Source organism: Arvicanthis niloticus, chromosome 6, assembly GCF_011762505.2.
Source record: "Arvicanthis niloticus isolate mArvNil1 chromosome 6, mArvNil1.pat.X, whole genome shotgun sequence".
Taxonomy (NCBI): domain Eukaryota; kingdom Metazoa; phylum Chordata; class Mammalia; order Rodentia; family Muridae; genus Arvicanthis; species Arvicanthis niloticus.
The window spans coordinates 14,576,595-14,698,490 of NC_047663.1; the positions used below are offsets into that span (position 1 = coordinate 14,576,595).

General features: G+C 48.6%; 1 protein-coding gene and 1 long non-coding RNA gene across 2 annotated transcripts; one reads left to right on the forward strand and one right to left on the reverse strand.

Moving 5' to 3' along the window:
- Positions 1-22,267: 22,267 nt before the first annotated feature.
- LOC143442508 (uncharacterized) lies at positions 22,268-25,242 on the reverse strand. Its single transcript, XR_013110745.1, has 3 exons — positions 24,192-25,242; positions 23,872-24,002; positions 22,268-23,072 (listed from the first exon to the last, which is right to left on the reverse strand). It is a non-coding gene; the product is annotated as an uncharacterized LOC143442508 (long non-coding RNA).
- Positions 25,243-61,248: 36,006 nt separating this feature from the next.
- On the forward strand, positions 61,249-121,202 carry Cacng4 (calcium voltage-gated channel auxiliary subunit gamma 4). The gene is made up of 4 exons (XM_034507855.2): positions 61,249-61,509; positions 111,509-111,592; positions 116,847-116,987; positions 118,341-121,202. The coding sequence occupies exons 1-4, from the start codon at positions 61,290-61,292 to the stop codon at positions 118,877-118,879; spliced, it is 984 nt and encodes a 327-aa protein (XP_034363746.1). The 5' UTR covers positions 61,249-61,289; the 3' UTR covers positions 118,880-121,202.
- Positions 121,203-121,896: the final 694 nt, after the last annotated feature.

Genomic DNA, 121,896 nt, shown 5'->3' on the forward strand with positions numbered 1-121,896 from the left:
GGTGCTGGTCGATTCCACATGGGGATGTGGGGGTGTCAGGGAAAATAACAGCCAGGAATGGGGGGGGGGCATTTCCGAGCAGACAGCCGTGACTTACCAACTCCAGAAGTCCCTCATCTGTCACTTTCCAGGTGTCATTCTTGGCTAGGACAGTGCATTTGGGTCTGCTTAGAAAAATCAGATCAGAAAAAAGAACAGAAAGGGCAGACATAGCATAAGGTGGGGGTGGGACAAAGGAGGCCTGGTTACCTGGATGATTCACCTGAGCGTGGAAATACAGTCTGGAGCAGGACCTCTCTTTCCTGCCTTCCCTGGGGCCTCCCTTCTCAGAGACAGGGGGATTCATGTATTGGCAACCTAAATAATGAGATTCCCACATTTCCTCTGGCCCTGTCTGCTCTTCTGTCTGCCAAAGCTCTCCCCTGGAAACACAGACTCAGGAGGAATGGCAGCCTTGACCCCTTCCCCTGGAAGAAGGCAGGCCAGGCCAGGTGAGAATTGCTTCTCAGATGTGAAAGGTATCAACCTCATTCCCACAATACCTTCGTTCTAAGGACTGTGCATTTATTAGGTCCCGTTTGAGACCCACAAGACCCACAGGAACGTGCTCTCTGCTTCAGAGGACTGAAGTCCAGCTGTGGTTTGCTTACAATAACATCTGCAAGGTCCCCAAGCACAGTCACCTGTACAGTTGTCCCTCAGCACTGTTGGGGATTGCTTCCAAAAGCTTTTCAGTCACCAGATCAAGGATGCACGGTCTCGTACATGAAGTGGCACAGTACTTGCATACAACCCAGGCACATCCTCCTCTACACTTTAAACAACGTCACTCAAGTCATTCAGTGTGAGTAGATAAACAGCTGAACCACCTAGATGATAATTACAAGGAAAAGTGTTCATTGCAGGTGAGTTCTCTGAACTTTTCTCTTTCTCCTCTTCCTCCTCCTCCTCCTCCTCTTACTCGTCTTCCTGCTCCTCCTCTTCCTTCTCTTCTTCCTCCTGCTCCTCCTCCATCCCTTCCTCCTCTTGCTCCTCCTCCCCCTTCACCTCTCTTTGTCTTTGTTTTCTGAAAAGACCCAGGCTTGCCTGCCATACTCAGAAAAACAACTGCCAGGTTTTTACTTTATTTTATTAAGACTTGTTTTAGTTTTTATTATGTGTGTTTGTCAGGGTGGGATGTACATTTGGGTGCACGTGCTCACAGAGGTCAGAACATAATGTTGGATCCCCAATGCTGTGGATCACCCAGTGCTGTGGGTCACCCAGTGCTGTGGGTCACCCAATGCTATGGATCACCCAGTGCTGGTGCTGGGAACTGAACTCCTGTCTTAGGAAGAGCAGTAAATGCTCTTAAGGGCTGAACTATCTCCCCAGTCCTTAGCCATGTTTTCTCTTATATGGGAAATCCAAATTCTCTCTCTCTCTCTCTCTCTCTCTCTCTCTCTCTCTCTCTCTCTCCCCCCCCCCCGTGTGTGTGTCTGTCTGTGTCTGTGTGTGTGTGTGTGTGTGTCTGTGTGTGTTTGTGTGTGTGTCTCTGTGTGTGTGTGTGTGTGTGTGTGTGTGTGTGTGTGTGTGTGTGTGTGTGCCATGAAAGTAGAGAAGTGACTGTGGGAGCATGGAAGGAAAGGAAGGGTTTTTAAGTGTTGGTGAGAGAGGAAAGCAGGAAGTGATGGGACATACCTGACAGGAAAGGGCGGGGTTATTAGAGAGGAGTAAAGTGAACTATTGGGCAGGCGTGAGTAACAAGTATGAAGCACAATGAACACATATGTATAAAATGCTGTAACCACTGGGTATGGCGGTGCACACCTTTAATTCTAGCACTCAGGATGCAGAGGCAGGTGGATCTCTGTGAGTTCGAGGCCAGCCTGGTCTACAGAGTGAGTTTTAGACCAAAAAGGACTGTTTAGTGAGACCCTGGTTTTTAAGCCACAACAATACCCATCACTGTGTACGCTAACTTTAACTTTTCAACAACAATGACAAAAAGCCTTGGTATGAAGTCCAAGCTGGCTTCAAACTCATGATCCTCCTGCCTCAGGCTCCTGAGCACTGGGATTGCAGATGTGTGACACCCTGTTTGACTTTGGCTGTAGAACATGAGAATCTAGACAGCCCAATGCACATGCCTGAGATCAAGTATTTACTCCGTTTGCTTTTTCTACCTGGACTCTGGACCCCTGACAATCAGTTGATGTCTGTCTACAGTCTGCTCTGTGAGTGTGTGCATGTGTGTGTGCACGGGCGCACACGCACACACGCCAAAGAGTCCCTGCTTTAGACCAGCCATTAGCCTGCTCCTGGGGACTGGGAGCAGGGCTCCCCCACCCTCTACAGCAAGAGAATGTGATGGTTAACCTTGACGACTCTCCAGGGCAGTAAATTTCTGGGCATAATGTTCTTTGGAGTGGGAAGACCCTGCTCATGGGTAGCACCGCTCTACGGGCTAGGGTCCTGGACTGAATAAAAAGGAGGAAGCGAGCAGAAGACACCATTCATTGCTCCCTGACTTGTGAGTGTGGTTGCAATGTGAACAGCTGCCTCTGGCTTCTGCTGCCATACTGTGTGTGGTGCCTGCATCCCCAAAAACTGTGAGTCAAGAGAAAGCCTTTCTTCCTGTGTTGTTGGCCAGGGTTCTCTAAAGGATCAGAATTGGTAGAATGAGAATGTATGTACTAAAGGGAGATTTACTAATTTAGCTCTCATAATATGTTCCAGGTCATAGCACAATGGCTGTCTCACAATGGCAAGGCAGAGAACCTAGGAGCTGCCCAGCCCACAAGGCTGGATATCTCAGCAGTTCCAGTCTGGTGTTAGGCATAAAAGATTCTTGAGGGGCTGCTGGTCTTTGGCCTATGCCAGACGCCTAAAGCAGTTGGTTATGTAACAGCAAAGGAAGGCAGCGGGTTACAGAGTAGATGAACTTGCTAGCTAGAGGGCCAGCAGGCCCAAAGCAGTTTCCTTCTTCCATGGTCTATTACAGGGGCTGCCACCAGAGGGCGCCACCCACACTTAGCGTTTGTCTCCCTGCTTCAAATAATCTAATGAAGAAAGTCTCTCACAGAACTGCCCAGTGGTTTGCATTTTAGTTGATTTCAGGTCCAGCCAAGTTGACAACTCCCTTGCTTCTGTCTGGTGTTTTGTCACAGTGAAGGGACAAGTAACAGACACCAGGAGTGTCTTTTGGACTTGCTGTAGGAGCTGGAGAGATAGACGGCTTTGGGGTTAAGAGCACATAGTGCTATTGCAGGGAACCCAGGTTTAATTCTCAGCACCCACAAGATGGCTCACAACAACTACAATTACAGTTCCAGGGGATCCAATGCCCGCTTCTGACCTCTGTAAGCGCATACATGCAGGCAAAACACTCATGAATATGAAAAATTAAAACAAGCTAGGCGGTAGTATGAATCTCTGAGTTCGAGGCCAGCCTGGTCTACAGAGCAGAAACTCTGTCTATAAATAAATAAATAAATAAATAAATAAATAAAATTAAGCTGGGAGTTGCAGCTCCTGGGCCTTAGCTTAAACCACCCTTGGATTTATGGGACCTAAGAAACCCTCAGAGCTGAGGTCAGGTGCCCAACCCCCCCAACACACACACATACACCCACACACACCTGCCCTTACTGACCACATGATCAAGGCGCATGGGCCTCATGTCCAGCAGGACAGAGAAATGGTGTGAGTACATAGACATCGGAGAATGTTGTCTTATAAAAAAAAATACAATGGATTTTCTAGTTAGAGAATTTAGGAGGGATTCCAACTCTTTGTCCTTTCATTGTTTCAAACTCACTGAGTCCTATTTTTGCATAATGATGTTTAATTGCATCACGGAGCACACTGGACATGCAGAGTGGGCCGGCAGCTTACACACGCACGATGGGAATTTTGCACTTATTAGATACGTTCAGTTCTTTTCAGAGCCAATCTTAGTAAACTGCCTGTTCTCCTGGGGGTTTGGCTTTTAGATTTTGATTTCTAAGACAGGGCTAACAGCCCTTTCAGAGAGGGCGGGGGGGGGGGGAAGACCCTAGTCATCCCACTAAGAACACCCAGCAGAAGGAGGCCTCATCACGGAGGCAAGTAAAGAGCTTCTGTCTGTCTGTCTGTCTGTCTGTCTCTCTTCCTTCCTTCCTTCCCTCCTTTCTTTTTTTTTAAGCCTACATACAGCTCCCAGGTATTCCTCGGCCGCCTCCCATCCAGGTCCAACCCTGCTTAGCTTCCGAGATCAGATATGTCAGATGTGTGGCCAGGACAGAAATAAAGCTTTTATCAAGCAAGAAGTAGGAAGCCATGCAGATGCTAGTCAGAATTGAGGTTACTGGGTCACCAGGGGGCCTGGAGAATGGTCAGATCTACAGAGGAGGGAGGGGGGGTTAGGCCTTTAAAGGAGAACTGGCTGGCAGTCATTGCTTCGTCTTGTCATAAGTCGGGTGGTTGTGTGAGGCTGGGTCAAAGCAAGGGACGCTCTAGGCCAGAGAGGAAGAACAGAAACCAATATATTAGCTCAAAACCTTTCCTCTTTAAAAGAACCAGCAACTGCTTCTTATAACACATGAGTGTGTGAGCTGAGTACACAGGGCTAGAGGAGAAAGGCCTCTCCTCACCAGGAAGCAGGTGTCAGACCACAGGTTAGGGTAACCGAATCCTAAGGGTGTGAGCCACACCCTCTGGGAGCACGTGGCTCCGAATATTTCCAAATATCTACCCCTGGAAGCTGGCAGCCTTTGATCCATCTTGTCATATTCAGGGTAGATGTAGAAGTGAGGGACACTCGAGGCCAGGGAGGCGTGGCTAGGATAGACCTGTGAGTGCTCACAGGGTTGACACACACAAAAGTTTATCCCAGAGCCTAGAGACACCGGAATAGAGAAACTGCCAGAAGTCACATCCCAAGAGCTTCATTTCAACCAGCAGCCCGCACACAGACAGGGAACATCCTTCTAGGCTGCCCATCATGGACTCGCTGCTCACAAAGAAGAGAGCCCTTGTCAGGGATGTCACAGAGAGATGCTTCAGCTAGTAGAGGGCTTGCCATGCAAACATCCAGAACCTACAGGCGTGGTGGCACACACTTGTAATTCTAGTACTAGGGAGTCAGAGGCAGGAGGATTCCTGGGAGCTTGCTGGCAAGTTAGTCTAACCCACTTAGTGTTGGGGGCCGACTTTTAGCAGAAAGCGGCTATCAGCTTTGCAGCCATCTTGAGCCATATACCCTGACATGAGACTTGAATTACAATAGCCTACAACAGCTGAGAACACTCCGATAATCTTGGTTTAGATACCTTGAGATTAAAGGTGTGTGAGATTAAAGGTGTGTGACTTAAGAGTATGACTTAGAAGTATAGAGATCAGAGTTAGAGACAAGACCTAAGGGCATGATTAAAGGTGTAACTTAGAGGCGTGGCTTAGAAGTGAGACATATAAAAGGCAGAGACAGAACAGATCAGAAGACAGACTATAGAAGATAGAACCAGAAGACAGACTATAGAGGGAGAATCAGACAGGAGACACTTAGAGGAAGAGAGACTGAAGAATAAACGGGATTGAATCACACCTTGTCTGGTCTCCATTCTTTGAGTCTGCCCTCACCCTCGCTCTTGCTGAGCCTCGACCCGCAGACCAGAGCAGCAGCTTGGGCCGGGATACAGTGGCCGCCCAAACGTGGGTCGGCCCGGGCCTCAACATTTTGCCTGGGCTGCAACATTTATTTTGGCCGCCCCAATGTGGGGCTAGTGTGGACCCCAACAACTTAGCAAGCTCTAAGCCAGTGAGAGATCCAGACTCCAAAAAATCAAGCAGAACCATGCCTGAGGAGCCACAGTTAATGTCTCTACCCACCCCACCTACCACCACCTCTCTCTCTGTCTTGCTCACTCTCATGCACGCATGCACTCACGTGCTTGTGCAGGAGAATGCCCCACTGGCAGGGAACAGTGATGGCTGTGGCTGGCCTATTCTGGTGGCATTCAGGTCTCTAAGCCCATCTGACCCTGGACCTGAGATTCCAGCCACTTCCCCCAACTCCAGAGCACAGTGTATTCTTCAATAGTTCCAACAAAGCAAATAAATCCCTTCCTTCAGCTCAGGCTCGATTTCCTGCATCTGTCACTTAGAGCCAAAAGAACTCTGCCTCAAGTCCACTCGCCTGAGTGTCACATTCCCCTGGGCATCTCCAGACCACACACATCACTACCCCTTCCCAGGAAGGACACACAGTAAGGCTGTTGGCATAAACCAAACGCCTTTTCTATCTGTCAGATGCCACGGCCTCTAGTTGTTTTCCTGTAAGCAAAACAGAAGGAGGGTCGCTGGCATTGATTTTGTGTAGGTTGCAGGCAGAGAAACCGAGAAACAGAACAAGTGGCCTGAGTGTCATGAGGAACAGTGAGAGAATCTGAACAGCCATCTTGCTTCAGAGACTGACCTTTGAACTATGAGTAATTTGCTCTGGCATCCAAATTTCATGGTGAAAAGTCTTTAAGAGAGGAAAAGTACCGAGGATACCAACATTTTATCTCAGAAAAGAAATGACAAGCCTTAGCTTGGGAGGAGCCAACTGGCTTAATTAAGCTTAATTCCCCCATCATGCCTGCTGCCCTGCCATGGCATTTAGAAGAGATAATGGCAAGAATAAAGCGAGTCTGGGCACAGAGCCTGGGAGCGAAGAACTCACTGCTAAGTCCCTCGCTGGTCTGTGGAGAATACGTCAGCACTGTCGGGGAGAAAGAGGAAGCCACGTGGGTGGGCTTTCGACCTTCAGTCAAAGATGAGACAGAGGAGCGGGAGCTCCACATCACTGAGGAACCAAGTGAGGGGGGCCTCCACAGCCAACCGCTGAGGGATCAGGAGAGGCCTCCACAGCCAGTCACTGAGAAACTGACTGACACAGGTTTCCACAACCAATAACTGAGAAGCTGAGAGAAGTCTCAACACTTAGGTTCAAGAAACGATAGTTTATTGGGGCATAACTAAAAGAACATTCAGTCATTAGTAAGGGAAGTCACACCACCATTGCTCCTTGTGTCCCTTAACTATGGCATCTTAATATAGAATGTATGTACATCTGGTGTGAATCCTTAGAAAATGGCAGACACCATCCAGAGGGAAACGAATTCTCTGTTGCAATGCCTCATGGTGAGCTGGCCTTGGGTGACTTCATGTAAACTCCTGGCACCTCCAGGTTTGTAGTGGTTGCTGGCATGGAATGTGAGCTGTTTCCAAGGACGACTTTGCCAGTTTCTCTGCAGAGAGATCTGATTGTATTTACTGTCCCAGGAGCTGAGGAAGAACCCATACATGCCTGGTTTTCATGTGCTGTTCTCTACAGGTGAAGATGATGGTTTATGGGAAAGTGGTCCCCAGTCTGGACTAGAGCTGCACCTGAGACAAAGGAGCCTATCTTCCACTCAGAAAGCTCTAGAATGGGCCACTATGGGGTACAGGGTGATGTCCAGGCAAAATTAGATGGGAAAAAAGAAGACAAAGACAACCATATATGTGGTGATGGGTGGAGGAGGGGAGGGAACTGTAAAGAACTATCAAAGTGCTGAAATAGAAATGACCAAGACGTCATCTACAGTGGCAATGTCAACTTCGAGTTATCAAATATTGACAAAATTTTGTCGTCTGAACTCTCAAAACACAATGCACCGGTTACTCATATTAATGTAATGGGATTTAGAATCGCCGTGGAAACAAACCTCTGAGCGCGTGTGTGAGGACCTTTCTAGAATGGATCAGCTGAGACTCTCAGAATAAATATCCACCTCAAATACAGCAGCACAGTTCCGTGCACTGAACCAAGCGGAGGCTGTCAACTGAACAACACCTGTCCATCTCTGCTTCCAGACTATAGACGGACGCAGTGTGACCAGCTGCCTCATGCTTGTGCGGCTACGCCTTGCCAGTCGTTTTGGGCTATATTTGGCCCAAACTGTGAGCCAAAATATTCCGTTTCTTTCTTAAGTTGTCTTTGCTGGCCATTCATCAGAGCAATGAGAAAGGAAACCAATGCACACAGTAACGAGCTCTGTTTCTGTGAGAGGTCTTTGGCGGGGAACTGTGGTAAAGGAGAGATAGCCCACGTCAAGGTCAAGATTAGGGTTCTAAATAGAATTCTACCAGCCAACAGGTGGAAAACAAGAGCCAAAATTTGGTATCAGGCTGGAGGCTCAACCAGAGTCTATCTTGGTTTTCAGGAGCAGGGTGAGCCCAGCTAGGGGCCAGTGAGACAAAGCCACTCACAGGAAGACAAACATTTCTGCTTCAAACATTTCTGCTTCAAACATTTCTGCAAGGGAGGGAGAAGTATAAACTACAGTGACCAGGCTGTGACATGCTAAGTACACAGGAAAAAGACCCAGTCATTTGGACTCAGCCAACTGAGCATCTGAGTTGGGGAAGATGGATTCTGAATTGGAGGTACTTCCTAAGGGTTTGAGGAAGAGAGAAAGTGACTGAGACACTCAAGCACTGGCGATCCTTTGTGAGGCAGCCACCTAAACAGTGAACAGTGTTCCCCTAATTCTGCTTCCAGAGGCTCTCAAAGCCGCTGGTTCTCCATCCACTGGAACCTCTTCTATATTTCCCTGCCAATTGACTCTGCTCGAACACCACCAGGGACAAGACTCTCATGACCACCCAGGGGAGTTATGTTCTGCTTAAAGATAATATAAAATGTGTTGCCTTTTACGCTATCACTCTTTGCTTGCAGCTGGAGCCCCTGCAGACATTGGGGACAAGGGTGGAGGGAGAGAATGTGTATCTAGGGTGAGAACCCAAGCAAACTTGCTCTTGGATTAATGTCTGCTGATGCTCTCCACTCCCTAACACCTGGTGATGTCCTTAATAAAGTATGTTGATTAAGTAATTATCGAATGCTAAGTAGCTGATCTATTTTATACCAAGCTCACAGCCCTATGAAATAGACACAGTCATTAGCCCCATTTTACAGGTGAGAAACCAGAGTAGGGTAAGGTTTAGTGACTTGCCCAAAATGTATCCTCTTCACAAGTGGTATTGCTGTTAGACTCCAAAGCCCATGCTCCTGAACTCGCCCCTCCACCCACACCCTCTACCCCCCCCCACCCACTTCATAGGCTCAGAGACCACTTGGATCCTTTCCAGCCTCTTCCTCTTTGCCCTCACAAGAACCTCTGTGCTCACAAAAGGACCAGGACAAGACAAGGTCACCTTGGGTGTCTCTACAGTGATGCTGGAGATACTGTGTGCTGCTCAGAGGACAGGGACAGCTGCGTTCTTAGTGACACAGTGTGGTCAGGCTTTCTGCCTCAACAAGCACCGCCATTGAAGATGCAGGGTCAGGAGACAGATGTTGTTGCCAGATTGGGTCCCAAGCTGCTGCAAGTGCTTCTCCCTGGAGAAGGGGGGCTCCCAGGACTCATGTAATCCTTGATGTAATCAACTAAAGCAGAAAGGAAGCCAACATCTGTGTTCTGTACTCAGAGATGAAAAGATATTATTCTCTCTCTTTCTCTCTCTCCCTCACACACACACACTTCTTTCATACACACATTCACACACACTTATACACATGTTCCATGCACATTCACACACACACACACCCCTCTCATACATACACTCACACACACCTCTTATACACATGCATACACCTCATACACATGCGACATTTCTCATACACATAACACACCTCACACACATACACACATATACCTCTCATACACACACATTCACCCACATATATCTCATACACACACACACACACACACACACACCATGCATCCACACTTTCCCCAGCTTTCTCTCTAGCTGGCTTGGGAAGTTGGGCCAGGCAAGGCTGTATTCCAAAGCAGCCAGACTTAGTGATAACATCAAAGAAATATATTCTTTTTCATATGCTTGTCTACTTATGTATAAGCCCAGAATAATGATTTATTTTCTCTGAAACGACTAGATCTTTGCTTTTTCCCTTTCATGTGCGTATAAGGTGAAGCCGTGAGCAGTTTGCATGCACTGATCAGACCGAGCCCCGTGACAGCCCAGCCAGCATGCTGTTCATTCTAGAAGGCCTCCTCCTCCTCTGCTCTTACATAAGTTTGCTGGAAGCTTCACTGTGCAGTGTGGCAGCCTATCACGCCAATGGGAGATAGTAACCAAGCTTATTAATGTGGTTGGTAGAAGGAGGGTGTGGCCAGTTCCATCTCTCCTCCACACATATCTCTCTAGCCTATACTGTGTTTGGCACCTGAACCCTATCGAGATGTGTATCTCTCCATGAAGAGCAAAGAGCATGCATCTAGCACAGTGCACCACGGGGAGAAGATGTTTGCCAGGTGAGTGGCTCTTGTAGAAAATGCTCTGATGGGAAAGGAAGGCAGGGAGACCGTAAGTTCAAGACCACCTTTGACTGCATCATTTGAAGCTAGCTTGGGCTGCATGAGACACTGCCTCAGACAAACAAAGCCCCTGATGCTTGCAGCTCTGTCGTCAAGAACCAGAAGCATAGATCTCACCCCACCCACACCCCTTAAATCGGGGCTAGCCTTCCTTGCTTGGACCAGTGAAATGGGACAGAAGTATCACGTGACTTCCAGACCGAAATCCTTTCTTCCTGGGAAATCCTGAGCCACATGTGACATGAGGAGACAGGTTTAACTTTAGCACCCTAACAATTGGGATCAGGCTGCTCTCCTATCCAAACTACTCCAGATTGCAAAAATCAAGGTCTGTGCTTTGCCTCAGGAGACTCCATTTTACAACCGCATTTGACTTCCTTTTGAGTGCAGACGCAGAGAGACAGGGTGACCCTGCACCTTGATGGCAGCATATAAACAACCCCTTTTGTCCACCACCACCACCTGTAGGCACAGACTGATGCACAGTCCATTCCTGAAAATAAGAAGGGAGCAACCCACAAATTTATCAAAGAAAGTTGGTTTGATGTAAATACAGGTGTGTATTAACATCATATTAGGAAAAACAGACCCAAGACCTAAAAACCACACAGATCGTGGGAAGGGGACAGCATCTCAGAATGAGAAGGATAATTTAGACAACATCAATGTCCACAGATGGAGAGCCCATTCCCATGAGCCCTTTCTGGCCCATGTCAGTCACAAGCATCAAGTGCTCACCTATACTTCCGAGCACCCTGTGATACAGTTCCTGTGACCTTATCTGCAGGCTTGATTCATAGGCTTGATTCATTTGCTGGAGAAAGTACACAGAACCCAGAGAAATCCTTTGCTCATGACGCTGCCTTTATTGTAACCAATGAGCTGCCACATGGGAGGCATGCGCAGAGCAAAGGCATGTGGGAAGGGAGTGCAGAACCCCTCTGGACAGTCCACGCTCGTGTCCCTCCATGTATTCATCTCTCTCTTTTTTTTAAAAAAAGCACTTTTTTCTTTTCTTATTTTTTTTAAGATTTATTTATTTATTTTATTTATGTGAGTACACTGTAGCTGTCTTCAGACACACCAGAAGAGGGCATCAGATCCCATTACTGATGATTGTGAGACACCATGTGGGTGCTGGGAATTGAACTCAGGACCTCTAGAAGAGCAGTCAGTGCTCTTAACCGCTGAGCCATCTCTCCAGCCCTATGTGTTCATCTCTTGAAAAGTCCCCCAAGCCGGTCCCTTTGGGTCTTTATAAAAGCATCATTCCAGAGGTCCGATTGATTGCAGTACCCGCCATCAGTGATCAATGTGACTTGGGACTGGAGCTGAAATTCCCAGTTCTCTCCAGCGCATGTTGTTTTTTTGGTTTTTTTGTTTTTGTTTGTTTTTGGGTTTTGTTTTGTTTTTTTCTGGCGACCAGCTTTGAGACCCCTTAACCACCTGACATCTCATTAATACACAAAAGACACTAACATGTCAAAGCCATGGTGGAGGGTTGAGAACTGGCTCTGGGAAACAGATAAAAACTAAATGTGTTCTTCACACTGTCGCAGAGATAACCGCGTAAGAGAGTAATGAATGCTAAGCCTTACTGGGATCTCTTCTGCCGTGGACCATGGTACAGGGTCTTCCTCTGTAGCCCTCTCATTCCCCAGGCCTGTGGTCTCCATTGCAAGAGTGTGGAAGAAAAACAGGAAGTGTGGTATAGAAGACAGCCAGGGTTTGTTGTAGAGGATAAAACAGCAAATTCTCAAGGGGTCAGAGTGGACAGTGGGCAAATGGACCATTCCCGAGCAGAACACGTTCATGGGACTTGAGTGGACGGACGATCAGGTGTTGACCTGCCCATAGGTGCAATACTGTTTCTTAAAGTCTCTAGAACAAACAGCCTCTCTGGAGGGACACGACACTTTCTAGTTGACTGACAGGCCCATTTTGATTAGCTCATGGTTGGGGATGGTAGTATATCGTCCAGTTAGGTAATAGTCTTAAAGCTTTCCAGACAATCTCAAATATTATTTCTCTACCTAGGACCAGAAATACAACCCAGATGCTGGGTTTTTTTGGTTGGTTGGTTGGTTGGTTGTTTTTGGTTTTTTGTTTTTTGTTTTTTGTTTTTTGTTTTTTGTTTTTTGTTTTTTTGACCAATAATCAGAGTCCTGAAGTTTCAATCCCTGGTTTTACAACTGTTGATTGTCAGTGGATGAAAGATGATAAGGTGGGCCCAGATAGAGAGATTTGAATGTGCGGTGCTTTTTGAAGGTGGATTGATGGTTAAGGAAAAGAAATCTGGTTAAGAAAGCAGTTAAGACTGCAAAGTTCAAAGATCACTGGGATCGATACTAAGTATAGCCCATTTCCACCACAAAAATCCAAGCTCCAGTTCTAAACAGCGTATCCAAGGGAATGGTGGTGCCAGGCATGGGCATTTCGATCATGTAAAGCAGATGGGACATCAGAGGAATCCTCATACTGCATCCGTTGTGATTTGGATGGAAAATGTCCCTCATAGGCTTCTGTATTTGAATTCCTGTGTTTCCCTCATTGGTGGTGTAGTTGGGGAGATTATGGAACCATTAGGAGGCAAAGCCTTGCTGAAAGAAATACATCACTAGGGGCATGATTTGAGAGTTTGTAGTCTCACTCCACTTACACACACACACACACACACACACACACACACACACACACACACACACACAAAACACTCACACACGGGCACACATCAGCTTCCTGTGTTAATAAGGATACGATGAGACAGTTCCTGTTTCCCAATAACATGCTATGCCATGCCTTACCATTCACTATGGACTCTCTCTCCAGAGTCATAGGTCAAAATTAATTCTATTGCCTTTAGTTCTGGTAGTTTATCACAGCAATAGAAAAGTAACGGATACAGCATTTGTACAGGCTTTGTGTCTACTTGACACAAACTAGAGTCATCAAAAAGGAAGGAACTTCAGTTGAAAAACTACCTCTATGAGATCCAGCTGGAGGGCATTTTCTCGACTAGTGATCAGTGAGGGAGGTCTCAGCCCATTGTGGGTGGTGCCAACCTTGGGCTGGTGGTCCTAAGTACTATAAGAAAGCAGGCTGAGCAAGCCTGAGGAGGGGGCAAGCCAGTAATCGACACTTCTCCATGGATTCTGCAACAGTTCCTGCCTCCAGGTTCCTGCCCTGTTTGAGTTCCTGTCCTGACCTTCTTAGATGATGGACAGCAATAGAAGTATAAACCAAATAAACCCTTTTTCTTCCCAACTTGCTTTTTTTGATCATGGTGTTTCATCACAGCAATAGAGACCCTAACTAAGACAGCCATGATCAAAGGACAACTTCTAATCCTACAGATAGGCTGAAATGGAAGCAGGATGATGCGTCAATAAAGAATACTTTGAGTCTAGTAACAAATCATTTAGCAGTGTGACCTAGAGGTGTTATCTTAGATGTACAAAAAGTCAGAAACAACAGACTACATAGAAACCAGTACAGACAGCAAAGGGTGGCTTCTTAGTGAGAGAGGAGAAAACAGAAATTTTTCTTATTTGTCTGTTCCTCTAAATAGGCTTTTAAGGCCACTTATGTCCCAAGGTCTACAGGAGATGTTCCAATGGAAAGGTCTTCTTTCCAAGGTTTAACTTGGGAGTGATGAGCCACCTGATAAATCTTGAGACCTTGCTGGCTACCAGAGATGAGAAAGTAGGGGAAAGGACCTTTCTAAAGAGAAAGAGGGCCACCGTTGCCCCCCCCCCAGGGCCCTTCCTCTAATTTGCAAACAGGGTTTTCCTGTTTTTCAGATAGATTAGGGAGTCCCTGTAACCCATAATTTTGATAACCTGGATGGAGATTGGATTAAACTGGCTTAAAAATTGGGGTTTGTTACCTAGGAACAAATGTGAATACAGAAAAAAATAATATGTCCATAAGACACCTCAGAGGAGCTTGAGCCACGAGCTCTGAATGAGGACGGTACAAACGCTAAGGAAGATTACTGCAACAGTGCTACCTAGGAATGCCAAGTTTCCTGACATGCGCTCTCTCTGTGTGTGTGTGTGTGTGTGTGTGTGTGTCTGTCTGTCTGTCTCTGTCTCTGTCTCTGTCTCTGTCTCTCTCTCTCTCTGTGTGTGTGTGTGTGTGTGTGTGTGTGTGATCTGTATGTGTGTGTGTCTGTCTCTGTCTCTCTGTCTCTCTCTCCCTGTGTGTATGGTATGTGTGTGTGTCTGGTGCCTGTGTCTCTGTGTCTCCCTCTCACTCTCTCTTACTATTCTCCTAATTCCCTTCCTCTTCTCTTTCTCTTTCTGTGTGTGTGTATGGTATGTGTGTATACTGTATACCTGTGTATAATATTGTTACATAGGTGGGCGTACCAGTGTATGCATATATAGAAGCTACAGGTCTATGCTGGGTGCCCTATTCTTTCGCTGGCTGATCAGTGAGTCTCAGATCCTCTTGTCCCTGCCTCCCAGCAGGGGAATTGCAAGACTACATCACTATCTCTGGCTTTTTAATGTGGGTGTTGGGAATCCAAACTCAAGCCCTCACACTTGTACAATAAACACTTCACCTACTTAGGCATCTCTCCAGCCCCTTGGTAGAGTGTTTCGATGGATAAGTTGGGGTTCGATTAGTTCGTCCTGCCTTTTCAGAGGACTGAGGTCTACAAGAGACATGAAGATAATATCTAATTCCCAGAGACTTAGCAAGAGAATGAGTGGCCTGGGAAATTAAAGAAAGACCATTATCAGTTGCAGTGATCTCAGGAGGACAAATTGAAAAATAATTTTAATGGTCGGCATTGGGATACTGTTAGGTGACTGGCAGGGATTTAAAAGTCTATAACAGAGGAATTCACTGACTAGGCATTGAGTCTCACTCCAGATTTAGGCCAGAGGAAATACTGTTTATGGTCAGGAAAAGCATGAGCTTCCTTTAGTCTGACCATGGTCACTGTTGCTGTGATCTGTTCTATCTGATGTACCAGGAGTCCATACTGGGGCATTAATGGAGAGACTTACAAAGAGAGAATCTTTTTTTGTTTGTCTCTTTAGAAGAGGTGATTGTGGTCAGATTTTGTAGGGGGTGAAGACAATCCTGATCCCCATTTTGTCGATAGGTCTCTGCTTGGTAAAAGGAAAGGACATCCAGGCAGGCATTACTGGACACATATAGATGAATAAGAAAATTTCCAAGACTGAAAAGATATCACAGTCAATAAAATGTTTGTCATATGTGATGGTTTGAATGAGGAATGTCCCCTGTAGGCTCATATACTGAATACTTGGTGTCCAATTGGAGGTGCTGGTTAAGAACGTTCTAGAACCTTGAGGAGGTGACACATTATTGAAGTATGTCACTGGAGACAGGCTTTGAGAGTTTGCCCCCCATACTTTCCTTCCTGTGTGCTGATGAAATGCTATCTCTCTGCTTCCTGACTCCCAGGTTGACCTCTAGCTCCTGCCACCATGGCTTCCCTACAAGATGGACTCTGTCTCTCTGGGGCTGTAAGCTGAAATAAATCCCTTTCTTCCTTAAGTTGCTTTTGGTCACGATATTTTGTCACAACACCTTACAGGCATGAAAACCTGAGTTTGATCCCCAGCACTCATTAAAAAAAAAAAAAAAAAAAAAACAAACAAAAAACTGACTGTGATAATCCACACTTAGAATCCCAACACTGGGGATGTGGAGACAGGAGGATTCCTGCAATGCTGTGGTCAGCTAATCTGGCTGAATTTGTGCATTCCAGGGTCAGTGAGAAACTCTGAAAGGGTTATAAATTTTCTCCTGGGGGTTGGTCTGGTGCTATGTATACAAATGCTGAATTCTGTACCCCAAGAGCTGGATGCCCCCAGTCAAGAGAATTGTCGGGTACACCTGTCTTTGTTATGTAAACCTTCTTCCTCAATTTAAAACTAATTGGCTAATAAAGAGCTGGAGCCTGTGATTGGGCATTAAAGAAGAGGGAACCGGGACTTGAGGATCAAGTGATGGGGTCTCAGGAGAGAGCAGGAGAGGAGAAAGGAGACACAGAGAGGCGGAGGTGGAGAGGAGATGGACCATGAGCACATGGCCAAGAGAAGTGGACTCTGAGGACAGGCTGATGGAACAGAAATAACCCAGGTGAGACTCAAACAGCAACTAACAATGAACGTGCAGCTGGGATGTTAAAATAGCTCAAAACCTGTCCAATCTAGGCTTGCTTACAGCTTGTAAATAAAATACCAGGGTTCCACGTCTTTTATACAGGCAGGCTAGAAAGATATACTAATTTACGAGTTTCAATAAATAGCATAAAGGTGAAGTGAAATGTTGGGTCACGGAATCCCACTGATGCCCATAACAAAAGCCAGAGGTCTGAAGTATAAGGCTGTAACAGAGTAAGAGGCACAGTGCCAAGAAACTTACACCATAAGATTTGCTCAAGGCTATCCCATTGGTGATGATGGTCAAGTCAGGGGCAGGACAACCAAGAGCCTGAGGATTCCAAGAACAAAATTGAGGGCTCCAATCCAGGGCATCCTCAGTCAGTAAGTCCTGTAGTGCCCTGTCTTGCCACATTGAAAACAAGGAGTCTTAGAAGAATGCTCAATACCAGACAATCTCACTTCCAGCCACCTGACTTCCAACACTCCGCTTCCTATGAGGAAGCTTACAGTGGGAGATCTTAAGTAGCCTGTAAGACCACAGAAGTTCCATCTGTCTTTGCTCTGCCCCCTCCCAATGCTCTGCTTTAGCCTCCTCTTACCCTCTCTGTTCCTCCTCTAGATCCTGGTTATATAAAACAGAATTTTCCATATGGCTATACTTAGTGGACTACCAGTGGGACTCTTATGTCCCAATGGCAACTTTGATAGTTTTCTTATGATGTCAGAAGCACACCGAGTACTTAGTCTGTCCCAGAGAAGGATTTTGCCTACAAAGTTGGAAAAATTAAAGTATACTTTCATGTGTCCTTCCCATGATACCCTAGAAAGGAAATAAAGTTATCATTAGGTCACCGGTCAATGGTTCCTCTCCATTGGTCTTTTCTCGCTACCATCTAATTTAACTTGTCTTATTACACTGTGTGGAACAAAGTCAATTTCTTTCTCTTTAAGATCTAGGGAATCTAATTTGTCTGGAACTCGAATGGTACATTTCAGAAGAGAATCAACCAAGATTAAAGGGGGAGTTACCCAACAAACGAGATAGAGACCAGTGGAAGACTGGAGTGTCCTTCTTTTGCTTAGGAGATGGAAATTGGATGTAACGTGTCTTGCCCATTCCAAAATTGCCTTGGCCAGTGAGCACTGGGTTCCTGGCCAACAAGAGCTAAGTTCCACGAGGTCACCGGGGATCACTTCATCATGTCTTGCCTGGTTTGCATCACATTGGAAGGCAGGGATCGAGATTCATCCTTTTATATGCAATAAAGATACAACTGCCTCTTTCTGATACAGCATCGATTTCCTTCCTGTAAGCATATCGACAGATCAAGAGGAAACCCAAACACAAATATCCACATGTCTCAGCAGCACTATGTGGAAATCTGATGATTGAAGAGGCATGCAAGATACAATTAGCATATTATGAAAAATAGGTGCCTCAAAAAAAAAAAAAAACCCAAAACAAAAAAAAATCCAACCTACCCTTTCAGGTCTGGTATTGCCTCTAAGTCTGATATAAGCTGTCTTGACTTTATCACATGGTCATAGGGACATCTGGAACACACTACATGGGTATAATTGTCGAGGCCCAAGCTGCCCCACGTTTGGGGGCCAGAAATGTTGAGAACTGCACTACCCCACGTTTGGGGGCCAAAATGTCTCGGACCATTCTGTCAGTGTTGGAACCCACACTGCCAAAAGCCTTGGGGGTTAAACTGTTAGAGCTCACACTGCCCCAAGCTGCTCCAGTCCTCTGGTCAGGGTTCAGCAAGAGAGAGAGTGAGGACGGATGCAAAGAATGGAGACCAGGAAGAGTGTGATTCAATCCCATTTATTCTCCAGTCTCTCTTCCTAGTCCAAATCCCAAGTCTTGAATTCCTAGTCCCTAATTCCTAGTCCCTAGTGCCTCCAGGTTCCAAGTTACTTCTTCCAAGTGCTAAGTGCCTAATACCTAATGCCTAATAATAATTCTTCTGAGTTTTCTAGTCCAAGTGTCTTCTTCAATGCCTAATTCCTACTCCAAGTTGTACTCTAAGTTGTACTCTCTAACCTAATTCCTAGTTCCAAGTTGTACTCATAATTGTACTGAACTCTTCTGTCTGCCTCTTGCCTTTTATATGTCTCACTTCTAAGCCACGCCTCTAAGTCACACCTTTAAGCCATGCCCTTAGGTCTTGTCTCTAAATCTGATCTCTAAGTCATGCCCTTAAGTCACACACCTTTAAGTCTCACACACCCAAGGGAAAATCCTGGGTATCTAAAGCAAGATGTTATCAGAGTGTGTTCAGCTGTTGTAGGCTGATGTAATCAAGTCTCTTATCAGGGTATGTGGCTCAAGATGGCCGAAAGGATGATAGCCGCCTTCTGTCAGCTCCCCACATATAATTATCACGTTTTGAAGAAAAAACAAAAACAAAACAGACACCTGAATTAGGTTAGAATGGATGTAGAAGGAAACTGAAGTTCTAATGGAGCAAGAGTTAGTGACCTGAGTCATATAGTCCTGGGATTCCTGGAAAGTAAGGGAGATTCCCTAGGACCAGGCTCAGAAGTACAAATACCAAGAGAAACAGCAAGTGAGAAAGAGCAAAAGAACTCCATGATCTCAGTTCATGAGAGGGATCAGGTCCAGGCCTGACCATGAGGAAGGTAAAGAAAATCCACTGCAGAACACTTTCATGGGGCTGTGGGTGGGCTATGGCCAGAAAGCCATGTGTCAATCAGTATCTTAGGTAAGCTTTGTTCCATATCTAAAGTCTCTGTGACAGATAGCTTCCCTCAAGGAACAGTTGATTGGCAGGTCTATTTGGATGAACTCACGGGAGGAAGTAATGGTATATCTTTGTTTGACACCAAAAGGCCTCCAGCTACACAGTTATCTTGTGAGCTTCGGGGCAGTTTAGTACGTAACGTTTCTACCCAAGACAAAGATACAACTCAAAGCCCTGCAGCTTTGGTTCTTGTATCTACAACTGCACATAAGCAAGGATCCACCCAGTGATCTCCAAGTCCATCAACATCTGAATATCTAACTAGCTATCTAATAGTGCCAAAAGTAGGTTAATGAGAAAAAAAATGAAGGTTTGTTAACATGTGTATTTTACACACAACCCCCACCCAGGGGTTGGATAGTTCTCAAAGCTGTGGGTTGTTGTTGTTGTGGTGGTGGTGGTGGTGGTTGCTGCTGCAATTGTTGTTGTTGTGGGTGAGTGGATTGTGCAGTAAGGAAGAAGGTCTCTGAAACCAGAGTTGCAGGTGGTTGTGATCCTTCTGATCTGGGTGCTGGGAACTGAACTCTGTAAGAATGGTATGCATTTTTGTCCCCTGAGCTATCTCCAGCACTTCAAAGAGATGGTTTTGAAGTTTACATTAGATGATGTATTCAAGAAAGAATGTTGTTGTTATTGTTGTTGATGATGATGTAGTTGTAGTTGTTGTTGATGTAGTTGTTGTTACTATTATTTTTTTCTCTCTCCTCCTTCTCTTCCTCTTTTGCTTTACACAGCACCTCATGTAGCCTTGGGTAACATGAAACTTGCTAGATAGACCAGACTGACCTCAAACTTGTGATCTATCTTCCTCTGCCTCACGAGCACTGGGGTCACAAGTATGTACCATCACATCTGGAAGAACATCATTAGAGAAAAGAGGAGACAAAGAAGAATGTAGTTGAGTCTGTAGGCAGAACCTTGGGGGAAGAGAGGAAGAGAGGAAGACATATAGGAGATACAAGGCTTACGTGAACCGAAGTTCCCAGAAATAGGAAAACATGTCTATGTTTGAGATTCTTCAAGGTTGATGGACTGATTAGAGCTGCCCACTCTGATGAGTTTGAATGTTTCAGATTCAGAGGCAAAATTACCTTGGGTTGTCTTTAGCCCTCATGACATGTTTGCCTACTTCAGTATCTGACCTAACATTCCTCTAATCTAGCTTCCACCAACACAAGAACTAAGAATGTCACCAGATAGCTCCTGAAACCTGCTATCTAGCATGTCACTGTAAACAACCTACCTTCTCTCCAGGCCTGAGTGTTTGCTAGATGCATTGATACCTGTCTGTCTTTGTTCTGTGGCTATGAAAGTTCAAATGACTACTTCCACAGTGGAATGTGCTACTGAGGCAAACAGTGTCCATGTTCCTGGCCCATGGGTACTTATATTTAGCTCAGAATAAACTATGTTTTAGTCCTTTTAGGAAAGAGCTGGTTTTGTTAAGAAGGTCTCCTAATATAATTCTCTAATATATGTTCTCTCGTGTTGTCTCCAAGCTAATGAAGGTCCCAGGCTGTCTGCCATGGCTCTTCTTCGACCCCTCTGGTAAACAGAAAGGGGCGTCTTTGTGAATCTATGTCTCACGTTTAGGCAAATAGAATAAGGGAAGAAATGGAGGGAGGGAGTCTGGAGAGTTCTCTTGTACATGCGTCTTAATAGCCTTCAGCTCACTGATCCTTTGTACACTGAGACAGTGTGCCTAGTCTCCTACATCCTGTAAGTTAAAAAATATAGACCACAACTCACTGTATCGTGATCACAAACAGGATAGCATTATTTATAGTCAATCATGTTCTCATTTTTAAAAATGTAGCCTTGATGTATTTTGAAGATTTTAAAATATTTTATGTGTGTAAATATTTTCCAGTGAGTGAGTGAGTGTGTGTGTGTGTGTGTGTGTGTGTGTGTGTGTGTGTGTGTATGCAGATGCCCATGGAGACCAGAAGAGAGTTATTGGTGTCTACCTCAGAGCTGGAATTGAAGATGATTTTGAGCTGCCACATGGGTGCTGGCATCCCTGAAAGAGCAAAAACCACCCTTAACTACTGAACCACCTCTCTAGCCCCACCGATTTTTTAACCTAATGAACGTGAACACTTTCGTGGTGTTATTTTGTATTAGTTGAATGTGCTCTATAATACCACTATAATTGATTGAACAATCCCCTATAGATGGACATTTACATTATTTTCATATTTAATTATCTTAGATAATATGATGAACATGTTCATAGAGTTATCTTGAGTCGAAGCTCTGCTTCTCTTTGTGGGATAAATTATTTTGCTTTGTTTTATTTTGTTTTTGAGAAAGGATGACACTATGTAGCCTTAGCTGGCCTGGAACTCACTATGTAGACCAGGGTGGCCTGAAACTCAGAACTCACAGAGATCTGCCTGCCTCTCTCTTCCAAATGCTGAAATCAAAGGTGTGCACCACCATGCCTGGAAAAGTCAGTTATTTTTAAATGGTGATGCTAGATTAAGGAAAAGCTTCAATTTAGCATGATAGGACGCGCTGGAAATCTCAACACTCAGCTGACCAAGGTGGGTGGGTGACCAGTTTAGGGCCAGCCAGTATGTAGTATATAGTGAGAGGCTCTCTGAAATAAGTCAATAAGCAGTCTGCTCAGTTAAGAGTGTTCACCTGGTAAGTATCATGGTTATTGCTGTTGTCACTGTCTGGAAGGCAAGTGTTTGTGTTAGAAGCCTGGATTGCTTTATCTCTGGCTCAGATTGCTCAACCACTTCTCTGTGGAGATTTTTATTAGCTCAGTTTCTGTCTCCACAGATTTTTAAGAAGGCATTGCCTATCTCAATACTTCCAGAAATAAATGACCCCCTGGGAAGACTCAGAGATGTACAGATGGGAAACATTCGAAGAAACGGAGAACATCACCCAGTTCTCCCTTCATTTACTTATTTAATAAATATTTTATCAAGTATCAAAGGGCTGGAGAGACAGAAAAGCTACGCTCACAACCAAAAATTATGGAGGATCAAACCGTACAGACTCTATCTTAGAGTCCAGAGTAGGCAGGGATGGGTCCCCTGCCTGCCTCCGAGTTCAGAGTCAGGTGGAAGTCTTGAGATTCATCTCTGACTCTTTCAAAAGTATTGAATCACACATCACACCACCGAGACGCCCTGAGAAACGAAGACAAATGAGGACGGTATTGTAAACAAGTTCATATGGGAGGAAGAAGTCATACATACCGCCGGGATGTGGAAGGGGAGGTAGCATTTTAGGGAACACAGAGAACCAAGGCCATGAGCCTGAGTGCTGGAAAGATGAGCGAGGGAGGGGTGGTAGAGGACAGTGAGATCCCCAGGAGGGATGGGAATGGCCGGATAAACTGGCATCTAAAGGGTTCAGTGGAATGGTCCAGAGACAGCAGAGCGGAGGCACACCTGCTGCTGCTGCCGCCGCCTCTTGTTCTGAATGGCAGGCACCATTAATCAATCACCTCTTGCAGGAGCTGGGTCTTTTTCAGCCCAGTGCTCCAGGCAGCCATGGCGGAGCAATCAGAGTCTGCATACATGATGAACCCAATCTGCCATTTCGGGAATAGTCATTGTCTCTCCTGAGGACAACAGATAAAAATATTCCACTGGCACCAGGTAAGATGAATTACAGAGTGCAAAGAAAAACTGTTCTGGCGTGGGGCTTTCTGAGGTCTGATCTTTGGTTTCTTCACATATGTATCAATTGCAGGATATTCAATCTGGTACAAGCTATTTGATCTCTCTGCTCCTCAGTGCGCAGGCCTTTAAAAAAAATGGGGAAAAATTACTAAGAGTTGAATATATCCAACTCAGCTTTATTAGTTATGTTCACATGACTATAACCAAAATTCCCGACAGAAGCAGTGTAACAGGGTGAAAGACCAGTTCTAGATGTGGCTTCACAGAGTTCAACCTTGTTCCATGTACTTAGGCAGAACATCATGACAGTGGGAGCCTATGGAGGGAGAGGTGGCTCAATCCACGGCAGGAAGAAGAAGACTGGAACAGCAACAGGGAATGGGATAGGACCAGACACAGCACCAGGGGTGTCCTTGCAGCTCGGCTCCACCTCCTAAGTTTCTTGCAGCCTCTCAAAATAAGGCCACCAGCTAGAAGACCAAGGGTTCAAAATACACATCCATGAGGGGCATTTCAAGGTCAAACTGGAAAAGTATGCCTATTTATTTCCGTACACATAAGGTCTTTAACATAATATTGTGTTAATTCTTTTATAATTTCACATGGCATGTTTCGCTCACACACATTCCCTCATTCCTCCTCCTAACCTTTTCCTCTCAGATCTATTTTCTCTTCCCTATTCCCATTTTCTTCCTTTCTCTCGCTCTCTCTTTTCATTTATAGGAAACTATGTGGTAGCAGATGTCCTGGCCCTCTGCCTCTTACAATCTTTCTGTCCCCTCTTCCATCATGTGTAGGGGTCATGTTGTGAATGTATTCATTGGGGATGGGCACTGTCTTAGTTAAGGTTTTACTGCTGTGAACAGACACCATGACCAAGGCAACTCTTATAAAGGACAACATTTAATTGGGGCTGGCTTACAGGTTCAGAGGTTCAGCCCATTATCATCAAGGCAGGAACATGGTGGCATCCAGGCAGGCATGGTGCAGGAGGAGCTGAGAGTTCTACATCTTCATCTGAAGGCTGCTAGCAGAATACTGGCTCCCAGGCAGCTAGAACAAGGGTATTAAAGCCATACTCACAAGGCCACACCTCCCAGCAGTGCCACTGCCTGGGCCAAGCATATACAAAACCATCACAGGCACCCCACATTCAGCTGATCTCTGCATTTTGACCAGCTGTAGTTTTCTGTAACGATCTCTGTCTGCTGCAAAAAGGAGCAGGCTAAGAGCCATACTTACCTGTGGGTATGAGGATCAGTAGTTAATCACGCAGTTCGAATTACACTGGTTTAGGAAGGTGGCCATAGTACGTTCTCCTCTAGGTCTCCTGCCATCACCAGCCATGGGTAGTGGGCTAAGTTTAAAGTGCCAGGCATGTATTCCCTCCCATCGGTTACCCCCAGGATATGCGCCACTGTTGAGCCTTTCAGAATATCGTGCCGTGTCGGCCATTATTGTGGTTCACAGGCTTTACAGCTTCATAGAACTATTGCTTGCTTTTCTCTCTTGGCAGCTTGCATAACTCCGTCTGAAGCCTGGAGAGCTTGTCCTCAGACAGGACCCTTCCAGATCAGATCCAGATGAGTTCTTCTAAGTCCTCTGTCTAACGTGTCAGCACTCAGGACCTGGTTTTCTTCATCTCTCTCCTTTGCAACAGTCAGCCCGTATCCAAGTGGGCAAGGCCGAGCGAATAGACTCAACAGAGGCTCGCAAAGTGTAGGAATGTCACAGCCTTTCTGGGCAGACAGAGCCAGAGCCTGTGACTTCCGTTGACCTCTAGGAGAAATGTGACCTCAAACCACATGAGCCTTCATAGAAACATTCCCGAGTCTATGCTAGCGAAGAAGGAGTGGCTCAGCTGGATTCAGAGCATGGCTCATTTAGAATGGGCTGTCTGCACAAGAAGACAAAGTTGCCAGTTCTAACAGTTGGACTGAATTCTTCCTTCAAGAGCCAAGCAGAAAAGAGTGATGAGGTGTTTGGTCAGTGACCAAAGAAATCCAGTGTTTTCTGGTGATTGCAACCAGACACAGCAGCCTTGGGGATAGTGTCAAATCTACATGCTCCCGGAAGAGAAGAAAGGGAGCGTAAAGTAAAGTCGGGTTTAAAAGCTTGGCCAAGAGAATCTTCAAAACGCCTTTGGCTCAGCAGGTAAAGACTCCTGCTGCTGAGCCTGTCGACCTGAGTTTGATCCCCAAGCTCCATATGGTGAAAGGAAAGAACTACAGGTTGTCCTGGGGCCTGCATAAGCACACTGTGGTACCTGTGCCTATCCCCTATACACACTCACACATGAATACACACACACACACACACACACACACACACACACACACACACACATATGAGAAAGGGAAAATAATAGTTCATTTGCCTGGTGTTTCTTTTGTTGTTTTATTGGAGCTACGTAGCTCAGATCAGCCTCAAACATGTGATCCTACTGGCTCAGCCTTGCAAATACTTGGGATTACAGGTGTGCCTCACCACACCCTGTGATCGTATAAAGTGGGGTTTTGGGCACTGTAAGGATTATATAAAGTGAGGACGTGACCACTCCACGGTATGGCTGATGGGAAGGTTTTTACTGTAGACACAGGAAGAGAACAGCCAGAGGCATCTAAAAGTGTTCAGAGAAGGAAAAGAAAGGTGTAGACTAAACATGGGCAGAGACTGATCTAGGCTATGAGAAGAAAGAGGTGGAGGAGTGAGAGAAGAAGGGAAGAGAGAGGGATGGGGGATAGGGGGAGAGTTCATGGACAAAACATCAGGGTTCTCTAGGAATGAGAAGCTGCAGGAGGGAAGCCCATGAGCTGGAGAGGTTTAGGGGAGGGGGCAGGATGAGGAGAGCCACAAGTGCTAAGTGAGCCTGAAGCATGTGCTTTGGTTTGCCACTAGACACCACAGTTAGACTTTTATCCTGAGTTTCTTTGGGACCTGACGGTGATAACTGGTTTTTGTTTTTGTTTTTTTACCGGTAAAACTGGAATTTCACATGTGGGATGCTGTGTATCTGAGACTATGTTTCCAGCATTATTTGAGTTAGGAAACATTATTATAGGTTAGGAAACAATCAATAGAGACTTTAAAAAAAAACAAAACTATGATACATATACAGAATGGAGTACTATGTAGTCACAGAAAAGAAAGAGCCAAGGTCATACAGACATAGATTGAATCATCTCTGAGATGTACTCTTTGTTCGTTTGTTTGTCCAATTGTTTCTTTGAGACCGAGTCTCACTATGTAGCCCTGGCTGGCCTGGAACTTGATATGTAGACCAGGCTAGCCTCAAACACAAAGATCTTCCTACCTCTGGAAGGATACATACAAATGGCTGGTCCACCAAGGACATCTGGGTGGCTATGAAGGGATACTTTTTATCTACACACACTCTAACCTGTTGAGTTTTCTATGTGGGGGTGTATTTACCAACTGGAAAAAAAATAAAATTAAGTATAAAAGACTAAAAAGCATAATTTTGAGCAGGAGCAGCTGGCACCTAATTTGTCTAATTTTCTTAATTTTGGCTTCACATTCATAGTCTTTTCTTTGCAAAAAGCCCAGTTTCCAGGAAGATCCTCTATTTCTCTCTTTGTTTTCTGTCCTGTTAGCTGCCCCAGTTTTCATATCTGAGCCTGGGTGCTTCAGTCGGGGAGGGGGAAGAGGATTAGAAAGAAACACGAGACTGCTGTGTGAGTTTCACTATGGCCTCCGTGGGTATCCACTCCACCTGCTGTCATCGTCTGGTGTGGACTGAATCTCGGCTGATTTCAGTTGGCCGGTGCCAATGAAAAGCAGTGGAAATGACCCATGTAATCTCTGCAAGTTTCAGGAAGTCTCTCTGTACCCCCCCAACCCCCACTTTGTGAGCTCTCTTCTTGCCTTCAGCTGCCTTGTCAAGTCCAGGGAGATACAGAGCTAAAAAGAGGTCCTATTGGATAAAAGACCAAGGAGAGAGATAGAGAGAAAGGCATGGGGCAGGAAAGGGAAGAGAGAGGAAGGGACAGAGGAGGAAGGGAAACGGGGAGGGGAAGAGAGGGGGTGGATGACGGGGCAGGCCAGTCCCCAACTGATGAAGGCAATTTAGCCGAAGAGCAAGCATGTGAGTGAGGGCTTCCTGGATCTAGCATTACCAGGTGGCACTGAGGTGCGTTGTCACTCCTTAGTTCCGTGCAAAAGCTGGATTAGAAGCAAATAAATGATCGCCACTCTAAGCTATTAAGTACAGGAGTGACTTTATGTTGGATGGAAATGAACTTGAGAGAGCATATCGAAATTATTCCTGTGACATACAAAGTCTCATACAACATTAAGAAATCATTGTCACAGTTTTGCTTATCAAGAAACTAAGGCTGAGGGAAGTTAAGTATGTGGCCAGAGCCAGGAAGCCAGCATATAACTGTGTGGGGATTTGAACACGGGGCTGTCACATTCCAAGGACTGCTTTCAATAGCTCTACTGCCCATATGAAAGCTCTGAGGTCTATACGTGTAGAGACAACATTTCCAAGAGAGGTGAAGCGTAGCTCTGTCTCCAGTCATGTGTGATGCTCACGCAGAAATCTTCATGGTAGTGACCCTGGCCTGGTGACTCATGAGAGTTAACACCAGTGTCAGGGACATTTCCTCCAAATTAGTGAGGTCTCTCAAAACTGCAGCTTTCCAAGTTCATGCAAATGACCTGGATCTGCACGCTAAATGCTGGTGGGTAACAGGATAAGACTAACATAGCTGCAAATTAATACTAGATAATTACTACTCAGGCTCCATTTAAAAGCCTCATCCCAGAGAGAGCTCCAGGTGACCAGTTCTCCAGCCCACTGCCCTCAGAGGTCAGTTCAGGGCAAATCACAGGTTCTGCAGGGAATCAGGCTCATAGAAGGCAGTGCATTCTGTTCATGGCCCTTAGTAGAGACCCTCCTGCCACCACAGAAGCAACTGAGCGCTGATCACAAATGAGCCTTGTACAGATGATACCACCAGGACTCCATCACTGTTGCCCTGAAAGGCTTCACTCCTCTGGAGCACAGTGTAACCTGAAAGTGGTCCTCTCTAGTGCCTGGTATTCCTTGCCTCTCATTGGTGGAGTCCAGATCACATAACAACATGATAGCTGCAAGGGAGGCTGGGAAAGTGAGTTCTGCATCCTACCTGGTTGTGTGGAAGAGGAGTTCTAGTGTAGAAAGCACTCCAAACATGAATCTTACAAGCTCATTTGGGGCACAGCTGCTCATATATACTTGATGGAAGAACTGGCTTTATCTATCAAGGAAGAAACACACAGTATCAGGAGAAATGCACATGGATCGGTGAGGGAGGAGAGGGATACGAGCCTAGCCAGCAAAATCAGCGAAGTCCACTCTCAAAAATCAGTTGATTACATTGTCACAGCCAAGATTCCCTCATATCCCAAGTATGGGAAGAGCAGAACATTGGCTGTATTTTTGTTGCTGTTGTTGATATAATAAAATACCCTGATAAAAAGCAACTTAGAGAGGGGGAGATGGTTTATTTGATAGACAGTTTCAGAGCAATAGAGTCCATTACAGAACAAAAGACATGATAAATGGTAGGGTGAACTGGATAGTTTTTATATCAACTTGACATAAGAAATTAAGAAAATGGCTCCATAATCTATGGCTGCAGGCAAGCCTATAGGGCATTTTCTTTCTTTGTGATCAATGGGGGAGGGCCAAGCCCATTGTGGGTGGAGCCATCCCTGGACTGGAGGTCTTGGGTTTTATAAGAAATCAGGCTGATCAAGCCATGAAGCACAAGCCAGTAAGCTCTACCCCTTTGTGGCCTTTTCATCAGCTCCTCCCTCCATGTTCCTGCCCAGTTTGAGTTCCTGTCCTGGCTTCCCTCAGTGGTAGACTGTTACCTGGAAGTGAAAGCTAACATAAACCCTTTCCTCCAGAGTTGCTTTGGCCATGGTGTTTCATCACAGCAATAGTAATCCAAAACAAGCAACAACAAAAAACCCACCAAAACAAACATACAAAAAACTGGTTCCAGGAGTGGGGTGTTGTGACAAACCTGACAATGTTGGTTTTGGGGAGGATTGTAGCAGGACTTCGAAACTTTGGACTAGAAAGATCATTGAGTGTTCAGAGCTCAGTGGACTGTTCTGTGGGTGCTTAAAAGAGTCCTGAGAGCAATACAGACAGTAGAAACCTGGCTTGTGAAGTTTCAGAGAGAAGCAAAAACCCTACCAGGCCATTTGTGTGAAGAACCTGTGGTGTCTGGTCAGCTGGAACTGGAGATCTGGCTATGATTAACCAGAGAGCAAAACCACTAAAGTAAAACCTTTGTTTTACTGGGACAATTGATGCTGGTTGGCTGGAGCTGAGAAGTCTGTGGTGACTAAGAATATGTCAGCATCACTAAGGTGAAATTTTCTAGAAAGTGCTTCTTGAGAGTCAGCACACAGAAGCTGTGTTCCATAGGTGACCAAGGTTGTACCTAACTCTGAAGGCACACTAGGTAGCAAAAGAGTCATCGGATGGTACTGGTTTTGAAGACATTAAGGAATCATGGAGATCTGCTGAGGTTTGGCACTGTGAGAGGCCAGAAGAGGCTATTGGTGAAGGTGTAGCATCAGTAGCTATTAAAAGCCCAGATTGAAGAGATCCTACAGAGAAGTTGAGGCTTGGCACCATTAAGAGAGCCTGGGAGAAGCTATTAATTACAGTGCAACCCTGTTGCAGTGGAAGACCCCAGCATTTTGGTGTAGGCTTAGATATTCTCTAAACCTTCTTTATTTGGGGTTCTTAAATGCTTTAACTGTCCTTTTAGCCCACCGACCAAAAGTAGAGAAGAAAGAAGATCAATAGGAAAAGGGGGTTGTGGACCTGTTTGGTAGTAGGTTTTGGGGGGCAATTTGACTCTTTATTGTCAGGATACCATCAGTCCAGTTCAATAGTAAACACCAAACGTGAATCAGTACCAGTGGCACAATCTAGCAGAAACAGAAAGGCTCTTCAGAATTGCATGAGTCATCAGAAGTGTCAAGATTTGGCCAAAATACCACAGAGAGTTCTTGGTGCATTTCTCTCTATGAAGTGAAGACCAGCAAAGCATTGCATGGCATCACAGAGAGTGACCTCTCACTGTTTATGGGGTTCCATTTATCCTCTTTCTAAACAACCAGTTTCTCAAGGGTCTGCTCCAGCAAAACATCACATGCCCTCTCATTTGTCTGCTTCAGCAAAATATTCTCTCACATGTCTGTTTCAGTAAAAACATCTTGTTGCAAGGCAGCACTGTGTGATACAACTGAGTTTATAAAGAAACCAGAAATTTCCACTTCATTTTGGAGATGCCAGTACCATGAGATGACCATCAAGATTAGCAGCAGTGGTGGAATAGATCCTACTAGAGCTTAATAGACAGGCTGTGTGTGCGCTACAGAGAGTAGAGCTAAGCCCTTTGGAGGAGCCCAGAAGGTGGTGACTAGATCCCACACATTGGACATTGTGTTGTTTACACTGTTGGGAGACTGATTTTGCTTTGATCTGATTATGACTGTGCCTTGGTTCTTCCCTCTTGATCTAAGAAAATATTGAACTTAATTTTGGTTTTTACAGGAGCCCACAGTTGAGATATTTCAAACTTTTAAAAGAGATTTTGGATTTTAAAAGAGACTAGATATATTAAAGGAACTAAACTTTTAATGTGTTTGATATGTAAAGACTGTGAGACTTAAAGTTACTTATGTTTTTAATGTGAAATCTTGGGGATAAATAAGAAAGGAAAGGTTATGGCTTAGTGATGATGTGTTTGTGTGACAAGCTGACAAGGAGCCTATTGTGCTGGATAGTTTTATGTCAACTAAATACAAGCTAATATCATCTGAGAGGAGGGAACCTCAATTAAGAAAATGACTCCATAAGATCCAGCTGTGGGCAAGCCTGTAGAAGAACATTTTCTTAATGAGTGGTGGATGGGAGAGGGCCATCCCACTCTAAGTGGTGCTATCCCTGGGTTGGTGGTCCTGGATTATATAAGAAAGTAGACTGAGAAAGCCAGCACTCCTCCATGGCTTTCAGGTTCCTACCCTATTTGACTTCCAGTCCTGACTTCCTTTGATGATGAACAGTGATAGGGCAGTGTAAGCCAAATAAACCCTTTCCTCCACAACTTGCTTTGGTCATGGTGTTTCATCACAACAATAATAACCCTAACTAACAGAAGTATCCCTACAAGTGAATAACCCTAAAACGCAGGGTAACTATAGTAACAGGATCAGGAAGCTGGCTGATCACATTTTCATCCACACAAAGGAAGCAGAGAGAAGGAATAAGATGTAGAGCAAGATACAAAACTGCAAAGCCCAACCTCAGTGATGTATTTCCCTCAGCAAGGGTCTACTTCCTGAAGGTTCCATTTCTCAAATAGATGCCAACAGGAATCAAGTGTTCAAATATGTAAGCCTATGAGGGACACTTCTTATCCAAACCATCAATTAACCATCAGAAGGAAATCTTCAACTTAACCATCAGCAGGAACCCTAGAGACCACAGATGACATATTGAAACCCAGGTAGATGCCAACATTTCACTTTGACCAACTTCCAGACCAGCAATTTTGGTCTTATCATGGGGTTTATTCTTTTAGCAAATATTCCATGCACATTCACACTAGCCAGGCTTGGTGCTTGTGACAAACAATGTCAAATGTGCTGCCCCCCCTGCCTTCGGGAAAGTTAGAGAAGACTCCACCTAAGTGATCCCACTGGTAACATATGCCTCCTTGCCACCTGGACATGTCCTCTCTTCTCTGTCACCCAGATCCAAGCCTCCTCCTCTATAGATCCATCTCTCGTGAGCTTAACCTGCAGAACCTGCATCTCCTGAGTCATCTCTGCTCTAGTCAAAATTTGTGGACCACAGGGATACTTAGTCATGAGCCAAACCCAGTCGACACAGAAGTGTTCCATGGATTTACAGGTTCCGTAGTAGATCATAAACAGAACTAGAAGGCATTGGAGGGAGGCCCGTACTCCAGTCATGACAGCCCAAAAACTTCTCAGGGGAACTGTTGCTGGAGCTAGCTTATGGGGAATAGATAGCTGTTCTCTAAACAGGAGGGGGCATCTCAAGCAGAGAGTACAGGCCAAACAAGGGTGTGGATTTGGAAGTGGCCTTGGCTCCATCAGTCACACAAGCCTGGAGCAGATATTCCCCTGGGCGCTGAGACTCTTCCTCAATCCCTTAGGAATGTGAGAACCTGACTTGTATTTTTGTTCATATTCCAAAGGCTTTTATAAAGAGACTAGCACACTGTTCCCAAGAGCCAAATAATACCCGGGGATTCTAGATGTTTCTTCAGTCATCCCTCTGGACCTAACCTCTGGATAGCTTGCTTATTACCCACCTGAGAGATGATCTGAGCCTCACAGGAAGAGGCAGTTTCCTTTTTGTGTAAAGCATGGCCCCTCGTTTCTGCATCTCTGGCTGCTGTCTGGTGAAAATAAACAGATAAATAAATATTTTTTTTACAAAAACTAATTAGCAGATAGGAAGATGCTAATGTGTTCTGTCAACTGTATCTCTCTCTTCAGCTCAGTCCCAGCTGGCCTGGAATTGAGGAGGGGATGCAGCTGTTTGGAGCTGGCACTGTCAGAGATGGACAGCAATTCTAAGCACTGTGGAATGGGGAGTTCTGTCTGCCCACTGGCTGACCAGTCACCTGCTGGCTAAATGAACTCCACTTGTGTGAGAAGCAGATGTTTGTGTTGGTGGAAAGGCCTGTAGGGGGTCAATACCCAGGGTTGGACTCAGGAAGATTGGGGCTGGATTTGCACAAGTATCTCTCTTAAAAATGGGGTTTATTGTCAAAGATCATTTTTGACATCACAGGGTAAACTGAGGCAGGCAGTGAGGGGGAGTATGGCATCAGCCATTGGGGTAATGCCAATAGCAGCTGACAGGTAGGTGGGGTGCTGACAGTGATGGGTGATTTACGGGATCAGCACTACTGAACTTAATTTTCTGGGGCTGGCAAGAATGCCCAACAAGAAACTCTGAACTCTTAGCTCTTGAGAGGCTGATGAGAAAGAAAGAGATAGAGAGAAGATCACGACAGAGCATACACACACACACATACACACACACACACACATACACTGGCCAGGCCCAACCACCTGTTTCATCAATTTCACAAGTGCACATGCATTCTTACATACATATACCTACATACGTATGTATATACATACATATAGACAGACAGACATATATACATTTGGTGGATGGAGCCACCAACAGCCCACACTTTATTTTTTTCTCTCAGCCTTTTTAAGCTTCTTAGACAAAAGTTCTTTATAAAATTACCTCACAGATAAAATGTTACACACAAGAGGAGTTACAGAAGGATGTTGGTAGTAAGTTCAAAGCAGTGTTTCATTCTATAAGCTCATTATAAGTTCAAAGCAACAGTTTCATATGGCCTTGCTTTATTATAGTGACACATGGTGACACATAGTGACACATAGTGGCTTCATCCTTGGACCTGACCTAGAATGAATGTTGATCCTTGATCACAAATCTGTCCCAAGCTTATTTCTGTTCTTAGTGTGATTTATGAACTCTCACTGTTTTCCTTATCAGGCAGCCTTTACTTACTATTCTATGAGGAGTGGGCACATTCTATTCTTGATTCCAACCTCATTACATCTTTCTAGAAAAACAACTAAAACCATCTCCTTAAACTTTCTTCCTAAAATTATTCCTCAAATCAGGAATTTTATAAAATCATTAATTCATCTAGACAGCACTTATTTATTAAAGTTCATCTTCATGTTTATCTGCAGGAAATTTGCCCAATAGGGTGGACTGACGCCCAGGAGTCATTAGGCTATGTAATAGTGGCAGGAAAGTCCTATCAGCAGTGAGAAGCTATCCTGGGACAAAGTGTCTGGGACTGTGCCTCTCCAGGGCACACCCACTACAGCTATGCAAAATGGTGGGCCATCTCCAGGAAACTCACTTGCTTGCCATAGCCTTTCCTAGATGATTTGTATCAGTTTATGGATTGGGGTGTAGCTCAGGGGTAGAGTGCTTACCTGGCATGCACATATTCCCAGGTTTCGTTCTTAGTGTGACAAAGAGGAAGGAGGGGAGGGGTGAGGGAAGAAGAGAAAAAAGTAGAAAAGAAGGAGGGTGAAAGGAAAATTGACCTAGGCATGTGTCACTTTCTTCCTGACATCTTTAAGGGCCACTTTGTATTACGTTCCTCATTGCTGGGGTTTGTTTAGGCTCATGGATTGGAGGCCCAGCCCATCATGGTAGAGAAGGCAAGGCAGCCAGAGCTTGAGGGAGCTGTTTGCATCACATCAGCATCCAGGAAGCATGGAGACCTGAAGGCTCTGCTCTCTCATGGGCAAAAGACACCAGCCCAAGGAGTGGTGCCACCCACATTTAGACCAAGTCTTCCCACCTCAGTTGACACAATCTAGAAGTGTCGTCAGACATGCCCAGGAGGTGTGTCTTCTAGGTGATTTTAGATCTTGTTGAGTTGACAATATTAACCATTACACACTTAATTTATTTTAAATTGTATTACAACATACATATTTAGAATTTACAATTTGAGTCATTTTTTGAGATGCACCAGGTTAGAAGTCCTCCACCAACTTCTCAAGCCCCCTCCCCCAAGTCTAGCCTCCAGGTCTCCCTCTCCATGCACAGACAGCACAGTAGGTGCCTTTCAGTTATTGAGTTATAGTCAGGTTCAGTACAGGTGGGTTCAACCAGTTGAAAATGGAAAATATTTGGGCAAAAAAAAAAAACCCATCTGTACTGAACATACATAGACTTTTTTCTTGTTATTCCCCCAAACAACACACTATAACAAGTATTTACATGGTATTAGGTATTATGCATAATCTAGAAGCAATTTAAAGTGCAGGGAAGGCTGCACATGGGCTCCATGCAAATGCAACTGTATTTTTTATGTAATGAATTTGAGCATCCTGGGATTCTGGTATCTGTAGCTGATACTGAAGCACCACAGAGGGAGGGGAGGGGGAAGGAGAAAAGAGAGGAATAGGGAGAGGGGGGAGGGAGGGAGGGAGGGAGGGAGGGGAGAAGAGGTGGGGGAGGAGGAAAAGGGAGGGGGAGGAGAAGATACTGAATACAAATGTCCTTGCCCCTCTTCCTCTTTAACCCCAGTCTTCACTATGGTCTCCATCGGGTTTAGCAGGTGACCCACATTGGGCCTGTTTAGCTCTCTCTGATTATCCTGAAACCACAATGATGTCTCACAGAATTCTTCCTCTGTGGAGCAGCCTTCCTTGCCCCAGGTCTGCCTGGCTGCTTCTGTGTGATAGGGTGCTCATCACCTCTGCCTGTCACTGTGTGTTTTATGCCATCTGCTCTGCTTGGCGCCCACAGAGGTAAGCGCTGTCTCTAACATTATTATGCACCTTATCATCTCTCCCCCTGTATCTGCAAGTGGATGGCTATGTGGGAGGAACACTGAAAGGCCTTCCTGAACCTCCACAAAGGGGAAGCGCAGAGGGCCAGCCACTTGGCTGTGTCTTTGACTTTGGAAGATCTCAGAGAGTCTTTGTGCAGATTAACAGTGATACTAGAAGAATAATGCATTGTCCCTTGATGTCAAATGCCAGGTTTGAGCCAAGTATGATGGTATACACCTGTAATCCTAGCACCAAAGAGGCAGAAGCAGGAGACACCCCCCCCCCCCCGGGCATGTAGACTAGCCAGTCTAGCCAAGTTGGTGAGCTCCAGTTCTATGTGAGAGCCTGCCTCAAAACGTAATAATGGAATACACAAAGACACCTGACATGAACCTCCAGCCTACACACACACACACAAGTACACATACACACACATACACACATATATACACAAATACACACATATATACACATATACATACACACATACATGCACATACATGCACACACATACACACACACACACACAAATGCACACTGTGGTGATTTGAATATGCTTAGCCCCTGGAATGGCACTATTAAGAGATGTGGCCTTGTTGGAGTAGATATGGTTTTGTTGGAGGAAGTGTGTCACTATGGGGGTGGGCTTTGAGACCCTCCTCCTAGCTGCCTGCAGACAGTCTTCTCCTGGCTACCTTTGGATCAAGATGTAGAAATCTCAGCTCTTCCAGTACCATGTCTGCCTGGACACTGCCATGCTTCCCTCCTTGGTGATAATGAACTGAACCTTTGAACCTGTAAGCCAGCCCCAATTAAATGTTTGCCTTTATAGGAGTTGCCTTGGTCATGGCGTCACTTCACAGCAATGGAAATCCTATCTAAGACTTACACATATATACCACATACACACACACACTTCATACACATGCATACACACATATACACACATGCACACACATATACCACATTTACACACATACTTACACATACATATGCATGAACTCATATATCCACATGCATACACATATACCATGCACACACACACATACATATACACAATATCTGACTAGGGTAACACTCAAGACTTGCTTAAAGAAAGTACCCTCCTATATAAGCCTCAGAGCTGGGCTCAAAAGAAACAAGAGACTCACTCAAAGGGACCACTCATTTCTTGGGTCAGGCAGGAAAAGGGGTGTTCATCCTCACAGAAAACCATCCACACAGGAGCTTGAGCCATCACACTACTTCCAGAGAGGGCAGAGGGGCATCCAGTGAAGCCTGCACAGCTGAGTCTATGTAAGAGAGAGGGAGGCAGTGTGGTGGGGAGAGCAGGAGGACCCTGAGACACAGGCTGAGGACCTGTTCCAGGGATGGCTTCCATCAGCCAAGCAGAGGTAAGGTGGAGGAGAGATCTTCCTGGTAGGACTAAGTGGTCAGGATGCCACACTGTAGGGTTTTGAGGTTTCATAGTTTGTAGATGCGTTTCCAAGACCATCCCACTGGTGTGCCCTAGGGGCCATGGGATTTTGGTCAGGGAAGCCTCCTAGAAGACTGTTGTAACCATTGTTTGAGCCAAAGATCACTAATGATCTTGCAAGGGCTTCTCCTGGGCTGCCCTTCCTGGCTTCCTGGTCTGGGCTATGACACAGAGAGACAGATGTGACAGGCCTAGATACTTGAAGTCCCTGACCACCCATTAGAAACAGCTTCCAAGTCACAGAAGTGGAAGTGTGGATGGGGCTCACAGCTGCAGGCCTGGCCTGTGCAAAGCCCTGGGTTCTGTTTCTAACCCCTCCCTACAAATGCCAGACAAGTGGAAACATTGCCTGATACACAGAGAAAAGGAAAAGAGGAAAGGCAGGGGAGAAGAAGCAGATGGACCACTAGCTACACAGTCAGTGATGCTGTGGTTAGACTCTGGAGGAACCAGGCTCTAATATTCTTACCCCGCTAAGCCACAAAGGAAAATGACACCCTGGAGGCCACGTAGCCCTGGAACCAGAGAGCTCTGTGCTCTTTCAGAAATCTGAGTGAGTCTGAGAGCAGCTCAGTCCTTCTGTTGCTGGTCAGAAACACAAGTCTTTATATTGGATGGTTAGGGAGTCAGAGATGCTCAGAAAACAGCTGACTCAGTATACAGCTACTCCTTTCTCTGTCCCCACTCCACCCCCAGCTCTGATGAACTCATGGACCACAAGTTGTTCAGCTACAGGACGGAAGGACTGGGGCAGTGGTCTCTAAGTTACTCTCAAGCTGTCATTGGAAGCCCGACTACATTGGTTAGGTTATCTTGGAGCAAGAGGCAGGCTCACCTAGTTACACAGACAGGTCCTGTATAGGTAGGGAGGAACACTCAGACCTGGGCAGGGACATACCACAAAGAGGCTGTGAACAGAGCAAAGATACCGTTGCACTCCTTCATCAGGAAACTGGGAGGACATGGATCAGGGCCAAGAAACCATCCACCGCCTAGGCTGACATAACCAGAGTCCAGAAATGCTGACTCTCAGCTCATGTAACCCAGGTAACTCAGGTTGGTTGATGGCTTTCTAGTCCTCCTGCCTCCACTTCCCAAGTACTAGAATCACACACATAAGCCACCCTTGTCTTATGCAGTGCTTGGGATGGAACCTAGGGCTTTAAGCTAGGCACTCTACTGACTAAGCCACATCTCTGATCCCCAAAGTGGATAAACAAAAAGCTTTCCACGTTAGCGGTTTGCCGCTGTCCGTGGTGCTGGATTTCCCTACTCTCTGAGAGTCCATAAGACGTGGCTGTGAACACCAAGGGGTGCCCACCACTGAGTGTTTTGAGAGATACTGACTGAATGGGGAAGACAACATAATTCTGAAGGCAACACGTTTAGAGGAGAACAAGGTATGTGACAACTTACAAGCAGGGGCAGCTACAGAATCACTGTCCCTACTAGTCACTGGTGCTCTAATGCTTGTAATACAGGGGGTGGGCCTGCCCAGGACTCCAGGCATGTGCATGGGCCGAAGTCATGATGATGAGCAGCTCCAATCTACAGAGGAAGGAGAACATGGTCTTATTGGTAGTTAATAAACTCAGAATAGGTATCAAGAAAGCCATTGCTTCATCTCTCACTGTGAAGAGGCATCCTCTGAACACATTGAGAGAGGGAAAGAGAACCTCACCAAAAATGGAAAAGCTATGGTCAGGAGACAAAGGAGTAACTTTGAGGGACTGGGAGATGAATTTGGATTTGCAGCAGCCATATAGAAAGCTAGGCATGGTGGCACACACTCTAGTCCCAGCTCTGGAGAAGCAAAGATAGGAGAGACTCTGTGTGTGTGGTGGCCAGCCAGCCTAACCAGTTGGTGAGTTCTAGGTTCTAGCATGCACACTCACACACACAAGTGCTCACAAAGAGCTTTGAATCGGACCCACAGAATCACGCCCGGTTCTGATGTCTGTGCCAATGTATTCAGCATTGGACAATTTCCTGTATGCTTCTGACCTGCTTCTGACCTGTATGCTTCTGACCTGCTTCTGACCTGTATGCTTCTGACCTAGCTGTTCCACAGTCTAGAGATTGTCCCACATGTTAATCATCACTAAAGTATGACTTTCTTCTCCAAACTGCAGTGACTGCAGAAGCGTGGCAAACCCACAGTTCCAGAACATTCATATCAGGATGCATTCATTCTTCTGTTCACAAAGATTTTATGTCTCCTCTCTATGGGAAGTGAGGTGAGGAGGTGAATGCATGCCTCTTATTTAGCCAAGGCAATAGAAGCAGACATGGCTTATGACCTGGGTGGAAGTTTTCAGAGCCAGGACACAGCTTTCTGTTTTCTCTCCAACAGCTGTACCCAGGAATGCACCCCTGTGAGCAGGCCTGTTCTTGAGTAGACTGACAATGGGCTTGCCCTGTGAGTGAGAAGGGTGTTTGCAGCAATATCTCATGAGATTTGGGGGGATGCTTGTTACAGCAGCATAACTGAGCACCTACTGACAGAAACATTTACCTACCCAACGGGAGTTCTCCATACTCCAGTCCTTGGGTTATTTCTTAGCAGATCACTCAGCAGAAGACATAATCACTGCAAGCCTGTCTCATCTGTTCATTAGTCCATCCAATGTACCCTCTAGATGCCATGTAAGTTCACTCCCTGTGAACAGTGGCCACAGCAGCACTTACTTTGGATGTCATATGTGATGCCAAAACAACCTATCTAGAATCCCCAACCCTCCAGCCTACTGAAGCTTGTAGCCATGACTCCCTTCTGACTTAGTCTTTTTCTCATCCTGCCAACCTCAGGGCCCTAGAGAGACACCATCTTTCCTTGACCTGCTATTCAGTTTCTCCTGCAGCTGGGCACTCATTTGTGGCCCTTTCTAGCTCTGCTTCCTCGGGTCTCTTGTGGCCATTAGTTCAGAAACAAAAGTTCACTATAGCAAGTGACGGTCAATCTTCATTGTCAACTTGATAGGATCTGGGATCAACTAAGAGACCTGAGGGGGGGTGCTATGGGAGCATTTCCAGGAAGGATTAGCAGAGGGGAGAAGACCCTCCCCCAAAGTGGGTGGGACTTTGGACACCATCCCAAATATACAGAGGTTTAAGGAAAAAAATTAAGACAGGGTTCCTCACTTGCCTGTCTGTCTTCTCTTCTTGCTGGTGAGCTCATCTTTCTCATTACCACTGCCAACACTTTCCCTCGCTGACATCAGAACTCGACTGCTTTGGGCTTCCAACATGGACTAAAGACTAGTGGCTCTCCAGTCTTCAGCATCAGATCAGGATCCATGGATTGAGCAGTTACCAGATTCTCAGTCTCTCCAGCATGCAGACAGCCATTGTTTGAACTACCCTGCCCCTACTGTGTAAGCCAATCTAATAACTCCCCCTTGCAACATAAATCCACTTGATGGATAGGCTCTGCTTCTCTAGAGAATAAAGTATTACCCACCCTGCTCACGAAAGGCAACAGACCCATGAGGGTTCTATAGAGAAGGCTGAAACTTGAGTGTTTCCAGCAAAGAGTTTAATTTAGGGTTTTGATTTACAACGAGGAAGTGGCCAGGCTACGTAGAGTGGACTACTTCCAGGAGGCCATATAATGCTTCCATCTCTGAAAGAACAGAGGAAGTTAGAGCCACCACTAATGGGAACTGGGGCCTGTAAAGAGACTCAGGCACTGGAGACAGAGAGAGGCAAGAGACACCCCATCTATACACTTCCTGTAAGAGCTCCCCACTGGCCATAAGATCCAGAACCAGCTGACAGAAGAGCCAAGGTTCAGCTCAACAAAACCGTGGAAAAGCTAGAGCCAGTTTGGAGAGCAGCTGGTCCAAACTCAGCTCTTATGCTTCCTCCTTGCAGCACCCACTTCTCATGACTCCCCCCTTGGCAGAGCTTTGCTATTGTCCCAGGGCTTGGGGCTCTCCTGGCTTTTCCCCTTAGCTCTTCCATCTTAGCTGATGGGTTTCTGTCTCCCTGGCTTCCCGTAGCTGGCACAGTTAAAAAGTAAAAGACTCATTTTTCCATACCCAGTGTAGTGCTGTAGGCCCACAATTCCAGCACTCTGGAGAGGTTGTGGCAACAGGAATCTGAGTCCAAAGTCAGCCTGGGCTACATGGTGAGATTTCATCTTAAAAAACAAAGAAACAACAAGCAAACAAACAAAAACACCCTCACTTTCTGAGTTTCCATATAGATAAGGGTAACCAATATTTTTTCCCCTTGATTAAAAAAAATAGGTATGCTGGGCGGGGTGGCGCTCGCCTTTAATCCCAGCACTTGGGAGGCAGAGACAGGCGGATTTCTGAGTTCGAGGCCAGCCTGGTCTACAGAGTGAGTTCCAGGACAGCCAGGGCTATACAGAGAAACCCTGTCTCAAAAAAAAAAAAAAAAAGGTACAAATGTGGCCACCTCTACCTCAATTTTCTTGTCTTCAGTGTCACAAATATAACTGGTGCTTCAGCAGCCATGTTGCCGTCGTAAGGTCAAGAGCCAGTACTCTAGGGAAGGTGGAGCAAAATGAAAACCAAGTCTTAGGTCTTTGAGATTTTAGGCTAGCTCTAGACTTCTCAGTGTGTGAAACAATCAAATGCTTTCATATCTCAAGTCACTGTGGGTACCGGGGCTGAAAGATGCAGACAAGGGAACACACTAGTTGACACATCCAAATCTTAGTTACTTTTCTACAACTGTGATGAAACACTGTAACCAAAAGCAACTCCTGGAGGGAAGGTTTTATTTGGCTCACACTTCCACATCACTGTTCATCATCAAAGGAAGTCAGGACAGGAACTCAAATGGGGCAGAAACCTGGAGGCAGGAGCTGATACAGAAGTCATGGAGGGGTGCTACTTACTGGCTTGCTCCTCATAGCTTGCTCAGCCTGCTTTCTTATGGAACCTAGGACCACCAGTCCAAGGATGGCACCACCTACAATGGGTTGGGCCCTCCTCCATCAATCACCAATTAAGAAAATGCCCTACAGGCTTCCCTACAGCTGGATCTTATGGAGGAATTTTCACAACTGAGGTCTCCTCCTCTCAACTGACTATAGCTTGTATCAAGCTGACATAAAACTAGCCAGGACAGGATCTCTCCTCAGACCCCTCCATGTCCGTCGGTCATTGAGAGTCAGACATGTCCTTTTGGTCTTCCCTTCTGCACCCATGATCAACGCCCGCCACAGAAGTCAGGCTCTTGCCCATCCTGACCAAACCTCACTCACTTCCGAAACCTAACCGTCTCCATCACAAGCAGGGGGAGGGGAGAACCTTGCTAAAATGCAAACATCGTATATTAGCTGGTGTCTCTTTTTGAACTTCAGGCTTGCCTTGGATCCCTAAATAAAAATCTAAATTGCTTAGCTAGACTGCCAACCTCGTGAGCTGACTCACCAGGCCCAGCCTTTCCTCCCCTTGATCTCCACTCCAGCCTCGCAGGCTGCTAATGACGCTCACAACCGACCCCTCCCCCCTTGCATGTCCTTCCCACCGTCACAGAGGAGACCCCGCCCCCAGCCTTTCCTGGCCCCTCCTCACCCACCTCCAATCTACCTGTCTCTTTCCTAGCTGGCTCTGAGCTCCTTTGCTCTCTTCTGAGTTTGTATTTTATTTCTGCCCTTCCCAGAGAGCCAGTTCCTTGACAACAGCGTTGTGAGTGTTATTCATCTCGATGTCCCCGGTGCCTGCCACGCTGCTGGGAGGACGTGATAAATGCGTGTGGAGTAAGAGAGTGAATGAGTGAGAGAGTGAATGAGGCCAGGCATTTGGGAACCTGGGGAGGCAGCTGCCGGAGGCGCTGGCGTTCTGTTCTGTATCTTTGCAGAGGAGAGAGAGCGCGGAGATGACCCGGAGTCTTTGAAAAGCCGCCCAGCACCCGAGCTTTCTGGAACTCTGCCCAGCCAGCTTAGGGGAGGAGAGCACCCTGCCCGCGTGGAGCCATAGCTGGGTCACTTCTCCTGATTATATATATTTTTTTCCAAGCCACTGACCACCAGGGAGCCATCTTAAAGCATGTTCCCCTCCCCAGCCATTTCATTTGTTCGGGAACACGGAACGGAAGGTGGCCTTGACTTTGGATCATCTCGGAGACTCTTTCGAAGCCTCCTGTTTCCATCTGTCTTCAAGGAGAGGGGCAGGCTTGCTACAGCTCTGAGATTGACACACCTGTCTCAGATGGGGACAGAGGAGTGACAAGAAAAGAGACTGAGCACTCCCTTCGTGACACAAGGCACGGTTCATCCTGCTGGCAAATGAATGATTGTCGTGTGAATTACACGGCCTGCCTGTTAAGGGGCAGCTCAGAGCCAAAGCCTCCCGGGGTTGTAAAGCAAGGGGTAATAAAGAATTATAGGGCCCAGTAAAATGAAAATTGAAGACAATCAGCTCCCTTCAGAGGAGCTCTGCTCACAGAACATTTATTATTGTCAACCCCACTGTAAGAGGGAGGGTGGAGGAGACAGAAATCTGTCCTCTTACAAGTAGTTATGTCCCCCTATTTAAAGACCCTCATACCATTGCTCATTGAGTGACATATCAAAGGCACAGGGCCCGGCCCTGCTGCAGGGCACCACCACCTCCACTCCTCCCTAGGGACTGCGGGAGTGGGGTCTTTCTTCCAGCTGGGGAGTTCATCTGAGTTCAACCTTCATTCTGGAAGTAGTGGCTCCTCGGCTGATGTGCTCAGTTAATTAAATGCCAGCTTCCTAAGTGCCAGTCACAGGATGCAAGTGTCACACAAGTGTCAGAAAGGTGTGGTTCACTCAGTTCCAAGGGACACTGCCATAAAGGGTCATGGCTGGTTGTGTAAAGCACACGCAAGCACTGGGGCACGAGTGGCTGCTTCCACCTTATGTCCTCTCTAGTTTGGCTCTCATGAAAGTCAGAGAAGAGCTTCCATGGCCTCCTTCCACTCTCTCACCGCCCTCCCAGCCTCTGCCCTGGGCCCAGTGGTTCTTTCTTCTGCTCTCAGTCTGAGTCCCCTCAAAGATACTTACACCCTTGCTTCACACAGACACTTCTTCTTGAAAAGAGACCCAGCGACATACCTCAATCCCTTGCCCTTGGCATTTTTAAAAGAGGGAGTCTTCTATACCCCAGGATAGTCTTGAACCTCTATAGCACAGAAAATGACCCTGAACTCCTAATATTTCTACTGCTTTTCTTAAAGTGCTAGAATTACACACGTGTGCTACCACACTTTGTTTATGTGACGAAGGACCTCATACATGCTAAGCAAGCACTCTATCAACTGTTACACCCCCAGCCCCATCTCTTGTCTTTAAACCACTTCCATGGCACACACTGGCTTCCCAGAAAAGATAGGGACACCCTTGCCACTTAAACCCTTAGTTCTCTCTGATCAGGTCTTGGCTCTGCCTCTCCTGCCACCCTGGAGCCAAAGAAACAAAGTTTCTATCTGTCTCTTCCTACTCCCTAAAGCTGGTGGCTGAGGCCACTCGTATGCAGTGTGCTCCTAGCCCAGAAGGCTGTCCCATGCTTTTTGTGCCTTTTACTAAATGGCTGCTAGGCTCAGACGTACCTTTGGCTTTCCAGACCAGATCATGACCTCCTTCTCTGGAGTTTCCCTGTCCATATATACATCATATAGAATATTCCCTATTTCCTTGATGTTCCTGGAGGCTCATGGGAGATTTGACTCCTAGTTTAGCTCAGGATCCTGTAAGTGACCCATACTGCATTTGTCGCTGGGACCAAGTCAGGTTGGGGCTTCTGGTGTGGGGACATTTGTGCTTTGCTGGCCTGGCATTGAGGATAAAAATGTGTGTGTGTGTGTGTGTGTGTGTGTGTGTGTACTAGGTGGAGATAATAGAGGAGGGCTGACAGGGATAGATGGGGGTCCAGAGCCAAGATTCAGCCAGTGCATGGTCTGTTTTGTAGCCTGGTTTCTCAGCCATCACAGATGCATGAAGCCAAAGTAATTGGGAATCAGACACTCAGAAGGTAACTGGGAAAATTCTGCCTCTGAAAGTAGTCACACCAAGCTAGAGCGGCCCCTACCAGTTGGCCCAATCTCATCCAGCTCTTGCCAGAGCTGAACCTTGGGGACTATGGGGCAAAGCCTGGGTGACCAGTGGTAATGGGAATATTGGGCTCTCTATGAGTTAGTATTGTACCTGCAGGTGTGCATGTTTGTGTGTATACAACAAATATGTGTATTGGGGTGTGTGTGTGTGTGTGTGTGTGTGCATGTGTGTGCATGTGTGTGCATGGAGAAGGACTCATGCTGTCCTTTTTCAAAGTAAATTTTTTTTTTTTTAAAGACACAGTCCCTGGAAACCCCAAGTAGGCTAGGCTGGCTGCCCCGTTGAACTCCAGGGATCTGCCCATCTCTGCTCTCCCAGCATTGAGATTACAAGTGAGTGCCACCCTGCCTGGCTTTTTTTTTTTTTTTTTTTTTTTTCCTTTTCTAGATGTTGGAGGTTGAACTAGTGTCTTTATTATCTTGCAATCACTTTGCCAACTAAGCCAACTCCTCAGTTCCCAGACCTGGGATTAGTCCTGACTCTGCCACTCACGGGTATGTGGGAAACTCCTAGATCACCTTGGGCCTCGGGCTTCACATCTGTGAGATGGGAAGCTGGATTATGGAAGCCACTGAGAGAAAGCATGTGTCAGTGCAGGGTGGAGTATGGTTTAAATAAAATATGATTGTCGCTGCACCAACCCTGGAACCTGGGTGGCCTGAGACAGAAAGAGCAAGGCAGCACCCAGAACTAAGGGTGCTTGCTCATAAGGACTGGGTGGGAATAGGGGGTCCCTGAGTGTCTCAAGCAGACCTCCACCTCTAGAGCTCAGACTCTGGTTCTCTCTACCTTCCCACTCACCTACTGCCTCTGGGTAGATCCCAGCAGGAGAAGCTGGGCCACACAGAGCTGGCAACAGCATGCCTCGGCCGGAGGCAACGTTGGGCTTCACAGCAATGACTTTCTGCAGGCTTGTGAAATTAATTAATCACCTCTCCTCACTCAGCAATCCATCACGGCATTCAAAGTCTCTTTTCCCATTAGAAAATAATGGTGATTATCCCTTAAATAATCAATTTTTACAGTTTGCATTTAATTTACAAAAGGACGATGGACTCAGCACTTCCACCTGTGGCCAGCTTTGTTTCCCATTGGCCTCCTTTTCTTGGTGCCCATCCCTTCAGGAAGAGGAAAGGTCCTAAGATAGAGGCAGCAGGATTAGTCTGGTGGTTCCAGCATTTTCCCTGAAACAGGTCAGACAGTACCTAGGAGACCCAGGCTGGTATGAGAAACCAGAGGGGAGATGAAGAACAGACCCTTAAAAAGGAGAGGGGGTCAAGTGTGTGGCTCCCCTTATCTCTCCCCAGCAAACTGACCCCTTTCAGCCCAGAGCCTCAGTAAACCTCAGTAAACCTTTATTTTGATCCACTGGGCTCCATCATCTTTGAGGTGCTCAACTTCTGGCTGACATCTTCAGTCAGGCTGATCAAAACATGTCAGTCCCCAGATAGAAACCTTTCAGAGGCTCCCCGTGGTTCTGGGTGAACCTGCAGCAGGGCAGCCAAGCTGAAGTCAGCCTATGGTGTCTCCAAGGCTGCTCCCGTATGAGATGCCTTATCAGGCAACACCTCATGGTTCTACACCAGGCCTCAGGGCACACACCCCACGTCATTTCCCTAAGCTAATCCTTTGTGTCCAACCAAGAAAACCCAGCAGTAAGCAATCTTCTTACTTAATTCTTCTAGATTCTCATAGCATCAAGGAGCTCTGAGACCTATGGTCACCGAGAACTACATGGAGACTGCTCTGCCAGAAGCCCTGGAATTCTACGGAGGATACCAGATGGGTATCGCTAATGCAATTTAATTCTGACCCTATTTAACTGGAGTTAGTGTCAAATCCTATGTGGGGGGGGGGCCATTCTCCAAGAATGCCCCCCTCCCTCCCATGTCAGTTGAAAGTCCAAGGTTGTTTGTCCTGTGCCCTTGGCCTACAGTATAGTTTGGAGTTCTCACATCCTGGTTTATTAGAGTATCTCACAAGACTCAGAGAAACACACTTACCTATTAGGAAGTACATCACTGAAGGGTCTAGAGACCCTTACCTGAAGGGTCTAGAGAGATGCATCAGGAGTTGAATGCACTTGCTACATCTTGCAAAGGAGCCACTGTTTTATAGTACCCACATGATGGACAACTGCCTGTAACTTCCAGTCCCAAAGGATATGGTGCTCTCTTCTGGCCTCCTCCGGTACTAGGCATGCACACAAAACATTCATACACATAAGACATTCACCAAAGATATCAGAATGAAGAGTGAACTGAGCTAACATCTGCCAAGCAGCAATTCCACCCACCTCGGTTGTGTCCCTTGATCCTGTGGCATAGCCATCATGGGCTCTAGGGATTAGAGTTCAAGCATCTTTGGAGGCCCATCATTCTGTCCACCATGGAGGGGACTCAGCATGTGCATCCTGCTGAGATGAAGGACAGAAGGAAACCTACAAAGGTTATGAAGCCTTTTGCCATTATGAAAAGTGGTCTTCCACAGGTCAGCTGCGGGGGATGGGGTGGGGGGGACGATGCTAGCTGGGCTGGGCACAATATTCATCGTGTGCCTCAACCACACCTGGGACCCATTGCTGCCCTTCTCCCACAGACACAGGTTGCTTGGTGGCTGTGCCTCATGTGCCCTGGTTGCACAACGGAAAGCCACCTTGGAAAGGTGACTCCCCACTCTGATACCTTTGGTGAACTCTCCTAGCACAGGTGGGTGGCTTCCCGTGTAGGAAGCCATTTATAGATAAAAGTCTGCATTGCCTACGATTGAGAGGCAATTCTTTAGCCAAGGATCCACCACAGGGTCTTCCTAAAGACCAAGTTACTAGGAGCCTTTACTGGGGAATCTGGCATATGACTTTGAAAAGATTCAGGAGGCGCTGTCCAGCAGGCTTGACCAGTCCACTATCTACCTGAGCTAGTCCAATGGCAATGGAAAAGACTAATTAGGTCAGGTAAGTGTCCGCTGCCCAGACAAGCTAGTAGAGCACCAGCTTAGCCTGGCAGGGGAACATCTCACAGCCTTGTCCTACTGTCCGTCTGGACAGCGCCTTTTCGAATGCCTAGAACAGAGTTAGCTGACTTTCTGCCCTCCTCTTCTTTCTGTTGTTCTTCTGGGAGAGAACGAGGGTGGTTGCCACAGCAACCCATTTCTCCCTGAGAGTTCATTTTAACTACTTTTCTCAGATGCTTGTCTGACAGGAACTCTTCCCTTCTGGGGATCTGCTCACCAGGTATGAAGTCTATGGCCCCTCCTCCTCCCACAGCCCTAAGGGTGACTGACTATACACATTTACTCAAAGGGGAAAAAATCAACTTTAAAAATAAGACTTTCAGAGGAGAGAGGGAAACAAAGTAATTACATTCCTGAGCCTGCTGCCCATGTTATATTGAACTTGTAAGGTCTGGGGAGCCTGGAAACTCACTGTACAGCTATTGGTTTTTCTTCTTTACTCTTCTGCCTTCATATGGCTCAGGAAATATCTTCATTTATTTACAAAAGTTTGTTGGGCATTTCTGTATGTGAGACCCTATGGGTTGGGCAGAGGATAAGTATGGTGCCCACCTACTGGAAGTAGGAAGGTAGACATCAAATATGTCGGCCATGGGCTAGGGCTGAAGCTTCATCTGTGGTATGCACAGGTCCTGGATTCCATCTCCCGCATGACAAACAGACAAAAGTCCTTTTGTTAATTCTTGGGATAAGGAAAGGAAAGGAGCCAGGAAGAGTGGTGCATGTCTTTAATATCATCACTGAGAAGACAGAGGCAGGCAGTTCTCTGGAAGATCTAGCCTAGCCAGAGCTATATAATGAGAGCCTGGTGAGAGAGAGAGAGAGAGAGAGAGAGAGAGAGAGAGAGAGAGAGAGAGAAGACTAGACTGGGGAAGCAGAAAAGATCTCCCTTAGGTGATGTTGAAATAGAGTATGCGGAAGAACCTTATACATGGACCCAGAGCTGTACTATGACGTTTCTGGGTTGTTGGGTTGGAGGAAAAGAAGGTGTCTGGTAGGACAAGATGGCTTCTTAGGAAGGAGAAACCTGAGGATGGGGCAGAGCAGGTGGCCAGGGTAGGCACTGGTGCTGATGCTGAGTACATGGAAAGCACATGGGATCTTAGCTAAACGTCCACCACCACTGAGATTCACACGTGTTCCCTAGCCTGTGGAAGGAAAGAACACTGAAGAGGCCAGTGTAAACTAGGAGGCAAATTAGGTAGTAGGTCTTCTGATCACTAACAGGACAGATGATATTGGCTTAGCCAGGTGAGGCTTCAGACTGGGGCACACAGAGAGCTTCTAAATATGTCCTGCTGGTGAGCCTGTGGGAGGCAGAGGCAGCTGGAGGCAGAAGCAGTGGGAGGGAGGCAAAGGCGGTGGGAATGTGAGTGGTGACTGATAGGCTTGTGGCCTGAGCCCATGGGCTGATGGCTGCATAACTCTGAGATGGAAAACCCAAAAAAGGAGCAAGTTTAGAAAGAGGAGTAGCTCTGCATGGCCTGAGTTATCCTTAGATGCCCCCCCCCCAGTCACACAATCAAGTCCACCCCCTTCCAGATGAATGGAATGTTTCATGAGAGCCGAGGATCACATGTGCTGGTCCATAGCTTTGTCCTTGTTGGCAAAGCCAGGGCCACCCTGGACTTGAGGACCCTGGGCTGACACAAGAAATTATCACTAACCTAAAACAACCACCAGACTCACTTTCTCCACATTCCAGAGGTGAAAAGCCTAAGATGAAGGTGTTCTTAGAAAATGTGCACGCCATGGCTTGTCCCTAGCACAGCTGTCTGCTGGCAGTCCTCAATGGGTCTTGGTTTGTAACATCATTCTTTGCCTTCACGTACCACACCCCTTGACATCCCCTACCTTCTGCTTCTTCTTTTTTAAATTATTCGTTTATTCTTAATTTGTGTGCATGTTTGTGTGCAGGTGTGTATGTGCGTGCGTGCGTGTGTGTGTGTGCATGCATGTGTGTGTTGCATGTGTGCACATCCATGCAGAACTCAGCACAACACTGGATGTCTTCTTCTATCTCCTTATTTTTTTGAGCCAGGGTCTCATGGAACCTGGAATCACTAATTCAGCTAGATTGGCTAACCAGTGAACTCCCAAGATCCTCCCATGTTTGTCCTTCTCCTCCAGTGCTGAGATTACTACACACACACACACACACACACACACACACACACTTTTTTTTTTAATGTAGATGCTGGGAATCTGAACTTAGATGCACATGTTCGTGTGCTGTGGTGGTTTGAATAGAAATGACCCCCATAAACTCATGCGTTTGAATGTTTGGCTCTCAGGGAGTGACACTATTAGAAGATGTGGCTCTATTGGAATAGGTGTGGCCTTGTTGGAGGAAGTACATCACTGTGGAGGTCTCAGGAGCATATTTGAGGTCTCAGATATGCTCAAACTATGCCCAGTATGACACAATGTCTCCTTCTGCTGCCTGTGGATCAAGATGTAAAATTCATAGCATCTTCTTCAGCCAAAGGTCTGCCTGAATTCTGCCACGCTTCCCACCATGACAATAATGAACTAAGCCTCTGAAACTGTAAGCCAGTCCCAGTTAAACGCTTTCCTTTATACAAGTTGTGGGGTTGCTGAGTTGCTGTGGTCATGGTGTCTCTTCACAGCAATAGAAACCCTAACTAAGACATATGGCAAGCACTTTACCCACTGAGCCATCTCCCAGCCACCACTTAGTGTTTATTTTGTACGCATGTTCTGGTGCGTGTGTGTGTGTGTGTGTGTGTGTGTCCACAGGCATGTGCATACCAAAGATCTATCTTAGGTGTTATTCCTTAGGAACTTTATACCTTTTATTTTTGAAACAGTCTCTCACTGGGACTCCTTGACTAAGCTAGACTAGGTAGTTGGTTAGGATGTACTTCCTCCAACAAGGCCACACCTACTCCAACAGGAGCCACCCCCTCAACCTTCCCATTGCCCCACTGTGCACTTTGTCTACCTCCCAGCTCTCTTTTTTATAAGGACACTTGTCTTTGGATCTCAGGCCTCCCTGATGTGGGATGACCTAAAGATCATCTTAAAATTGTTTCTATCTGTAAAGACCTTTTTCTCCCTAAATGAGTTCACATTTGAAGATTCTGGGGTTTGAACATGGGTTTTTATTCTGAGAAATTCAATCCACCAATTGAGAAGATGATTGACTGAACCTCATAATCCCCTAATCACTGGGGAGTGGCCCAGAGCCAGGCACTTGTAAGCTCCAGGCAGGCTCACTGGTCAAGAGAAAAACCAAGGGTAATACAGAAAATAAACTCTGGCTTTTCACCCAGTATTCTGCATGGTATTGGTATCACCAACAGTTTTGAACGTCAGCTGTAATTCCACAGTTAGTCCCAGGTAGAACTCTTGGTGTGTATGACGGAGAAGAAAGGAACTGCATTTAAAAGCAGGTAAAGCATCCCGAAGATCAACATAACCAAGCCTCATGACCAGAGCTGCTTCTGTGTCTCTTCCTCCCAAGATGGAGAAGAGCAAAGGTACCATCTCCCAGTCAAGGCTCATTGCACAGCATCCAGGTCTTCCCTTCCTCCTACAGGTCTCCTGTGTAGTCATCCCTATGTATTCCCGAAACAACGATGGTTTCCACTTCTGGAAGAGGAAAGCCCATGAGAGATTATGATTAATACATATTTTGGCCAAGATTGATGTGACCTCTAACACTGGTGCTGGGGATGGGCCCCTCATACACACCTTGGCTCTAGGTAGGTTCCCCTATACTTTGTCACCCAGTGTTGAGGGAGGGAAGCCTGATTATCCACTTGGGCAAGCAGGTCCCAAGGGAAAGGTGGCTGTCCACTCAGCACACATTTGCCTTTCCAAGTTATACCTAGATTTAGGACTACAGCTTTCTCTCTGCCTGAGGCAGATGTCCACAGAGTGTCTGTCTCCTGAAGATGCTATCCCAGTCCTTGTCTCTGACCACTGTCTCTGTCCCACAAAGAGTCTGTATGCCTGTCCCCAATTTGGGTAGGGACTAGGTAAGTGACATTACAGGCAGACCAGCAGGAAAGTTTGTGAGGGGCTGAGAAGCTAGAACTCACCATGCAGGGACACCAGCTGGGCTTCCAGGGATGTTCAGGGGTGTGACCAGAATTGAAATCTCACAGGTAAGGTGAAGGCACTCACTTGGAGTGGAGTTTGACAACCAGACCTTCCTATCAAAGGGGAGTGTGGTACCCCAGCATTATGATCCCCCCATCCCCCTTTAGACAAATCCTTCGAGCAAGAGGTGTTCTATCCATACCCAGCCATTTGACCTAAGGCATATTGCTTGCTGTCTTCTGCTAGTCCTGTCTTGCAGGCTCTTCTTCCTGGGTTTTCTTTGTTCATCTCCCATGGGCCTCTTTGCTCATCCCCCATGGGCTCCCCTAAAAGCCACTTTTCTCTATGCTCTACTTGTCATGGTGTTCCAAGGCAGTTGAGTTAAAGAAGCAATTTTACATTATGGATATAGAAAGAGCAACCCCTCCTCCGCTTGCCTGGTCTGCATCCTTACTCACTCCCCTAGCCCCTCTCACTGGGCTCCAGCAGGCCTGTCCTCTCTTCTGGGGATCCACAGGACTAAACAGATCTCTCCTGGTACCCACAGCCCCAGGAATCAAGCACAGAGCCCAAGGCTCCCACTGAGAATCAAAAAAGGTGCTCTTGCTGAGATCGTTCTACATAAGGAGAAGCATGGCAAATGGCTTCCTCCATCTGTTTGGAGCAACCACCATGCAGTTCCACCACACTGGGACTTAGGGTTTTGTCCTTTTTTCCCCCATTTCCTTTTTGCCTCTTTTTTTTTTTTTTCCCCAAATATTTATGAAGAGATTTTCCATTTATCCTGGCGCATCTTCTCCACCGTGGGTGTCAGCTGGGAGGGCTCAGACAACAAACTCCAGAAGGTATTTTCCCCAAAGCAGCAGCTGCCTCTCTTGGCAAATGTAGTGAGAGGGGACTTTCCTGAGGACTGGCCGAAGCAGAACTGAGAGAAGTGGTAGGCTGGTTGTCCCATGGCCTCAGCCTGGGTTCCCTGGCTCTGCGGTTCCCTGGTGAACGGCACAGGTGGAAGGCACTGGGACAACTCAAGAGTGTTGGATATCTGGAACCTGACATCCCATAGTCCTAATGCCCTGTGCCAGCCAGGACCAGTACACTTTTGAGCACCCCCTGTCTCTCAGGACTTTGATAAAAAAAACCCGCCACTCTTCCAGAGAATCCCCCCACCAAGCTGTGGCTTGAATTTCCAATGGCTCATTTTCAGGGACTTTAGTGACAATTCCTAGGGGGAAACTTGGTAAAGAACATGCTGACTGGGTCTGGATCCCCAAATTCTCCTATGCCTGGGAGCCTTCCCTGCATGCAAGGTAGGGGACAGGCAGAAATACAGCAGCAGAGAAAGCATGCTCCATACTGGCAGCAGGAGTCGGCTGTGTAGCAGGGATGCAGGGTGGCAAGAAGAGGCTGGAAAAATTTCCCAGATTTTCCCCACCCTGACAGCTACCCCTCCCCCATGCTCGCCTGAAGACCCAGCTAGTCAAGTTAATTCTGGGAGCTTCCAGCCTTCTAGTCCCTGTCAATTACCTAGAGACCAAGACAGAGTGTGTGGGGTCACAGTAGACTCAGTTGAAAACCAAACACTTTCACTGAGAACCTAGCCTCAAAGGCATCATGGCCCCATGCCCTGGTTCTCATCCATATTCCCACATTAATCACTGGGAAGCTTCCAAATACATGATGCCAGGCCTTCTTCCAAATAGCCAGAATTCCAGAGAGAGGACCATATACTTTCAAAATTTCTCAAGCCATTGTCAAAGGCACCTGGGGTGGAAAATTATTGTACTCTAGGAAGAATGCGTACCCTGGAGACTCCTAGACTGGAATCTTAGCCTTGACCTAAAATAAGCCACTTAATTGCTCCCTGGAAGCTTCAGCAGCAGCATCTAGGAAACAAGGATAGCAGACCTTCCTCATGATGAGGAGCTCGACCCATAGGAACATTCACTGGACCTCAGCATCCCATCTCCTGGGACAAGGGATTATTAATAATGTACTGAGGAGTCTGGAGTAGCTGGCCAAGTCACTGGGCATAGTCACACCCGGTTCCAGCAAAGCACAAGCCATTATGATAGGTGGGTCACCTCTCCCACTTGCAGATACACGATGGGGCCCCACCCAGGTCTGGGCACAGACATAGGAAGTTTCTGCAGACACTGGGCAGTACTATCCACTAAGTGACGATACTCCCTTCAGAAACAAAACTCAGAGTGTTTCTCTTGGAATATCAAATGGCCTAGTAGGTAGCCAGTTCCTTCCCAGACTGACATGGAGTCCAGCAAGAGCAGAGACAGATTGTGGTGTCTAAGAACTCGGGCTGCTATGAGGCAAGGTGGGAAGGGGCTGAAATATACAGCAGTCATCCCAGGGGGGAGGTGCTTCTGGACAGACAAACCAGAAATGTCCCCAGGGATGTTGCATGGCACTTGAAGAATTTCCAAATATCTCGAATGCATGACTTGTTCACACAGGAAATTTTCTCTCCTGTTTTTGTTTGTGGTGTGTGTGCATGTGCGTGTCCACCTGAGTGTGTGTGTGTGTGTGTACTTACATGCCAAGCCCAGAGGTGCTTCTCTCCATTTTTATTTTTTATTTTTTTTTTTTTTTTTGAGACAGGGTCTCTCAATGAACCTGAAGGCTTGTGTGGTTTGCTAGACTGATGGGACAGCATCTTTTTGTCTCTGCCTCCAAGCATAAGGGTCATAGACGCCCATGATCACGCTTGGCTTTTACGTGAGTTCTGAGGCTCCAAACTCAAGTCTTCATGCACAGAAATCACTTTACTACCTGGGTCCATCCATCTCCTCTGCTCCATTGTTGTGTGGTGAGAGACAGTCTCACTCTGTTCACCAGGCTGGCGTGAAACCCGTTATGAAGCCTAGGTTCTTCTAAAGTTTGCAATAATCCTCCTGCCTCAGCTCCTGGGTTTTGAACTTACTTCATCATGCCTAGCAGGAAATATTGACTCTCATTACAAGCATCTATGGTTGCTGAGTTAACATTAGGCCACTCTGTGTGGGTCAGGCAGATACCTAACTGCTTAGTTTTGCTCTGGAGCCTTCATCTCCAGACCTCCGAACAGCTGTGTGCAAACAGCTGCCACCATGCCATTCACAGCTGGGAGAGCAAGTTCTCCATGAGTGCATGAGATAGGGTGCAACTCATGTTTCTCTTCTTCTGAGCCATGCATTGCCCCACCCTTCTGGACTGGAGGAAGAATTCCAATAACATTTTAGTGACTAAAAGCAATGACGTTAACTATGTGCCTGTCACCAAGGATATCCCCATCCATAGGTTCCCAGGAGACAATATGGACCACGGAGAAGGATTCATAGATGGCAACCAACATTTCTAGCATGGATAAACTAATGGGCAAAGGATGCTTGGGGTCTGGCAGTGCACCTGGTTGTTAGCAGAAGAGGGAGCTGAGTACTCCCTCTTAATTGCTAAGAGGTATTACCAAACAAGATAATAACTGTTCGTTCAGTATATATTTAAGACCAAATAAGTGTAGGCTCTAAGGCCAGACTGCTGAGTCTCAAAACCACACCATTTTTGGAAAGTCATTTGCTTGCCTCACTTTGCAAAATGAGGTTATAATAGAACCTGCACTGAAGAATTGGGAGTGGGGTGAATTAACGTGAGGCAATGCCTTTAAATCATTGGCACCGCTTACTAAACATTAGCTATTATCACTTCTGTCTGCTCCCCCTGGCCTCTACACCACACAGCCACCCAAGACAGGTTCTTGGGTTCCTTTTTAACAGAGCGGTTCACCCACTAGTTCGAGGCCACATAGTGCCAATGGCAAAGCATGACCAGAATCCCTGGCTAGCCTAAGTTGGATGACTTTCTTTTTCCACTTCCTCAAAGGGTCTCGGATAAGTATGGGAGACTCCAAGCTTTCCGATGACCAAGTGGGCGGGAACAGCAGATGGAGGGGAGAGAGTGCAAGCGTTCTGCCCATGTGGGTGATTCAGAAGGACGCCTGTAGCATAAAGCAAGCCCTCCCACTCTACAGCAAGATGGCTCTGAGAGGGTCAAGAGCATCCCACCTCCAGCCCCCAGCAGGAAGCTGAGAGCTGTGGGAGGCAGGGATGAAAAGGAAGGAGGGTTCAGGAGGCTAAGGGACCGGACCTTCCCCCAGAGCCAACCTTTCATTCGCAGCTGGCACTTGGCAGCAGAGTCTTGCGCTGCCCTCTCTCTCAGCTCCTTCACAGGGCTGTTATATTTTAGGAATTAAAGCTGTGCTCTGTAAAAGCACCAACGACACACGTTAGCTGAAGAATGTGCCTTCACTGGCTGCCCTCCCCACCTGCTGCTGATGCCCAGTGTTCAAAGGCTTCCTGTCTCTCAGTACCAACCCGTTTTTTCCTTAGAGTTGTCTCCACCTTTAAGAGTCAGCTCAGATTCAGAGGCTAGCTGAGGACAAAGGAACCTCTGGCCTGCTTGTCCTGTTGAGTGTTTTGAAAAGAATGTTCTCAGAATAACCATCTCGTTCTCCAGCGTGCTGGGCTGGAAGCTTTGGCCAAGATGGCCCTTCATATGAATACGCTCTTCAGCGGGGCTGGTACCAGAATGGTTTCTTGCTCGGGAGCTCACTCGGATGCAGCCCCTACCTAATGTGATTCCCTTAGAAAGCACAAAGCACACTGGTCTCGAATAAGAGAATAAGCCCACACAGGCTTCACTCACAGCTCACTGGTTCACTCTTTAACACCGACAGCAATGTGCTGGGTTCTCCTCCCACAGACAATGCCCAGGAGACAGCAACAGCCAGAGGCCAGCATTGTCTGGCGGGGGAGCCAAAGGGCTCTTCCATTACAGAGCTGATCTTCTGCCTTCTGCTCTGGCTAGCAACTGGGTAAAGAGAGGAAGGTGAACTCCTAAGCCCAGTGCTTTGAGCACTTGCCCTCAGCCCCACCTCTGCCTCCTCTGAAGCAAGGGGAGGAAATCAATAAAGTCCTAGATTCCACCCACACGTGACTTTAATAGTGTCTGAACTTGATTTCATCTAAAAGTATAAGAGGAGTGGAGAAGGGACCAGAGGAAGCAGAGTGGCCTCGGCACCCTCTGAGAAGTGGGGTGTAATGTTAATTATCAGAGCCTGCTTTAGAGAGAGCTATGTCCAGAGTTAGTTTACCCACATTCACATTGTTTAAAGAATGTGGATAAAGACATTCTCCCTTCTAAGATGAACTTATATGAGGCCACAAAGACCCCAAAAGACACCCACTAAATGCCCGCTTGCCTTCCCTCTGCACTGCAAGGGGCTGCCTCTGAGGCTTCTATCTTACAATGGTGGAGCTGAATAGAAAAGCTGTGTATCCAGTTCAAACAGGATCTCAGAGATAAGCAAATGAAATGGAATGGACTTGAATCCACAAAGCCAAGCGGCATTTTCTGGTCTGTGCTCTCCCTCGGAGGAACCTTCTGAAATAAGGAAGAATAGAGAGTCATTTTTTGCGACTTTGCATAATCTGACGGAGGGGGCATTCTTCTAGATGCTAAGCAGCCTCCGAGTAGATAAGCCTCCTCCACCCCCAGTCAAGCCCTAGAACATTCTGAGACTCATCCCTAACCTTTCGCCTATAAAAACTCAAAACCATTCTTTCTGTCTAGGTGCCTGAGATGCTGCCCAGGCTCCCTCAACAATCCCCCTCAGATAAGCCTGCTGAAATCACCACAACCATCTGCTTTGAGCATAGAGAAATGAGATATCACAAAACATAGCCACATAAAGGTCGGTCTTTCAGGAGGACAAAGGGAAACAAAGCCTTTAATAGAGGCTTTCAGAGACACCACCCACAGTGTCTGCATCCCTGATGGGTAGTGGGGCCTCTCCTCCTTCAGTTGCAGAGGTAGCCCAGCTCTGCCAGGCCAGTTTCCTTGGCATTCATTCTCTGACATGCATGTTATACAGCGCGAGCAGCCTAGTACTGAATTCTTCTCCCTCCTCACTAACTGCCTGACGTGGCCGCTGATCCTTGGATCTGAGACTGTGAAAATTTCACTCACAATGGTTCCATGTTCACAGCTGTGGAAAGTGAAAGATTTGAGGCAATTACCAAAAGAACTGATGAGGAAAGAACCACTCGGAATTGAGGGGAAACGATTCTGGAGAATGGTTTTAACTGATGGTCTCATGCCCTACCTTTTGACCATACAGGGCGGCAATAAAATATGAAGTCACTGTACAATTTGTCCTAGGTGGCTCCCTGGAAGGAACACCAAGTGTCCTAACTCTCTGGAGTAAGAATGGTTCAGAATCTTCTCCCAAGCAAGCATTGGATACATCCTTCTCTCGGGTCTGGAATCAACCCAGGGGACACTGAAAACTCTAGGGTCCCCAGGCAGCAAAACTCTGCCATTTAGAAGTCTTGGATCTAGCTGAGCAGAAATTTCCAGATTTCAGTTGTGCTAACCCAGGCATGATGAATGGCCTCAGACAGCCTTGAGTTTGCTCCAGCTTCTTCGCCGGCGGTCAAGTCCTTATTTGACTCCACGGTCTGCATCCACGTAAGCTCAGGTCCAAGTGTGGCTGCAAGTCGGGTGATCACCAACAGACAGGCAAACCAGCAAGCCCCCATCAGGGTCCTCTCAAAAGAACAGGAAGTAACAGCAGTCTCCAGGAGCCGAGCTGTGATCTGACCTTCTAGGATGAAGGCTTCAAGAAGCTTCTCCATTTCTCTTCACCTTGACTGTCCAGGTGTTCTAAGGTGTGGAGGGGCGATAGTGAGAACTCTCACAGAACGCCCTGTATGTGCCCATAACACGTTCTGTCTCCAAGAAAGAGAGAAGAAATGGCATTTGCCACTCATCCACAAATGGCTGCCCAGGACATGTGGGGCCAAGGCTGAGTCCTTCAAAGCAAATCTGAAAGGCAGACTAGAGAAGAATCTTTCTCCCAGGTGGTCACAGCACCTTGTGACCTTGTCCAAATCAATCTGCTCAGTACTCAAGATGGTAATGATCTCAAGCCCAGGTGCCATCATCTCTAGATCTCTCCAACACTCTCTGAGCCCCTCTGTGTGTGTGATACAAAAGTTGGTCCAACTTGCTTCCTAGAACTGAAGATGTCTGTCCTACCTCCTGTGTGACTCCGGAGTTGCTTGGTTGAAGGAGGGGATATTATCTCACAGTTAGCTAAGAAGGCATGAGGGGAAATCTACTCCCCAACACACACACACACACACACACACACACACACACACACGGAGATAAATTAGGTCAATGAGTTGGTTTCTTCCAAGATCCTAGGAGAAGGCTCTAATGTGAACAGGCCAGAGGATGCTTCTGTGTAACCCAGCAGCTGGCTAACTCAGATGTGGGTTTTCACATCTTGCTTCCTGGAACTCTTAGGACCATAGAGGTGCTTCTAGCTGTGGGGTGTGAGTGTGCGCCCTTCATCTCATTTTCTCAGAGAGCAGCGATAAGGACACCAGGTTTATTTGTGTTGGCCAGCTATTAAGGATTACCTTTGAAACAAAGACTTGATCCAAAAACTCGAAAATTGCCTCTCTCAGAGCACAGAACCTTGAGTTCATCTTGGAAGCTCCTGGAGAGGTGAGCAGCCTTGTCCTGAGCCAGGAGAAGCCATCAGATGCTTTTTGGTCCATTCAGTCATGTATCAGGCACCCACTGTGTATAGAATGCCAACCTAGATGACAGTGAATTTTTTTTTTTTTAAGAGAAGAAAAGCAATGACTCTTGTCCTTTGAAACTTTGAAAGGCAGAATAGACACGCCCAAAGGCAGAGGGAAAGGCCAGCAGCGCTGATTGGGAGAGTCAGCCTGGTCCTCACACTTTATTATTCTGTATTTTTTTCTATTTGTTTATATTCCCCTCTCCCCCAAAAAAGATAAATTTCCCAGGGCAAACATTTGCACATTGCTACCACACGTAGCTATATACATCCTAGACGAGGGGAGAGCACACACTCTCCAGAGAGGAAGAGCAGTGCTTCCAGGCTGGGGTCATTAATTTTCTCCGAGGAGAACTGGGAAGGAAAATTGCAAGGGCAGCAGCTTTCCATGTATCTCTTTCAATTTCCAGGGGTTCAGAATAGCAGTCCACAGGACAACCCTCAAGGATGCAACAGGAACATCGGTGTGAAGTAAAAAACCGCCTGCCTGGGCTCCCGGTGGGTTTCAGGACTCCTGCAGGGGAGGTGGTGGGGACTGGATGGTGAGGAAAGAGCCTAGCTCCAAAGAGCAAGGAGTGTATCCAGCTTGGGACCCTGCCAGCACCAAAGGCTATTAAGGGAAGAGGCCAGAGGGCCTGAGGCAGAGTCTGACAAGGTTAAGGGGAGGTTAGGCTGAAGAAAAGCCAACGGAAGAAAACATAAAGGTTCAGAGAAGGACAGGGAGAACAAACAGCTGGAGGTTACAAGACTCTAATACAGTTGCCGCGTTCCTGCCTCTACCAGCAATGGACTATAAGAAGTGTGACTGTAGCGTGTCACATCCTCAGTCCCCCTCCGAAGAAGTCTAGAGCTTCCCAGTGCCTGCTAGAACCCCTTGGCTGCTTGGGTTGGCGCAGAGGTGATCTTCGTCTGGCTTGGCCCATAAAGAATGTCTCTGCTCTGTGACCCACATCTGGGGCCTTTGGAAACCGGAGGACACATCCCTGCCTAGACCTTCCCAACCAGGTACAGGCACAAGGCCGTGGGGGAAGGAGGAAAGGGTACACAATCCCCATTCCACAGACTGCAGAATCCCGGGGACTAAGGAAGATCCTGGCTGTCCCGGGTTGGGAAGAGAGGAGACGCGGCTTCCCCGGGGTTCTTCCAGGGAACCAATCTTTCTTTCCCTCGGCTTCCTTCGCTCTAATAATGTGAATGAAGCCTGGGAGAGAACAGAGAGCGCGCGTGAGCGCAGGGAGGAGAGCGAGGGGAGGGAAAATCCCGGCCGGGGGAGAGCGAGCGCGGGGCCCGAGGCGGAGGGGCGGCGCCGAGAGAGCGCGCCGGGCGGCGGGCGGTGGGTGGAGGCGCGGAGGGCGCGGGCCGAGAGCGGAGGGGAGGGCGGGCCGAGAGGGAGGAGCCCCCGGCCGCCGCCGCCGCCGCCGCCAGCCCGCCCGGCGGCCCGCGTAGCCCGCGCAGCCCTCACTCGCCGCCGCGCCTCGGAGTTTGAGCCCCGCGCAGCCCGAGCGCAGGCACGCCCGGGGCGCGGGGTCGGAGCGCGCAGCGCGGCGCCGCCCCCCGGCCCTCGGCCCCCCAGCCCCTGGAGCCCCCGGAGCCGCGCGCCGAGGGAGGAGGGCGGGCGGGCGCGGCGGGCCGGGCCGGCGGGCGGCGGACTATGAGGCGCCCACCATGGTGCGATGCGACCGCGGGCTGCAGATGCTGCTGACCACGGCCGGAGCCTTCGCCGCCTTCTCGCTCATGGCCATCGCCATCGGCACCGACTACTGGCTGTACTCCAGCGCGCACATCTGCAACGGCACCAACCTGACCATGGACGACGGGCCCCCGCCCCGCCGCGCCCGCGGCGACCTCACCCATTCGGGACTGTGGCGGGTGTGTTGCATCGAAGGTACGACCCCTGCCCCCAGCGCACGCACATAACACGCACACATGCACACGCACACATGGTCCCAGGGAGTGGGCCGGGGGAGGGGTGGGCGCGGCGCTGGCTCCACGCGAGACACAAAGAACCTAAAGCCGGGAGGGTGGGTTCCCGAGTGGACACGGGCGCAGCAGCCTCGGGTCCCTCCAGGCTGGGGACCTCCCCAACACACGGATCCCACAAACTCTAGGCTCGCACGCGCACACCCCCTCGCGCACAGACACAATGAAACACACAGAAACTCACGCACGCGCGCGCAACCCGAGAGCAGAGCGATCCCCTGGGGCCTCGCCGGCGCCCCTGGGGGAGGTGGAGGCTGGCGTGGGGGCGGGAGGAGTCTAGGGTTGGGGGGAAAGCGGACGCGGGAGGAGGGGGAGGGGTTGCTTGGCAACCGGTGTCTGTGCGATTGCTATGGGAACTGGCCATCCTGGGGCGGGGCCGGCCGGGGGCGGGGAGCCCCGGGGCAGCTAGGCGCTTACTCCAAGCCCCCAACTGAAGGGGTAAGGGTGGGGTACAGGTTGGGCCCCAAGGGGACCTGGGGGGAGCCGGGTAGCTCCCTCCAGTCGGTCGCTCTTCTCGTGTTCCATGAGACCAAAGACTCACTCCTCCCTGCGCGATGGGGACAAGAGGGGAGCCACGCCGCGTCTCCCGTAACAGAAGCAGCAAGCCCTGGGTCGCTGTCGCTCAGCATGAAGTCGGCTATAGACCTCCGTAGGAAACACACTACGGGGCGTAGAGTCAACAGCGGACCAAGAGTGGGCTGGGAGGGGCGTGGTCGCTGTCAGGCAAGGCGGGGCTCTGTGGCCCCCCCTACGAAGCAGAGATTTGAGAGGTGTGCTACAGTTGAAATGCTTCTAGAGATCGGGATTGGGTCCCTTGGACTGTAGGGACAGCTTCTAGGAGCTAGAGGCAGAAACCTCCGACCCCGGAAATGCATTAGGCTTCTTAGCCCTCCTGGCGCCCTCATGCCCAACTGTGAAACTCAAACTAACAGGTGTCTACGAAGGGGAGGTCTGGTTCTGCCTGGTTGTATACTCAGATCCTCAGATCGGCTGCTTGGTCTTGGCTCTGGGACTGGGGACAGGACAGGGGAGCTGGCGATCATTGCTTTAATTTTTCAAAAAGCCTTGCGTAGTGTTTCCTCTTTCTTTCCTTGTTACTCTTTCCCTTGTGTGCATTCCGCCCTTGGGTGGTTGAGGAAATTCTTCTCTCCTCTCCTCCCTTCAGCTACTCAAGTGTGGTGGGATGCAAACAGGAGGTTGGGACCAGCTCTTAGGAAGATAGCACTTCCTGGCTGCGTTTTGAATCATCTGAAAGGAGGCATTGTGAGGTTTTACCTAGCGATGTCCCCCACTGTCCCTGCCAGAGCCTGGACTCCTGTCCATCTATGTCCCCCAATTCCGACTTCCATATCGGGGCTGCTTCTGCACTTCGGACCTGTATTCGGTTTGTAGATGACAGAGGTGTGAGATCAATAGTTAAGGGGGAAAGCATGCCTCACAAAGGAAGTGGTGGGCCCACGATGACACCTCTCCTTTTCTTCTGGGAAAAAAAAAACCGTAATTTTTGGGTATGCAGTTGTTCAGATCGTGAACACCTACACTTCTCAACTGGAGAATGTACCCACGTCACTACCTGCCACCGCACCTGAGTTAGATAGACAGAGAGCAAGGTCTGCAGAGCTGCATTCTACCTTGCAGGCTCCACTGGATGCCATGTGTGGTACAGGGAATCGTGCCACCTCCCACCCCCACCCCAAGAAACCCATGAGCTAGGACCTTCCCGTTTCCCAAGGGAAACTTGAGCACAGGCAAGCCTGGCTTGCATGGCGACTCCAATGCCTTCTTTATTAATCCCTCATCCTAATTAGGATTGAAGCTGCACTTAGCATCTTGCCAGCTGCCTCGAGCCGTTTGAACTCACTGTTCATCAAGAGAGCCCCGAGCTGATCAGGGCAGCTGGCTCGCCTGGCAGAGGGAGCCATCTGGGGGACTTCATGGAAAGAACTGGGCTGCCTCTGTTATTCCCCCAAAGCTTGGGGGTGGGGGGGCAGTTTCTGAGGGATGAGCAGGCTGTACCTACTGAGTGTACCAGGACCAGAGCATCCCCCTGAGACCCAGAGCTGTGAGAGTTAGTTCAAGATTCCTTGTACAATGCTCAAATCCATAACTGGGCGGGAACTGCCAGCTTTTCTCATAACACAGCATGGAGGCCGACAGCTCCCAGAGCCACCCGATGCTTCCTGTGATGCCAGCCAGCACGTGGCCAGGGGCTGAGACTAGGACAGGACAGTTAACCTAGGGCCACTCCCTAGGGACTTCAAGAAGTGTTTTGGAGGGTTGCTCCTACTTTGTTAGCTTTTGTGGGTAAAAAGGTACAATTTCTTCCTGTTTTCTAGCAACCCCACAAACACATAAGCATGACATCTGCACCCCCATGCACATGACATCTGCACACACACATGACATCCGAACACACAAATGACGCCTGCACCCCACAAAATGAGATCTGCACCTCGTGCACACACACACATGACATCTGCACCCCCCACACACATACACATGACATCTTCATCGACACACACACATGACATCTCCCCCTTATACACATGACATCTGCACCCCCCCACACATGACATCTGCACACACACACATGACACCTGCACACACCCCCACTCACACATACACGCATGGCATCTAAATTAAGAGGTGGAGTTGAAAAGAGGAAACCTTTGGCTAAAACGGACTACTGCAGCAGTCAAGGAATAGATGTCTCAGGTGCAGCTCTGGGAGTAGGATGGGTTTGCTGGCAGCTCACAAACAGCCAGTTCCATTTCCTGAACATTCCCTGTCCCTGTTAGACCTGGCGAGCCCAACCCTTTATCCTAAGGTGTCCACAGAGACACCTGACGGGCACAACTGCTGTGCCCAGCTTTAGCAGAGCTGACCTCGCCAGCTTCCCTCCACCCACCTGGCTCTCCACTGGACAAATGTCAGAAGTCTCGGATGCACAGTGCTCCCCTGCAGGTTCACATCGCCCTTTGAGGTACTGCCCTTACCCACATGTGCAGGCAAGAGAGAACAGTTCCGGGACTTGCCCAGAGACACCCAGGCAGGAAGCAGCCGGCTAGGTTTGAGCCTCTATCACTACCAAGCTCTTCCTGCCATGTTACCCTGCCCTTTCTCCAGAAGCTTCTGGGCTGCCATTAAAAATAGAGCCATGTGTTTGGCTACTCAGAAGAGCCCAGCTCTAAGGTTGGGTGGTTGGCAGGAAGACATTTGGAAGCAAAGATGTACGACCCGTACACATTGCATAGCACAGTCTTCTCCCTCACTGTGTGTCTGTCTCTCCATCTCTCTACTTGCAGCTTCATTGCTCTCCTTCTATTATGTTCTGGACTAGTGTGTCCCCACCAGTCACTCTTCCACCCTCCCCAACCTATCCTCACCCCATTATGCAGCTTTTTGTCTATCTCTGGACAAGGCTGGGGATGGACACGGGGAGAACTGAAGTCATTTCTGTCCTAGGCATCATCAATGAATGTTTGGTTTCTTGTCGTTTTGGAATGCGGAAGATGTAGACACCGAGAGACTGAAGTACCGTTTGGACACAGAGGGGAAAGAAGTCCCTGGGCACAGTAAGCAGAAGCATAGAACTATATGCCAAGGCTCCACACAAACCATGAACCACAAAGTGCACACAGGCTCCTGAGGCCCAGACCCCTAAGAGACCCTGAGCTACAAGGTTGAGCCTGAACCACATACTTCCCTCCCTTGCCCGTCTACCATGTCACCCATAGATGAAGCCGCCTCCAGCACACTCACGACTCTGTCAGAACCTTAACAAGACAGTCTTGACACCAGGGGGTGTCTTTTATGTCTCTTTTGTGCCGGCTGAGGGCTGGGCACTGGAAGGAGAAGACATAAAGTTCTAGAACGTAAGGAGTAAAGATAGGCAAATCCGTAATCACAGTCACCTCCCTCGGCTGGCCAGGGTCTTTGTCACTAGTGTCCCCAACCTTCATTCCCACAGTGACACACAGATTAAAAATACATATTTCTTAGCCCTGTAGCCTGCGGTCGAGAGGGGAGCAGCTAAGTAGGGTATCTGCTCCAGAGGATCCAGCTAGCCTAAGCTCTATCCTAAGCCCATAGGTGGGAGGGGTGTGTATTCTTCATACACAGTTCTTTCATGGTTGGTGAGATGGAAGCAGGTTTTCACACCACACTCTGGAATGAGCCAGACCACTCAGAAACGCTGGGGATAAAGAATAGTTTTTCCACGGCAGCTGCAAAGCCCCAAATTGTGCTGGGACCATTGCCTCTTAGTTTGTTTTTCTGTATCTTGCACTAACCTAGAGACAGCCCACCCAGTCTGGCTAAGGTGGGTAGTAGTAGCCAGAGCAGGCCCTCCATTCTTACTGCTTTGAGGTGCCACCTTCTAATCCCATGGCCCCTTGGTGTTGATAATAGTCACCATTTACCATAGACGTGTATAGGTGGGTGTAGTCACCAACTACACTTACAGGTAATATATTAATTCTCTGTCTTTTAGAGGTAGGGAAGCTGAGGTTCAAGATGGGCGGAGCTCCTGTGTCAGGGTTGCCTTTCCCAGCCCACGTCAGCTTCAGTGTGGGCACTGCGCTTTCCAGCAGCTATAGATTCCTTTATGTAAACCACTGAGGCTTGGGGAAGGGCAGCTGAGGGGCAGTTTTGCCGTATCTGCTGACCCAAAAGAATGATTAAAGATGTGAGAGGCTGGCCATTTAAACAGTAGGCTTTCTCGTCCCACAGTTCTGGAGGTCAAAGAAGACAGAGATGGAGAGGCTGGCTCCTGGGCTCCTGGGCTCCTGGGCTCCTGGGCTCCTGGGCTCCTGGGCTCCTGGGCTCCTGGGCTCCTGGGCTCCTGGGCTCCTGGGCTCCTGGGCTCCTGGGCTCCTGGGCTCCTGGGCTCCTGGGCTCCTGGGCTCCTGGGCTCCTGGGCTCCTGGGCTCCTGGGTCTTGTTCTTCCTGGTGTGATGTTCTTCCTGGTCTGCTGATGGCCACTTGCCTTCTGAAGCTCTCACATAACAGACGGAGGATGCTGTTTGTGCAGTCCCTTCTAAAAGAGCCGATGCTACCATGAAGACCCTTTTCTTATGGTCTCATCTAAGTCTAATCATGCCTGTTTTAGTTAGGGTTTTACTGCTGTAAACAGACACCATGACCAAGGCAAGTCTTACAAAGGACAACATTTAATTGGAGCTGGCTTACAGGTTCAGAGGTTCAGTCCATTATCCTCAAGGCAGGAATATGGCAACATCCAAGCAGGTATGGTGCAGGCGGAGCTGAGAGTTCTACATCTTCATCTGAAGGCTGCTAGAAGACTGGCTTCCAGGCAGCTAGGATGAGGATCTTAAAGCCCACATCCACAGTGACATGCCTACTCCAAGGCCACACCTACCCCAACAAGGCCACACCTACTCCAACAAGGCCACGCCTTCTAATAGTGCCACTCCTGGGCCAAACACATTCAAACCATCACCATACCCAAGCCCCATCTCCATGTACTGCCGTCCACACTAAAGATTAGGAGACCACCATATGAATCTGGGGGCACTCCACAGCCAGTCCACGAGAGGCGTGTGTTTCTTTCCATACCTCGCTCAGCAGCTGGCATTCACATCCCTGTCATTTGGAGATCACTCTCTCATCTATACACTTATGGATAATGCCAGATGGCTTCCATCTCTTGTTTCTGTCTGTGCTTCCCTCAGCTCTCTCTGTCTCTTACCAGGGACTTATGTAGCCCAGGCTGGCCTTCAACTCAATATACTAAGATGACCTTAATCCCTGATTCTCTTGCCTCTGCTGAGTGCTGGGATTACAGACAGGCATGTATCACCATGTCCCATTTATTCAGGTTCTGGGGATCGAACCCAGGACCTTTACCATGTTGGACAAACACTAGCCCAACTGAGCTGCATCCCAAGCCCCCTCCTTTTCCTCTTCTTAAAGGAAATACCAGCCCTTTTCCTTTAAAAAAAAAAAAAAAAAAAAAAAAAAAAAAAAAGCCAACTTAGTAAAGAAAAGCCGAACATCTTAGTGGACCCCTGTCCAAGGGATGCCCTAAGGGTCCCACCACAGAGCTGTCTCTGAAGCTCTGTGCCAAGGGCTTTCCGATAGGCTTGATGGTGCAATTCGCGGGTCTTTACAATAGACCTCTCTTGTGTTAATCTCCCCAGGCAGCTCAGATTCTGAGGACTTCCAGGATGCAAGTCACAGAAGGGCAGAGTGGAAAAGAACCTCTGGTCCTAGAACCCAGGCAAAGACCAGCACAGCCAGGCTGGAGTAACTCGCTGTGCTGAAGACAGACTGCTAGTTCTCTGATCTAACAGGACACTCCTCTGATTCCATCAGCAGAGTGTGTCAACTGCTCTGTTAGGAAGTGTGTCCTGTTTGCAGCAAGGATCTGGCGCCTCCCAGGTCTTAGGAGAGCAGGTGTTTGGTGAGCTTGTGCCAAATGGATGGATGAATGAATGGATGAATAAATGAAGTGTGTCAACAGGCAGGCAGCTTACATTACATTTGTACAGCACAGCTGAGGTGTTCTGAAGGAACTTAAGACTCTGTGTCTCCCACAGAAGCACTCGGAGCTTTGCTCAACTTGCAAGCTAAGGCTGGGGCACTAGTAGGTGCGACGGTTCCAGCTTAGCTGATGGAGTCAGAAGAGTGTCCTGAGAGAGACTGCAGTCCACCCACAGTCACAGCTGAACCAAACCTGATGTGGATGGAGAAAGATCAGCAAGGTGGGCTGAGGACAGCCCAGAGAAGGTAGCCGAAGGAAGCTCAAGGTCAGGGTTAGGGACCCCTCATTCTTTCACCCCAGATCGCTGCTACTAGTGGGACTGGGGCAGGGGGAGAAAGGGATCCGATGCCTTTTTGTTTTTATTTTTCTGAGACAAGTTGTCATGTAGCTCGGGCTGGCCTGAAACTCGATGTATAGTCAGGGTTGAACTTGAACCCTGATTCTGCTACCTCCCCCTCTCTAGTGCTGGGTCTGCACCCCGACAAACGTGCTTGACAGGACAGTTTGTGTTTTATCCTCTAGCTCTGTATGAAGGATTCTAGAAAGCTAGGAGGCCCTTCTGGGCCCTGTGTTAGGTGGCCACACTTGAGTCTCTGGGACCAAATGGCAGCTGCAGAGATCAGAGATAAGAAGGAAGAGTGGGGAGAAGAGGAGAAGGAGTCAAGGCTACTCCCCAGATCTGATGCTTCACAGCCGGCTGAGTGATGATGGTACCGTGTCCAAAAGGAGGAAGTCTCAAGACTGTAGGAAATCAGAGCCAGGTCTGACTCAGATTTTTGACATCACGAACCTCCTGTTCATAATAAGTGGCAGTGTTGAAAGGTTCCATGGAATCTCACGGGAGCCCGTGATTACTGCCAAGCCCCAAGGCTCATCGCCACTGGCCGCTCCCTGCAGGGCAGGGCTTCTGAACCTCAGCACTTGGTGTTTGGACCTGTACGACTGTATCGTGTCACCGCCCTCTGCTGAAGGATCTTTAACTGTATCCCAGCCTTGAACCACTAGAAACCAGTAGCACACATCCTCCTACCGTGACCACTCAAAGTGTCTCCCCATGTCACCATGTCACCATGTCCCACTGGTCCCACTGGTCTAGGGGAGGTATCACTTAGTCAGGTGGCTGTGGCGATGGAGGCAGGCAGGCAGGCCTGGTTTCAGCTAGAAGCTCTGCTCGATTCTCTAACCTTCAGGGACACACAGGGAACTCAAACAAGGGGTGGAGCGAGTCTATTAATGGGGTGACCTGGCGTCTGCCTTAAGTGCCCAGCTCCTTCCTTTATTAATAGCAAGACTCACCTGCCTGTGCCACCCCAGCACGAGGCCTCAGCTGCGCTGGGAACTGCTGATGGAGCCTAATTCTCATTCAGAGCAGGCAAAGGACACCCAAGACCAGCAAAGCAGAGCAACTTACCCAAGGTCACATGGTAGTGGTGAAGGTCACTAGCCACAGAGCAGTGGCCACCCTGCTAGGATCTGTCCCCAGCACAGCTTCCACTTGGGCAGTAAGCAGCACCATGGCATATGCATCAGGGTAGTAGCCATAAAGGCAGAGCCATTTAGGTGACAGCCTCTAGCATACACAGAGGACCCTTCTGGTGTAGCCCAGGGGTCTGTGTGACTCAGAGACAGTGCTGTCCCTCCCAGACCCCAGGCTCTCTCTCTCTTCTGGCTTTCAGAGAGCAGAGTAAACTCTCAGCCATACCTACTCAGTTCCTTCCTTGGGATTTTCAGGCATTTTCCTGGGTGTCCCCCAGATACTGTTGGCCTCAGAGGTGCATGGATTTGGATCCCGACTGTAGCTACAACCCTCGCACTCCACCCCCGAGCCACAGTCTCTCAGATAGGAGCATACAGATGCAAAAGTGCCTGCAGACCAAAGCCACGGTCTCTCTGGTAACCCAAGATTTCAGTTGTTTATTGGTTTTGCATGTTTGAAACAGGGTCTCGTGGAGTGTAGGCTGAACTCACCTTGTAACCAAGGCTGGCTTTGAACTCTTAATTCTCCTGCCTCTGCTTCCCAAGTGCTGGATTACGTGGGTGCACCATCATGCCCAGATTGCCGTGGATCAGCTTTTGACAATACCGAGGTTTGAACTCAGGGCTTTGCACATGCTGGGCAAGCACTCTACTGCTGACCTACATCTGAACCTGTACTGGTTCCTTAAGGTGGTCTCACTGCATGGCCCAGGCCCTCTCACAGTCTTCCTCACTGGCCTCCAGCTGCTTGGGTTACAGACTCACACCTGCACATCTGCACACCTTTATACTTGCATATCTGCACACCTGCATACCTGCACACCTGCACCTGTACACCTGCACACCTGCACACCTGTATACCTGCACACCTGTACACCTGCACACCTGCACACCTGCTGCAGGTGCTATTTGTTAGTCCCCGCTGCCATCTCTATTGCTACCTCCTCTCTGAGCAAGAGCCAGAGAACTCAAGAAGCTTCTTGGCTCAGCAGAGTTCCACACAGTCTAGGAAAGAAGTGAAGAAGTAGAAAAATTGTCAGTCTGCCTGTCTCACCTGCCGCCAGCCTTTTACCTCCCGACTGACAAAGACAGAGGCAAGACCTAAACAGTTCATCACAGAAAACCCTTTCTCCCCGCATCGGTCCATTCAGAAGCAGCAACAGCACAGCAGTCACAAAGATCCAGGTTCAAGTCTAAGCCCAGCCACTTGTCAGCTGTGTGTATCTAGACAAATTAGTCTCTTTAGTCACCTGTGCTCTCAGTATAAAGCAGGGTGTTGTGAGATCAGCTCCTGGGGTTGTTCTAATGTCATGCTACGAAACATGCAAACGGCCCCTCCTTGTGCCTGGCACCTTGTAGTCATTGGATGCATCTTATCACATTTATTTCTCCTTCCCATAATTCCTGAACTTTGGAAGTTCACATAGTAATAGATCTCCCAGATGTTGCAGCTGACCTGGGAGGTTACCTGGTCAGCTTTCTGTCCACCAGGGTCTCAGGATGGATGAAGCTGAGCCTCCCTTAGTGGAGCTAAGGTGCTGGCTCATCACTCTGGGCAGCAGAGCTCCAGATGGCTGCTGAGAACCCCAAAATTGATGGCTAAGGCAGAAACTGAGTGACCATTGACATCCAGCAACAAAAAGACAACATCTGTGGTGAAGCTAGGGATAGTCGAATCCATCCTTCCTCCTGCCTAGAGCCAAACTCGGCCAAAAATCAACTCCAGATCTCCGGTTGTGATTTCCAGTGTCTGGGACTGGGCCAGGGAAAGAATGGCTGGGTCCTAGAGCGTGGAGAACATTGCAGAGGGTCAGCAGAGCTATGGACTGGTCCCTATTTTGCCACTAACCATCTGGACACTTTTCAGCTAGTCCCTTAACCCCTTAAGCCTCCTTGCTTGCTCAGTCATCAGACTGGGAAATCATACCCCTCCCTGCCTCTATACGGCCTCCCTTCTCTGTCTCCCTTCTCCTTATAGCTTACCTCCCTCCTCCAGTCTCCCTTCTCCTCCTCTCTATATTCCGCCCTTCCCCCACGGGTGTACAAACATGCAATGTAAAGAGGCTTGGAAGGCCTGTGACTGATGGTGGCCATGTTCCCATAGAGGCACTGTGGCAGGAACGGAGACTTCAGAATCCTTTTCTCGGGAGCGCTCTGGGCCTGGCTCCCCCACCCCCAACACACCTTGATAGGGAAAGGCTTGCACAAGGGAGCCTCACACCTGAAGTGTGGGGCAAGCTGTCTGTCAGCGGGAGGAGTCTCCCTTCCTTCTCCCACAGGTTGTCATCAGCCTCCATCAAAAATTCAGGGGCTCTGCCTTGAGCCCAGCATGGCACTGGCCACTGCAGAGACAGGGCATAGCCTGCCTCCTGATACTTGCTAGTCCTCTGGGCTCCTTCTGGAGCATAGCTTCTCTCTCCTTCCCTAGCCAGTTCTCCTCTGTGTGGGGCTGCTACCCAGCCTACCCAGCCTACCCAGCCTACCCAGCCTACCCAGCCTACCCAGCCTACCCAGCCTACCCAGCCTACCCAGCCTACCCAGCCTACCCAGCCCACTAACGCACCTCCACCCAGATGCCTGCGAGGTCTTCTTCCCCCTGCCCAGTCTCTGCATGCAGTCACAAAGGTCTTGTCAAGCTATCAGCCAGATCACATCACTCCCCAGCTCCCTCCAGTGAGAACGCACCCCTCTTGTGCTTGGCCCCTGGTGCCTCCAGCTCTGACACTTCCCAGAGCCTCAAGTGAACCCGCTGATAGGGAGAGAGTTTAGTCACTGTCAGAAAAACCTGTGTTTGAATCTTGCTCCTCTCTGCTTGGACATGTTCCTTGGTTTCTCTGGGCCTCTGTATTCTCATCTGTAAATAATGGGTGTGTGGTTGCTAGACAGTCCTACAACAGCCACAAAGATCAAATGGGTTCTACCCAAGGTGCCCCAAAGACTCTGCCCATGTGTGGTGTCGCTGTTCCACTGGAGAGCATGCTGTGCTGAAGATACAGCCAGAAGGCCAGCAGCATAAAATGAAGTCTGGGAAAGGAGATGGACCAGTTCATTAAGAATCACTGAGTCATAGGCCAGTGAGATGCCTCAGTGGGTAAAGGTACCTGCTGCCAAGCCTGACGACCTGAATCTATTATCTGGATCTCACGAGGTGAAAGGACAGAACCAACTGCCTTGAGTTGCCTTCTGACTACCATAATTGTGCCTTGAAATACACAACACCCCCCTACACACACACACACACATAAGTCAATAAATGTTTTAAAATTTTAGTCACTGTGTCACCTGCCAAGCTTGAGAGGTAGCTCAGCTTACATGTAGTGGGCAGCTGTCACGTGGGTTTTGTAGGGACACTCCTCTTATGGAGCAGACGGATTGAAGCTGGGAGCCACCGAGGTAGAAATGTCGAGAGTCGAAGCCAGAATGGTGGTCTGTGGGAGACAAGTAGGTGTTGGATGTCCAAGAAGTATTTTTTCCAAAGACCGAAGGAGACCCTCCCCACCAGCTGGGGGTGAAGTGTGGAAGTTGGGGGTCAGGCACAGAAGTAGGAGGCTAGGAAGAATCTTGTAGTGGCTCAGCCCAGGAAGCCCACAGAAGAGCCGTTTCCCAAGGCTGAGTAGCCACCTGTGGGGAGAGGAGAGCTCAAGTTCCCTTTGTATCTGGCTGAAGACCCCCCCGCCCCGGGGGCTGAAACAGCCATCGATGGCCTGGGCTAGAGATATGGAAGTCTGGATGGATGGATGGATGGATGGATGGATGGATGGATGGATGGATGGATTGATGGATGATTGGATGGATGGGTGGGTGGATGGATGGATGATTGGATGGATGAGTGGTAGGTGGATGGATGGGCAGGTGGGTGGGTGGATGGATGAGTGGATGGGTGGGTGGGTGGATGGATGGATGGATGGATGGATGGATGGAAGGAAGGAAGGAAACAGCTCCCCGCCCCCCCCCCCCCCCCCCGTGATGTGAACTAAGCCCCAGTGCTTTAGGCTTAAGGTGGCAATTAGACTTCTGAACTAAAACTCTGGCTGAGGGACTCAGCTACAGGTTTTTGTTGTGGGTATTAAGTTGCAATACAGAAGATGCCATGAGAATCCTGGAATGTTGGCCTTCCTGGTTTGGACAAGAAAGGGAGAGACATCTAGGACATTTGAACTCAAGATGGCTAGGAAAGAGCCAGACTCCAGGGTCTGGGAACAAAGCTCGTTCGGTAAACTACACAAAGCCCTGGATTTGGTTCCTAGTGGCCAATAAACAAGGTATGGGATGCACAGCTGTAATTCCAGCAACATCTGTAATTCTAGCACTTAAGAGAGGCAGGGTCAGGACCAGGTCAAGGTCATCCTCGGCTACACAGAGAGTTCAAGGCCTGCCTGGACTACAGAAGACAGGACTACAGAAGCAGGGTGGGGAGCCCCCGCCCACTTTCTCACAGCGTGTGGCCGCAGTGGGAAATGTAGACACACACTATGTGAAGGCCTGAAGTTTGATTTGGGAACTCATTCTCAGACAATGTTCCACCTTATTCACTGAGGCAAGGTCTCTCCGCCTACCTGGGGGCCTGTTTGTGTGGCTAGTCCTGTCAGCCAGCTTGCTCAAGGTTGGATTTACAACCATGCCCAGCCAACCTGGGGGATGGGATCTGGAGATCCAGACTCAGTCTTTAGGACTGCATGGCAAATACTCCCGAGCCCTCTCTACAGCCCCTTAACCCTTTTTTGAATGCAAATGCCATCGGTGACACTAAGCGACCTGTTCTGCTCCAAGAAGACTTTGGGGTTCATAAAAGCTGGTACTAGGGGGAAGAGGATCACGGAGATGGCAGTAGGGTAAAGACAGATGTGGGTACAGAGACTAGAACTCTGTTCTTGTCTTTACTGAGAGATGCTACCAGGATGCACTTTCAGTCTGGATCAGGGGCTGTCTCGAAGGACGAAGGCTGGTATTACCAGGCATGTGCTGGGGCCCTCGTGAGAAACTAGCTTTGAGCTAGGCAGGGTGGACCTTAAAAAGTGCAAGTGCTTCCCCTCTGGTTCTGGAGAGCCACCTACAACAAAAAGAAACATTTCACAGGGTAGAGTGTGGGAAGAGCTTGTCATGTAGCAGACCTGAACTAAACAGTGTTCTTGTAATTGCATTGCAGAGAGCAGGCAGGGCAGTGAGGTGGAGCCAGACTTGGGTGAGTCAGGATTTGAGTCCAGACTGTCTCCTCCTTCAGGAACCCTAAGCCAATCAGTCCACCTTCTCTGAGACTCAGTTGCTCTGTTTGTAAAATGGGTTGGTAGCAGTCTTGGCAATGTTCATTTTCTGGCAGAAGTGAAGGAGAGACAGGCAGGTGCTTGGCTTGGGGCTGGAACTGTAGCCCTGTACCATCTGGTTCGATGCCGTAAGGGATGCCCGGCACCTAAAGATGGCATAACAGCCAGAACGAGCATGGGTCTTGGGAACAGAATTCTTTGGTGTTTAATCCCAGGGCCTGTGCACACCTCACTCCTAATCTATACCCCAAAGCACGGGCAAGGAAAAACACTGGGATGCCCCCCACCACCAAGACTCTCTCAGGACATCTCAGGACACTCAGGCTCCCATCCAGGGGCTGAACAGCCCAGCCAAGGCCATGCCACCAACCCCTCATTAAGATGCTGTGGGTGTGGGGTGAGGCTACCCGGCATCGCTTCCGGGCCTCTCTCTGAAAAGCTCCGATAACAAGTACACATTGACAGCAAGGGCTCCCCAGGCGAGCACGCCATCCCGGCTCGCATCTGAGCCCTCGCCTGAGACATTTTCTCGCTTCAGCAATTTGGCTTGTCATACAAAAGGGGCTCTGATTCCTCCTGATGGCTGGCTCCTCTTGCATGAAAAATGGCTTTTGTTGTCTTTGAGTCTAAGGAGCCCAAGGATTCCTGACCGTGAGTCCAGGCCAGATGCCTGGTGGCTGAGAGGTCCCAGTGGCTTAACTATTCAGAAGGGATCTCCTCTCCCTTCTGAATAACCTGTAGCCTGAGGCCCTGAGGCTGTTGCCCTCTGAGTTTCTGTCTTCTAGTGTCATACTAATCAGCTCCTTTTTCCTCAAGGAAGTGACAGTTTCTGATATGTCCCAAAGATTCTCTTTTGGGTGGCCATCATGCCAACATAGCTAGCTATCCCATCTCCGACATTCACATACCCGGCCACCACCGGGTTGCTCTTCTCTTTGTGTGTGTGTGCCCTCTCTTTGTCTCTGTCTATCACCACTCCTGTGTGATATCACCACACACTGTGCATGCGCGTGTGTGTGCGCGCGCGCACGCGCGAGAGAGAGTGTGTGTGTGTGTGTGTGTGTGTGTGTGTGTATTTGTAGAGAAAGACAAGTTCAGTGTTAGGTATCTCTCTTGGCCTCGCTCCACCTTGTTTTTTGAGTCAGAGTCTCTCACCGAACCGAGAGCTTACCAGTTCAGCAAGGCTAGCTAACCAGAGAACGCCAAGCAACTGCCTGTCTCTTACTCCCCGACAACGCTGAGGTGACAGGCTGCTGCCACCTCTCGGAGTTTGTGTGGACGCTGTGGCTCAAGCTCTGGTCCTGGCGCTTGCGTGGGAAGTACTTTACCCACTGAGCCATCTCCTCAGCACAGGCTCTGCTTTCCATAAGTGCCAGTTTCTCCCCTCCTTCCCTGTCTATCTTCCCTCTTACTTTTCCATTTCTCTTTCAAATAATTTCTCCTCTTCCCTTTCTGGCCAGCCATATTTAAATTATGCAAGCTTCCAGTGCGAGAGAGCTTTTTTTTTTTTTTTTTTTTTTAAGTATTTTTTAAAGTATTTTCTTGAAGTATTTTCTTGAAGTATTTCCTAGATTTTTTTAAGTATTGTTTTAACTCTGCCGTGATTAGGAGGGTTCTTAAACACTGAGAGAATTCTATTAAATGGTAAATTAAGTGACTGGAAAACCCATAGTTGTGGGGCCGTTAAAGATCATCGGGTGCTGAGTAGATGTGACTGTGGTGATGGCTGTTTTATTAGGCTGGGAAAAATATTGGAAGGGAATTCACCAAACTGTTAATGCGGTAGTCATAGTAACCAGGAGTGATTTATCTTATCTCCTATGGTTTCCAAATTTTCTATTATGTTGGGGTTGGTGGTATAAACCTCATGCTTAAATCAAGGGAAACCACCGGGCTAGTCTCCAGACAGATGAATGGATGCGTGTGTTCCTTCCCCACTGATAATGTTTCAACTCTTTATTCTTAAATGCATCTGGGCACCACGCCCATGGCTTCTGGCCAGGGTTTCATGACTGGCCACCCCTGACTTATAACCAAATTGATTCCTGGATCAAAGCTTTCAAGAGCTGTCCATAGCTGGATCTTTTATTTCCCGTACGTTGCAGTTTATGTACTGGGTTTTCATCCTAGAGAGCTATCTCCTCCAATAAAAGGCACCACAAAGTAATTGAGGGGAAGTGAAATGTGGGTGTGGGCTCTTAGGAAACTTCTATCACATATGTAAAGCTGAGTGCCATAGAGCAAGCCCTGGGGTCCTGAGAGGCTCCCGAGGAGGCGGCCAGGCTGACCATATTTCGTAAAAATAGGGATCTCATGATAGACAGAAGCATCTTTGATCTGTTGCTTGCCCTTAGCCTCTGGAATTCTTCCCCTGAGACAAGTTTATACTGCTTTGTTGCTCCAAAATCCTCACACTCATTCAGATAAACGCTACTGTCTCCAAAATGATTTCCCACTACTAATTCCATTTGTGTAAAGTTTGGAAAAATCTGCATAGTGAATGCACAGGAGGAAAAGAAGCTTCCACGGTGCCTTTCCACGCTTGACACGGTGACCTCTTTCTTTTGTGTCACAGTCACTTGACCCTTTAAATGCCACTTGCTGCAGACGTCTAAGCTCCCTGTCCGTCCTGATGGCCAGGTCACCGTGCTGCTTCCTGTTAGCAGGGGTCTCCATTAGGACAAAGGTATAAACGAACACAGCAGAGATGCCATGCCTTGTAAGAGCCCAGCGTTCTCCAGCTCTGATGTAAGCACTTGACCTGGAAAAGTTACTCTCGATTCTGATCAGAATTGCAGTCCCTCCAGCGGTGATGTCACTTCTTTCTTCTTCGGTCTTTCCTGGAACCTGAAAACAAAGCACTCATCTGTGACCCTTCAAGGCCCTTCAGATTCTTGGAAGTGCTTATTTCTTCTGAGTCTGCCCACCTCTAGAGGAAAGGAAAGGAGGTTTACATGGAGTTTTGTTTTTGCATTTTAAATTATATATGGTTGCATATGTATTTTTCATATATGGTTGCTATATATGGGTACTATACATATATGCATATTCACATATATTCACACGTATATATTACCTGCCCATTTCTAGCTTAAAATCAACATGTCGTTATAAAATGTTGGTTGGTGCTAGGCACTGCCTAGATGCTGGGTCCAAACCCTCAGGAGACCCTCTTCCCTTTTAAAAGTGAGCCCAAGCAGGGAGAAGCCCAGGCTAGCCCCTTCCAGTCCCCACAGTGTGTGCTTTCTCCTCCAACATGGCGCCCCACCCCCTGCTGATCACCTCTCTCTTTATCATAATTACAAATCCTTTAGCAGCTCTCAAGTGCTCTCTGCGGACCAAGCACAATATCTATTATCTCCTGCTCCATGCACCTCCCCTACGTTATTCCGTTCCTCCTCTTAACAGCTAGGATTTAACCGTGTTTAATTAATTATTGAATTAACTACCAGGTAATCAGGTAGGTTGTGGACAGAAGAAGAACTAGTGGTTGCAATAGTCCTTACTGTGTACCAGCAGTTAGCTGCCCTGAGTGGTTTTTACACATTAGTAGACATTAGCCTGCTTAATCCTCAGCTTCCCTCAAAGGCAACAACTATCGCTACTGCTACTTCCTGTAGTGGGAGAAACCGAGGAACAGAGACGCCAAGACACTTGCTTAAGGCTTGAAAAACAGCAGGTAGTGAATTTGGGGTTCTAATCAAAATCAATGGCGTCTGGCTTTCCTCCTTTGCCTCGGCTCTACCACCTCCCATTCAGTGATAGTACTGACTGTGACTTACTGAAACTGACACAGAGGCATGCCACAGTAAGCCTCAGCTTGGCAATGCGGCATGCATACATCTCCCTGTGACTGCCTGAGATACACCGGGTACTGATACCCAGGTCTCTGGCTCCAAAGCCTGGTCTGAAGTCTTTCTCAGCCCTATGCTAAAAGTGATCATGCAATGCGTCTGCTATACAGTAATCAAGAGAAGGGGATTGCAATTGCATTGTCTCTCGGCCCTGTGAATAGCCCAGAGAGCCTACAGTAACCCCAAGGAGATGGGGGGTCACAATGCAAGAAATTAACGCTACAGGGAGAGGCTGGGTGTAACGAGCAAGCAGGACCCACCCAGCAGGGACATCCCAGGGGCTTCTACATGCTGGCTGTGGGCCAGGTTAGCATGACAGGCTTCATGGAGGAGGAAGAGGATAGAACTCTGTGGCCACAATGATGCTGGGTTCAGATCTGACCCAGCACACAGAGGATAGAGGCTACTGTGAGACGGGGCAGCTCTGAGGATGCTGTGCTCTCAGTGCTCTCAGTGAGACAGGGGCCAGTCTGCTAAGACAACTCTTTCAGAAGACATTCTCCACACACATCCAACCTCCAGAGAAGGTTTCACAGGGGATGCCACCGATGAAGTCCACGACCAGATCCCAAAGATGGCAAATCCCAAAAGATTTGCTACTGACTCCTGGCTAGCACATGCAAGTGGGAAAACTGCCACCATCCTGCAGACTTCCATTCAGATCAAGTTAAAACGGCAGCAAGGCTGTTTAGGGTGTGGGCAGCAAAATGGCTTCTCTGGGGGCATTGATGGATGGGAGACAAAGGGAACCTGCCAGGCTGTGGACATGTTCTGTCTCTACCTGGGTGGTAGTTACACGGGTGTGGAGGCGTGTCCATCTAACTTCTCTGCTCTGTGTATTAGCTTCAGTAAAAGTCATTTACAATGTGGGGTAACAAAGGCCCCCAGGTGGCCTGTTCCTAATGCCTCCAACAATTCCTAATTTAGGGCTTCTGGTTCTTAACTGTTGTTGTTTGAATCTGATATACTCAGCTCATTGGAGATGCTAAGTTCTGAGGACTCATGGATATGCTCATTCATTCATTCATTCATTCACTCATTCACTTACTTAGCAGTTGTTTTGCAAGTGCCTTTTGGGGATGCTGGAAGAAAAGGGTCTTTGTCAGCAAATTCTGTAGAGCTGTCTAGAACAACATGGCCGCTCCAGGGTTCATGCCTTGGGACCTGTAGCCTTGTATTTGTTCTCATAAACCCCATGAAAAAACTCCATGTGTCACGGCAGGAGGAGATTTGGACTTGAACTCACCCAGGCGTGTTTTAACCTGAGTTCCAACAGGATCATTCCAGCCTCTATAGCAGGCTTGGTGTGAAGCCTGCCCTGAGGGGTTCCTAAAGGAGGGGGAAATGCTGAAACCCTTGGTCAGGAGAAATTCCTTATGTCTCAAGTCTAGAATGACTTAGCCTCTGTCTGCCTGGGGAGAAATCAGGAAGGGCTTCTCGGAGGAAGTGGTGCTGCCTCTGTGCCTTACAGGATGTGCAGGATTCCCTCAGGCAGGGGAAAGGACAGAGTAGAGCCTCCTGCACTCTGCAGCCAGTATTGCTGTCACAAAGAACCGATGGCTGGTGCCCGTTACAGACACCAGATATAGCCTCCCTGTGCTCAAGCCTGCTGAGAAACCAGAGGCAAGGGAAGCTGGGAAGTGCAGTCCCTTGGAGTGCAAGGAATCTCAGTAGACAGGTGAGCGGCATTTCCTATTGGTCTTGGTACCAGTTCGTACATGGTGGCATACCTCAGCTCACACAAGGTCCTAGTGTGTGCAGGCCACAGAGGTCCACCCAGGGAGGAAAGCAGTTGCAGTATGCATACAAGTGCATACATCTCATACGTGTACATCTTTCTCGTACATATGAAACTGCATGGCCACAAAACCACTATCCTGACAGTCCCCAGACTGGCCAGACCACCGGGAGCACAGGAGTCCCTCAGATGGTGCCTGACGCTCTTGTTTGCCTGGATCCTGTCACCCACACTCAGGTGGGATAGCAGAACACCCCAGGCTGGGGCATGGGGATCAAGACTTTCCTACATCCTCCCAGGTTACCCTGTGACCTGGCCATTCTGTTGTGTGAGCCACCCTGCAGATGGATCTTCCTCCTCCACACCGCTGCTAATGAGAGAGAAGCCAGAGGAGCCGGGGAAGAGGAGGGAGCCCTGGTTATCTGCAGTGCCAGTGTTTCTTTGAAGCTATGAGCCAGCTTTCTTTATTTTGCTTCAAAATCTTACCCGGACACCAACGGTGCTACCTGCCGTAGCCCTCACCCTGCCTCGCCACACACTCACCTGCTTCATTTTCCGTTGCTCGCCTTGATCATTCATTTATCCCTTATGTCTCCTGGTATCCACTGTGCTCCAGAAGCCAGTGAGGAATATGAGACATCAGGGGCCAGAAAGTTCCAGAAATCATTGGCAGAGGTATGATATCATCTGAAAGGGGCAGGAAGGACAGATGGGAAGAGGGGGTTCCCAGTGCCTTTTAGTAGCATCATATGTAGCATTTGAGAGGGGCAGTTGTAGACTGTATTGTGCCCCCTAACAATGTATTAGTCCTAACTTCCGTATCAGAGTGGATCTTTAGAATAGAATGTCACCAAGTTAAGGTCATGCTCTGTTGAGGTGGCCTGAGTCCAACATCCTGAGTGCCAACGAGAACAGAGGAGACAGGGAAAGAGGAGAGGGCATACGACAGGTTCTCTTCCTTTGAACCAGAGAGCGTGGTGCAGTCCATACCTCAAGCTTCCCAAGTCCAAGAGAGAATAATGTCAACTGTTGGAAGCCACCCACCCAATGTATGGGACTTAATGCTAGCAGCCCTCAGGAAGTGAATCTAAGATGAATTCTGCCTCACATCTGACTGCCAAAATCAGCAAGCTGTGTATCACTCTCCAAGAGAATACAACATGCAGAGTTCAATTAACCACTGAGCCTTGGTAGTTCACTGTGGAAGACCTGGGGCTGGGGCTGGAGGCAGAGCTCAGGAAAGTACTTGTCTTGGATGCACAAGGACCTGAGTTCAATCCCCAGAACCCATCTTTTAAACACACACACACACACAAAAAGAACAAAAATAACCAGGCATAGTAGCTCCTGCTTGTAATCACAGGGTGGGGGAGTGAAGGCAGCTGGATCCCTGGAGTTAGTCTACTTTGGGAAGTTCTAAGCTAGTAAGAATGCCCCTCTCAAAAACAAAGTAAGCGGACAGCAATTGAAGAACACCCAAAGTTGTTCCCTGGCCTGTGTATTTGAAGATGCTTGTATATACATGAACATGGACACACGCGTGCACACACAGTTCAATGTGGAGTCTAAGAATGCACACTGTGATCTATTCATTGCTCCCTACAGCCAACCGTGTGATGTCAGTTCTGACCGTGGGCCCATTTCAGTTGTTGTCTTAGTCCTAGATGAAACAGTTTCCCCAACGTGACATGAACTGACTCCTAGAACTACAACTCAAGGCTGGTTTGAGCTCCCAAGGAAAGATGAACTCTTTCTGTGATGCACATATTCATTTTTTAAAAAATACTATACCTCATCACGAATATCTCCATGGCTTCAAAGAGCGCAGACATTATCTCATCATTTCCATGGCTTGGGAATGGGGACATGTTCCATAGGCCCTCTGCTCGAGTGTCCCAAGGATAATACAGATGAGGTGTGGGATGGAGCACATTCTGTCCTGGAGTGTGGAGCACTCTACAAGTTTGCTGATTGCTGGCAGAAAATAGTTAGTTGTGGTTGTCTGTCGGAGGCCTGCCAACCCACTCTCCATCGGTCAGGAGTCTTGCCCTGTGACCCCACTGACAGTTCACAAAAGCAAGGCCCTTTGCTTGCTTCCAGGCTGGGAGCTGAGGGGACACATATCCATGGCCTCCTCTTCTCCAGCCTGCACAGGAAAATCTATATTACATAATCCCATTAGCATATTCCCAGGTTCCACCCACCCTCCCAGAGATATCTTGGGGCCATCTTAGGATTTGCCTGCCACAGATGGAGGGGTTTTATTACAAAGGGTGACTTCCAGGCAGGTGCACTTGACTTTGATTTCTGTCTTTGTTCCTGATTAGGAACCTGATCTGGGGGAATTTGCTTCAGCACTCCTTAAATCTGAGTATCCATCTTTATAAAAGGAAGGTGATAATACCAGACTTAAAGGGCTATTGTGGGGATTAGATCAGCTCAACCACAAACCCAGGCAGTTGCTAGATGCTCAGTAATGATGGCTCTCCCTCTCCTCTGTGCAAACAGATCTTACAAAACATCGGCTCGGTGGGTCACACAGAAGACACCAGGTCCCGGAACCTAAAAGCCTATGAGACTTCAGTCTGGTTTTGGGTGGGATTCACCTTAAAATAATCATACAATTTTCAACACCACTTTGTTCCTCCCAATGGTGGGAACCATAGTACATTTGCTTGGAGAGAGAGATGAGTTGAGATCTTCAGTCTACAAGCCTTTGTTGCCGTGTGATGGACTGGAACTTCCCTTCTCAGAATCCAGAGCCCAGAGGATGTGACCCTCTCTCCTGGTCACTTCCTGGTACTGAATCAAGAGGTGTACAATGCCAGCTAGCAAGTGGTACCTTTGCTCCTGTGTTTTTCTATCATATTGGCTCAGACCCTCAGAAGAAGCTGCTGTTAGACCCTCAGTGTCCCCTGATCACGTGGGTAAGGATTCTAGCCTGGGGGTATCAAATTTCTGGTGAAAACCCATCCAGAGAGGAAATAATTCCCCCCACTCATCCCCCAACTGTGAACCCAGGTTACGAACCAATAACTTCCAACATACTTAACATTCTTGCTTGTAATCAACCAAGTTGAATCTAGCTGATGGCCAGAGACCATGTTCATCTCAGGGCACTATGTCCAAGGTCTCTAGCTGATGATGTCCAGAGACTTTATATATCTCAGGGGATGATGTCCAAGTACACAGGACATGGAGGCAGAAGATCTGAAGGAAGGCGGAGCTTGCTTTCCCATCTCAAAGTAGAATTGTGGTTTGAAATCCTTGTCTACTTTTCAGCCATAGCACCATCTTGCCTGCTGGAATGGACTCTTTCGGGGGAGCCACTACCCACCCACTCCATGCATCCATCAGAATGTAACTTACAGGTGACCACTATCTCTAGTTATGGTGACACTTCCTCTCTCTGTTCTCAGAGTTCCAAGTCAGTGCCTAGACTTGGGCACAGTGTATCTGCCATGTCACCTGATATCTGCTTACGATTCATAGAGGTAGGGGACAGTGGCCTCCACTCATGATTTCAGAGTATCTGAGTCAGTGGTCTAAGTGAGTGTTTGCTGGGTGAATGAATGTGCCAGATGGGTCTGGAAAGGAAATGGGGGCAGGGAGTCCTATGGTCATCGTTCTCCATTGTTCAGTAGACCCTGGTAATCCATAAGGGTGGTTCCAGACCCCTCTGGACACCTGAGAATATTCAGATCCTTTGTATAAAATGGCGATATTTGCATATAACCTTCACACGATCTCCTGAGTTCTTCAAATCATCTTTGGATGACTGACAATACCTAAAGCAATATAAATGCCATATAAATCATTGTTGTGCTGTAATACTTATGGAATAATAAGAAAACCATCTTATACATCTATACATACACATATTATATACACATATCTATACATACATATTATATACACAATTATATGATATATATTATATATGATATAATATATATGATATATATATCATATATAATATATATGATATATATATTATATATATAATTGTATTTTTCAGTTGCCAGTTTATAGGCAAAGAGTCCTTAGCTTCAAAGGGCTATCTGTACTAATCACCTGGAACCCCACATTGGGTTGATCAAAGAGTTCATGTGTGATGTTGTAAAGTTTAAGACAAGTAGAGGCTATGGCTTACAGGCCCCCATCTCCCACTCATCCATCTGTCTGTCACTTATTCAGTCTAACCCTGGGCATGCCCAGGTACCCAGCATGCAGCACTAAAGGGGCTGAAGAGAAGGCTTAGGGCTTAAGACCAATGAACTGCTCTTACAGAGACCTGGCGTTCAGTTCCCAACGCCCTTATTAGGTGGCTCATGACTGCCTGTAACTCCAGCTCCAGAGGAATCCAGTGCTTCAGACCTCCAAGGATACCAGTATTCACATTCAGACACACACACACACACACACACACACTTAAAATTAAAAATGAATCTTAAAAAAAAAAAAAACAAAACTTCCCAATAGCATTCAAAGTACCCCAACTATGCCCACGTTTCTCAGACAGAGAAAGTTGTGTTTAGATAGCCCAAAGCAGTCCTGCCTGGGTTGGATTGGATGGTAAATTGTGGGGGATGGGGGGGGGGTGGAGGAGATATAGGGAGTGTCAGGCAGGAACCTGTAAGTCTTAAAGTTCCCCAGACCCTGATTGAGAGCCCACCTACCAGGTGAGGGGCTTCCTGAGCAGGTAGGGAAGGCTGTTGTGTTCACGCTGCTTCTGCATACACCATCCATCCTGTGGCCTGGGGTCCACCCAATGATAGCCTCAATAGCTGCAGAGGCAGCCCCAGCCCCACCAAGGCCCAGTCCAGCTCAGCATTTATTGGGTAGTTTTGGTTTGGTTTGGTTTTTTTTTTTTTGTAAGAGAACCTGCCCAGCTATACAAACTTAAGGGCCTGTAAAATTTTGATTTGCCCTTGGCTAGACTGTAGATAAACACATCACCCAAGAAGGGCCTCTCATCAGAGTGGGATTGCTCTGTGGGGTACTTTAGGAAAGAGTATGGAGGCCCACTGTGGAAATGCTCACCTCTGGGTGTGGCTACCTTTCCCCCTTTGAGTCGCCTTCTGAGGATGGGGACAGTAGACGTCTAAGACTTCAGCAAAGTGTGTTTCCAGAAGTAAGGTTTGAAAATGGATGGAACTGGCTTTAATTCCAAACGCTAAGTCTGCTCCTCCAATCAGGGCCATAGGTGTGTGTTTCCTTGCCTTCCTCTGGTCGCCACTTCCCCAGACTATCAGAAAACATGTTCTTCTGGCTGCCCTCTCCAACGCCAGCTGTCATAAGCCCTGTCAGCAAACAGAAACCTCCAAAGCTTGCTGTTCTGAGGTCCTGGAGGGAAGTCCCGAGTGCACCCAACCCCACCTCCAACAGTTGAATGTCAGCAGCCAGCCCTGCTCACTTGTCCAGGGAGACACTGGCTGTAGTGGACCTCAGAGTTGACACAAGGTAGGGTAGCGCCAGTCCCCAGAGTGCCTGGGACTCAGTCAGCTTGGTCCCCAGCAGGGACCTTGGGGCTGATGCATAGCTCACATAGCTCGGCATTTGCTGAGAGCTTTTTCATCATTTATGAATGAGCACTGGCAGCGGCCTTGCGAATTAGGGCCCAGCTGGAGACTTGGCCTCTGAGAGGCTGGGCAGGCAAGACCCAGCTTCTAGGCTCTTCCACTTCAGCTGTGCCAGCCCTGTCCCTGCTGCTGCAGCTGCCGCTGTGGGCCATACCTTCCCAAAGCCAAGATCATACATATGGGGGGTGAAAGGCAGTGCCCCACCTGTGGGTATTCATCTGCCTAAGCCCCCAGTGCTGAGCCAGCCAGAGCCCGCTGCTCACTCCATGCTTGAGAAGTCAGCCCACCCTGCCGCTCAAGAACAAAAGCTTCGGAGTGGTAGGGCTACAGGTAACCAGTGCTTGCTCCTCAGTCTGCTGACCCAGGAGTCTCATCAGGGCTATGTATTGGGAACCCACAACCTCAAGGAGATCCTGACTGCTCAAAAACAGGAAAGTGAAGCATGGGGTCAGGGCAGGAGGTTACCCAGTTGCCATGGACCGCCTCAGCCAGACCGAATCTGTCTCCAAGTAACCTTCTTCTGGCCATCAGTAACCACAAGCTGGGTGCCACGTGAGAACGCAACATGTACTTTGGAGCCAAGTATAAGCAGTTTGAAACTTGGCTCTCTATACATGTTCATTGGATCTCTTCTGGAGCCTCAGTTGCCTCCTCTGTAAAATGGAACAATAGCACCCATCTCCCAGATTTATTGGATCCATTGGTATAAATCAACAGATTATTGTGACCGTACAAAGCTGGCAGTGTGGGGTGGGCGGGGGGTTGCTTGGGGACATGGCTCAGAGGCTAATGTACTTACTTGTTGCACAAGCAAATGCCAGGTGGGCGTGGCAGCACGTTTATAAAGTCAGTCTTTACCAGCTGAGATGGAATCCCTGGAGCTTTTTGGTGAGCCCTGGGTTTGGTTGAGAGACCGTGCCTCAATGAAAAAGATGAAAGAACGATTAAGAGTCTTGATATTGACCTCTGGCCTCCACATGCTTGTGCACACACACGTACCATACTTATGCAAGCATACATGCACGGAGACACATAAAAAGAATGCAGCAGGGGAGGGCGTGGGTTGCCAACATTACTGTGGTACTTATTTAGAGGCCGATGGAGAGAAAGAGGGCAGATTACCAGGGCAAGCATAAGGCGGAGAAGGCAGGAGCTGGCACCTGGAAGTATTTCCAGCAGCACACAGCCTTAGACTGTAGGTAGGCCAAGCCACCTTGCAGAGGACATTAGACTCTATCTAACATCTTGCATCTTTATTTTTCTTTTAACAAATGTCCTCCAGGACCTGTTCCAAATCAAGTTTAATCTGGTGCCTGAAACTCTTAAATCCTTTAACTCAGAGTTACTAGGTGTAAAATATTCAGACCTCAGTGGACACGGCAGCGCTGGCTCCCAGCCACAGCGCTTGGGCCGCTGACCTGCTTTGCAGCACCTTGGCAAACTGCATTTTTGCAGCTGATGTCTGAAGCGCTGTCTTCTGTCCGTGACCCAGAGAGGGCTGCGAGAGAACTGAAGATGCGTGGACCGTGAGGCTAAACCCGGATTTCAAGCGGGAGGAAAAATGGCTTAATGAATAATGAAGGCTTTTCGGTCACAAGGTGGCTTCTCGCCATGCCTGAGGAGTCTGACTTTTGAGCTCCAGCCAAGCAAAAGCAGGCATGAAAAGATGCAGAATAGAAGAACCGGCAGGGGTTTTAGTCTTGGGATCCACCTGCAGCTTGCCACCATCTTGGGTTGACCTGTATCACTCCAGGAACAGCCAGACTGCAGGGACTGGACGAGACGTGTGGAAAATAGGATGCAGATGATCCCTGGCATTTCTGGGTTTTGTTCTTGGAGCAGTCTATCCCGCCTGCTTAATGGTGGTTATTTCATTTTGACATTAAAATCAGTTCAAATGAAGGCTGGTGACGTAGCTCAGTCAACAAAGTATTTAGTATACAAGCATAATGACCTGAGTTCCATGCCCAGAGCCATGTTAAAAGTCAGGCACGGTGGCTTGTGCTTGTAATACCAGAACTGGAGAGATGGAGACAGGCCTATGTGTCCCCTGAGCTGACTGGCCCATTAGCCAAACCAAATCAGCAAGCCCAAAGGCCCAGTGAGAGACACTGCCTCACAAAAACAAGGTGGAGTTCTTAAGGAATGAAACCCTAGATTGGCCTCGGGCCTCTGCGTGTGCGAGCAGACATGTGCACTCATGAACACGCACACACAATAAGTTGGTTATTATTGTACCCATGTGATCACATTGAATCCTGCGGTTCACCTCCAGAACATGTATTTATCACGTTACAATGTGCTTGCGCTTCCAGCATTGCTCAGTGGACTCAGTGACAAGCGACTCCATTCGTGGGCATCAGAGCTGTGCCCATTGGTCACAGACACTGAACCCCTCTGTGGCTTTCTCTATCCGGGTTTGGCATTCTGGGTCCTGGGCTATTTTGCTCACGGCAGGGGCAAAAGGGAGAGGAGTGTAAAGTGAGCATTTCTTTCTGCCTTTTGCACATGAGCACAGAAGCAGAGGCTCAGGAGAGATCAGTACTCCCTACCTCCCCAGCTTCACAAGCAGCCTCTGGTTCACACCATCACGAATCAAGCAGAGACTCAAAAGACCAATTATGACAGACCAAAGCCTCTAGCTTAGGGATTGAAAGATAATTTAAATATATGCGACACAAAAGGCTCCAGTGGTGAGAGGTGTGCAGAAAGGATGGATTCTCCCCTCCCCCAACGCCCCAACCAACCATGGATACCAAGTCCAGGATGCTCAAGACCCTCATGCAAAATAGCTAGGTATCTGCATATCACTTGCACAAAGCCTTCTTTGTGTGCTGGGTCACTTTCAGCTTATAATTCCTAATACGATATACGTATTGTATTATTTGACACAAATGTATTACATATGTATTATTCAGGCAATAGTGATGAGGAGTCTGTATATGTTCGGTACAGATGCACTTTTTCCCCTGCATATTTTGGACCTACAGTTGACTGACTTTATTGATGCAGAACTCGTAGATACAGAGGGCTGGATATAGGAAAAGGAAGAAGGGATAGAGCCCAGGATCTTAGAAGGTGTGGCACCCTCCCTGATGACCTTCAAAAGCCTGCAAGATGTGGTGACAGGGGTCAAGGCAAGCAGAATGTGCTTGGGCACAGTTTAGTGTGTGATGAGGACCGTGCCTAGTTCAGTGTGGTTGGAGGGTGGTGCCCACAGCAGGATGGGAGGGTCAGGGGGAAGCCTGGCGTACCCACATCTGCTCCTGCAGGAGCTGGGAAGCCAAGCACAGCATTGAAGCCCTGTGTCATCAAACCACCCTGGCAGGTGATTTCGTTCGAGGATACCAGTTAAAAGTCACACACCCAAAATGGGGAAGGGCAGAGAGGCCAGGAGGGGACTGGGAAGGAGGCAACATTGGGATATAAAAATGGCTGGTGGATAGACAAAGGGGGGGAGTCCCCCAGGAAATACGCCTCTGGAAGTTAGGGGAGACATGTGTATGCATGCCTGTTATCCCAGAACTTGAGAGCTAGAGACAGAATTATCAGAGAGGTTCATGGTTATTTTTGATTGTATAGCAAATCCAGGCCAGCCTGGACTACATGAAACGCTGACTCAAAAAATTAAAAGAAATGGAAAAACAAAGAAAGCAAATAAGCAAACACACACACACACACACACACACACACACACCCTCCAGGGCTGACGAGATGGCTCTGCCGGTTTTCCCCAGGCAACCAGAATTCCATTCCTGAAACCCTTGTAAAGGAGAGAACAGATTCTACAGAGCCAACCTCTCTGAGCTCCGCATGCATTCTACAGTGCATATATACCCTCTCCATGTCGCATGTGCGTGCACACACACGCACACAAACACACACACAACACCAACAATGATAATGATATAGTTTTAAAGAAATACCCACATTCCCAAAGAGACCCAGAGTTCCTCTTTGGTTCTTGGGCACCTAGTGTGTTTCAGAATCTGAAGGTTCAGAATCTTTCTCCTGAGATGACATGGAATGTCCCATCTTATGTACTGGGCATTGGCAACTTACTTAACCACCAACTAGTGCCTGCCTGCAGGTGTGTGCGTTTGCTCCCAGAGAGGGTAGAGCAGAGTGGTCTAGAGCACTATGGTTCTAAACGCCGCCGTACATGTACTGAACCTCCAGGAGGCCTCAGTTTCTCCTTTTGTAACTTGGGGATCACAACAAGGTCCATAAGAATTACGACAGAAGTGACACCACCATGAGATGCCAGCTGCCGGTCACTGTCATTGCCAATGTCATCAGAACCAACACTCAATGCCCACATCACCTCAGGCTTTGGTTCCACGCCTCTTGCTGGGCTCTGAAGGTAGTGAGAAGAAGCCAGGACTAGTGCAAACTGTTAGAACAGTAAAGGCTTTAAGTTTGCGCTGTCCAACGAGACAGAGACTGAACAAAGCTTTATCTAACTCAGTGCTTCTCAACCTCCCTAATGCTAGGACCCTTTAATACAGTCCCTTATGTTGTGGTAACTCCCAGCTATAAATTATGCTCGTTGCTACTTCCCAACTCTTAACTTTGCTACTGCTATGACTCGTAAATAAATGTCTGATATGCAGGATATCTGATGTGCAACCCCAAAGGGGTGGAGACCCACGGGTTGAGAACCGCTAATCTAGATGACTTAGTGAAGAGCCCTCACCTCCTTCCCTGACCAGCTTCCACTGTCCCTAGTAAAGGGACACTGGGTGTTAGATTAGGAAGCCACCTGGAGAATTTCGATGAAATCTGCGATGTCCAAACCTTGACCACCTTCCTAATCAGGTGATGGCCGTGGCTCCCCTGCCCCACCCCCACGCCAGCAGGCCACTGTTGCACTGCCCTCGGCTGAGCAGCCACGCCTTTGTGCGGTTTATTTACCAGCATTTGCTCTTGCTTAACAGTGGGGGCTGAAGTGCAGCTTCTCATTAACTTTTATCCTCCCCATAAATGGCCTGCTTAACTCACAATGGCAATTGTTCTGTTCTGTTCCCAGGGGTTTCTCTGCAGCCTGGCTCCCAGCCAGCCTGTCTTCTCTGCCTCCAGCCCCACCAAAGCCTGCAGCCCATAGGCCCGCTGTGCCTGTGCGTGGAGGGAAGGAAGCTGGCTTTTATAGTCTCTATACATTTTTCTCTTTGGGCAAGCAAAAGCCCCAAGATTTAGCTCCAAACTTCCTAGAAGAAGCTGAGGCAGAGGGTGCTGAGACTGGGGGTGAATGACCATGGAAGGAGGCCACAAACATCAATACCTGGTCTGGCACTGCTAACAGGGAGCCTGGGTCGTATTGGCCTTGATGACAAAGTATGGAAGAGAGGGGCAGGGGCGTTGGAGGCTTGAGCATGGGTACAGTCTGGAAGAGGTAGCCCAGGAAAGCTACTGGGGCCTTAAGCTAAGAGTATTGGGAGGGGGGGTGGGTAGCTAGATTATGCACAGAGCTGGGTAGACACGTTTCTCTTAGGGAATCCTCTCTCTGTTCCAAATCAGCAGGTGAGCTTCCACGAAAACTTGTCCCAGAATCTGGATTCTGTCCGGCCCCTCTGCTTTTCTGTACCCGACTCTGGAGGACAAAAAGCTGTCATGGCTCCAGGGGTTTACAAAGCCTTCAAGCCACCTCTATCACCTCTCCACACCTTTCTATATCCATAGCAACCTTTTACCTGCTCAGGGTAAAAGGTTGTGTGTTCCTGTGTCTGGAACAGCTACCTAGTCTTTGGCTTGCTTTTCTTGAGGCTCAGCTGTGATGTCAGTTTCTCCTAGTGGCTTCATTGGCTTGGTCACAGGCTGTCCAAGTTACCAAGTCAGTGCCAAGCTAAAGAATGGAACAGCTGAGGCATTCACACACACACACACACACACACACACACACACACACACACACACACAGCCAGGCACATGGTACATGAGTTGGTACATGTAGCCATGTAAATATTGACTTGAATTCAAGGCTGAGTTCATGACTGAATGGACATCTGCTCTTCCATGTTGGGAGACCCATCCTGGGCAAGATAAGGAGACATTTGTCTCTGTTGCTGTAGGGAATGGACCATATAAGGGCCAAAAATAATGACTCTCTTCTGGAAAACAGCCAATGGACTGACACGGGCAGGACATGGGGTTCCCAGGAGGCCAGGACAGAGGACATGGGCATCAGGTGTGCCTGATGAGCCCAGAGCTCTGAGGTCTCATCTAAGCCTAGGAAGCTGGTGGCTCCCCTTCAAAGGACAGGTAGACAACCAGGCTCCAGCTGATAACTGTGACTACTTGGCACTCTGGACCACAGGTGTGGGGAGCAGGCATTGAAAATCGTGTTTGAATTTGGTTTCTGTTTGGCTGAAATTGCTGCCCTGGCCCCAGGTGTACTCAGTGAACAGATCTGAGCTATCTCCATTTTGCCTGGCTGCTGGAAGGCACCAGTTACTTGGCAGGTATGTGCCCTCCCTCCAACGCTGCCCCCTCTACCTCCTTCCTCTGCTGGAGAATTCTTCAGGATAGCATAGAGGCCAGGAACTATCGTTCTAGAGAATTCTGGGGTGGCTCCATGGGACTCTACTAACAAATTATTTGCCCTCTCTGAACCTTCTTTGTGTGTAGCAGGTTTACAGGAGTTCCTACTCCTTTGGGGGGCTTATTAGGAATCGAACCCAGGGCTTTTGTGCATGCCAGGCAAGCCCTTTACCACTAAGCTACATCCCCAGCCGCAGGAGCGCCTGCCTGCCTCTTCAGGTATTTTTTAGGCTTAAATGAGAAATTGGGAAGAGCTTAGCAAAGGGCTCCTTGCAAGGCTTAGTGTTCAGCTGCAGCCTGCTCTTGTTAGTCCATTAACAGTGGGGGCTAGAGGAAAAATAGCCATTGCACAAGGCCTCCTCAGAGTCAGGCAAACTGCTCTTTTTAAAGTCACAATGTCATGACCACGTGAGTAAGAACAAGGAGGACTTCACGGCAGTCCTGGGGAGGAGGCAGGCAAGCTTGGCTCCCTGGTAGAACAGCTGCCTCCTGGTTTCCTGGTTATGGCAGCTCACAGCGTGTTTGATGCACTTGCTGTATGCCAGGCTCAGTGACCTTGCTAAACCCTTGTCACCTTGAGGGTGACACATCTCTGAGGTTACCTCCGTTTACGACCCCCCTTTTCACAGGTGGAAAAAATGAAGAACAGGTTAATTAGAACCTACATCGCCCAGCTGGTCGATGACAACAGAGCCAAGATGGCGACCCTTAGAGAGTGGCTTCTGAAGCCACCACCTCTGTGTCATTCAGCCGTGGTGGCAGAACAGCTAGTGTCTCTACTAGTCGCCGGGCAGATGGGTTGCTGTGTTGAGAGAGATTCAGACGAAGTTAATAACACTGCAGTGGGTTAGCCGTGTCAGCCTCGGGGGTGGTCACTTAACTCCCTGACTCATCGCCACCACAGCCACTTTTGACGTGTAGGATTCCATTGGAGTTTGTTGGAGTGGGAGGCCAGTGTCCTGCAGAATGTTCAGCAGTGGCACTGCCCTTGTCCTGTAGATAGCAGGAACACTGGAAAGGTAGAGTCGTGTGCTGAGGGCAGGCAGCTGTGGGTTGAGCACAAGGATTCTCAGCTTGAGTGTCCAGAGATTAGTGATCTAGGCTTGGCAGTTCCACCAGCTAGCCTGTCGCCATGGAAATGGCCATTCACCTCTCCAGGTCTCAGGATCCTAATGTGCAAAGTGAAGGAGATGAAGGTGCCCATCCCTAGGGCTCCTTTTAGAAGTTTATACGTCTCCACTATGATTCTCCTTCCCCCATGCAAGCAAGCCCTCCAATTAAAACTCTCAGGTTATTGGGGCATAACTTTCCAGAGATCTGCAGAAGTGAAGCAGAAGTGAAAAAGTCCGGATTCTACAGAGAGCTGTTTTGCCCCCTCCGAGCCCCATATTTGTTCCTCATTAAAAAGAAAGAAGGAGCAAAGAGGAAAGAAAAAAAAAAGCCCAACCCTTGGCAACCGAGCTTTCATCCAAGCAGTAGTTCCGAAGCAGATACAAGTAGAGAAATCACAGAGAACACCATTCCCCGGTGCTGGGGGAGAAGACAGCTATTGGTCGGGGAAATCTCTCTGGCTCGGTTCAATTATGAATCTCGGCAGGAAGCCTGGAGTTCTGCAGCACTGCACTGGAGGAAGCAAGGCTGGAGCTACACTGCCCTTGAAGGACTCGCTGAGCCCAGAAGGGATGGAGAAAACATGAGGCCCGGGGTCAGGAGATTGGCCATTGAACATCATGCCCAGAGTCACCTCTGAGGCCCCTGTGATAACTAGTCACCTTGGCATGGTCTAGAGTCAGCTGGGAAGTCACAACGAGGAATTATCTACGTTAGATTGGCTTGTGCCTATGCCCAGGAAGGATTTGTTAATTGGGTTAATTGAAGTGGGAAAACCCCACCCTGAGTGGGGGGAGGATAGCATTTCGTGGGATGAACCCTGGACTGAATGGAGAGGGGGAGAGCCAGCCGAGCACTAGGCAGCGTGCATGTATTCATTGTTCCCTGCTCTTGACTGTGATGTCATGTGACCAGCTCTCCCCCGCTCCTGCTGTTGTGACTTTCTAGCAATGACTGGCTGTAACTGGAATTATGAGCTAAACAGTCTCCCCTAAGTTGCTTTTGCCAGGGTGTTTTATCACAGCGACAGGAAACCCAACTAAGACAGTCCTTATGTGGGCTGGCGTTTCCTGAAAAGGTAGCCCTGAGGAAGGAAGCTGGGGACTTACAGTATAGGCTATGAGCGAGCAAAGAGGCTTTGAAAAAAAAAAACAATGATAGAAACCCTGCCACATACGAAGCTCCTCTTCCTCTTCCTCATGGGGTCTCATTATAGCAACTTCCTGGGGTCTGTGAATAACCCTATTTCAGAGACGGTACTCAGAGGTGCTTGTGGGAAGATGATTGGCTGGGCTGGTTAACTTCCAGGTGACTGAGACCTAAAGAGACTGAGAGACACATGTCACATGTTCTCTGTGATGGTGTGCTACATTGTTTTCTGATTCCATTTCCTTCCTGTCCCCCTAGGCCTGTGATCTCTTGGGGACCTACACTTATTTTCACATCTCAGAACAGTGTTGCTGACCTTCCCTGTGGAGTAGAGTAGAGCCCAGGCTTCTGAGCTGGCCAGGACCAGGTTGGCAAATCCTCTCCACAAACCAAGGTGAAGCTAGCAGGAAGCTAGGGTCCTCTTGATTGCATGTGTATACAATGGCTTTAGGGGAAGGATGTGAAGTGTCCTTTAGGGTGTAAGGAAGGGTTCAGCCAAGACCAAGGGAGAGAAAAGCCATGGACCTCTATCATGAGCCACGTATACTCCACTTATGAATTCCGCAGCACCGCCTAGGTCTCCTCTGTGATCTGTATTCATGAGGGAGTGTCTGATTGGTAATATGACCACTGTGGGCGGTTCTGTGCGAGAGCCTTATTCCCAGAGGAAGAAGCCATACAACAGAGGGGTAGCATGACAGGTGACTCGCCTATCTCTTTGCCCTTGTATCTAAACTGTTCATAGCATAAGACCCTAAAGAGACACCTTGGTTTGGATGTCAATATTGATTCAAAGAATCCCACTTCTGGCTGGGCATCTTTAATCCCAGCACTTTGGAGGCAGAGGCAGGTGGGTCTCTGAGCTCAAAACCATCCTGGTCTACAGAGTGTGAGTTTCAGGACAGCCAGGGCTACACAGTGAAGCCCTGACTCAAAAAAGAAAAAGAAAAGAAAAAAAGAAAAAGAAAAAGAAAGGAAGGAAGGAAGGAAGGAAGGAAGGAAGGAAGGAAGGAAGGAAAAAATGAGAGAGATTCCAGCTCTGAAGGGGAGGGGCTTGTGAGTACCTGCATTCATTATTTTCTTGTCACTATGGCAAAATGCCTGACAAACACAACTTAAGGGAGTGTAGGTTTATTTTGGCTCCTACTTGCAGGGTGCTGTCTATCACAACAGAGGAATGGCAGCAGGCCCAGGAGGCAGCTGTTGGTTCATGTTGGATCTGCTGTCAGGAAGCACAGAGTGATGATCCAATGCTTGGCTCTCCTTTTTACTCAGTCCAGAGCTCCAGCCATGGGCTGATGCCACCCATGCTCAGAGCGGCTCTGCCCACCAGCTCACTTACGACCTCACAGACATGGCCACCTTGCCACCCAGGCTCATCCTTTGAAGTTTATCACATTCTGCCGCTGGCCCCAGTGGGTCTGTGGTCATCTCGGAATGCAGAATGCATTTGTTCCAGCTTCCAACTTTCCCATGATTGCAACAGTTTCAACACTCTCCTGTCACGCTGAGTCCCTGTTCCATTCTTCCAGCATTTGATGGTACTGAGTAAATATTCCCATTCCAAAAGGAGGCTATGGGAAGAATAGCAGGGAAAGATTGGGCCAATGCAAGACATACCCAGCAGGGAAAAGACCGGATGTTCCATGTCCAGCATCTGGAGCTTGAGGTATTACCATCCGAGTACAAAAGGCACTAAGTAGCTCAACCCCCCCCCCCCCCGGTTCTGTTTTGGACAGCACACATAGCCTGTCTCTTGGCTGACTCTGCCCCATATCTCCATCTTGCCTCCACAGAAGTCCTTGGGTCCTGGCATCTCCAACATCCTGGAGTTGCTACTGCAACTGATGCTTTATACCCCACTTCAGGAAATTGTGCCTTGGGTCTTCCTTGTAGGAAAGCTGACCTCGGCACCTTTCTGGAACATTGAAACAGGCTTCTACAACATGCTATCTCTTGGCTTTTGCATGCCTGCAAGACCAGCCTCGTGTGGATGACACTGGAGTGGTAATGTTTTGAACCCACTCTAAACTCCCAGTGAGTGCATGTGGCTCCTCTCCACCCTCCACAATGTTTTGGATCCCAGATGAAAAGACACACACACACACACACACACACACACACACACACCACACCCTAATATGCCTTAACTAGCTCAATGGCTGGGCCTCTCTGGAACCTCCTTGTGGCTAACACATTCCCCTCTGATATTCCTGAGTTAATACTTACTAAATCTATATTTTATCTTTGTTGCTCATGGACCCTTCTGGGCAGCCCTTCTGGGGCCACTTTCCCCTTGGTGCCTACATTTCAGCCATCTCTCCCTCCTGCACCTTCCCAGCGGACTTCCCTCTATCGCCTAAGTTTCTTGCCTGGGAATCCTAAAAGTCCCGCCTCTGTCTCTCTGCCCAACCATTGGCCGCTGGCAACTTTATTTCCCAATGTCAGCCAATGGGGGGGGGGGGCAGTGGAGGGGGCAGGCTTCCTTTAACCTAAGTGCTGGACACTGCAAACAGGTTTTTTGGGCGACATAATTAGCATGAGAACACAAGCTGCTAGGAGACACTGCCAGGTCCTGAGGCCAGCTGAAGATGCAGTGAGGGTCCCCTTCTACAACAGCTGTAGTGACCTCTGTGTGCCTTGACTGCTGAATCTGAGAAACCACCTCCCCCGGCTGTTTCGGAACAGGCAACCTCTATAGTGACAATTCAGGTTCTTTTCTCTTTTTTTCCAGTTTGCTGTGCCTTCCTTCCTGCCCATCCTGAGTGTTGAGAGCATAGGTGCATCCCAGTGTATCTGGACAGCCCATCACTGTACCAGGAACCCATGCTCCCAACACATGACTATGGGGGACTCTGCAGCAGATGCTTTCTTCCTGGGCCCAAGTCCCTGTAGCCCCTCTTTTTTTCTATCAGGTTTGCAAACAGTACAATTTGTGGTCCAATGCTTCTCACAGTACTGCCAGCCAGTGAGGGGAGAAATGGGGTGATTCTGAAGCACCCGCACCTACCCATCCACATGCCTCTCCATTCTCATTCTGCTCCTTGCTCTGACAGCGGCCGCCAAGAGGCTGCCCAAGGTCCTCGGGCAGCTGCAGGAAGCTGCTGACTTAGAGCCAGGATTAAATGTGTCCTTACAAGGGGTTCCAATGTGAGAAGACATGATGAAGAGAGAGCTTGTTAGCTCTGGGCGAGCGCAGCCTGTCATCTCCCAGGCAACTGAGCTCCTCTGGGACTAGAGGCAGACACCCAAGAGCCCTAGGGTAGGGCAAACCCTAACAGGCCAAATGATGCCCATCCAGGCTGGGAATAGCACCAGAGACATCCACAATCCCCAGAGACTAGTGCTCCCAGAGCATGAGTCAGGAGGGGTTTTTCTAGCTGCCAGTCATTCTCCCTTCTAACAATATGATCTCCCCCTCATTGTAGCATGGTTGGAGTGGGTAGCATGAAATGCAGCCCCCTTATAGGGAACCTCCAGCTGCCTTTGTAACTGAGTCTTGGCCTATTTTTTCAGTCTCAATCCCCCCAATTTTCTCTTCCAAAAGCCCAAATCTCTGGGTTTCCGGGGCCTCCTCTCTGAGCTGCTATTTACCCAGTACTGCTAGGTGCTCAGTTGCTGGCCACTCCCCAATAAGTCCCACCCAGTGCTGAATTTCTCTGACCCCTCTCTGACCCCCATAGACAGGCGCCCTGCCTCATTGTTTCAGGAAAGATGTCCATCCACCTCCTTGTCCAAGGCATTTGTCCTTCCAGACAGGATCTACATCCTTCCGCTCCCACGGGACCTGGCATCAGTGTAAGAACTCTGGATTAAAGGAAAGAATGGGAAAGGGGTGGAATGGGTGAACCCCATCTAATAGAAAATCCCTAAAGATCACAGAATGAAGTTAAGACTATGGGAAGAGACAAGAGAGCTGGGCATGTAATGGAGATAGAACACTCAGTGTACACCAAGTCCTGGGTTCGATCCTCAGCCCTGCATGAAGTGAGCGTGGTGGAGCACACCTGTGATCCCAGCACTCTGGAGGTGGACACAGGAGGATCAGAATCAGGAGGTTGTCCTCAGATGTCCTTGGGAGTTTGAGTCAACCTGGGCTACAGAGACCCTGTCTTAAATGCTCTTCTTTAACTTAACACTGTACAGAGAAGGGGGGGGGGGGTGCGGTGTGAGGTTTTCTGCAGGTGTGGGTCTTAGGATTGCTATTTAGCTGAAGAAACTTTCCAGTCTCCAAGCTGTACTTGGAGAGGACATAGCCAGTTCTTCGTTAAACTATCCAGTCAAGACAAAAAACAAAACAAAACAAACAACTGAAACCAGTCTAGTCTGAAGGTGTCCCCTGAGAACCTTCCTCTCCTCCTCCTCCTCTTTCACATGATGTTGGGATAAAAAACAGTTTTTCTGACCTCAGCACCATGGCCTCGGCCAAGTACCTAAGTCCTGCGTTCTGTGAGGCCCTGGACTCTCCTGTAGAGAGCCCCGTTTCCTTCCTCACCGTTTAGGAACTGCCAATAGAAAGCTCCAAAAGGGCAGAAGCCATGCATGTCTTAATCTCTTTCATCATTGATATTTACTACAGAAGAATACTCTGGGCTGTGGAAAGCAGCCAGCACAATAGAGGGTCACCTGCTGAGTTAGCAGTCAGTGGGAGTGGTCCTGTTAGAAGCCAGCAGCCACCACAGTGTGGAAAGGCATCTTGTCTCTCTTCCATGGCTTGGGAATGGTAAGAGCGGGGCGAGATGGAAATAAATGGGTACGTTTCCTGCTCCAGAGCCTGTCTCAAACATGGCATGTATCACTGGTGAACAGTCCAAAGGATGACAAGGTCACCTGCCCTGTGACCCATGTGCCCAGTGAAAGTAAAGCAAGTGTAATGAGAAGACTCGGCAGCATCTCCAAGGAACCATTGCCTAGAAAATAGCAAGCGCTCAGGAAATAGAAGTCGCACGAAGACAGTGAAGTCTGTGATTATTTAATGGAGTCTCAAAGTGTCACTGAAGGCCAAGAATCTAGGGGAGTGTAACCCAGCCCGCTGCCTCTTGGAGCCTGGCATTTCCCTGTAGACAAGGTTTCCCAGCAGCCTGCCTGCTACCACTGGAGAGCAGCCAGCCCGCAGGAGACCAGAACATGCCAATTGGGAAATCACAGTCATTAGGGAGTTTCTTTGGAGATGGGCGTGGAAGTGGAGGGATTATGAAGAGGACCTCTGAGTGGGCAGCAAGGCAGGATACAGAGCCTAAAAGGAGATCAGTCTGGCACTTCGGGTTTGTTGACTGGCATGCCTGGCCATTGCACCCTCTCCCAAATCTATGTTCAAGGTTAAAGGACTCCCCAGCCCCCAAATCTTGCATTAACACCATCCCTGGAGTACCTCAGAATGTGATCTTGTTTAGAGATAGTCTTTAGAAAGGTTACCCGGGTCTGAGGGGCTGGCGAGATGGCTCAGCTAGTAAAGATGCTTGCTGCCAATCCTGGTAGCCCGAGTTTGATCCTCAGGACACATGCGCGCACAGTGGAAAGAGAGACCTGACTCCCAAAAGCTGTCGTTTGACTTCTAGCAGTGTACTGTAGCTTGTGCCCATGTGTACACAATGAAGAGAAGCGTCGCGTTGAGCATGTACTGCCTAAGTATGAAGGCCTGGTCTCTGAGGCCTAGTGGACTGAGATCAAATCCCAGGTAGGTAGGTAGGTAGGTATCGGCAAAGGGTGGTGGTCATCTTGTCCACCTGCTGGGATTAGTATCAAGGCTGCGTTGATTAAGCATGGGTGCTTCAAACAGGGCCTAGCATACGTGGGTGCTAAGTGATGCCAAGGGTTGCACTCCTATAAAACCTGTCATGAGGAAATACTGCCACCACCTCCTGCCCCTCAGCTCTGCTGAAGCCACCCACCCTCTCCAATCTCTACCTGACCCACAGAGTCCCAGATTGCTCCTGATTGGGGTGACTTAAGGCATGGAAACTGCCCAGGGCTGCTACACTGTTTCTTCCCTTCCTGCTGGGAATGGGATGGAAGCTAGCCCATGGTCGAACAGCTCTAAGAAGCCATGGCAGTAGAGAGAGGCATGGGGGCGGGGGAGAAGGGGCAAGAGACCCAGGATGCCCTGCTCTGAGTTAAAGACTTGGGCCATTTCACTGTGTACCAGAGCTTGAGCCACATTGTCACCCCATCACGGTGCTCCACCAGTAAACTCTACCTAATTTGGACTAATTTGGAGATTGCCTAAGTAGGAAATGTTTGCAAAATTCATAAGATGTAAAGCTTGCAGTTGATAAAATAACTCAGACACAGGTGGCAGGATGTCACACCAGGTGTGGTCTTTGCCCTTGCATTGACTGGTCTGGGCATTCTCTACCTATGCCTGTTTCTGTCTCTGTCTCTGTCTCTGTCTCTGTCTCTGTCTCTCTCTGTCTCTCTCTGTCTCTCTCTCTCCTCTCTCTCTTCTCCTTTTTTGCTCATTTGGTTCTCTGTCTCTATCCCTATCTGTGTGTGTGTGTGTGTGTGTGTGTGTGTGTGTGTGTGTGTGCGCGCAGTGTCTATATATATAATGAAGGTGTGTGTGTGCACATGTGCGTGCATGCGCACACTCGAGCACCCACCCTTATGCATGCACACGGGCCAGAGGATGACATTTGGGTGATTGGAATATTCGTCCCTCCACCATTACCACTTACTGTTTCTTTGGGATGACATCTGGTGCTCTTTTCCAGTCTTCCAGACTTGACTCTGGAGGGTAGGGAGCCTCTGCAGAGGCTAAAACCCTCTTTTGTCTGCTGCTGTCTGCCAGTTTCCTTGTTCATGTCACGTATAAAATGATATGGATGGCCGTTTATCTTACCTTCTTGGGTCTCAATGCATCCTCACGATGGGAGGTCTGTAGGAGCACCTCCTCTCCAGCACCTAGCAGTGTGCTTGGTAATCTTTACACACTCCTCAAAAATACAGCTGAGGAGACGGGAGCATGGCTCAGTGGAGTAACACACTTTCCACACAAGCCTGAGGACCTGAACTTGGATACTAGCATGCACATAAAATTCCAGAGATGGCCATGTGGGTGCCTGTAACCCCAGAACTGCTGGGGGACAGACACAAGAGGGTCTGGAGCATGATGGCTCCAGTCCTAGCTCCAAGTTTAGTAAGAAACCTGCCTCGGAACAAGGCAAAGACTGCTAGATTAGAACACCAAATGCCATCCTCCTGCCTGTGTGCACGCATAAGGGTGAATAAGCATGCACGTGTGCATGCACACACAAACACACACCTTCGACTATACCACATGTATACACTATACACACACACACACCTTTGAATATACCACATATATATACTGCACACACATACACACACACACCTTCAAATATACCACATATATACACTGCACATACACCTTTGAATATATCACATATATACATTGGGCACACATACACACTTTTGAATATACCACATAAATACTGCACACACACACCTTTGAATATACCACATATATACATACATACATACACATAGCTTTAAATATACCACATATATACATACACATACACACATCTCTGAATATCACACAAATATACATACATGCACATAACACACCTCTGAATATACCACATATATACGTATATATGCACACACCACTGCTGAGAAGTGATTGAATGAATGAATGGGTAATGAGCAAACAAATGAAAATATCATTGAGGAATGAATAAGATGAAGGAATGAATGTGTGTTGGGGAGGGGGTGAACAAACGGTTTGTGAATGAACAGACACTTCCCACAGAGCACCCTCCTCAGCTGGTCTCTTCTGCCCTCCATTTACACTGCGCCATAGTGCTCCTCAACCCTGCAAATATGAAGCTGACTTTCATCCCAAGACTTAGGCACTGCCCTCCCCACCCCACCCCCAGCTTCACAGTCAGGAAGCTAGCCTGGTACCCATGCTGCCTACCCTCCCTGTAGATGGGAGCAGCTTCAGGGTAGTGGGGTGGAGCATTCAACAAGGAGCCAAGAGTCAGCAAAGAGATGCTGGATCCATGCAACTTCTCTACCAAGCACACAGCGGCCTCACCGTCCTCTCCAACTTCCCAATGTCTGATAACATGTGTGTATAAATGCCTAGTGGCTCCACCCTTAGGCCATATAGTGGGCTTGTGCAAGAACACCTGTAGACCTCTCCAAGGGACCTCCTTCTGTCTCCAAAGCAGCCTTGTTATAGAGATGCAACAGACTGGTATACAGAATCCACACAGCACGTCAGCCTTGACCTAAGCCCAAGCCGAGCTTTGTCTACAAGTAGCATGTGTCCTAAAGGTGGCCATCCTAGAGGACCAGACTTGAAGAAGTAGGAAGCCCTGGCCCCAACTTCCCAGAAGTCATTTAGAATGGACCACAGAACCAGTACCCAAGGGACAGAAACTGGAAATGTTTCTCTGCCTGCTCCCATCCTGTCCTCCTGTGAACAAAGTTTACAGGGTGGGTAACCAGGGATGCTGCAGAGCCATTCCCCCAGGCCACCTACCCATTGCTGTGAGCAAAAGGCAAGAAATAATTGGTGTGGCTGAGTCGCAGAATGGACAGGGGACATATGCAGGAGGCTGATGGCTGCAGCAGATGTGGGGCAGGCAGGAGGGTGTCTGTATGCTCCTGGTAGGTGCTCCTAGCTGCTGTTGATGGTTGCGGGGTTCCAGTGGTGTGCTGCTCTGGAGAAACCATGCAGGAGGTAAAGGATGGCATGAACGATCAGTTATTATTAAGGCAGCAGCTGGCGTTCTTTCCCCTGGGATTTCCTTAATTAGAATGGGCTGCTAAGGTGCCTCTCACCAAGATGGTGTCAGGTGCCAACATCCTTCAAATGACTCAAAGAGTGACTAACTACCCAGCTTTTACACTGAAAGGCTTGTCTCTGGAATCCCTTGAGTCCAGGGGATGGGCCACCCAGGCTCTCTGTGACAGCATAGCCCTGAGGTATGACCTTCAGAAGGATCATGGAAGAACAGACTACCCCATCCCACTGCACACACACACACACACACACACACACACACACACACACACACCCCTACACATACACTCACACTACACACACACATTCCTGCCACCACCACAGTTCTAGCCTGGTTTACCAGCTTCATACACACACACACACACACACACACACACACACACACACACACACACATATACATACACATATACAGACAGACAGACATGCACACACCTTTAGGAAAAGTGGCTCATGGTGGAAGGAGACGAGTGGATGCCTATGTACAAGCTGACATGTATGTACAGCTCCACAGAAAGCCATGAAAATCCAGCAGGAGCAGCCCCTCTGACCCCTTCCTGAGTTTTACAGATGAGGACATAACTCACCTGGAGCCACGTGCTTCACAAACTCTTTCTCACGCCAGTAGCTTCCTGATCTCCCAGAGGCCCGTTGTGTTCCTGTGAGTGCCCTGCTCTTAGTGCCTCTGTATTCTTGTAGAGGGGTCAGTGCAGGGTCCCGGAATGAACCACGCACTAAAAAGAAGTTCAGTGTCACTTAGCCGACAGCACAGAGCAGCATTCCGTCTTGCTGAAAAGGAGTTGGAAACAGCTTTCTCTCCTGCTTCTCTCACTGGCCATTAATTTTCTCCCTGTTAAGTGCCTCAAGCCAATGCTAACAAAATTAAACTTGACAGAGATAAATGTGGGGTCCCCAGGCCTGAAACTGTTGAGTTTCACATAAACAGGTAACTCTTGTGGGAAAAACTCCCAGGGAAACTGAGGCAATGAGAATGCTAGGTCCCATTAATGGAAGCAAGTCTGGAGAAGGAGGATACAGTCTGGATGTTGATTTGTTTATTTTTTTTTTTAAGATTTATTTATTTTATTTAAGAGTACATTGTAGCTGTCTTCAGACACAGCAAAAGAGGGCATCAGATCCTATTATAGATGGTTGTGAGCCACCATGTGGTTGCTGGGAATTGAACTCAGGACCTTAGGAAGAACAGTGTTCTTAACCACTGAGCCATCTCTCTAGCCCTGATTTGTTTATTTTGAGACAAGGTCTCACTAGATAGCCTTGGTTGGCCTGAACTTGCTATGTAGACTAGGGTGTGTGTGTGTGTGTGTGTGTGTGTGTGTGTGTGTGTGTGTGTGCGCGCGCGCGCATGCATGCGTGCACATGCCCATGGGCACACACATGTGTAATGAGTACATGTGTGGAGGCCAGAAGTCAACTTTGAGTTGCTATGCTTCAGGACATGGAGTTTCCTCAGCTGTCCCTAACGGGGAGGGGGAATGAAGAAGACTCTTGGAGCCACCATGAAAAGAATAGGTAAAAAGATCTGACCAAACTGGACGTTTAGAGGAAATATCTCAAATTGTTAGCTTCGAGGTAAGGGAGAATCTCTTTCTCTTTTTTGGTCAGTAGGGGCAAAACCAGTGGGTGAGAACCTGCTCCATTGTCCACTTCCTCCTTAGACAATGATGGGGTAGAATTGACTGTAGTGGATCTAGCTTCCCACCTGTGAATTAGGGTAGGCCCCTCAAAACCCTGAACAACCTCCTCATAACTTGATTTCATCTGCAGGACCCTCATTTACAATAATGATCTGCTATATCGGAAATCCAGAATGCACCACAGTGGCCCAGCTGTTAAAGCTTGTTCCCCAGCCTGTGGCTCTATTGGGAGGCAGCGGGGTCCTTAAGAGGTGGGGCTGGTTGGAACAAGCGTCCTTAATTGAGGGTGTACCCATGTAGGAGATGGAGACCTTGGCTCCTTTTTCTTTGCTCCCAGCCACCATGTGATGAATGGGGCCTCACAGCCTCCGGCTCTCATCACAATGTCCTGCTAAATACTATATCACAGGCTCGAAGAACCTCAGACTGGAGCCTTGAGCGGGAGTCAAAATGAGCCTTTCCTCGCTCGCTCGCCATTGGTCGTCTCCCGTGTCATGTCACAGTGGTGGAAAGCTGACTGGCATAGGTGCATTCATAGCTACTGCAGGGAGTCTCTCTCTAGTTGTATGAGGAAGAAGGGAGAAGGAAAAGGAAGCAGAGAGAGAGGGAGGGAGCAAAGGGGAGGGGTGGAGAGGACCAGAAAAGCCACTGTGGAGTACATGCAATGAGACTCCCTCTGATCATTATCCTATAAACGGTGGGACCCACCATGTATGATCAGAGCCCCCAAGAAATAACTGATCGATTTAGACATGTAGACATTCCTGCAGCCACTGCAAATCGTGTGCTTAAGAATGAGCCACTGGGGAGATAAGTCAGCCGCTAAAATGCTATCCAAGCATAAATTCCTGAGTTCAGTCCCCAACACCCAAGTAAAAAGCCAAGAGTGTTGACAGGTACTTGAAGTTCCAGCCCTGGAAAAGCAGAGATTTCCAGAGGCCAGCCAGCCTAGGCTATTTGACACATTCCAGTTAGTGAGAGACCCTGCCTCAAAAAACAAGGTCAGTAGTCCCTGAGGAAGGATACCCAAAGTTGACTTCTGGCCTCCATACATGTACATGTGTATTCACGCATGTGTACCCATGTGTGCATGCACACCACACTCACATATAAATATATGTACCATAAACACACACTATGCACACATGTACATACCCCACACACTCATTGCACACACACCATATCATATAAACACCACACACACATACCACACACATGCATACCATACATACACATCACACACACACATATACCACATATACATACCATACACACACACATACACCACACACACACACACACTGAGTTAACAGGCTATGGATATTTCTTGTTAATCACCCAGCACTTCAAAAACAGAATCACAGGCCTGGCCTGGTGGTGTTAATTCCCACACTTGGGAGGCAAAGACAGGTAGATAGGCATTCAAGGCCAGCCTAGTCTACCTCGTAAAATCAGGCTAGCCAAGGCTAGGTGATACCCTGTCTCAAAACGAACAAACAAAGGCTACGAAAACTGATACATGTACCACGAAATCTTGTTTACAAGTCTATCTAAAATAACGGCATGGGACATAGTTCAGTGACAGAGCACTCGCATAGCATGCTGGGAGCCCTAGGCTCCGTCCCCAGTGCCATAAAAATCAACTCATACGTTTAGTTAAATAATTTTCTAGCTGTAGCATGGAGAACAGTGAAATTTATCGGAAGGATGCTTGTAGCAGATGTCTCTGTGCGAGTGAGTGCAATCTAGCGATCCGGAGTCTTGGCTTTGCCTGGAGTTTGAACAACTACAGGACACCCTTATGAAGGTTAAAGCCCTTTCCCTCGGTACTGGGCAGGGAGGAGGCTCTTACACCTCTCTCTCCCCTGTGGCTTTCTTTTAGGACTTTTCTAAGCATCATTTGGATTAATATTGACTTACTGTTTTTCTAATTAGAAAAGAAAAGTTTATTGGGCAGAGGTGGCGCACGCCTTTAATCCCAGTACTCAAGAGGCAGAGACAGGCAGATCTTTGAGTTAAGGCCAGCCTGATCCACAGAGTGAGTTTCAGGACAGTCTCTATTAACACTAAGAGTGTCCCTGTCATATGACCCAACAATTGCACCCCTGGCCAATTGTTTCAGAATGGTAATAAACATTTTTTTTTCCCCAAGACCTGAACGTGAACAGCAACAGCAGTGGCTGGAAACAGTGGACCCCGCTCAGGGGTCATGATTTAGCAGAAGACGAAGTTTCCGTGCTGTAGAACACTGCCCAGCCATGGAAGGCACAAGCCACCAGTTCACAAACGGGAGATAATCTCAGAACTGTGTCGAGTACAAAAGGCCACCCCCTAAAGGTTACTGTGCCGTACAGCCCACATGTTGACATTTTAAAGGGCAAAGCTACCACAACTGAGAACCCCATGGTGATTGCTGTGGGTTGAGGAGAGACTGAGTAGACAGAAAGGTGGGTGTGGCTAAACACAAAGGGCACCTGGAAGTGATCCTTGTGATAGAAGGTTCTGGATCACACATGAGGTCAGTGTCACCATCCTGGATATGTCATTGTGCTAGTTTTCTCAGGTGTTACCCGGAAACAGAGTGAAGGTCATCCCATGTCATACCACTTCTTCCTCTCTATGTATGTGTGGGTATCGTATGTGTGTGTGGTCACCAGCACGGGCATGTGTGGAGGCCAGAAGTTGACTTTGAAATGGTTCTTAATTGTTTTATTTTCATGCTTATCTGTGTGTATGCATGTGTGAGTGCATGTGTATATGTGTTCATGTGTGTGGGTGCACATGTATGTGTATTTGTGTGGGTATACATGTATATGTATTGGTACACATATGTGAGTTCACATGTATATGTGTTGATGCATATGTATGAGTGTGCATGCATGTGTGTGAGTGCACATGTATGTGTGGGTGCATTATGTGGGTATGCATGTTTGTGTAGATGTACATGCATATGTGTGTGTGCATGTGTGTGAGTGCATGTGTATATGTGTGTGTCTGTTCATGTGTGTGGGTGCACATGTGTGTGTGTGTGTGCCTGAGCTACTGTTAGGTCCTCTCTCATTGTTCTTCACCTTATGTGTTGAGGCAGTCTCTAGCTGAAACCAGATCTTACTGTTTGAGCTATCTTAAGTAGCCAGCTTGCTCTGAACTTCCTGTATCTTCTCCCTCACCAACCCTCAAGCACACCACCAGCTTGGGGTTACAAGCACATCATTCTGGGGTTACAGGCACACCACCCTGGATTACAGGCACACCACCCTGGGGTTATAGGCACACCACCGTGGGTTACAGGCACATCACACTGGGTTACAGGCACACCACCCTGGAGTTACAGGCACACCACCCTGGAGTTACAGGCACATTACCCTGGGTTACAGGCACACCACTCTGGGTTACAGGCACATTACCCTGGGTTACAGGCACACCACCCTGGATTACAGGCACACCACCCTGGAGTTACAGGCACACCACCCTGGAGTTACAGGCACATTACCCTGGGTTACAGGCACACCACTCTGGGTTACAGGCACATTACCCTGGGTTACAGGCACACCACCCTGGATTACAGGCACACTACCCTGGGGTTATAGGCACACCACCGTGGGTTACAGGCACATCACACTGGGTTACAGGCACATCACCCTGGGTTACAGGCACACCACCCTGGAGTTACAGGCACATTACCCTGGGTTACAGGCACACCACTCTGGGTTACAGGCACATTACCCTGGAGTTACAGGCACACCACTCTGGGTTACAGGCACATTTCCCTGGAGTTACAGGCACACCACTCTGGGTTACAGGCACACCACCCTGGAGTTACAGGCACACCACCCTGGGTTATAGGCACACCACCCTGGAGTTACAGGCACACCACCCTGGGTTACAGGCACACCACCCTGGGTTACAGGCACACCACCCTGGGTTACAGGTACACCACTCCGGGTTACAGGCAGGCCTCCTCACCTGTCAGATTTTGGCATCCTCTCATGGGATCTGAACTCCAGTCCTCAAACTTGCATGCTGTAACCCCAACCTTCTCTACCTCACGGAACCTGGAGCTTTCTGATTGGCTAGACGTTGCTGGTTGGCTGGTGTGCCCAGGATCCTCTTCTCTTTGCCCACCTCCCCACTCGGCACTGCGAGATTACAGAATCCCACCATATCAGGCCTTGCACACGGGTGCTGAGGACTCAGACTCAGTCCTCATGCTTGAGTGGCAAGCACATTACCCACTGAGCCATCTCCCAAGCCTCTCTCATTATGTCTCACATGAGCATATGAATCTACAGTAATTAAAAATAATGTGCTTTTTTAAAAAAATAGAGGCAGAAGGGCCTGGGAGTAGAATATGTACATAGTATAAGCAAGGACTTGGGATCAACTCACAGCACCCCTTAAAACTAGGGGAGACCCCTACCTGTATGCATGTGCATGGGAGGGTGTGGGGAGACAGTCCACAAAGACAAGTCAGCTGCAGGATTGTCGAGCTGAAGAGATTGTTTTCTTCTTTCCCAACCTCTTATTATTTGACTTGTTCCAACAAGCATGTGCAACTTGGTGATTTTCTTTAGACCTGTGAAGTGGCAAAAAAAAAAAAAAAAAAAAAAAAAAAAAGGAAGTCTTGGGGGTGGGCAGTGCTAGAACGCTCTGCTCCCCCACTCCTTTAAAGGCTGGTTTGGGGTCTGCGGGAACAGTTTTAAATCTTGGGGGGGCAGGTCCTAGGAATGAGTCGGGGGGCTGCAGCTGTCCCACTTGACTCTCTGCCAGTCTACCTACCCGCAACCATCCTGTGCCCAGTCCATTCTGGCAGTCCTGCTGCTTCACCAGCTCCTGCATTTGCTCTCTGACTCAAACACTCAGGGACACATGAAGTAGAAGATGGACAGCTCAGGACCGGCAGCTCAGGGCCCAGCAGCGGTGAGTCTCCTTGACTCACCCCCAGAGGCCAAGAACCACCTCAGAGCCTCGCCGGTATCATCTGTAGTTCTAAGTTTCATCTGTAGAGCTGAGATGAGAGATGAGAGCTGACGTTACTGCCACTGAGTAGGCGAGGGAACTCAAGGTTAACTGAGTTCTCACAGAAAACACACCCCACCCGAGATACCTCCTCTGAGACTCTCCGTCTGTCTCCTGCACCTCTGATCAGAGGTCCGGGGAAGTACAGATGCTACTGTGCACACAGGTCTTTGGAGCAGCAGCTGAAGGGAGGTGGAGAGAGATCCTGGAGTAGGGCAGCTGGTCACTAGGTAGGAGAGTGACAAGCTCCCAGCTCAGCAGGAAGACCTTAGTTGGACACACGGGAAGACAGATGTGCCCCTGGCCTACTTCTAGCCTCCAGTACTGTCCCCACCCACTATGAGGCCAGGCTGGGCTGCTGGAAGCTAGCAGGATGCTTGGCCGCAGCTTCAAGAGAACTGACTACAGCTGGGAATAGACCAGCTCTGACCAGTTAAGGGGTTAGAGAGGAAGAGCTCTGGCCGTCGGCTGCTGGAGTCATGTGACTGAGTAGGCATGAGGAGTTGGCAATCACAGGCACGTAGTGTCATGATCTCCCTGTCTTCCCCACATGACTCCCTCTCTACTGGTGTGTTTAGTGACTGGCATTCTCAGGCTGCAGGGCAACAGATGATTGGGAGAAAACGGATAGAAGATTCTGGAAGGGAGAACTGCCCTGTCCTTGAGTTAAACCAGGAATTCTGCTTTTCTACACTGCAAAGACAACTTCTCCAAGCTGGGCAGGAGATAGTTGCACCCTTCTGGAAGTTTCTTAGCTCTCTGCCTTCAATTGGATTGAGGAGATTGGAATCTGAGTCCATTCTAGCACTTGGAGGGAGGAATTCACTCTGTTACTGTATAAGTACCACCCAACCTGTCCCTCTGTGAGTCTGCCTGTCCCTTTGCCCATTCACAAGAAACAAACTCCTACTCACTTTTCAAGCAGCAACGCAAGAATCCCCCTGGGTCTGGGCATCCCACCTGCGGTTTGGGGCCTTTTGTCCTGACAGTGAGGTGTGTTGTTTCATCTTTGAGGATGTCAAGGGTTAACCAGAAATGATACAGTTCTGATTAATGCCCATCTCTGTGTGCAAGACCTCTGTGTGAGTCCATGTCCCCACGGAACACTGAGCAGTGGGGACTTCAGACGCAACCTCTCTTGTCTCTGCCCCTGTGACCTGCCCAAAGCTTCCATATCTGGAATGAATGGTTGTCCTATCCTATGGGACATTCACAGCCTGTGTTTCCCCTTGGTTCCTCCAGGCATCTATAAAGGGCACTGCTTCCGGATCAACCACTTCCCAGAGGACAACGATTACGACCATGACAGCTCCGAGTACCTCCTCCGTGAGTGACAAGTACCTCAGCTGCTTTGTATTGAGGAGGGGAGAGGAAGGGAGGGGCTAGAGAGGTGAGCCCTGTGGACTTGGCACAGTTCTTTGCCCTGGGGGCTTGTGAGCATTTTCATTTAGAAGTCCTGAGCTCAGAGGGTGGGCTTAGTGTAGGAGTGGCCTGATACGTTGTGTATTTGAGGGTAAGTCCAGTGGATCAAGGGCCAAGGCCCACAAGCACGGAAGCCCAATCAGTAAAGAACAGCTTCAAGGGACGGCTGGTAGAGCAAGCAGAATTTAAGGGTAGGAACTTCCACTGCGGATGTAGCTCAGTTGGTAGAGTGCTTGCCTAACATGCACGAGGCTCTGGGTTCCATCCCTGCCCAGCACAGCTTAAGTCCATCTTGGTGGCACAGGCTGCAATCTCAGCACCCCTGAGGTGTGGAGGATCAGGAATTCAAGGTCATCTCCTGCTATGTAGTAAGTTTGAGTCTAGATTAGGTTACCTACCGGAGACCCCCGTCTCCAGTTTTACAAAAAGAAAAGATACGAGCTCTCTGAGCCCCGTATGCTTGTTCAGACTAAAAATATCAACACTGAAGAGGAAGAGGCAGAAGGACCAGGAGGCCAAGGTCCTCCTCTACTGTGTAGTGACTTTGAGGTCAGCCTGAGCTCTATAAGGCCCAGTCCTGATAAAAGCTAAAAATAGCTCTGCCCGGGACACATCTTCCTGAGGGGTGGAGCATCTGAGGCACACTGTGTAGGGATTACCTCACCAGACTTCTTCTGTGAGGAATCTTGTCAGTGAAGAAGCTGAAGGGGAGAACGACCCTATAGGAAAACCAGCAGTCTCAACTAACCCAGACTCCAGGGAGCTCCCAGAGACTGAGCCACCAACCAGGAGCATACACACTTACAGCAGAGGTCTGCCTGGTCTGACCTTATTGGGAGAAGATGTGCTTAATCCTCCAGAGACTTGAGGCCCAGGGAAGGGGGAGGTGTAGTGGGGGTGGAGCACATGGGAGGGGGGACTTGGAAGGGGGCAATGCCTGGAATGTAAATGAATAAAATAATTAAAACTTTAAAAAAAAAAGAATTCTACAGTTGGTGATGAAGCTGGTAGGGCCTCCTCTGACAGGTGGCCCTAAATCCCTTCAGCCCCAACTAATGCAGCCACTGCCTCTGCCTATGGATTGCCTTTAAGCTCTTCCTCCCGTCTGATCCTGGGACTGAGTTATGCCTCCCCATCAGTACCCACAACATGTGCTGAACCCCAAAGGATGGGCTACTCCTGCTCCCAAAGTCTGTCCAGAGTTCATCCGTGGACCTCTGGACCCCTCTCCTCCAGAAAAGAGGGAGACACAGCCAGAGAGGGGCTAGAAATGGATGCTAGGCTTTCTGTGTCGTTCCCTCCTCCCCATCAGCCAAAAGACACAAAGCTGCTTCTCGCAGCACCCTGGGGCTCAGGCCCAGCCTCACACATAGAAAATCGATACCAGTGTGTCCTTAGAGAGAGCATAATTCACCGTACACCTGATTATGGGTCTTTTTTTTTTCCCCTACAAGAAAGGATTTGGATCATGAGTCATCAGATGAAATAGAACAGTGCGCGGTTCCCTTGGAGCTGAGGCTATGTCAGGCTGCTCCAGCCGGCCCCGGAACCTGAAATAATACGACCAGAGCCCTGCCTCCAACCCACCTCCCTATCTTCTCCCCTTTTGACTTCCTGTCCTCTGATTTGACATACTGGAGGCCCACACTACGTGGTAAATGAGGTCCCCTTCGGGTAGCCAGAGATGAGGGAGATTGCGCACTGCGCAACTCAAGAAATGCAGCTTGCATAGATTACGGTGTGAGCGACATCCTTCCGGTTCTGTGATGCAGAGCTCGGAAAAAGGGAGCTGAAAGGACAGAGCTGATTGGCAACAGCCGAGACCCTTAGGCGAGAGTACGGCAGCCTCCTTCATTTTGCAGTTTGGCAGAGAGAAGGCTTGGGAAATATCTCCATCGGTGATACTGTCCTCCACAAGCCGGAGTTGGGAGCCTTGAAGGTTTGGTCCATACAGTCAGCCTCCTGGATGGGATATAAAAAGACAGAGTAAGGGTCTGGAGTCACACAAAGCACGTGAGCAGAAGCTTTGGCCCTGATGTTACAGGTCCTCCCATCAGCAGTGTCCCCTGGGTAGCCAGGTGTCTGGGAGTACCTCAGAGTGATAGTGTCAATATGGCAGCTGTCTCTCCCACAAAGGATGTGTTCTCAAATGTACCAGATCCCCATGGAGACCTGCTGGTTCGTAATAAGCTACTGTGTGTCCAGGGGTAGCTGTAAATATAGGTCCCTGAAAACTGATTTCCAACTTCCCCCAGGACACAGGGAAACCTGGAGCCAACTGCAGGCCAACTTCAAGACCTGTGAAGGTCATAATCCCCGTGGCCATGGGGCCTGTGTCTTCCAGGCTACCTTGATTCCCAGTATTCAGCCCTCTGGTCTCTGTGTAGAGGATCCCTGGAGGGAGGTCTCTGGGGGCTCATAGGATGATGTCATCTGTTTCTTCATTCATTTAATGTAACTCTGTCATAGACATCACCATTCTGAGCAAGCGGAATACAGAGGCATGGAAATAGCTCTGGCCTCCGTGTGGTGTCAGAACACAGGAATCTGAAGGGCACAAAAGGTTCTATAGCAAGGAAAGGCCTGTGAGACAGCAGCCCAGCAGGCCTGAGGCTAGGCAGTTCCTCACTCTTACCTTAGAAAGTTCAAGAAACAAGTCAACTCTGAGCCTCACATTCCTAAGAGAGGCTAGACTTGCATTTTGAATTGCATTTGGTCCCTGGATGCCTATGTGCATTGCACACTCACAACTTGGGATCTGAGGGAGTCACCACCTCACACCCTTCAGAGAGTCTCTTTCTCAGGTGTGTCTTGTCCCCATAGTTTCTGCCTGTCTTGTCCCGGGTCTGGCACCTCTCTCCTAGGTTCAGGATTTCCAGTTAGATGGCTAATACCTGTGCCAAGCAACAGTGCTGGTGTCCAGGCAACTGTGACTCCACAGAGGGGCTTAGAGTAAGTTGCAAGATAGTGTCCATCCTCCAGATACACATCATCCCCCATGGCTGGATGTGGTCACTGAGGCGTGGCTGACTCCAGCTTTTCAGAGTCCCTGTGACAAGACACTCAAGCAACTGAGTCCTTGTAGCAAGAGACAGGTGCTGGCAGGACTCACCTGGATGGGTGACTCTGAGTCACAGGGCTCCAGTGTCCTCTCTGGACCATCTGACTGGTCTGCAGAAGGCAGGGCAGGGTCGTGACGTGAGTCTGGCCATCTCGGCTCAGAGGCACGTTTGAGAAGCACACAGGAAGCCTCCTCCCAGAGCCTGCAACTACAAGAAAGCTAAGAGGAGTCAGGGAGGAAGTGGCAGAGAGAGGATCTTTCATTTAATGCCCCCACACAATCCCTTCTCTGTGGAGCAGGGGCTCACACTGTGGGTGTACAGAAAGGAGACAAACACTGCCTTCAGAGGCTACAAGGCCCCAAGCCAGTCAGCTGGCTCAGGAGGGGCACCTGCCGGTGTTTCCTGACTCACAGTTCTCCAAGGCCCACGCAACTAGATTTCTCTGGGACTGCAAGGACAGAGGAGGCCAAGCTCTGAGCATCTCCCATGAATCTATTCTCTTCTTCTGACCTTGTCATCTACCCAGATGCTCAGGGTGAGGACCAAAAGCCTACTGTGTGCTTTGGTGGGCATTCATTTCCTAAGGGGCTATAACAAACCATCACGAACCCACATGACTGACAGCAACAGAAAATTGAGGCCTGGGTTCACTCAGAATGGTCTCATCTTGAGGCCTGTAAGGTCCCTAAACACATATGTAATACCTTTTTCCATAGGCAACCATATCCACAGGGAAAGGACATGGCCGACATTTTCAGCTTGGTATCATTTACTGTGGCCAAGTTATGAAACAGTGAACTCAGGTGGCCACTGAACTTCCTGGTCCTGCCTCCAACCATGCCGGTCAGGAGCAGAACAAGGAGTCAGACATGGTTTTGCTGGCCAGATGTGACTGACATCTTATTGTGCCCTGCCGCCTGCTCTGCCGCCTCTTCTGTGACGCACGCACGCACATTGTGAGCTTGTACATCTTCGTGTGTCACCAGGCCCAGTGGTGACTTGCTGAACATCAGAAAGGGTACACTGCAGCAGGCCTTGTGCTAATCTCCCCACAAGGACAAAACCAACCACAGCACAGTGGCCCCCACTAATTCATGGCTTTAATTTCTGAGGTTTTAGTCAACAGCAATTTAAACTTACGAAATGGAAAATGCCGGAAATAAAGAACCCATTGGTTTTTAAATTAACTTTTATTATAGTGTATTGTTGCCATGATCCTTCTTTATCATTTGCTGCTGTCAGTCACCTTCTATACCTGCTTTGTCAATTAGATTTTATCACGGTGGGCTGGCAAGATGGCGCCTGGTAAAGGTACTTGCCATGTGCACGAGCCTGTTGACCTGAGTTTGGTCACGGTCACAGAACCCACCTAAAGTCGGAAGAACTAACATCACAGACCTGTCCTCCGATGTCCACACATGGGCTGTGGCCCATGCATCCACACGGCAGCAACATTAAATGAAAATGTAAAATGTTGACTTTATCGTCAGTATGTATGTATAAGAAAACACAGGGTCCTTCTAGGAATCACAACTTGGAATGTACCCCTTATGGATGAGGAGGGAACTGAACTGTTAAAGCCATTTTTCATAAGTGGGGAAGGTAAGTCTTTGAAGAGTGAAGTCATCTGGCTAAGAACACACAGCGTGTGACAGAGCAGGTCTCACACCTAGTCCCACACTTACTGTGCTAACGCCTGTTCCTCCAACCGTTGGTCAGAGCGGGCTCTAGAGCACATCACTTTCCAGCCTTCTGGTGCTCCTGCAGGACCATTCAGGAGAGAGCTTAGTGGGCTGTGAGCTCTTGTATCAGTCCCGTACCATTCAGAATATTAGTTACTGTGGCCTCCCCAGTGCCACTGAGGGACTCTGATCCCTCTCGTCTGAAGGAAATGCAACCCACACCCAAAAAGAGGCCCAGTGACCCGAGGCAGGTGTGATTACAGGTCAGTTGGCATCTGAGAAAGTGAACAGCCAACCTAGAGCCATTTTTTTTGCCCAGGTCCAGCAGCAGGACTCCTAGGAGAGATGCTATGGCCATGGCAGGGATGCTGGCTGGACTCACTCCCGTGTCTGCTTTGTTCCTCCTTGGCTTAGGCATTGTGCGAGCCTCCAGTGTCTTTCCCATCCTCAGCACCATTCTGCTCCTGCTTGGAGGTCTCTGCATTGGCGCTGGGAGAATCTACAGCAGCAAGAACAACATTGTCCTCAGCGCAGGAATCCTCTTTGTGGCTGCAGGTATGCGGGGCTGCCCCTCCAGACAGAAGCTGAGCCCCTGAACTCGTGGTCTCTGATGCCAGGAATGTGCATCCAGGTGGGAGGGCAGTCTGAAATCACAGCACATGGTTAACTTGAAGAGGCCAGGTGTATAAGACTGGGGCAAGGATGGAGTTTTTGTTTGAGGAAATGACAGCCCTACAAATGGGATTTCACACATCGTAAAGGGTCATGCCACTGGATTGTGTCCTTGAGAGAGGTTAAATTGGTGGCGTTCGAAATTGCACCTCATATCAAAAAAATCAGGTGTGCAAAAGACAACCCAGGTAACGGGGTGCTGGGTGCTTCCCAAACCTATAACAGGGTCAGGAGCTGGCTGGGTTGGATATGAGGAAAGAACGTGAAGCCTCGTAGGATGCCAAAACCCAAGGGAGTTTGCTGTGGAGATAGGGTGGGAGCCTCGAAGAGGAAGGACAGAATAGCATCCATTTCTTAGCATAGATTTGTGTTGGCTATTCCGGGCTATCTCGAGATGAATTCAAGTATACTGGGGAGTTGGGTGGGTAACAGGCAAATGCTGTACTACGTTAAGGGAGGTGGTCATCACAGATTTCAGGTTCTGCTGGGAGTTGTATCTCTTACAAACACCCAAGGGTGGCTGGTCTCAGAGGGGGAAACCTAGCTATCAAGCTGGCTGCAGTGATGGACAGCTCTAATCCCAGCCCCTGGGAGGTAGAGGCAAAAGAGTCCCAGACTGGGAGAGGTGGCTCACTGGTTAAGGACACTAGCTGCTCTTAGAAAGGACAGGAGTTTGATTCCCAATACACACATGGTGGCTTACAGCCAGTCCCAGTTCTAGGGTGTCTGATGCCCTCCTCTTCCTGCCTTTCCAGGCAGACAAGTGGTGCACAGACATGCAGGCAACACACCAATACACGTATACATAAAATAAGTATTTTAAACAGAGGATCAGGAGTTCAAAGCCATCCTCAGATACCTAGGAATGTCTGAGCCAGCCTGGGCTACATGATGCCCTCTCAAAAGGAAAGAGAGGGAAGAAAAAGGAGAGAGGGAGGGATAAAAAGAGGGTAGAAAGGAAAAAGAATTAGTTACCAAGCCAGCTGAGATGGTGCATGCTTGTAATCCCAGCACTTGGGAGGTGGGGGATTAAGTGAAATTCAGTTACACAAATGCAGGGCAAGCCTGGGCTACATTAGATGCTGTCTCAAAAAATAAAAATAGATAGACTACCATAATAAATATTCATTAAGGAGAAGACTGGCCGCCATCCCATGTTCAGCAGCCTGCTCTCCATTCTCTCATCTCTGCTATGAGTCTAATCTCTATCTCTCTCCCTGCCCTGCTTCCTTTCAGGTCTCAGTAACATCATCGGTATCATCGTCTACATTTCCAGCAACACGGGCGACCCCAGTGACAAACGTGACGAAGACAAAAAGAACCATTACAACTACGGCTGGTCTTTTTACTTTGGAGCCCTGTCATTCATTGTGGCGGAGACCGTGGGCGTCCTGGCTGTAAACATTTACATTGAGAAAAATAAAGAGTTGAGGTTTAAGACCAAACGGGAGTTCCTTAAGGCCTCTTCCTCCTCTCCTTATGCCAGGATGCCGAGCTACAGGTACCGGCGACGGCGGTCCAGGTCCAGTTCAAGGTCCACTGAGGCCTCGCCCTCCAGGGATGCTTCTCCCGTAGGCCTGAAGATCACCGGGGCCATTCCCATGGGTGAGCTGTCCATGTACACACTGTCCAGAGAACCCCTCAAGGTGACCACAGCTGCCAGCTACAGTCCAGACCAGGATGCTGGCTTCCTGCAGATGCATGACTTCTTCCAACAGGACCTAAAGGAGGGTTTCCATGTCAGCATGCTGAACCGGCGGACAACTCCTGTGTGACCTACCCACCCCTTTCGGCATAGGCCTCCCCCAAGGTGGCTGTTTGTGTGGCACAGAACAGGGTGGCCCTTAAGATTATAGACAGTGAACTGGAGCTGAGTGCAATCCTCCCTGGCCTCCAGAAGATGCCGTGGGCTGGGTCAGAGTGAGGGAAGTTGGTAGATTGGAATCAGGAACAAGGTAGAAACCGAAGGCTGACTTTCTCCCAAGACAGGATGTTTTGCTGCCCTCTGGGTTTTGGAACTTCTCAAGAGGCCCAAGAATTTTCCAGAAGCTGCATCAGCCTGCCTCTTGGGAACCAAGAAACCAGTCATGCCAGATGTCAAACATGTCCCCCTTCACTGGGTGCTGGGCCACAGGAAGGCTTCTCCCAGACACTGGGACCTCTGGGCTCCCATCAGCTGTTTCCTGCCCAGAAGTTCCTGTGTCCTGGCATGAAATGAGCTTAAGCTCATTCCATTTCCCTCGGCCTCTGTCTGGCACCCTGGTGGAGCTGGTGGTTGTAAATATCATCCATCCTGAGGAGAGAGCTCTATGGCTAACTGGTGCTTCAGCCTTGAGCTGCCCTGGGGCTGGCTTCTCTCCATATCAGGAGACCAGGAATCCAGGACAAATTCAGAGGCTCTGCTGGCTTTCCTACATGCTTCTGGAAGTTTCTGCTGAGCTCAGAATGAACAGGACATACTGACTAATCTTGGAGGTCTGGAGGATGCCATGGATCTGAGGGAAGGTGGGTATGTGGCCTTTGACTCTGTCCCTCCACACTGGCCTGAGGAACCACTCTGTCCCCTGAGCATCAGAGGGCCCTGCTGGGTCATGGAACCATAGCCCCACCTCCAAACTCATGTTCTCAAACAGATATACAAGCTTAAGTGCAAGAAAGGGAAACTTGAGAGTGGGTAGAGACCAAAAAGAAGGAAGAAAGAGCATCCATTTCCGAGTGGCTATGAATCGTGGCGTACTGAAGAACATCAGCACAAGAACAAGCTCTACTCACCTCTTTATCCTAAAACAGAGCGACAACATCTCCCCTGACTCCTGCCGTTATAATTTATTTTGCCCACACCAGGATTCGGTGAACATTTGACTTGAGGGGCCATGCTGGGCTTTCTGTCTTTGCCTGAATCCAAGGATGAGTTCTGTGTCTGACAGTTTGTCTAACCGATCCCTCTCTTCCTCTTGAGGTGAACAAACAAACAAACAAACAAACAAAAACCACATGAGTGTGTACAGGTTAGAAAGAACTCTCCGGAAAGCGAAACTCACCCTCTTTTTCTACAACACGCGTGCTTTCTAAGGATCAGTCGTTTCTTACTTTTTGAGACTTCTTAATCCGATTTTGAACAGTCATCTGTGACCCCGGTAACTGTCTCACTTAGAAGTGACAAGCCAATTCTTACCTCAGTCACCTGCTCATGGAGCCTCCCCGCCCCCTAGGCTAACTCAGAGTTCAGGCGCAGGTCCATTTGTCCTTTCCTGCCCCACCACCACCACCACCACTGGAAGAAGACAACCCATATCATAGCTCCAGCCAGTGGCCTATGAGCTGGTGAGCTGAGACGTGAGCATGCCAAGGCTCCTTTGTGCTTGCTCAAAACCATTCCCTCCTGGCCAGGTTGGCTTCTCAGTATGTATTGAAGCATGCAGCAGTGAGCGCCAGTGTCAAGACATGTGTGGCCTGTCCCTGCTGCAGGCCTTCTCCCTGCCTCCCTCCCACCCACCCTCCCCTCCTCTACCACCATTATAACGTCTAATGAGGCTGAAGGAAGCCCCAGCCCCCAGGGAGACCCAGGACCTGTCTGATGTCTCTTCTGGCAATAGAGCAAGCAGCCTGTGGTAAACTTCCACACAAGACACCACCACCCCCAACTGTGATCCCAGAAGTTTCCATGATTCCACATAAGAAAGGTGTTCCGATGGCTCCTACCTCTTGTCGGCTTCCAGGCAGAGTGTACAGGCCCACTCCAGGGACCGAGAAGGAGTTAGGAAGAAAAGAGACAGGGGGATAGAGCACAGGGAGAAGGCGACCCCAGCCCTCACAGCCTGTCTCCCACTGACTGCCGGCCTCATTCTGGGGACCCTGGTCTCCAGCTTCCCCCTCCCTGTGGGACAGAGGGAGTAGAGCTGGACCCTACTGCTGACAGGCTCAGATCTGGCTCCTTCTCTGAAGGGACATGCAACCTGAACCCACCTTCCCACCCTTCCTCTGTCCCAACCCCCCACCCCCTGTGTGTTTCACCAGTTAAGCCCCTGTGACCCTGTACTCATCAATGGTTTGGGATTGTTAGTTCTGTCTTTTTTTTTTAAATAAATAAAAACATTTTTAAAAAGTTCTATTTTTGATATGGGGAGGTGAGGGGCGTGCTCCTTTGAGATCTTTATGGGTGTCTAGTGTCTCAGGTGGGGCAACCAAGAGAAAGGGTGAGGCGGTGAGGGTGGATACCATATGGACAAGACTGGTGTCTCTCTCTTGAACCTGAGGACCAGGCTAAGCTTAGTCTGGAGGTGCCTTGCCATTGAGATGCTTTACCATGCATAAGCCGAGAGCAGCTGAGTAAAGGGGGTGGGGGGGGCGTGGGAACTGGTGGCTCAGGATTTCTCAGGGACGCTTTTTCCTAGGTATCCATCTCAGATGAGAAGAAAGGGGGCTGGGTAACCAGGACAGAGTTTAGGTGGCCTGGGCAGAGATATGCGGACAACAGGACTCGGCCTTCTAGTTTGGTGCCCTTTCCTAGGACCTGGATGCAAGACGTCTTATAGAAGGAGACATAGCTGAGACAAATGGCCAGCAGGCTCTCCTATGCTGGACTGCCTCCACACCCCCACATACAACACAGTCAGGACAGCCAGCTGCCACTGCCCTGCCACAGGGAGGGGCAGGGTGAGAAAGGGAGAGAAGTGCCAGGTTGACCCATCCACCCAAGCTATACTTGGCAGATTGCACTGGCTCTGACAACTGCTATGAGTCACCAGCTTCTCCCTCATGTGGCCTTTGCTGGGTATAGAAGGCCTGGAGA

Coding starts and splice junctions, on each gene's coding strand:
- Cacng4 (XM_034507855.2), top strand. CDS start 61,290: ATGGTGCGATGCGACCGCGGGCTGCAGATGCTGCTGACCACGGCCGGA. Junction 61,510..111,508: donor GCGGGTGTGTTGCATCGAAG/GTACGACCCCTG, acceptor TGGTTCCTCCAG/GCATCTATAAAGGGCACTGC. Junction 116,988..118,340: donor AATCCTCTTTGTGGCTGCAG/GTATGCGGGGCT, acceptor GCTTCCTTTCAG/GTCTCAGTAACATCATCGGT.